Raw genomic sequence first — 144179 nt, 5'->3', positions numbered from 1 at the left:
AACAATCCTGCAACCAAATAACAAAGAGTCTCTTGTGTTCCCAACACACACAATATGATGGTAAATTGTATAGGTGCACTTGTTTGGTGAAGAGATGGTGATACAAGTGTAATATGGATGCTAGAAATATATTTTTATAATCTAAATAAATAAAAACAGCATGGTAGCAATTCATAAAACATAGCACAAACGGTATTGCAATGCTTGAAAATTAGGCATAGGGTATGTACTTTCGCTAGTGCAATCTCCCAATAATGCTAATATAATTGGATCACATAACAATCCCTCAACGTGCGACAAAGAATCGCTCGAAAGTCCGAGTGTAGCAAAGAAAATAAGAAGAAATTGTATGTAGGGTACGAAACCACCTCAAAGTTATTCTTTTCGATCAATCTTTCCAAGAGTTTGTACTAGAATAACAAGTTATCCTTTCCGATTGATCTATTCAACAGTTCGTAAAAAAATAACACCATGGATACATATCAACCAACCCTAATGTCACCTAGATACTCCAATTTCACCTCAAGTATCTGTGGGATAATTATATGACATGCATCGAAGAATTTTAGATTCTTCATATTCAATCCAACAAAAGAACTTCAAGGGGCACCCCAATATTTCTATCGGAGAACAAAGTATGAAAACGTGCATCAACCCCTATGCATATATTACCCTAATGTCACCTCAGGAATCCGCGAGTTGAGTTGCAAAACATATATCAAGCGAATCACTTGAATACCCCAATGTCATTGCGGGTATCCGCATGCAAGACATACATCATGTGCTCTCAAACCTGAATGTGCAATTCGACATAACAAGATCTTAAAACGAAAGATTCAATTCATCAAAACAATAGCATGGGACAAACACCATAGATCCAACTATATTAACAAGGCCCGTGATATATCAAGATCATGACATCTCAAGAATACAAGAGAGAGATAGAAAGAGGGAGAGAGAGAGAGGGAGAGAGAGATAGAGAGATTAAACACACAGCTACTGGTACAAACCCTCAATCGATTGGGTGCACTACTCCCTCCTCGTCATGGCCTCCACCGGGATGATGAAGATGGCCACCGGAGATGACCTTCGCCTTCGGAAGGGTTCTAGAACAGGCTCCCGATTTGTTTTTCCTGGCTACAGAGGCTTGCAGTGAAAGAACTTCTCATCTAGAATTATTTCTGGAGGTTTCTCTATTTATAGGAATTTTTGGCGTTCGAATCAAGCCAATATGGGTAACGAGGTGCCCACTAGGTACTAGGCCACAACAGGGGGGCAGGCGTGCCCTAGTGCCTAGCGGGCATCCTGGGCCTCTTCTGTGGTGGTTCTTTGCTCCTTTATATGTCTTTTGCATAGAAAAAATATCCATTACTTTTCGTGACATTTGGACTCCGTTTGACATTGATTTTCTGCGAATTAGAAAAACAAGCAAAACACATCAACTAGCACTGGCACTACATCAAAAGGTTAGTCCCAAAGAAGATATAAAGTTGCTATTAAATGATTGTAAAACATCCAAGAATGATAATATAAGAACATGGAATAATAAAACATTATAGATACGTTGGAGACGTATCAGTGGGCGCGCCCTGTTGGCTTGTGGCCAGCAGGTGGGCCCCTATGATATATTTTTAGCCATGTAATTCTTATATATTCCGTAAAAAATCTCCGTCAAGTTTCACGTCATTTTGAGTCGAGTGAATTTTCACCCATTTTCTTGGTTTTCAAGTCCAGAATTCCAGTTTCTAGTAATTTCCCTCTTTGTGGTGTACCGTTCATATTCAGAAAGAAAAGGCATAAGAATTGTATCATATTGAGGAATAATGGACAAGAATAACATAAATATTAACAAAAAATCATGATACAAAGTGGATGTATCATCCACCCATATGTGTCAATATCCCCATCGACTTTAGGGTTCATCGTAAGGTGCGAAACATAGCTCTCCCTGTCCAACTTTTGAGATGACATGGTGCTTGTAGATCTTCAGGAAAATAACATGAAATAAGAAGGAGAAACTTGCCATACGGTAGTCAAAACATTCGGGCGTATATATATTGATTTTTTCCGGTGCAAGACAAGTAATCTAGGAGGAAACATAGTTGGGAAAGTCCATGGGGGAATCACGAGAACACATTGCGCACCATGGGGAGGGGGGTAAGGTGCTCCCTTATGCTCGTTGCTCCCTCGTGCACTTTCCTGATTGTTTACTATTTTCCTATTTTTATATATTCTGAAAGGAACAAAAAGTACTTCTATGGAACTTTTGGAGTCGTTTTACTTATCGTATCACATACCCACTCCTATTCAGGATTATGGAACATTCTCGGAGATCTCTTTTATGTATTCCTTTGGTCTCATTGTTTGGATAATGTAGGTTTATTTTTATGTATTCCTATGTTTACAATACTTTTATATGGTTTTGATGCACTTTATATGATTTCTTTAGAACTAACCCCGACTTATTTGTTTTTCAGCAGAATTACCTTGGTTTTTTTTTGTGCGGAAAATCAAAGTTCTCGGAATTGCTAAAAACTTTTTTATCATTTTGCTGTGGAAACTAAGAAATACCGGAGCGAAGAACCATTGGAGGGGGCCATCTGTAGGCCAGAAGCCATCAAGGCGCGCCCACCCCTCATGGGTGCACTCTTATGTGTTTAGCGGCCCATGTGGCTCTGTTGCGCGTGATTCCAATGTTGAAAAATCCTATAAATCCCAAAACCCTCAAAAATTAGGAGAGAACTTCCGCTCCGCTGCCAAAACTCTCTGTATGGAAGAAAACCTATCTAGAGCTTTTCTAGTACCCTGCCCGAGGGGGAAATCATCTCATGTGGCCATCTTCATCATCCCAGTGAAGGCCATGACAAGGAGGCAGTAGTTCACACTCGGGGATGAGGGTATGTACCAGTAGCTATGTGTTTGATCTCTCTCTCTCACTCTCTCTCGTGTTTTTGAGGTGTCACGATCTTGATGTATCACATGCTTTGTTAATATAGCTGGATCATATGGTATTCATCCCTTGCTATCTTAGTGTGATAAACTGAATCTTTTCCTTTGAGATTTTTTTATGTTGGATTGGATATTAGATTTGAGATCACTTGATGTATGTCTTGCATTTGTATACACATGGTGACAATGGGGTGTTATATTGATTCACCTGATATTTGAATTGGTACTGAACTTGCGGATTCCCGTGGTAAGAATGGGGTACTCTATGCATAGGGGTTGATACACGTTCTTATCCTGCCTTCTCGGATAGAAATCTTGGGATACTCTTTGAAGTTCTTTGTGTTGAATCGAATATAATGAATCTAAAATTCTTTGATGAATGTCGAATAATTAACCCGTGGATACTTGAGGTGACATTGAAGTGTCTTGGTGACATTACGGTTGATTGATAGGTATCATAGTGTTATTCTAGTACGAACTCTAGTGTTGGTTATTACACGTATAGGAATAGCCCAAAAGATTGACCAGAAAGAATAAATTTGAGGTGGTTCGATGCCTACAACTACTTGTTATTATGCTCTACGCTAATATGAACTTCAGAGTGATTGTTTGTTGCATGTTGATGGATGACCATATGATTCTACTATGTTAGCATTTTTGAGAGATTGCACTAGTCAAAGTCTGAACCCTAGGCCTTATTTCTAAGCATCAATATACAGTTTGCTCATTGATTACTATTTGTTACCTCACTGTTTTTATTTATTAAGATTATAAAAATCTATTTTTACTATCCATACTACATGTGTATCACCATCTCTTCTCCGAACTAGTGCACCTTTACAATTTGCCATTGTATTGGGTGTGTTGGGGACACAAGTGATTTCTTGTATTTGATTGCATGGTTGTTTGAGAGAAACCATCTTCATCCTATACCTCCCACGGATAGATAAACCTTAGGTCATCCACTTGAGGCAATTTTTCTGTTGTCGTAAAAAACTCTGCACTTGGAGGCACAACAACGTCTACAAGAATAAAGTTGTGTCGTAGACATCAAGCTCTTTTCTAGTGTCGTTGCTGGGGAGGTGGGCTCTTTAAGGTATATCTTGTAATTGAATCTTTTAGTTTCTTATTATTTTACTAGTTTGGTTTCATAAAATAGAAATACAAAAAAATGGAATTTAGGTTGTCTCAATTGCTTCGCCTTTTTAATGTCTTTCGTGAAAATGATGGTTCAAAAAATTGTCCTCAATTCTTAGAGGAAGAATTTATAAAAATTCTTAATGTGAAATACTTAAATGATGAGAAGGATAGAAGTATTGTTAGTATGAATTATCTTAATATCCATGATGTTAATGATATGAAAACCAACAAGCTTGGGGATGCTATGTTTGATAAATATAATATTTTTAGTCCCCCAAGTCTTGATGAGAAAGTCTATTATGATAATAGCATGCCTCCTAGTTATGATGATTATATTGATGAAATTAGGTTTGGAAGAGTGTCAACTCTAGGTACTAACGATCCCACTATTTTGGAGGGTGTTGAATCTTTTTATAATGATAAATGTGGATTTGGAGAGGTCATGACTTTATTTAGTGATTTTCCACTATTTTGGAAGAGGTTTCAATTGACTATGACAACAAAGTTTCTACCGATGATGATTATTGTACTCATGCGTATGTTATAAAGAATAATGATAACCATGAAACTTGTCATCATTATTTTAATTTTCATTTGGATAATATCAATCAAGTATCTCATGATAGTTATTTTGTTGAGTTTTCTCCCACTACTATGAATGAGAAGGAAATTGCTTATGTGGAGAGTAATGAAAATTCTATGCTTGTAGATCATGAAAATAATGCTTTATGTGATAGTTATATTGTTAAATTCCTTCATGATGCTACTGAATTATTATGAGGGAGGAACATATGCTTGCATGTATTGCAATAATATCAAGTGTTTTCCCTATGTGTTCAAAGTTTCGAGGTCATGCTTATAGGTATTTTGCCTTCCTATGCACATTGATTCTTGCTATAATGAATTGTTTTCTTGCAAAATACCTATACATAGGAATTTGGTTAGAATGGAATGTGCTTGTCATGTGATTCATGATGCTCTTCTACATGTTTTTATTACTATTTTTATGCGAGCATCTTTGAAATCATCATGCCTAGCTAAAAGGCATTAAAGGAAAACGCTTGTTTGGCGACAATCCAATACTTATACCTACTATTTTTATCTATTCACATGATTAACCTTATGTATTAATCATGTTTTGTGTCTTTTATTTCAATAAGGTGTCAAGCAAAGCCTTTGCGATAGTGTGGTTACTTGATTGTTTGATTCTCTGCAAAAATAGAAACTTTCATGTCCAATTCAGAATTTCTATAATTTTAGTGGATAGTAAAAAAATATGAAACTTATACACGGGTTTGGTATGAAACTTGTCTGCGTTGTCCTAATTTTTCAGATGTTTTAGAGTCAGGTAATTATGGTGTTCATTCAGATGTTCACAAACTGTTCTATTTTGACACATTCTGTTTTGCATGCATAGTTTGCTTATTCTAGTCTTACCATAGATTATATTGAGTGTTATAAATTGTGGTAATGGTGGAATGCACTAGGTATTATGTGATAACAATTAAGAATCTTGTCTTGACGGTACCTAAGTGAAAGATCTATCTTTATTACACTAACCCATCTCGCGAAGTTCTGTTAAGTTTTGAGTTATTGAGTTTTCTAGTTTTGGGTGAGATATCGATATGAGGAGAATAAGGAGCAGTAATAACCTAAACTTCGGGATGCCCAAGGCACCCCCAAGGTAATATCCAAGGAAGATTCAAGCGTCTAACCTTGGGGATGACGCGGAAGGCATTCCCTCTTTCGTCTTCAACACTCTCGGTGTATCTTACTTGGAGCTATATTTTTATTAATCACATGATATGTGTTTTGCTTGGAGCGTCATTTTATCTTGATTTTCCATGTAAGATACATTTATAATCTTTTTTTCAATAAAAAAGTTCCAAGAATTGCCTTTAGAATGCTTGAATTGCATGTGTGATGTGTGATGTACAAAAACAGAACCTTTTGCTGTAGTATTTGAATTACCAGATTTTACTAGGACGTGTAAAGTTTCTAAAAAAATTCACAGTACTTTCATACAAAATTTCTATCATGTCCTAAATTTTCAGAATTTCTGGAGATACATAAGTACACTTTTTAAATAGATTCCTACAGACCGTTCTGTTTGGACTAATTGTTGTCATAGTTTTCTTATCTATTTATCCAAGAGTTTGCATGGCTTATATTAGTAGATACAATTTGTGGAAATGATAATATACAATACCTAATTTTTGAAAATTATTATGCAACTTGTCTTGGCAGCACATAAAGTGTAGATTTATTCTTATGTGTACTAACCTATCTCACGATTTCTTTCCGAGTTTTTGTGGATGAAGTTTTTGATAGTTAGGTGAAACCGGGATATGATAGGATTGAACGGGAAAAAAACTCAAGGTTGGGGATGCTCAAGGCACACCAAGTAAATAATTCAATAAGTCTCAAGCATATAAGCTTGAGGATGCTACGCATCCCACCTCTCTTCCTCAAACAAATATCGGTTATCCTATGTTGAGCCCAAAATTTTATTTGTCCACATGATATGTGCTATTCTTGGAGTGCATCTTTGTTTAGGTTGTTGTTTAAATAAAATTCTCATATATGAAAATATTTATTGTTACAAGATTCCACACATAGCTACTTAATTGTTTGACTACTCATTGATCTTCACTTATATCTATTGGGAGTAGTATGAAGTTTAGTCGTGTGCTTCACTTATATCCTAAGAGTAAATTGTGAACGAATGAAATATCAAAAATATCAATGTGGTATATTCATAGTAGTAGTTTCACATTTAGTTTAGATAGTAAAATCTATTGAAGTTTTACAATCTCAGTATTGGTCATACAAGCAATTCATGAATGATTAGTATAAGAAAGAGAACTTCCAAATACAAATATATTATGTTAGACATCTTTTATGATTGTGAATGCCCATTAATTATTATAAAACATGATAAAGTAGTTGAAGTTGGACAAGGAAGAAAACATAATAGTTATGTTTGGGTATATTTGCATATAAGTTATTTTGTTATGGATCCTACAACATGTGGTGCTTGTTTAGAACATTTTGCTAGCCAAAACTTCATACTAAGTATAGATACTACTTGTGCATACAAATGGTTGAGTCAAGTTTCCTCCAAGAGAGTCCACCACACCTACCTTCATATGGTATTTCACTGCAATTCCAAGTAAAATTACATGTGCCACCACCAAAACTTTCAAATAAACATCTGTTTTGTGTGCTCGTACTGCTCATGGAGCGATTGGGGCCGTTAGTATCTTCCATGCTAAGCGCATTATTCTCATGATGAGTGTTTATTCACTTTTCATTGCATGAGAGAATATGGTAAAAAGGATTCTCGTCCTGCATAATACAAAAATAAATAAACAAGAACTCCCCCTAGAAAGTTGATTGTTTGGAGGGCACCCATGGATACGGCTAGCCATGGAAAATGTTTGAATGGTTGAGGGGGACTAAAATTTCAATTATGTTTGGGAGCCACAAATAATGTGATTATCATGGAACATATTAAATCCCTTGTTGTATCATTGACATCAAATGCACAACACCCAAAATATATTCCTCTCTATTTCAAACAATGAGAACTCGCACCTCTGCAAATCCCCGCTTCCCTCTTCGAAGGGACAATCTATTTACTTTCATGTTATTTACTTTTATTATCGGCTCAAATTCTTATTACAATGTCAATATATTAGTTAGAAAGCAACTTGTGGTGTAAAAATATCCAAACACATATATCCAATAAAATATATTCGATCATGATACATTATTGTTGACAATTAGCTTCATGATAAATACATTGGGAGGCGAAACATTAAGCCCCTATCTTTCTCTGTGTTTGATGGATGTTGTTTGTTCTAAATATATGCTTTGAGTATTAGAAATCATAGAATACTATATGATAATTGAGTATGTGGAGCTCTTACTTAGACTTGATGATGCATTGAATTTGTTTGATGACTAAGAACATATATTGTTAAGTTTCAAGAGAATTCATTGTTTAAACCATGACGTGTGAATTGATTGCTACTCCATCAAGATGATTTTTATGAGAAAAATTTGTTGCTTATGATGCTAGAGAAGTTACCGAAATTGTCGATGTTCAATACTATTCACTATGCTAGAATTCACACTTCATAAATTACTTCTTTTATCATTTACCTACTCGAAGACAAGCATGAATTAAGCTTGGGGATGCTGATATGTTTCCAATGTATCGATAAGTTATGAAGTATTCATGCCATATTTGCCTTTGTTTAAAATACTATTATATGATTTTGATGCACTTCATATGATTTATTTATAACTAACCCTAACGATGTTGTTTTCAGCACAATTACCATGGTATTGTTTTTGTGCAGAAAATAGGAGTTCTCATAATCGTCTGAAACTTTTTATAGTTTTTCTTGGAAAAATAAGAAATACCAGAGTGAAGAAACATTGGAGGGGGCTACTTGTGGGCCACAAGCCAACAGGGTGCGTCCACCCCCTGGGTCCTCCCTGATGTGTGGTGGGGCCCACGTGGCTCCATTGCGCGCGATTGCAACGCTAGAAACTCAATAAATCCCAATACCCTTAGAAATTAGGAGATAACTTTCGCTCCACCACCACAATTCTCCATATCAAAGAAAACCCCATTCGGAGCCTTTCCAGTACCCTACCGGAGGGGGAAATCATCTTCGGAGGCCATCTTCATCATCTAGGCGAAGGCCCTGACGAGGAGGGAGTAGTTCATCCTCGGGTCTCAGGGTATGTATTAGTAGCTATGTGTTTGATCTCTCTCTTGTTCTTGATATGTCATGATCTTGATGCATCACATGCTTTGTTAATATAGTTGGATCATATGGTGTTCGTCCCTTGCTATCTTGATGTGATAGATTGAATCTTTCCCTTTGAGATTTCGTTATGTTGGATTGAATATTGTATTTGAGACCACTTGATGTATGTCTTGCATGTGGATACCCATGGTGACAATGGGGTCTTCTGTTGATTCACTTGATATATGTCTTGGTACTCAACTTGCGTATTCCCGTGGTGACAATGGGTTAATCTATGCATACGGGTCGATACACGTTCTTGTCCTACCTTCTCCGATAGAAATCTTGGGGTACTCTTTGAAGTTCTTTGTATTGGATCTAATATGATGAATCTAAAATTGTTTGATGCGTGCTGAATAATTAACCCACGTGTCACATCCGTGGTATTCCCTGTTAGGGTTTAGTAACTTGTGCTCATGTCTTCTTTCATTGCATTCAAGAAAGGAAAAGAAATCCAAAGCAAAGTAAAGAAAACCAAGGCAAAACCCTAGCCACTCCTTACTAAAAAGAATTCCAACAAGTGCCAAATCAATGAACCCAAAATGGCCTTCATAAAAGTTCAATATTTCTCATAAATGTTGAAAACAAAATATCAGAGATGAAACTTATTTTCAAACTACTTTTGGCATTTTAAATTTAAGTTAAAAGCTACTGAAATCAATTAGATATTTGATTTCAAATAATTCAAAGTTTCCAAAAATGTTGAAAACTTTATGAGTGGTTGGAAATATTCCAACTAACACTCTAGTATTTTTCAAACTATTTTGGGAATAGTTTGGAGCCAAAAATAAAACAAAACAAATGTCAGAAAGAATAAACAGAAAACAGAAAAGAAGGAAAATGGGAAGAAGCTTACCTGTCGCTCACCTGAAGCCCAGCCCACCTAGCGCCGTCGTCTTCCTTTGCCAGTCCGAGCAGGAGGTGGCCGCCGCGTTCCCCGGCGCACCCACGCAGCTGCGTGCCTGCTTGGCCGCCACGTCGCGCTGGCGCGAACGGGGATAAGCTCCCCGAGGCCTCCCCGAGCTCATCCCCTCCTCATTCGCCCTGCTCTCTTCTCCCCCTCTCGGTCGCCATGACCGCAAGCTCAAGCTTGAGCTCGCCATCGCTCCTGCCCCTCTCCCTCTCTCCTGAGCCATGCAACAGCTTCGCCGTGATCCCGTGAAGCTCTCCAGCTAGTCGCGTGACGCAGAGAAGCTCTGAAACGCCGTCAAGCCATCGTCTTCTTCCTCGGGTCACCGGAGCTCGCCGCCGTCGTTCTCCCTCCTCAGGCCATCCCCGCGCCCACTCTCGACGCCTCTGCACTCCCCGTGAGCCCAGAGTCCTTTCCCCTAAGTTTTCCCCCTCGATCCCTTCCTCTAGACCCCGATTCCACCGTATTCCGACGAGATCCTCCGCGGGAACTCATTGCCGGTAGCTCTCCGGTGATCGGTTGGTCCATCTGAGGCCACCAATGGCTTCAGTGCGACGCGTAGGTGCTCTAGGAGCTAAGCCCCGCTCGTTTTGCCTTCGGTTTCGTCAATCCCGACTTAGCCCGAGCTTCGGCCGCCGCCAAGCTCGTCGTCGGCGTCATCTCCGGCCATCTTAGCCTCGGGTCTTTGCAGAAATGGAACTGCGGCTGTGTGCTGGTTCGTTTGGTGCCCTCCGGCATGCTTTTGGTCGTCGGAGATGCATTCCCGAGCCCCTCCGACATTCTGGTGGTCGCTGGAGGCTCACCGTCGGCGAGATCGACCTCGCCACCGGTGGATCTGGCCCCCCTGAGCCTATGACAGGTGGGGCCAGCCCCTTTCTAATTAAGTTTAGTAAAAATAAAAATAACTTATTTAATTAACCTAATCAGACACTGACCGGTGGGTCCCACTGGTCAGGTTTGACTTTCAACGGCCAGTTGGACCTGCTGATGTCATGCTCATGCAATAAAGACTTTTCTGTTTAAAAATAATTCCAGAATAAGTTCAAAACTTTGGAAATTCATAGAAATTTGAATATAACTCCAAATTTGACAAATAATATATGTAAATGGATTAGAAAAATCCAAGGAATCCAATGGTGCTATTTTCATGCATGAAAAACAAGTTATGAAACAACATCAGGTCAAATCAATTAAAAAAATTCATAAATTATAAATAAAATAATAATTGAATTATGATTTCAAATCAAGATCACCCCAAAGGGTTCTGCTAGTCATTTCAAACCATGCTACATTGCATTTCATGCATGATTTTGTTGCATATGTTTTATATTGATTGATTGTTGTTATTCCGGTAGGCTCCGCCCCTCCGGATACGTCTGATTATCCGACTGATGGATATCACCCCTGTGCTGAGCAACAAGGCAAGCAACCATTTTGATCATCCCGATAAATCCCATGTTCTCACTCCTGCTCTTATTTATTGCATTAGGTCAAAATGCTTTCAATGCTTTTACCACGTTAGTTGAACCCACTTCCTTTGCATGACCTGTCTTTGTCACAGTAAATAGCTGAACCTTGCAACCTAGCATACCTGGTAGATGCTTGAGCCATGATGTGCCTTATCCTGCTATACATGCTATGCTTAGAGTTGTGTATGGTCTGTCATCTGGGTGATGAACAGGATCGTGAGAATGTGTTCAGTTGGTAAAGGTCGTGTGCTGAACCTGATTTGGTAAAGTTACCGGTGAAAGGCTATGTAGGAGTACATGGCGGGTTGTTTCATTGGAACCGTCCTTAGGAACTGAGTTCCGTGTATGTAATCCAAGACGAGATACTACCACATGTTGGGCCCTGAAATATGACCCCGCTCGACTTATTAATCGCTTAGTACTCGGTCCAGGAGTTGCAAATAGTTTCTGGTGTTTATAGTCATGCTGGAGACCGCGCATAGCGCTGACCTTAGAGGTGGGCTATGATGCGGTAGGCAGTGGCACGGTGTACCAAGTGGCACCCGGATGGTGGGCTTGGGAACCCTGCGCACATCGTTTGGGGCCGTGGCGGAAACCTCGGCCGGACTTCCATGGTGGTTACCCTCAGATAGGCGATAAACCTGGACTAAGTATTAGCGTGGTTAACGGTCGTGGCCGACTCCCTCGCTGGGCTTCCGCTTGAAGGTTGTCGAGGTGCATGACGCGCACATGGCGATAAGTGGCGAGAGCGTGTGTGAAGAAGTACACCCCCGCAGGGTTATGATCCATTCGAATAGCCGCGTCCGCGGATATGGACTACTTGGTAGCATATGTTGTTCATAGATAACTATAATGGCTACTCATAAAATTGTCAAGATAAGCGTGAGTGTCGTGGACGACATTTCCGTAGGGAGACAGAATGATTTCATGATGGAGTATTGTTGTGGCGTTAGTGGACTCGTGTGCGAGAAACATAGTTGTGAAAACTATTTAAAAATGCAAGTTGTCTAGCCAAGAGTCAAATGTTGGCTTTCTGCATGAAACCCCACAACTCCTTGTTGATACATTGCATGAGTAGATAGTTTATCCTAAAGTCTTGCTGAATACTTTTGTACTCATGTTTGCTTAATAAATTGTTGCAGAGGTTGTTAATGACCCTAATAGAGGGTTCTACCTAGACATTGACGATGACGAGTAGCTGGTATCCCAGCTACAATCTGGACCTAGGATGGGTATGTAGATAGTCAGGCCATGTGCCTTTGTCTTTCCATCTATCTGTACTTAGCCAGTTTTAAATCTTCCGCTGGCTTGTAAGACTTGTGTGTATGAATTATGATGATGGGTCGTGAGGCCCTATGTGTGTAATATTATGTGTGAGGCTCTTCACGAGCCTTCTAAATAAAGTTTGTATGTTATGGTTATGTTGTGATGCCATCGATGTATCTATACATATCGGTATGCCATGTGTATGTGTGTTGTACTTGATATGTATGGGGTTCGAATACCTAGTCGTATGCCTTAGTAGCACTCCTTACGGGAAAATGCCCCTTTGTGATTCCATTGAGCCCTGGTAGTTCGCTATAGCTCCGGACACATTGGTTGACCGACATGTGTCCTTCTTAGCTGCCGTGTATGTCCCTTTGGGAAATGTCACGCGTATGTAACGGAGTCTTTGTAGCTTGCTACGACTCATCTACATTCGTTGATGACCGACGCCTGCTTTGCTAGGTCATGTATGCATGTCCCTGTACAGAACTGCCACTTTAGTTTATGGCATTAGATTGCTAGGGACACAATCGCATACGCGAGTCAAAAGGCGCAAACGGTCCTGGCTAAGGTAAGGCTGCAGCCGTGGGGTTAACCGTGTGTGAGACCGCAAAGACATGCGATGTGTTAAAGGCTGGATTCCTATGGCTTAGGATCGGGGTCCCGACAACGTTGGTATCAGAGCCTGACTGACTGTAGGATTACTAAGCCAAACTGGTCGAAGTTGAGTCTAGAATTGCTTTAGTTATACATAAGGGAATTGTTTGTGGAAGGGAACGTAAGATTCTTGCTACTCTTCTTTAATTATTCTATTATGTTCATCCTCGTCTTTTCTACGGGGATTAAGGACTAGGTTACTTATCTTTCTCTTAGGCTCGTGTTTCTGATCGGTAGATTATAGGACAACGAGTCGAGAGTTACTTCGGGTTTCTTTTATTCCAAGGAAAAGAAAGTAAGTTTTGATGACCATGTAATTGAACTTGGTAGTTGAGTGGTTACGTTATCCTATTTTTGTGGGTTGTCTCAAAATTGATTTGAGCATTTACAGCCCTTATGCTGCCCAATTTTGTCTTCGGAGCTCTAATGCTTTTGCATTACTCTTTATTTTCATATGCCTGGCCATCCTTCTCGTCAGGTGGTCCGTCTGACTAGGTGCTTTGATGTGCCGGGTCATACGGCCATGCTAGTCAGGATGATGTCAGTATCCGGTTACCGCTGGTACCCAGAGTACACAGTGGAGGAGCAGTACCGGGATTTTAATCAGAGTCAGTACCTCTGCACTATTAGGGTATTCCCAGATTACCCTGGAGCTGAGGAGCCTATCCATTGGTCTTATGGATTGGGGGTCAGTGTTGACATGGCAGTACAAGATGCTGCCTATTCAATGCTGGCCATCATGAGGGCTAGACATGCACTGCTGCAGAATTCAGAGTTCTGCTATGTTCCTACCTCTTAGCCAGGAGAAGAGGGATACCTTAGTGGGGTCTACTTTGATTCCTCTATGGAGGATCCGCTGCTGCAGTCCACTGCTGAGATGCTAGAGAATATAGACAGGGATGCTCGTGCCCTTCGTATGGAGCTCTATGCTACACGTGCCCGTCTGTGGACGGCTTTGACACAGTTGGCACCTGTAGTCCAGACAGGGTATGGAGATATGGAGATGCTGAACCATGTTAGGACCCATCTTCCGGCTCACGTTGACTGGACTACTATATGAGGAGTCACCCCTCTTCGGGGACCTCTACTACCACCAGTGAGGGGACCAAGGCCACACCCATGTCCTTACGGTTCCCACGGGTCTCAGGCTCGAGTGTTACCTGATCCGCAGGTTGAGCTTCCAGGCCATGGAGGCAATCTTTATGAGATGTTCTATGCGGATGCCTGAACCGTGAGTGGAAGAATAGTATGGTAGTAGTTGTACTTCCACAGTCCTATGTGACTTGTGGAGTATGCTTGTGTCGTGAGATGAATTCCGGAGGCATAGATAAATAATGTATAGGAAGCTTGGAAGCCTCTGATGAGTAGTTTCATGTTTTCAATAGTTTGCTCTTCGGTTAAGGTTGTACTAAATTATGTAATGGTGTGTATGAACCATGGTGTATATATGGCAGTTGCTTGTTACCATGTTGTTCGGATGTTCATTTCCGCATTCCATGTGTTCAGTGCACTCTTAATCCATAGTTAGTTTTGATGTTGATATTGGTCTAAGCTATGAGTTTGTTTGTCAGGATGGTATTCACTAGGTTGAACCGTGCCCCTGCTCATGAGCAAGGAGAAGGTAGTCAAGCGTCGCAGGAGGAACTGCCTCACCCGCCCTCTCTGGCGGAAGTTATGCTTGAGGCAGAGAGAAACAAAAGGGAGACCAACCGTCTGTTAGAGCGTATTGGGCAAAATACGGCTCGTCGGCCTAGGAATGATGTAGTGTCCCTCAATAACTTTGTGAAGCTGAATCCTCCAAATTCCATCACTCCATCGATCCCCTCGACGCTGATGACTGGTTGTGCAGTATATCGCGCAAGATTCGCTCTGCAAATGTTTCCGAGGCCGACAAGGTGACCTTTGCGGCGTACTTTCTGGAAGGACCCGCCAATCTATGGTGGGAGAACATTGATGCTATGTGTCCTGCCAGACCAGCAGCCACATGGGAAGACATTAGTGCAGCCTTTCGTGTGCACCATATTCCAGAGGGCCTGATGGACAGAAAGAGAGAGGAGTTCTGTGCATTCACCCAGGGAAAATTGACCGTGGATGCCTATAGCCGCGAGTTCGGTAACCTCGCCCGCTATGCAACTGAAGAGGTGTCAACTGACGCCAAGAAGCAAGCAAGATTCCATAAGGGTCTGAGCCCTAAGCTTCGTCGTGATTTGCGCCTCCACGAATGTACAAGCTTTCAAGCTCTTGTCAACAAGGCAATCAGTGCCGAGACTGGTCATACGGACTTTGAAGCCACAAAGAAGCACTCCCGTAACTCTGGCTCATCATCTGGTCCCGCGTTCCCAAAACACAGGCTGTGGGTTCCAAATAGTTCTCTGCCGCCAAGATATACTCCGAGGCCATCCTATGGGGCACCTCAGACGAATCAGACAAACACTCCAGCAAAAACCTATGGTGGTCCAGCTAGCAATGCTGCACCACGTGCCAATCAGGTGATCTGTTACAAGTGTGGAGAACCAGGGTACTATTCCCGAGAATGTCCTCAGAATATGGGTGCCAAGCAACCCGGAAAGTCCGTTGGGCAAGGCAAGTCAGGCAAAGCTTACTCTGTGAAGCCAACTCCTGCACGTGGCCGTGTGAACTATGTTTCAGCAGAAGAAGCTGCAGAGGACCCCAACGTCTTACTGGGTACGCTCCTTGTTAATCATCACCCAGCGTCTGTTCTTTTTGACACTGGGTCATCTCATTCCTTCATTTCAGAAAGTTATGCACAGTTGCATAACATGTCTTTCTGTGATATGCCAATCCCATTGGTTGTCCAAACCCCTGGTAGTAAGTGGAAAACCTCCTGGATAACCTATGACAATGAAATTCTAGTAGACAGGCTAGTTTTTCTAGCATCTTTGATAGCCCTGAAATCTTCGGATATCAATATCATCTTGGGCATGGACTGGATGTCAGCTCATTATGCCAAGATTGATACTCATTCTAGAAATGTTCAGCTTACCCATTCCTCGGGTGAGATAGTTAATGTCTCTACTCGATTTGCCAAATGCCAACTCTATTCCCTCAATGCCAACCCTCTTCCGGAACTTGAAGACCTTCCGGTAGTCCGTGACTTCCCGGATATTTTTCCACATGAACTGCCAGGAATTCCACCTGGCAGAGATGTGGAGTTTGTGATAGACCTTGTTCCGGGAACCGTTCCAATATCCAGAAGACCTTATAAGATGGCACCCTTGGAGCTAGCCGAACTTAAGAAGCAACTAGATGAGGCCTTGAATAAAGGTTTCATTCGTCCTAGCTCTTCTCCTTGGGCTTGTCCCGTCCTCTTCGTCAAGAAGAAAGACGGAACGGATCGGATGATTGTAGATTATCGACCAGTTAACCTGGTCACCATAAAGAACAAGTATCCGCTCCCCAGGATCAACGACCTATATGATCAGCTAGCTGGATCCTCAGTCTTCTGAAAAATGGATTTGAGGTTGGGATACCATCAAATCAAGATCAAGAACGGGGACATTCCAAAAACGGATTTTGTCACTCGTTATGGCCAATACGAGTACACCGTCATGTCCTTCGGTTTAACCAATGCCCCATCCACCTTCTCTCGCTTGATGAATTCAATCTTCATGGAGTATTTGGATAAATTCGTCGTAGTATATCTCGATGATATTCTCATCTACTCGAAGAACGAACAAGAACATGCCGAGCATCTAAGGCTGGTATTGATGAAACTTCGAGAGCATTGCCTTTATGCCAAGTTTTCAAAATATGAATTTTGGTTACCAGAAGTGACCTATCCAGGCCACGTAATCTCTGGCAAGGGCATTGCTGTTAATCGCGAGAGAGTTCAAGCCGTCCTTGATTGGACTCAACCTGAATCGGTTAAGCAAGTTAGGAGTTTTCTTGGTCTAGCGAGCTACTGTCACCGCTTTGTCGAGAATTTCTCCAAGGTTGCAAAGTCTCTAACTGAACTCCTCAAGAAAGATAAAAGGTTCGAGTGGACACCACAGTGTGAGCATAGTTTTCAGGAACTGAAAAGACGCCGGACTTCCGCACCTGTGTTGCTACCACCAGATTTCTCTAAGGACTTTGTTATCTACTACGACGCCTCGCGACAAGGATTAGGTTGCATTCTCATGCAGGAACGTCATGTGATTGCATACGCATCTCGACAGTTGCGTCCACATGAGGATAATTATCCCACACATGATCTTGAGCTTGCAGCAGTAGTCCATGCACTTAAAACCTGGCGACATTACCATCTTGGTAATCATTGCGAAATATTCAGTGATCACCAAAGTCTGAAATATATCTTCACCCAGCCGGATTTGAATCTCAGGCAAAGAAGGTGGGTTGAGTTGATCACGGATTACAACTTAGGGATAACTTACACCCCGGGGAAGGCCAATGTTATGGCTTATGCACTAAGTCGTAAGTCTTATTGTAACAATATGATGCTACAATAAGGTCAACCACGTCTCTATGAGGAATTTCGGAAGTTAAATCTTCATATTGTTCCTCAAGGATTCCTTTCTACCCTAGTGGCGAAGCCTACTCTTAAGGATCAAATCATAGCTGGCTAGAAGCATGATAAGGGTATATCACGGATCAAGGAGAATATTATTAGCGGAAACGCTAAGGAATTCTCCATAAATGATCAAGATGTTGTGTTATTCTAGAATCGTCTAGTGGTTCCTAAGAATCCACATCTAAGGCAGTTAATGCTTAAGGAAGCTCATGATTCTCCTATCACCATTCATCCTGGTAGTACTAAGATGTATGAGGACCTACGCCAGAGGTTTTGGTGGACTAGGATGAAGAGAGAAATTGCTGAGTTCGTTGCTAACTACGACGTTTGTCGTCGAGTTAAGGCAGAACATCAAAGACCTGCTGGCACCCTTCAACCTTTATCTATTCCTGAATGGAAATGGGATAAAGTTAGTATGGATTTCATCACCGGATTTCCCAAGACCAAGAAAGTAAATAATGCTATCTTTGTGGTCATTGACCGTCTTTCCAAAGTAGCTCATTTTCTTCCAGTTCGTGAGAGTATAACAACTAGCCAGCTAGCAGAGTTATATTTCTCTCGAATAGTGTCTCTTCATGGTGTTCCTCTGGAGATTAATTCAGACCGTGGAAGTATCTTTACTTCTCGCTTCTGGGAGAGTTTTCAGAATGCCATGGGGACTCACTTATCTTTTAGCACTGCTTTCCATCCCCAATCAAGTGGTCAAGTAGAAAGAGTGAATCAAGTCCTAGAAGATATGCTCCGAGCTTGTGTTATATCGTTCGGTATGAATTGGAAGAAGTGCCTTCCATTCGCCGAATTTTCTTATAACAGTAGTTATCAATCAAGCCTGGGTAAAGCTCCTTTTGAAGTTCTCTATGGACGAAGATGTCGAACACCTCTTAATTGGTCAAAAACCGGAGAGAGGCAACTCTTTGGCCCGGATATGATCCAGGATGCAGAAGAGCAAGTTCGCATTATTCGTGAAAAGTTGAAAACAGCCCAGTCTCGTCAAAAGAGCCAATATGATCGCCATCATAAGGTTGTGACCTTTGAAGTTGACGAGAAGGATTACCTTCGGGTTACACCTTTGAAGGGTACCCATCGATTCGGTATCAAGGGCAAGTTGGCTCCTCGTTACATTGGTCCTTTTCGCATTCTTGCCAAACGAGGAGAAGTTGCCTACCAATTGGAACTTCCTCCGCATCTTTCCAAGGTTCATGATGTGTTCCACGTCTCGCAACTCAGGCGTTGCTTTTCGGATCCTATCCGTGAAGTGGACCACGAAAGGCTTGATCTCCAAGATAACCTTTCATACCGAGAATACCCTGTGCGTATTCTTGAACAAACTAAGCGTACCACTCAACGTCGAAACCTCAAGTTTCTTAAAGTTCAATAGTCAAATCATTCTGAAAGGAGGCAACATGGGAATGAGAGGATCGTCTCCGACTTGAGTATCCCGCGCTATTCCCAACGACTTCCAAATCTTGGGACGAGATTTTTTTGAGTGGGGGTGAGTTGTCACATCCTTGGTATTCCCTGTTAGGGTTTCGTAACTTGTGCTCATATCTTCTTTCATTGCATTCAAGAAAGGAAAAGAAATCCAAAGCAAAGTAAAGAAAACCAAAGCAAAACCCTAGCCACTCCTTATTCAAAAGAATTCCAACAAGTGCCAAATCAATGATCCCAAAATGGCCTTCATAAAAGTTCAATATTTCTGATAAATGTTGAAAACAAAATATCAGAGATGAAACTTATTTTCAAACTACTTTTGGCATTTTAAATTTAAGTTAAAAGCTACCGAAATCAATTATATATTTGATTCCAAATAATTCAAAGTTTCCAAAAATGTTGAAAACTTTATGAGTGGTTGGAAATATTCCAACTAACACTCTAGTATTTTTCAAACTATTTTAGGAATAGTTTGGAGCCAAAAATAAAACAAAACAAATGTCAGAAAGAATAAGAAAAAAACAGAAAACAAGGAAAATGGGAAGAAGCTTACCTGTCGCTCACTTGAAGCCCAACCCACCTAGCATCGTCGTCTTCCTTTGCCAGTCGGAGCACGAGGTGGGTGCCGCATTCCCCGGCGCGCCCACGCAGCTGCGTGCCTGCCTGGCCGCCGCGTCGCGCTGGCGCGAACGGGGATAAGCTCCCCGAGGCCTCTCCGAGCTCATCCCCTCCTCATTCGCCCTGCTCTCTTGTCCCCCTCTCGGCCGCCATGACCGCAAGCTCAAGCTTGAGCTCGCCGTCGCTCCTGCCCCTCTCCCTCTCTCCTAAGCCACGCAACAGCTTCGCCGTGATCCCCTGAAGCTCTCCAGCTAGTCGCGCGACACCGAGAAGCTCTGAAACACCGTGAAGCCATCATCTTCATCCTCGGATCACCGGAGCTCTCCATCGTTGTTCTCCCTCCTCAGGCCATCCCCGCGCCCACTCTCGATGCCTCTGCACTCCCCGTGAGCTCAGGGTCCTTTCCCCTAAGTTTCCCCCTAGATCCCTTCCTCTAGACCCCGATTCCACCAGAGCCCGACGAGATCCGCCGCGGGACCTCGTCGCTGGTAGCTCTCCGGTGATCGGTTGGTCCATCTGAGGCCACCAATGGCTTTAGTGCGACGCTTAGGTGCTCTAGGAGCTAAGCCCCGCTCGTTTTGCCTTCGGTTTTGTCGATCCCGACTTCGCATGAGCTTCGACCGCCGCCAAGCTCGTCGTCGGCGTCATCTCAGGCCATCTTAGCCTCGGGTCTTTGCAGAAATGGAACTGCGGCTGTGTGTTGGTTCGTTTGGTGCCCTCCGCCGTGCTTTTGGTCGTCGGAGATGCATTCCCGAGCCCCTCTGCCGTTCTGGTGGTCACCGGAGGCTCACCGCCGGCGAGATAGACTTTTCCGCCGTTGGATCTGACCCCCCTGAGCCTATGACAGGTGGGGCCAGCCCCTGGCTAATTAAGTTTAGTAAAAATAAAAATAGCTTATTTAATTAACTTAATCAGACACTAACAGGTGGGTCCTACTCTGTTAATTAACTAATTAAGTTAAATCTAAATTAAAACTGGCCAGAGACACTAACCAGTGGGTCCCATTGGTCAGGTTTGACTTTCAACAGCCAGTTGGACCTGCTGATGCAATAAAGACTTTTCTGTTTAAAAATAATTCCAGAATAAGTTGAAAACTTTGGAAATTCGTAGAAATTTGAATATAACTCCAAATTTGACAAATAATATATGTAAATGGATCAGAAAAATCCAAGGAATCCAATGGTGCTATTTTCATGCATGAAAAAAAGTTATGAAACAACATGAGGTCAAATCAATTAATTTTTTTTGATAAATTATAAATCAAATGATAATTGAATTATGATATCAAATCAAGATCACCCCAAAGGGTTCTGCTAGTCATTTCAAACCATGCTACATTGCATTTCATGCATTATTTTGTTGCATATGTTTGATATTGATTGATTGTTGTTATTCCGGTAGGCTCCGCCCCTCCGGATACGTTTGATTATCCGACTGACGGATATCACCCCTCTGCTGAGCAACAAGGCAAGCAACCATTTTGATCATCCCGATAAATCCCATGTTCTCGCTCCTGCTCTATTTATTGCATTAGGTCAAAATGCTTTGAATGCTTTTACCACGTTAGTTGAACCCACTTCCTTTGCATGACCTCTGTTTTTCACAGTAAATAGCTGAACCTTGCAACCTAGCATACCTGGTAGATGCTTGAGCCATGATGTGCCTTATCATGCTATGCATGCTATGCTTAGAGTTGTGTATGGTTTGTCATCTGGGTCATGAACAGGATCGTGAGAATGTGTTCAGTTGGTAAAGGTCGTGTGCTAAACCTGATTTGGTAAAGGTACCAGTGAAAGGCTATGTAGGAGTACATGGCGGGTTGTTTCATTGGAACCATCCTTAGGAACTGAGTTCCGTGTATGTAATCCAAGACGAGATACTACCACATGTTGGGCCCTGAAATATAACCTCGCTCGATTTATTAATCGCTTAGTACTCGGTCCAGGAGTTGCAAGTAGTTTCTGGTGTTTATAGTCATGCTGGAGGCCGTGCGTACCGCGGATGTCAGAGGTGGGCTATGATGCGGTAGGCAGTGGCACGGTGTACCAAGTGGCACCCGGATGGTGGGCTTGGGAACCCTGCGCACATCGTTTGGGGCCGTGGCGGAAACCTCGGCCGGACTTCCGTGTGGGTTACCCTCAGATAGGCGATAAACCTGGACTAAGTATTAGCGTGGTTAACGGTCGTGGCCGATTCCCTCGCTGGGCTTCCGCTTGAAGGTGGCCGAGGTGCATGACGTGCATATGGCAATAAGTGGCGAGAGCTTGTGTGGAGAAGTACACCCCTGTAGGGTTATGATCTATTCGAATAGTCGCGTCCGCGGGTATGGACTACTTGGAAGCATATGTTGTTCATAGATAACTATAATGGCTACTCATAAAATTGTCAAGATAAGCGTGAGTGTCGTGTACGGCATTTCCGTAGGGAGACGGAATGATTCCACGATGGAGTATTGTTGTGGTGTTAGTGGACTCATGTGCGAGAAACATAGTTGTCAAAACTATTTAAAAATGCAAGTTGTCTAGCCAAGAGTCAAATGCTCGCTTTCTGCATGAAACCCCACAACTCCTTGTTGATACATTGCATGAGTAAATAGTTTATCCTAAAATCTTGTTGAGTACTTTTGTACTCACGTTTGCTTAAAAAATTGTTGCAGAGGTTGTTAATGACCCTAATGGAGGGTTCTACCTAGAGATTGACGAGGACGAGTAGCTGCTATCCCAGCTATGATGCGGCCCTAGGATGGGTCTGTAGATAGTCAGGCCATGTTCCTTTGTCTTTCCATTTGTGTGTACTCAGACGGTTTTAAATCTTCCGCTAGCTTGTAAGACTTGTGTGTATGAATTATGATGATGGGTCGTGAGGCCCTATCTGTGTAATATTATGTTTGAGGCTCTTCACGAGCCTTCTAAATAAAGTTTGTATGTTATGGTTATGTTGTGATGCCATCGATGTATCTATACATATCGGTATGCCATGCGTACGTGTGTTGTACGTGATATGTATGGGGTTCGAATACCTAGTCGTTTGGCTTAGTAGCACTCCTTACGGGAAAATGCCCCTTTGTGATTCCATCGAGCCTTGGTAGTTCGCTAGTGCTCCGGACACATTGGTTGACCGGCATGTGTCCTTCTTAGCTGTTGTGTCTGTCCCTTTGGGAAATGTCACGTGTATGTAATGGATTCCTTGTAGCTTGCTACGACTCGTCTACATTCGTTGATGACCGAGACCTGCTTTGCTGGGTCATGTATGCCTGTCCCTGTACGGAACTGCCACTTTAGTTTATGACTAGACATGTCGATCCAGGTTCTTTGACATTGGATTTCTAGCGACACAATCGCATACGCGAGTCAAAAGGCGCAAACGGTCCCGGCTAAGGTAAGGCTGCAGCCGTGGGGTTAACCGTGCGTGAGACCGCAAAGAGATGCGATGTGTTACAGGTTGGATTCATATGGCTTAGGATCGGGGTCCCGACAGCGTTGGTATCAGATCCTGACTGACTGTAGGATTACTAAGCCAAACTGGTCGAAGTTGAGTCTAGAATTGCTTTAGTTATACATAAGGGAATTGTTTGTGGAAGGGAACATAAGATTCTTGCTTCTCTTCTTTAATTATTCTATTCTGGTCATCCTCGTCTTTTCTGTGGGGATTAAGGACTAGGTTACTTATATTACTCTCAGGCTCGTGTTTCTGATCAGTAGATTATAGGACAATGAGTCGAGAGTTACTTCGGGTTTCTTTTATTCCAAGGAAAAGAAAGTAAGTTTTGATGACCATGTAATTGAACATGGTAGTTGAGTGGTTACGCTATCCTATTTTTGTGGGTTGTCTCCAAATTGTTTTGAGCATTTACAACCGTTATGCTGCCCAATTTTGTCTTCAGAGCTCTAATGCTTTTGCATTACTCTCTATTTTCAGATGCCTGGCCGTTCTTCTCGTCAGGTGGTCCGTCTGACTAGGTGCATTGATGTGTCGGGTCATACGGCCATGCTAGTCAGGATGATGTCAGTATCCGGTTACCGCTAGTACCCAGAGTACACAGTGGAGGACAGTACCGGGATTTTAATCAGAGTTGATCACCAAACTTTGAGTGATTCTTTGTTGCATCTTCATGGATGACCATATGATTCTACTGTGTTAGCAATGTTGAGAGTTTGCACTAGTGAAAGTATGAACCCTAGGCCTTCTTTCTATGCATTAATATACCATTTTCCTCGTTGTTTACAACTTGTTACGTTGCTATTTCATTTATTCATATTATAAAAATCCATTTCTACAATCCATACTACACGTGTATCACCATCTCTTCGCTGAACTAGTGCACCTATACAATTTGAATTTCTATTGGGTGTGTTGGGGACACAGAAGATTTATTTCATTTGATTTCGGGGTTATTTGAGAGAGACTGTATTCATCTTACAACTCCCACAAATTGATGAACCTTAGGTCATCCACTTGAGGGAAATTTGTTGATGACCTACAAAACTCTGCACTCGGAGGCCCAACAACATCAACAAGAATAAAGTTGCATAGCAGACATCAATACCTGAAATATAATGTTTAATTCTTTGCCCCTTAACACCTTAGGATTTGTGCCCTCAGCATTATTAATCTTGATAGCTCCGGAGCGATAAACTTCTTCGGTGATATAGGGTCGTTCCCATTTAAAGACATGTTTTCTTGCAAAGAGTCTAAAACAAGAGTTGTATAATAGGACTTGATCTTCACATTAAATTCTTGTATTTATAACCTTTTTTCACGCCATATTTTAACATCTTCTTTGAACAACTTGACATTTTCGTTAGCTTGTGTCCTCCATTCGTGTAGGGAGCTAATATTGAATAACCTATTTTCACTGACAAGTTTGAAATCGTGGTTTAGTTCTTTTATTGCCAAATAAGCTTTATGCTCTAATTCTAGAGGTAAGTGACAAGCTTTTCCATGGACCATTTTATATGGAGACATACCCATAAGATTTTTTTAAGCAGTTCTATATGCCAACAATGCATCATCAAGTTATTAGACCAATTCTTCCTCGATCTACTAACGATTTGCATTTCTCAATTCAACTGGACCAGTAGACTAAGGACGATAAGGTGAGTCAATTATATGGTTGACATCATATTTAGCTAAGAGGTTATGAGATGCACCATGAATAAAATATGAACCACCATCAGTCGCTAAATATCTAGGGACTCCTAACCTCAGGAAGATAACTTCTTTAAGCATTTTCATATATCTGTTGTGATCAGCACTACTAGATGGAATAGTTTCTACCCACTTAGTAATATAATCAACAAAAATACAAATATGAGTGTACCCATTCGAGGAAGGAAAAGGTCCCATATAATCAAATACCCTAACATCAAATGGTTCAATTACGAGGGAATAATTCATAAGCATTTCCTGATGTCTACAAATATTACGTTCTTTGACATTCATCACAAGAAAGGACAAACTTGCGTTCATCCTTGAAGGGAGTAGGCAATAAAAACTGGAATTTAATATCGTGTGTGAAGTGTTGTTTGGAGCATGGAGTCCTTCATATGCTTCGGAATGACACTTCTGTAGGATTTGTGCATGTTCTTGCTCACGCACACATTGTAAAATAACACCATCTACTCCTGGTTTGTATAAATGTGGGTCATCCCAAAAGTTGTGTATTAAATAAAAGAATAACTTTTTCTTTTGTTGGTATGTGTAACTAGGTGGTATATATTTAGCAATAATGTAATGATCATAGTCTGCATAACAAGGATTATTGGGAGAAGTAGAAGAATTTATAACAGTTAATTTCTTATTTGAAAAACTATCATCAATAGGTAGTGGGTCATTAAGAACATTTTCCATCCTAGAAAAATTGTCTGCTAGAGGATTTTCATCTCCCTTTCTATCAAACCCTTGTAGTAAAAGAACCCACATAATCAGTCTAGGTTTAGCATCTTTCTTTTCCATAAGATATTCAATAGCAAAATGATTGGTTTCAATGGCTACTTTAGAAAAAAATATAAGGTCCAAAATTATAACATGCAAACACAACTCCTAAAAAATCTTTCTCAATAGTGAATGATTCTATTGAGAACTATGTAAGGTTTTACTAGCATAATGGATAACATTCATATTCTTATCAACTATTTCTCCTAGAACAACACCAATATCGTAATCACTAGCATCACACATTATTTCAAAGGGAGATTCCAATTAGGTGGTTGAACAATGGGGTCAAACATTAAGGCTGTCTTAAGTATTTCAAAGTATTCTACACAGTCTTCATAAAAACAAATGGAACATATTTTTGCAAATTTTTGGTAAGGGCCTGGAAATTTTAGAAAACTCTTCTATGAACCTTCAGTTGAAACCAGCATGACCTAGGAAATGTCTAATACCTTTGATATCGTTGGGACATTGCGTTCTCTCAATTGGATCAACTATAAATATTTTAGAGATTATGCAAAATGACTATACCTTCATTCACCATAAATTGGCACTTCTCCCAATTCAAAACAAGATTAGTTATCTCACATCTCTGCATAACTCGATCAAGGTTGTTTAAGCAATCATCAAAATAGGTTTCCTAAATTGAAAAATGATCTTTGAATACCTCAACTATCTTTTCACAAAATTCAAAGAATATGAAAGTCATACGTATTTGAAAGGTAGTAGGTGCATTCCATAAACCAAAAGTCATGCGTCTATAAGCATAAGTTCCAAAAGGACAAGTAAAGGTGGTTTTCTCTTGATCTTTTCTTGATACATGTATTTGAGAAAAATCAGAATGTCCATCTAGGAAGGAAAAATATGTATATTTATATAATATTTCTAATATCTCATCAACAAAAATCAACGGGTAAAGATCTTTTCTACTAGCTATATTTAATTTCCTGAATTCAATTACCAACCTATAACATGTTACAATTCTTTGACGGTAAGTTCATTTTTATCATTAGGAACAACAGTAATGCCTCCTTCTTAGGGACACAATTGGCAAGACTTATCGATCTACTATCATCTATAGGATAAATTACACGTGTCTCCACAAGCTTTAATATTTCAGTTCTTATCAAAACTTTCATTTTGGGATTTAGACGATGTTCATGATCAATGAGTCATCTAGCATTGCTACTTGTAAATTGCACTGGGTTTTTCCGCAAAGAGGAGGGCAGATGCATTATAGTAGAGCTAAGTATTTCCCTCACTAAGAATCAAGGTTATCAAAACAATGGAGACTCACGCCAAACCCCTTTAGCGACACCTACACACAAAACCCAACACTTGCACCCAACGCGGGCAAGAGGGTTGTCAATCCACTTGAACTCGATACTTGCAAGGATTAAATACGGATAGATAGATAATACAAATATACAAGTAACTAAATTGCATCAAGATAAATTGTGTTTTAGTAATTATATCTAAGTTGACCCCGGGGCCATAGTTTTCGCTAGAGGCTTCTCTCTTGAACATAGATTATAGTGCGTAAACAAATTACTGTTTGGCAATTGACAAAATATCCCATAGTTATGACATGTTATTCATGGCAATGCTCATGTATATAGGCATCATGTCCATAAACAAGTAGACTGACTCCTGCGTGCATCTACTACTATTACTCCACTCATCGACCGCTATCCAACATGCATCTAGAGTACTAAGTATAAAAGAGAGTATTGCTTCGAGCAAGATGACATGATGTATGATACGTCTCCAACATATCGATAATTTATGAAGTATGCACAAAATATTCACCTATGTTTACAATATTTTTATATGGATTTGATGAAATTTTTATGATTTAATTAGAACTAACCCGGGCTGACGCTATTCTTAGCAGAATTACCTTGGTGTCGTTTTTTTGCGCCGAAAATGAAAGTTCTCGGAATCACCCGAACGTTATTTACGATTTTTTGTGGAACATATGAGAAACATTGGAGCGAAGAACCACCATAGGGGGGTCTTGTTGGGCACCACACAACAGGGCACACCCGGGGGGTCAAAGGACCATGTTAGCTTGTGGTCCCCTCGTAACTCCTTTTTGCGTGATTCCAGCGCCAAAAAATCCTATAAATAGAGAAACTCCTAGAAATCAGGAGAGACTCTGGCATCACTGGCACAACTCTCTCTATCAACGAAAAAGCAATATGCAGAGAAAACAAGAGAGAAACAGATTGAGAATCCAATCTCAAAGGGACTCTCGCCCCTCTGGGAGCAATGGCAATCATGGAATAAAGGGGAAAACCTCTCCCCATCTAGGGAGGGGCCATGGAGGAGGAAGACTAAGGGGGAACTCTCTCACCCTCTCTTCGGTGGCACCAAAGTGCCACCGGGGAAACCATCACCGCGGTGGTCATGTTCATGAACATCATCGTCTTCATCACCTTCCCTCATCCATCTATGGCGGTCCACTCACCCGCACCATGTTGTAATACCCTACCAGAACATGGTGTTCCATGCCACATATTATTAATCAATGATGTGTTGCCATCCTATGTTGTTTGCGTATATTTATGTTGTCCTTTGGGTTGATTGATGATCTTAATTAATTTGAGTGTATGTTTCATTTTGGTGTTTTCCTTTGGTGCCCTTCGTGTTGCGCACACGTGAGGGAATTCTTGATGTAGGTTTTTGAATATGTTCATGATTCACGTATAGTGGGTGGCTAGAGTGACAAAAGCTTACACCCGAGTAAGGGAGTTGTTTGCTTACGGTTGTAAAGGGTACTTGATGTTTGATGCTATGGTTGGGTTTACCTTAATGATTTCTAGTAGTTGCGGATTCTTGCTAGAGATCCAATCATAAGTTCATATGATCCAAGTACGTAAAGTATGTTAGATCATACCTCTCCCTCATATAAAATTGCAAGAATGATTACGGATCTTGTTATCAATTGCCTATGATGATTCCGCACACCATACCATCATTATTCCACACTCTCTATTTGTAATATATTTTAATATATTCTAACTTCATTTCAACAGTGATAATTTTATATTTTTGATCTCCAATATCATTCAAAGCTATCCTCTTTATACCCACAATGTAGTTTTATTTCTTGTTACTAGATAGAAGCAAATCTTCGGTGTATGTAGAGTCGTATCGATGGCAGATAGGACCCAAGAGAATATTGATCTTACCTTTAGCTCCTTTTGGGCTTGACACTCCATAATTATCACTTCCATCTTTGGAAAGTGCCACGATGATTCCTTGCACTTGGGGATTATCAAGCTCTTTTGTGGCGTCGTTGACGGGGAGCAATAGTGTGGGGTTAATATTTTCGTGTATGCTGGTTTGCTTCTAGCACTAAGTAGACTTTGTTTTCATTTTCTTTCTGTTTTCTTGTTTTATGTTTTTAGTTGTGGGTGAAACAAACAGAAAAACTAAAAAACTAAAAACACAAAAAAGTTATTTTCCTTTTATAAGAGAAGCGATTGGAATGTTATGCATTGAAGAAGTGAGGTCGACCTTGAACACTTGTGTTCATGCTCATGGAAACAATGTAGAATTTCATGGAAGTTTTTGTTAAAAATAATTATACCCTCGTATATGCTGTTGTACCTTAAAAATAATGTTCTTGTCGTAATATTCATGATGCTCGTTTGCATGTTTCATCTACTATTCTTACGTGAGCATCATTGAAATTATCATGCCTAGCTAAAAGGCTTTAAAGAAAAGCACTTGTTGGGACACAACTTAACACTTATCCTTCCTCTTTTTGTGTATCCACATGATTAGGATACTACAGTAACAATGTTTTGTGTCTTCTACTTCAATAATGTGCCAAGTAAAGCCTTCGGGATGATTTGGATGATAGTAGATTTGATCCTGTGCAAAAATAGAAACTTTTGCATCCAGTGCATCATTTCTCTAATTTTACACGAATGTCTTTTTGATCTGAATTGTTTACACAGTATTATGATACAAATTAACCTGGTTTTCCTAAGTTTTTATAATATTTGGAGTTACAGAACTACGGTGTCGCTGCTGATCATTACAGATTGTTCTGTTTTACACACATTCCGTTTTTACTTGCATAATTTTCTTGTTTTGATGATGCTATGGATTATATCGAGGGGTATAAGCCATGGATAAGTTAGAATATAGTACCTTATGAAATTATTAAATAAGAATCAATTTATAACCATATCTAAAGATTATGATTTGCCTATTATAAACGGATCTCACGATGTTTTTGTTAAGTTTTGTGTGATTGAAGTTTACAAGTTTTGGGTGAGATACCGATATGAGGAGAATAAGGATTGTCAATAGCCTAATCTTGGGAATTACTGAGGCATCACCAAGATAATATACAAGGAATAATCAGGCATCTAAGCTTAGGGATGCCCTGGAAGGCATCCCTCTTTCACCTTCAATACTATTGGTAAACCTTACTTGGAGCTATATGTTTATTCGTGAGGTAATATATGTTTTGCTTGGTGCGTCATTTTATTTTTGTTATACTCCATTAGTTGTTATTCATAATCATGTTTCTCAATAAAATATTCCATGAATTGCCTTTAGAATGCTTCAATTGCATGTGTGAGGAGTGTTGTGTAAAAATAGAAACTTTTGTTGTAGTATTTGAATTATCATATTTTACTGGAACATGGAAGTTTTTTGAAATTTTTGACATAGAATTTTCATAAAATTATTTATCATGTTCTAAATTGTCAGAACTTTTTGAGTTGCAGAGGTACATTTTTTGAATTCATTGCTACACACTATCCTATTTAAACATATTATTGTAATTGTTTTGTTGTCTACTTATCATATTGTTTTCATAGCTTATATTGGTAGATATAAATTGTGGAAATGATAATGTACAATACCTAATGTTTGAAAATTATTATGCAACTTGTCTTGGCAGTACATGAAGAGTTTATTTATTCTTATGTGTACTAACCTATCGGACGAGTTCTTTTCATATTTTGTGTGGATGAAGTTTTTTAGACTTAGGTAAAAACTAGATATGAGAGGATTCAATGGGATACAATTTTGGGGATGCCCAAGGCACCACTATTAAATATTACAAAAAGTATCTAGCATATAAGCTTGGGGATAATCTTTTCTACTAGCTATATTTAATTTCCTGAAATCAATTACCAACCTATAAAATGTTATAATTCTTTGAGGGTAAGTTCATTTTTATCATTAGGAACAACGGTAATGCCTCCTTCTTAGGGACACAATTGGAAAGACTTATCAATCTACTATCATCAATAGGATAAATTACACCTGCCTCAAGAAGCTTTAATATTTCATTTCTTATCACAACCTTCATTTTGGGATTTAGACGATGTTCATGATCAATGACTCGTCCAACATTGCTACTTGTAAATTGCAGTGGGTTTCCCCCCGAAGAGGAGGGCAGATACATAATAGTAGAGATAAGTATTTCCCTCACTGAGAAGCAAGGTTATCGAATCAATGGGGTCTCACGCAAAACCCCTTTAGCAACACCTACACACAAAACCCAACACTTGCACCCAACGCGGGCAAGAGGGTTGTCAATCCCCTTGAATTCGTTACTTGCAAGGATTAAATATGGATAGATAGATAATATAAATATAAAAGTTACTAAATTGCAGCAAGATAAATTGAGTTTTAGTAATTATATTTAAGTTCACGACGGGGCCATAGTTTTCGCTAGAGGCTTGTCGGTCCACTAGAGACTGGGGTCCCTTGTGCCCCAGACTTGTCCACGGGCACCAGCAACGACCCCGGTAGCACCGCACGAGGAAGACTTGCAGGAAGACAAACCGAGACCCACTGAGGCCACGCCCCCTGTCCAAGGGCATATAGTACAAGAGTTCCAGACAAAAGCCCCCGGCAAGCCCTCCTTGCCAGGAAGTCTCACAAGGCCTCGGCAAGACCTCCTTGCCGGGAAGACTTGCAAGACCCCGTCAAGTTCTCCTTGCCGAGAAGACTCACGGAGACTCGCACGGCCCCGGCAAGCCCTCCTTTTCGGGAAGACGTTCAAGCCCCCGGCAAGCCCTCCTTTCCCGGAAGATAATCGAGCCCTCCGACAGGGAAGCCTGGCCAGCAAGCTCCTTTCGCTCGCTAGGTGTCCTCCCAAGTTTCTACCACAGTCCCACCACTACAGTGCATTCCTAATGTGCGAGTGCAAGACCCAAGTGTTGATCCACCTGGGTACGTGTCGCGACCACCTCGCTGCAGGACAGCGGTCAGACAAGGCATTTACTGCCCGTGACACCAGCGTAGAAGATGAGCGGTGAACCTTGTGTTCTATGCAACCCGTGAGCACACTATTGGTGACCCCTTTGCCTATAAAAGGAGGCCCAAGGCTCATTCTCTAGGGGTTAGACTTTTTGGGATTTGAGACTCCCTAATCACCAGCTAAGCTACTGTAGGAAATCACCCTACAGTAGGCCCCCAATACAAACTAAGCAGGAGTAGGGTTTTACGCGCGAAGCGGCCCGAACCTAGGTAAATGACCTTGCCGGTGTTGATCGCTAGCTCTGCTCTCGGCTTCACCTCTCTCCCTCCGCGAATGATCAAGGGACCCTTTGTAGTAATTAACCTAGTTGTAGTCTAAACGTACACGTGTGTCCTAATTTGGTTAGTATTGCAAACTGAGTAGGATTAGTAGTAGTATTGGAAACCGAGTCGATTTGAAGTAGGCCTAGTTTAGCAATATATATACGTATACCCCTGTGTAGTTTTTGTATCAGATCAAGAAAGATCAAAGCAAAGTCTCCCAATCAGTTTATCCCGGCAACGTTCGATCGCTTTACCTGAGTTCCGCCGAGATATTCCGTATCGATCCTGTTGACTAGTGCAAGCCGAGCCAGCAAAGCTAGGCACGTCCCAGGAATATCCATCCACCTGCTAGCTAGCTTTCTAGCTAGCTAGTTGCGTACGTGGAAGGGTTTTTAGGGTTCAAAACCAACAATTGGTTTCAGAGCCTCGACGATCTACGATCTACGATGACGGACAGCGATGCTGAGTCGGTCAAGTCCGACAAAGGCGGTCCCAAGGTGAACAAGAACGGCGATAAGGTGAAGAAGGGCGGCAAGTCAGCAACCAGTGGTGGAGGAACGGGCGGCGCCAACATCCAGGCGCATCGCAACATCCCCATCCAGTACCCGATGCTCTCCGACGCCAACTACGGCGTGTGGGCGGTGAAGATGAAGATTATTCTCCGATATTTTCGAGTGTGGGAGGCCATCGCGGATGACGACGTCGACGAGGAGCGCGACGAAGGTGCCATGGCCGCCATAGCCGCCATAGCCCAGTCTGTGCCGGATTCAATGCTGATGACATTGGCGGAGTTTGAGACGGCAAGAGAGGCGTGGAACGCACTCAAGGAGATGAGGATCGGAGAAGATCGCGTCACCAAGGCTCGGGCACAAGTGTTGAAGCGCCAATTTCACAAGTTGTAGATGGAGGAAACTGAATCGGTGAATGACTACGCCATGCGTCTTACTACTTTGGTGGGAGAGATCCGCGCGCTTGGTGCAAAGCTCGATGAGACCGAGATCTTGGAGAAGTTTTTCAGTTCAGTGACTGATAAATTCACGTACATCATCGGCACGCTCGAGAAGCTTTACGACATCGACGACATGACCATAACAGAGGTGATCGGACGATTGCGGACATGGGAAGAGAATGCTCGTGGCTGTCGGAAAGGCAAAGGAGGAGGTAGTGACCAACTCATGTACTCGCGCGTAGATTTGGAGGCCCCAAGTAACAAAGGAAGGCGTGACGGTGGCGAAGGCTCAAGCAACACGAAGGGCGATGGACAAACCGGAAAAGGCAAAGGAAAAGGCAAACCACAAGGTCATGGTAAGGCGGGCCAATCTAAAGAGCAGAAACCACGGAACTTGGACTTGTCCGAGGTCAAGTGCTATAACTGCAATAAGATGGGTCACTTTGCGAAGGATTGTCCAAAGCCTAACAAGCGGGAGATCAAGGCAAATTTGGAAAAGCAGGAAGACGAAGGTCCAGGTCTTCTGATGGCCGAAGTTTGTGATCTCGCTGAAACGGTGGTTGTGAAACCAAGACGGAAGGTGCTACTTCATGAGGAAAACGTGACACCAAAGTTATCCGGTGATCAGAACATGTCGTGGTATCTCGACACGGGTGCCAGTAACCACATGACGGGGTGCAAGGAGAAATTCCTCAAGCTGGAATACGATGTTGAAGGCTCGGTCAAGTTCGGTGATGGTTCAGTTGTGGAGATTTGCGGACAAGGATCTGTCCTCTTTGAGGGTCTCACAGGCGAACATCGCATACTCACCGGAGTGTACTACATCCCACGGCTGTGCAACAACATCATCTCTATTGGGAAGCTTGACGAGAATGGATGCAAGGTGAATATCGAGAGCAGAGTGATGACGATCTTCGACAACCTTCGAAACGTGCTAGCTCGTGTCAATCACACACGGAATAGGCTATATATCCTCAACCTTGATCAATCTCAACCGGAGTGTTGGCTTGCCAAGAGTGATGATGATTCGTGGTTATGGCATGCTAGATTTGGACACGTTAACTTCTACGCCTTGAAGAAGATGTCAAAGATGGAGATGGTATCCGGGATGCCAGTTATCGACCATGTTGATCGAGTATGTGACGGGTGCTTGGTTGGAAAACAGCACCGCAGGCCGTTCCCTGCTCAGTCTACCTATCGTGCAAGTGATGCACTTGAGCGGCTCCTTGGTGATCTATGTGGCCCTATCACCCCGGCAACTCAGGCTGGAAAGAAGTATTTCTTCCTTTTGGTAGACGACTACTCGAGATATATGTGGGTCATTCTCCTACGATCTAAACATGAGGCGTTTGAAGCGTTCAAGAAGCCGAAGGCTGCAACGGAGATGGAACACAAGCTGAAGGTTCGCGCTCTACGGACAGATCGCGGCGGAGAGTTTACGTCGAATGAGTTCAACGATTACTACGAGAAGATTGGCATAAATAGGTTCCTCACGGCACCTTACACGCCGCAGCAAAACGGGGTCGTTGAAAGGTGCAATCGAACCGTCGTTGACATGGCAAGGAGTTTACTCAAGAGCAAGAACCTGCCAGGGACTTTTTGGGGAGAAGCTGTCTCGATGGCGGTCTATCTTCTCAACCGGGCTCCAACGAAGGCGGTGATCGACAAGACTCCGTATGAAGCAATTTACGGACGTAAGCCGAATGTGTCTCATCTACGGACATTCGGGTGCGTGGCACATGTGAAGCCGGCGGAGCCGCACCTCTCAAAGCTTGCCGATCGTAGCACCAAGATGGTGTTCATCGGATACGAGAGAAGTTCCGGCACCAAGGCATACCGCTTCTATGATCCACAAACCAAGCGTCTACGGATTTCACGCGACATCATGTTTGAAGAAAACAAAGCGTGGAATTGGAGTGCAGCAGCCGACGGTGCTCCAAACGGTAACATATTCACGGTTGAATTTCCAACTGATGATGATGCAGGGGAGGATGTCCAGGTGGTTGGCAAAACGCCCAACCAAGGTGACCACAATGGTAGTGATCATCATGGTGCCGACACCGACAACGACGCGCATAGGTCGCAAGGAGATAGCGACAACACCACGCACGACATAGGCGGAGATCTCGACGACAACATCGACAATGAGGCGCATAGTGACGACGACAATCAAGATGATAGTCACGGTCGCGACGACTACGCCGACGACACGGATGTCGATGACACACCAGGGTCTCAGCCGTCTTCCTCAAGTGCATCAACACCGACACAATTTGTGTTGCCTCCTTCGCAAGCCACAACGGACTCCTCAGGGTCTCGTCGCTACAAGACCCTCAAGAAAATCTACAAGTACACAAAGCTAGTTACGCTCGAGTACTGCGGACTATGTCTGTTCGGAGTTGAGGAGCCGGCGAACTTCATAGAGGAGAGCAAAAGCCGTAGTTGGACACACGCCATGGATGAGGAGATGAAGGCGATTGAGAGCAATGGCACGTGGACTTTGGTAACCCGTCCTGTAAACCAAAAGGCGATAGGTTTGAAGTGGGTTTACAAGTTAAAGAAGGACACACAGGGTGCCATTGTGAAGTACAAGGCAAGACTCGTTGCAAAGGGCTACGTACAACGTCAAGGAGTTGACTATGATGAGGTGTTTGCACCGGTTGCTCGAATCGAGACAGTGAGAGTGCTCTTAGCTTTGGCAGCACAAGAGGATTGGAAGGTTCATCATATGGATGTTAAATCCGCTTTCCTCAACGGCGATCTCACAGAAGAAGTGTACGTGGAACAACCCCTCGGCTACGAGAAGAAAGGCGAAGAAGGGAAAGTTTACAAGCTCAAGAAGGCACTTTACAGGTTGAAGTAAGCGCCAAGAGCTTGGAACTCAAAGTTAGACCGAAGTCTGGTCTTGCTCGGGTTCAAGAGATTCCCCTCGAGAACGCAGTTTATACAAAGAACTCCAAAGGCTCAAACCTGCTAGTTGGAGTTTATGTCGACGATCTGATTATCACCGGAGATAGCGTAAAAGAAATTGAACGTTTCAAGGCGCAAATGAATAACAAGTTTAGCATGAGTGATCTGGGATTACTCAGCTATTACCTGGGCATCGAAGTGAAGCAAAGCTCCGAAGAGATTTCCCTATGTCAATCGGCCTACATGGTCAAGTTATTCGAAAAGTGTGGCATGTCAGATTGCTACGAGACACAAGTTCCAATGGACCAACGTCACAAGTTGAGCAAGCGTAGCTCAAATCCACCGGTGGACACCACAATGTATCGAAGCGTTGTGGGCAGCCTAAGATACTTGGTGCATACCCGACCTGACTTGGCTTATTCAGTCGGGATCGTGAGTCGTTTCATGGAGAATCCGACAAACGAACACATGAGCGCGGTCAATCAAATTCTACGCTATGTAAAAGGCACAATTAATCTTGGCTGCACGTACAGAAAGGGAAAGGAAGGATTGATCCTTCGTGGATATTTAGATAGTGACATGGCAGGTGATGTTGATGACCGAAAGAGCACAACGGGCATGGTTTCGTACCTTGGCCCGAATCCGATTAGCTGGAATTCTCAGAAGCAAAAGGTGGTGGCACTGTCTTCATGCGAGGCAGAATACATAGCGGCAAGCATGGCGACTTGTCAAGCAGTTTGGCTGAGAAGACTCCTAGCTATTCTTGCAAAGCGGGATGTGCAGAAGGTGTCATTGAAGATCAACAACCAAGCTACAATCTCATTATGCAAAAATCCGGTTCATCACGAAAGGAGCAAGCACATAGACACCCGGTTTCACCACATCCGGGAGTGCATTGAGGAAGGGATGATCGAAGTTCTACACGTGAATACGAAGGACCAGCTTGACGATATTTTCACCAAGTCCCTCGGTCGACAGAAGTTCATCGAGATGAGGAAGAAAGTCGGAGTGCAAGCAATGAAGACACATCAACAATGTTAAGGAGGTGAATGTACTAATTAACCTAGTTGTAGTCTAAACGTACACGTGTGTCCTAATTTGGTTAGTATTGCAAACCGAGTAGGATTGGTAGTAGTATTGCAAACCGAGTCGGTTTGCAGTAGGCCTAGTTTAGCAATATATATACGTACACCCCTGTGTAGTTTTTGTATCAGATCAAGAAAGATCAAAGCAAAGTCTCCCGATCAGTTTATCCCGTCAACGTTCGATCGCTTTACCTGAGTTCCTCCGAGATATTCCGTATCGATCCTGTTGACTAGTGCAAGCCGAGCCAGCAAAGCTAGGCACGTCCCAGGAATATCCATCCACCTGCCAGCTAGCTTGCTAGCTAGCTAGTTGCGTACGTGGAAGGGTTTTTGAGGGTTCAAAACCAACACCCTTCGATCCTCCCATAGGCGCGCTAATTTCCCCGACATCTTTGGCGCACCAGGTTGGGGAGCGATGGTTGAGAGCCTTTTCCTAGATTCGAGCAAGCTCCGCACCAGGTCTTGGGAGGTTGAGTGCACCACTGCAGTTCCCCGAAGCACGGCGCACCAGTGGTCGCTCTACTTTGCCATGGCCTCCTAACGCCTGCGCGAGCGCCCCGCTGCGCGAGCGCAGGCTAGGGAGGCGGAGACCCCGAGCTCAAGGGCATCAGGATGATGCACCGCTCCAGGACAATGCGCTTCTGTCGAGGGTGTGCCTGGGGGCTTCGGCGAGGCCTCTGACGCGTACTCCGGCCGACGCACCTCCGCGGACTGATGCATAGCCATCGAGGATGTGCCAACACGCCCTGAAGCCTAGGCACGCACTCCAGCTGAAATGCTTTCCCCTTGGAAGCGTCGCATCACCGCCGAATATGCGCTCGGGGGCTTTGCCAGCACGGCCTAGCAAAAGAGGAAAAGGAGTTATACTCTGGCAACCCCCTTTCTATACGATTGTCAAGGACTATCGCCAAGAACCTTGCTCGAGGGGAAGTTGCCGGGAGAGTGTAACCTCATGCTTGCCGGGGATATGAGGCCCCGGCGAAGGACACAAACACCGTGGGAAGAAGTGTCGCGGCACAACAGATAAGTGATAGATATTCTAGATGAAAATTCAGAGTAGATAGGTTGTTTCCTCTCTTGAGATCCCAAACTTTGTGTGAGAAACTTGCACGTAGATGGAACCTTGTCAGGATCAATGCACCTTGACTCTGTTTTGAACTGGTTCAATGACCTGAATGGCCACAGAGCGCCTTCACACTGTTTCGAACTTGTTCAACAGATCAAGCGGCTACGTAGCACCTTATTTCGCCTCGAGACGTGCTCGATGATCTAATGGTTGTACTAAGTGCGACAAGGAGCCTTGCCGGTAACGACCCCTCCGATGAAATGCTAAGGACCCATTCCTCAAAGCACAAGGGGCAGGACCAGTCACGCCAGGAAGCTTCCGGAAAATGCAAAGGGTGTATCATGCAAAGAGAAGGATCAGACGCAAAGGAAACAACATTTCATTCATCTGTTTGAGAAAAACTCACACATTTTACATGGATGATTTATACTACTCTAACCTATGATACTGTCTTTTGGCGAGGGACATGCTTGCCGGACAGAACTTCAAGAAGATAAAAAGCAGGACGGCCCCCGACGCACCCCCGGTTGGTTTCTCCTGGACCACCACTGCGGAAAGGAAAATAGGGGCGAAGGACAGCGCGACTGGAAGGGATGAAGTAGCCGGAACTCGCAATCGCGCCTCCTCAAATACGAGGCGTCAATGCCGGATCCGGCAAGGTAACCCCACCGGGCGGGGGAGAGGAGTGAGAGGGCCTCGGCAGCATGGCCGGTAGTCAGTCGGAGCTCGGGGAGTCGTACTCCGACTTGACACCCCGAGATCTTGACCTGTCAAGAGCGCCACTGCCGCCGCTGTCCTCCTCGTCGCTACCTCTCAAGGAGGGGCATTCGGCGCCGCTCGAGATCTCTTCCCAGCAGCTGAGACAAAAACCTGAGCGCCCATAAAACTTGACGGATAGCATATTATCCTCCGCTAGCTTGAAGCGGAGGACATTCCCATCCTCGAGGCTGTTGGCGCGGGCGAAGGCTTTTCTGCCCCGCCCGAGCAACATGGAGTGGCGTTTCAGGTACTCCGCGTGCACCTGCATAGCGGCGTGGGACGCAACCGTACGCCCGCAACCACAAGACAGGATGCTTGGCAGCCTCCATCGCCCTAGCAAAAGGATGAGGGAAGTGCAGATGGCCCTGAGGTAAGCCGTGCAGTTCCTCGACGAACTCCAGTGTTGTCCCGTCCGAGTGCACACCCCACAAAGGAGAAGTTGACGCTGGGGGAGAAGACGGAGGTGATGGAGTAGCACTCCGCCTTCCCTGGCCACGGCCTCCGCGGCGACTGCGGCCCCTCGCCCCTCCGCCACCTCGGGCGCTCGTGCCTCCCTTCGCATTTGTGGCCCCTGAAGATGTGGCATGATCCGAATGGCATCCTCTTGCCGCCCTGGCGGCATATGGTGGCCGCCCTCATACCCTAGCCATGGTTAGGGATAAGAGCCACCTGCAACTAGAGAAGACTCCGCAGACGCAAGCCGGTGATACTGAATATTTCAGGAGTTGGATGGATGAGCAAAACCCCCTCGCAAACTTCGTAATTTATAGGGCTAGGCGTGGGGGCTAGCTCTCCTCACTCCAGAAACCGCCGCCCCTCTCGCACAATCACCCATGATCACGGGAGAACAGGGAACCGCCCTACTGCACCATGCGAGGGCAGGCCCTACCATGACTGCGGCCTTTAAGGCCATGAACGCCCTTGCCTGACCATTACTATGCATGCCTCACGCATGGCAGTAATGCTTCGGGAGGTGGGGAGGCCACTATCCGCACACTTCTCCACCTCGCACGCTCGATGCACGACGTGGGGAAAGGCCGTTTGCAATGGATACAAAGCTGTAGAGTACCCTGTCATGGCAGCCCGTGCACCACTTTGGGCCTGCCCAGCAACGCCCCGCGCGCGTACGTCGCCCAGGCCCGGGGGCTCCTGTCGGTGCACTAGAGACTGGGGTCCCCTGTTCCCCAGACATGTGCACGGGCACCGGCAACGCCCCCGGCAGCAGTGCACGAGGAAGACTGGTAGGAAGACGAACCAAGACCCACTTAGACCATGCCCCCTATCCAAGGACATATAGTACAAGAGTTCCAGACACAAGGCCCAGCAAGACCTCCATGCCGGGAAGTCTCACAAGGCCCCTGCAAGACCTCCATGCCGGGAAGACTCGCTAGACCCCGACAAGTCCTCCTTGCTGGGAAGACTCACGGAGACTCGTAGGGCCCCAGCAAGCCCTCCATGCCGGGAAGACGTTCAAGCCCCCGACAAGCCCTCCTTGCCGGGAAGATAATCGAGCCCTCTAACAGGGACGCCAGGCCAGCAAGCTCCTTTCGCTTGCCAGGTGTCCTCCCCTGTATCTACCATAGTCCCACCGCTCTAGAAAATTCCTAATGCGCCAGCGCAAGACCCAGGTGTCGATCCACCTGGTTACGTGTCGCGACCACCTCGCTGCAGGTAAGTGGTTAGACAAGGCATTTACTACCCCTGATAGCACCGTAGAAGATGAGCGGTGAACCCTGTTCACTATGCAACCCGTGAGCACACCGTTGGTGACCCCTTTGCCTATAAAAGGAGGCCCAAGGCTCATTCTCTAGCGGTTAGACTTTTTGGGATTTGGGACTCCCTAAGCACCAGCTAAGCTACTGTACCAAATCACCGTACAATAAGCCTCCAATACAAACTAAACAGGAGTAGGGTTTTACACGCGAAGCAGCCCAAACCTGGGTAAACGACCTTGCCGGTGTTGATCACTAGCTCCGCTCTCGGCGCCACCTCTCTCCCTCCGTTGAATGATCAAGGGACCCTACGTGCTTCCCATATGTGTCGATTTCCCCGACAACGATTCTCTCTTGAACGTAGCATACAATGCGTAAACAAATTACTAGTGGTAATTGACAAAATGTCGCATAGTTATGACATGTTATTCATTGCAATGATCATGTATATGGGCATCACATCCATAAAAAAGTAGACCGACTCCTGTCTGCATCTACAACCATTAGTCCACTCATCGACCGCTATCCAACATGCATATAGAGTACTAAGTATGAAACAAAGTATTGCTTCGAGCAAGATGACATGATGTATGATACGTCTCCAACATATCGATAATTTATGAAGTATGCATGGCATATTCACCTATGTTTACAATATTTTTATATGGCTTTGATGCGATTTTTATGATTTAATTAGATATAACCCGGGTTGATGCTATTTTTAGCAAAATTACCATGGTGTCGTTTTTTTGTGCCAAAAATGAAAGTTCTCGGAATCACCCGAAGATTTTTTTTATGTTTTTTGTGGAACATATGAGCAACATTGGAGCGAAGAACCACCATAGGAGGGCCCTTTTTGGGCACCACACAACAGGTCACACCCCAAGGGGGGTCTAAGGGCCATGTTAGCTCATGGTACCCTCGTAACTCCTTTTTGCGTGTTTCCAGCGCCAAAAATACCTATAAATAGATAAACCCTCAGAAACTAGGAGAGAATATGTGCCTCACTGCCACAACTCTCTATATCAATGAAAAAAAAATATGCACAGAAAACAGGAGAGAAACAGATTGAGAGATCCAATCTCAGAGGGACTCTCGCCCCTCCGGGAGAATTAGCAGGAAAGGAAGAAAGGGGAAAACCTCTTCCCTTCTAGGGAGAGTCCATGGAGGAGGAAGCCTAAGGGGGAGACTCTCTCACCCACTCTTTCGGCGGCACCAAAGTGCCATCAGGGGAACCATCACCGTGGCGATCATGTTCACCAACATCACTGTCTTCATCACCTTCCCTCATCCATCTATGGCGGTCCACTCACCCACACCCACCCTACCCGAACATGGTGTTCCATGCCATATATTATTAATCAAGGATGTGTTACCATCCTATGATGTTTGAGTAGATTTATGTTGTCCTTTGGGTTGATTGATGATCTTGATTAATTTGAGTGTATGTTTCATTTTGGTGTTGTCCTTTGGTGCCCTTGGTGTTGCGCACACGTGAGGGAATTCTTGATGTAGGGTTTTCAATATGTTCATGATTCACTTATAGTGGGTGGCTAGACTGACAGAAGCTTACACCCGAGTAAGGGAAGGTTTTGCATACGGGAGTAAAGGGGACTTGATGTTTGATGCTATGGTTGGGTTTACCTTACTGATTTCTAGTAGTTGCGGGTTCTTGATAGAGATCCAATCATAAGTTCATATGATCCAAGTATGGAAAGTATGTTAGCTCATACCTCTCCCTCATATAAAATTGCAAGAATGATTACCGATATTGTTATCAATTGCCTAGGATGATTCCGCATACCATACCATCATTATTCGACACTCACTATTTGTAATATATTGTAATATATTCTTTAGTTAGCAAGCATCATGTGGTTGGGAAATACAGGCACATATATCCAGTTGGATATAGGTGATCATGATAAATTATTATTGACATTATCCCCGAGATAAATAAGTTGGGAGGCGGAATATTAAGCCCCTATCTTCCTATTTGTTCCACTGAAACTGTCTGTTCTAAAAATATGATTTGAGTGTTTGCAGTCATTGAAGACTACATGATAGTTGAGTATGTGGAATTTGCTAAATCAAATCTCTTACATAGACTCTTCCTGAAAATATGATTAATTGTAATTGTTCGATGGCTGAAAACATAGTTTGCTAGTTTTCAAGAAAGTTTATGGTGTGTATTTTAACATGTGAATAGCTTGTTGCTTAATCATGAGAAGTTGTATGAGAAAATAGTTGTTGTTTAGATGCTAGAATTAAATGATTGTAAGTAACATTGATCAATCGTATATAGTATTATTGCATTCACACTTCATAAATTATTTCTTTTATCATTTAACTACTCGAGGACGACCAGGAATCATGCTTGGGGATGCTAATATGTCTCCAATGTATCAATAATTTATGAAGTATTCATGCCATATTCACCTATGTTTATAATACTTTTACATGGATTTCATGCACTTCGTATGATTTAATTATAACTAACCCGGACTGACGATGTTTTCAATAGATTTACCATGGTGTCGTTTGTTTCAAAAAAATGAAAGTTCTCGGAATTGCCCAAAACTTTTTTATGATTTTTTCTGGAACATATGAGGAACATTGGAGCGAAGAACCATGGGAGGGCGGCCTGTTGGGCACCATGCAATAGGGTGCCCCCAGCGGGTTCAAAGAGAAGTGTTAGCTCGTGGTCCCCTCGTAACTACTGTTTGCGTGATTCCAACGCCAAAAAATATTATGAATAGAGAAATCCTTGGAAATTAGGAGAGACTCTCTCCTTCGCCGTCGCAACTCTCTGTATTGACGAAAAACAAATTTGGAGAGAAAACAGTAGCAAAAACACGGAGATAGGGAGTGAGAGAGATCCAATCTCGGAGTGGATCTCGCCTCTCTTAGAGCCATGGAGGCCAAGCACCAGAGGGGAGAACCTCACCCCATCGAGGGAGAGGTCATGGAGGAGGAAGCCTAAGGAGGGAGACTCTCTCCCCCTCTCTCCTTGTGGTTTCAGAGTGCAGCCGAGGGAACCATCACCGCGGTGATCGTCTTCATCAACATCACCATCTTCATCATCTTGCTCTTATCTTTTTAGCGATCCACCCTCCCGCACCCAGCTCTAATGCCCTACTTGACCAAGGTGCTTCATGCCACATATTATTAATCAATGATGTGTTGCCATCCTACGATGTTTGAGTAAATTTATGTTGTCCTTTGGGTTGATTGATGATCTTGATAGATTTGAGTGTATGTTTTATTTTGGTGATGTCCTTTGGTACCCTTCATGCCGCACACATGTGAGGGAATTCTCGTTGTAGGGTTTACGATATGTTATTGATTCTATTATAGTGGTTCTCTAGAGTGAGAGATGCTGACACCCGAGTAAGGGAGTTGGTTGCGTATGGGAGTAAAGAGGGCTTGATGTTTAATGCTATGGTTGGGTTCACCTTAATGATTTCTAGCAGTTGCGGATGCTTGCTATAGATCCAACCATAAGTTCATATGATCCAAATACGGAAATATGCTAGCTCATGTATGTCCCTCATATAAAATTGCAAGAATGATTACCTATCTTGTTATCAAATTCCGCACACCATAGCATCATTATTCCACACTTGATATTTGTAATATATTGTCATATATTCCAACTTTATTTAGGAAGCGACTATTTTTCATATTTTGGTCCTCTAATACCATGCAAAGCTATGCTATTTATACCCACAATGCAGTTTTATTTCTCGTTACTAGATAGAAGTAAGTGTTGGTGTAGGTACAGTCGTACGAGTGGAAGATATGACTCGAGAGAATATTGATCTTACCTTTAGCTCCTTGTGGGTTCGACACTCCATACTTATCACTTCCATCATTTGAAATTGCTATGATGATTCGATGCACTTGGAGATTATGAATGTAGAGAAAACAAGACAAGCAATTTGTTCAAACCTCAATGTTTTATCCTTAATGGAAATAATAAAAATATGTGCCATGTCCCTTTTCGTCACCGGGATCGAGCAATAAAGATTGAATCCATCACAACGCACCACTCCCAATGAAGCTAAATCAGTTTAGTTGGCCAAACCAGACTGATAGATCGGAGCAAAATATGAAGCTATAACAATAATGCATAAAACAATTCATAGAAGACTCAATATATATTCATGAATAATCTAATCATAAAACCACAATTCATTGGATCCCAACAAACACACTACAAAAGGGGATTACATTGGATAGATCATCGCGGGAATCACGATGAACTTTGTATTGAACATCAAAGAGAGAGAAGAAGCCATCTAGGTTGTAGCTAGCTATGACTCGGTAGGTCCGTGGTAGACTACTCACACATGATCATGGACGCAGCAGGATTGATGTTGATGGACTCAATGATCGATCCCCCCTCTGATTGGGCACCAGAAAAGGTTTCTCGATGGGATCACGGAGGGGCAGAGACTTGCGATGGCATATATAGTGTTTCTAGTGGCTCTCTGTTGGTTCCCGATTTTAGAGCATTTATGGAGGTGGAATTATGTCGTACGGAGCCATGAGGGGCCCATAAGGCATCACGGCGCGCCTACCCCCCTGGGCGCCCCCTGTTGCCTTGCCATCTCCTCGTATGTCGTCTCGTCTCCTTCCAAAGCTTCCATGGACTCTTTTGTCAAGAAAAAATCGTTGAAAAGTTTCGTAGCGTTTGGAATTCTTTTGCTACTGATTTCCTAGAAAACCAAAAACAAGCAGAAAACAACAACTGGTAGTATGCACCAGGTTAATAGGTTAGCTTCCAAAAATGATATAAAACAACATATTATTGCATATAAAGTATCCAAGATTGATAATATAATAGCATTGAACAATCAAAATTTATCAATATGTTGGAGACGTATGGTTATCACCAAGCATAATTCCTGCTCATCCTCGAGTAGGTAAATGATAAAAACATAATTTTTGATGTGACATGCTACCCAAGATGTAATCTGTTTTGGGTATGATCATGAAAAATGATGAACCAATTTATATCAACATAATAATATCCATAAACATAAGAAGCATAATCATTCATATTAGAATGTTATTCCCTACTAGTTTTATCATATTAGTATGGCATGTCCATCTTCACCGCATAAGTATAAATCATGAGAACCTCGGTGTCAAGTGAGCCAATTGGATCATACATCTAACGCGCTTCAACATTTTCAACTTCACTTAATACATGAGTGTGAACCACAGACAAAGCATATTGGTGGAAGAGAATATGGTGGTAGAGATCAAAAGGAGTCAAAGTGGAAAGACAGTCTTGCATCAACAAGGTGGATCAACGGTATATGGCGATGCCCATCAATCGATGCCAATGTGAGGAGTAGGGATTGCCATGCAACAAATGCACTAGAGCTATAAGTGTATGAAAGCTCAACGGAAGCAAAGTGGGTGTGCATCCAACTTGCTTACTCATTTATACCTCGGATATCTGAGGAAGCCCGTAATCGAAATATACAAGCCAAGTTCTACGACAAAAATTCCCACTAGCATATGAAAATAACAAATCAGGAGACTGTATCAAGAACATGGTGCTCCCTCTAAGTACAAGTGTGGAAAAAGAGATCGTAGCACCGCGCCTTCTCTCGTTTCTCTTGTTTTTATTTTTCTCATTTTTTATTTTTCTCATTTTTTATTGTTTCTTCTTTTTTATTTTTCGTCCAGAGTCTCATCCCGACTTGTGGGTGAATCTAAGTCTCCATCATCCCTTCCTCATTGGGATAGTGCCCTAATAATGATGATCATCACACTTTTGTCTACTTACAACTCGATATGAAAAACTATATACGATGACTCTGTATGAATGCCTCTCGCAGTGTACCAGGATGTTCAATGGTCTAGCCTAACATGTAGATAATGATGAACGGTGGCTTTGCCACAAATACTATGTCAGCAATATCATGATGAACACACAAATCATGTGGCGGAATGCTGGAAGATGCATGTCAATATATCTCGGAATGACTATGAAAATGCCATGATATGTACGTATGATGGCTGTTTTGAGGAAGATATCAGGTGGCTTTTATGTGATAGAACGTATCATATCATGGGGTTTGGATGCACCGGCGAAGGCTACATAGATCCTCGAGGTGAGAATGGGCAATGCACGGCACCGAAGAGGCTAGCAATTATGGAAAGGTGAGGGTGGATATATCCATGGATTCACATTAGTGATAAAGAACTCATATGCTTATTATAAAGCCTACTATATCTCTCAAATAAAAGTACTACCACATACCCCTAGGGAGGAGGTTGGTAGGAGTTAACCATCGCGCGCCTCCGACTCGAACATCACGACATGAATTCAATCAAGTATAGGAATGACCACACATCATCACCATGCTATAGTTAGTATTTATATGAGTAGAAAACAATATGCTCCTACTAACAAATTATCATGTACCCTTTCCCTTTCATATTAGCACACCAATATAATTAACCCACCGTTCTCTTATTTGGTGAGCTACTTGAAAGATTTTATTATATCCCACTTGAATACCTATCCTTTTTGGACTAGTCTTATAACACAAGCATATTTCCGTTACTATTTCTTAGACTCATAAAAATATTTAAGTGAAGCATTAGAGTACAAATATTTTTCTAAAATCTGAACACCGCCGTGCTCTAAAAGATAGAGGTGAAGCAATAGACCAACTGCCCAGCTTAAAAGATATAAGTGAAGCACATAGAGTATTCTACCAAATTATGAAGAACATGTGTCTCTATAAAATATGTGTGTACCACAAACAATGATCGTGTCAAACTAAAATAAAACCAAACCATAATACAAGACGCTCCAAACAAAACACATATCATGTGATGAATAAAAATATATCTCCGAGTGACACACCAATGGAATATAGATGAAAGAGGGGATGCCTTTCGGGGCATCCCCAAGATTAGAGGCTTTGGTACTCCTTGAATATAACCTTGGGGTGATTTGGGCATCCCACAGGTTAGGGTATTTCTGCTCCTTATTCCTTCATCCATTGTTATCACACCCAAAACATGAAAACTTCAGCACACAAAACTCAACAGAAACCTCGTGAGATCTGTTGCGGATATTATTTATTGATAACCCGCCCTGGTTGGGCCGGGTCACCAAATCTGGCGATTCATCTAAAATATGGTTCGGGCCTTGGCCTGGCAGGACCGAAGGTTGTATGGCGATTTACAGCTTCCGGAAGGAGTCCATGACGGGGAAGGTCTCCAAGCTTTGGGAAGGTGGCGACTTAGAGATCGTAAGAGTCACGGTTTGTAGAAAGGAAAGTACCCTTGTAAACCCTAGGGACTCGACCTGTATATAAAGGCGAGTCCCAAGGAAGAAGAGGGTAGGTTAGAAATCATCGGGTACTAGGTCTGGCGAGTTACGCCCTCCTTGTAATCGAAAACACCATCAATACAACACAAAGCAGGACGTAGGCTTTTACCTCCTCACGAGGAGCCGAACCTGGGTAAATCGCCGTCTCACTCCCGTTCAACCCCTTTGAGTCGCCACCAAGGTGCGATGGCTCCAATACTAAGTCCTTTCATGAGGACATCTGTCGTGACAAAACCACGACAGTTGGCGCCCACCGTGGGGCCTGCGCACGGTGGAGTTTAGCTCTCAAAGGGAGCCCTACCAGGGTTTGGGAGCTACGCGACGGGGCTCATGACTCGGAGCCGACGTGGGAAATAATACATCAACAACATGCTATGGGGGCCTGAGGCGGATTCAATCAAATCTGGTTACAGGGTCCCCTTCGGCAAGATCAGCGTCTTCATCGGCATGATTGGATCGTCCGTGCCTGAGCTGGACATCTCCTCCGACATCGTCGAGCCGGCCAGGTACGTCCGTCCGGTGGTGACGCCAAATCTAACTCGCCCGGTCTTTGTTGGATTCACGCAGAGATCTGAGGAACCAGAACACTCAGCGACCCAGGAAACCACGCCGGTCAACACTGATGACGAATCGTCCATGGGTGATTCGGATTCAATCTAGTCTCTACATGGGGATTGTCTTGGGGGCTTGTCGTTGGCCATGGACCCCTGAAGTCCTTGACCGAACTCGCCGTCAGATCGCCGTTTACGTGGCTGGGGCGACTCAACCCTCGCCAAACCCGGCGGGCGGAGATGGAACTAGCGAGACATCTAGAAGCCCGACCACTGTCTTGGTGGAATTAGCAGTAGAAATTACAAGGCTCATGGCGACCCCCATCACACCGGAAAACCAAGAGGCAGTAAACACGGAATTGACGAAACTAAGAGAAGCATGGCAAAGGCTCAGCGGGATGCCGAGGTGGAGTCCGCCAGGATCGAGACCCGGCAAGCTCAAATTGCCGCTGAGATGACTCGCTTAAATACTGACAACTGGCGGCTCGAAAGACACCAGCGCGCATCTGAGGCCGTCCATCAGCGGAGGCACCAGGGTCGCCTGCCCCTTGATCTCAACCCGACCCGCCTGTTCGACACTCCGCGAACTCCCGGGACGGGAGCCGCCTCAGGGGCAGGACCGGGCGAGCAGCCTAACCCGCCGGTCCAACCAGTTGTGGATCGCGTTCCCCGATTCCGGACACCTCAAGGTCACTTTTCCAACCCGGTGGACAACGTCCTTGCTGCAACTCGCCGTTTGGAATTTCTTCCGATTCACGGCAATACTCGTGCCGAGATAGAGTCAAGAAATGCCATTGAGATGTTGAAGACGACGGTGGTTCAAAATGCCCAGTTCTCACATAGCCTATATAGGCTGCATTCCACCCCCAGGCAAGCCGCACCAGGAGTCGGCCAGAGGACCAGCCCGCTGTAAATAGCGGGCCACGGCTCATCCCTCGGGACAACCTGCCTGATCATCAAGACCCGCCAGGCCGGATCTCCCGGACATCCAAGTCGCCCCAGCTCCTCTTGTCGGGAGCGACGGACGAGTGGGGGTGCCGTGCTTGGCGCCCGCCCTTCGCAACGAACGAATGCCCAAGGATATTAAAGGACCAAGAAAGGTGCCTAACTACACTCCGGACCTTGAGCCGGCGTCATGGGTCGAGAGTTATGAAATCGCCATGGACATGCTCGACGTAAACGAAGCAGTTTGCGCCAGATACTTCACCATGATGCTCAAAGGGACAACGCGTACTTGGTTAAAAAACTTACCCCCCAACTCCATCCAGACCTGGGCTGAATTGAAAGAGCGCTTCATCAAAAACTTTCGAGGAACCTGCAAACGTCCAATGACGATCGTCGATCTGCAGCACTGCGTTCAGCGCCCCGATGAGTCGGCCCACCATTGGTCACGGCGGGTTGCGGAAATCATTCACTCATCAGACGGTAATACGGCGGCTCAGGTTGTGCTGATCCTCAAGCAGAATTGCCACTACGAACCTCTGGTTCAGAAGTTGGGGCGACTCAAACGAAAGGTCCAAGACATGGGGGAGCTAATGGATACCCTCACTAGGTACGCTGCGGCGGACGACACCAAGGATCCCGGTGAGGATGGTAAAGCTAACTCGCCAAGGAAGGGCCAGTCATCCAAAAATCATACCCGGTTCCAGGGACGCGCCCGCCACAATCAGGGAGTGAATAGCAAGAGAAGGCAGCAGGAAGAATCTTCGGATTTAGTCGCCAATACCAACACCAACAATGGCAACCAACGCCAGAAGAAAGGCAGGGGATACATTGGTAAAAAGTCATGCAACTATGAAGAGTTACTCAAGGGCCCCTGCCCGCATCACGCCATGGTAGATGGACCGGCGACTCATTCCTAGGAGAACTGTTACGTGATGCGGGAATTTCGGGCGGAGGCGATCAAAAAGGGGCAAAGTGGTGACCCGGACCAATGGCAGGAACAGTTCGGTGCACCCGACCAATGTCAGAACCCCTTCGGCGGTTTTTCCGAACCGGGGGCTCAGGGTGGCTCGCAGCCGAGCAGCGGCCAGTATCCGGTGCATCACCAGCGACGGTATAACCCGCCCGGAGTTTTTCAGCAACCACCCCCATAGGGGGCTTCGCAGGGCCAGGATGACAACGGTGGCTTCCGCAACAACCCCAAACAGTTAAGCAATGGGTTGTACCACGTTTTCACCACCAATGCTTGCAGGCGTGATAAGAAGGTGAGTCACCGAGCGTACAGTGTGTTTGAGCCGGCACTCCCCAGGTACCTCCACTGGTCCGAGCAGACCATATCATGGAGTAGGGAGGATCATCCGCCAAGAGTTGACAATCCCGGCGACTTAGCGTTGGTCGTGGCTCCCCAAGTTGGGGGATATACCTTGTCAAAAGTGTTAATGGATGGTGGCAGCAACATCAATATTTTGTATTTTGACACTTTACAAAGGATGAACCTATTGGAAAAAGATTTGATGCCTTCAACCACGGTATTCCACGGAATCGTCCTAGGCAAATCGGCGTACCCCATAGGCCGAATCAGACTCACAGTTGCATTTGGAACAACGTCTAACTACAGGAGTTAGTCGCTGATGTTTGAGGTGGTCAAATTGAAAAGCCCCTACCATGCGCTATTTTGGCGGCCGGCTTACGCCCGGTTCATGGCTCGCCCTTGCTGTGTTTACCTTAAACTCAAGATGCCTGGTCCTAAGGGACCCATCACGGTCGACGGTGATACAAGGATTGCAAGGGAATGTGAAGAAGGGGATGCGGCTTACGCGGAAGTCGCCTGCGCTGCAGAGGAGCTCAAATATCATCGGGCCAATGTTGATCCGGCTGACATGTCACCCTTAAAAAAGCCAACGACCGATGCTGAGCCGCCCCTCAAGTTCAAACCAACGGATGACACTAAAGCAGTTGATTTCGTTCCTCGCGACTCAACCAAGCAGTTCACCATTGGGACGGGTCTGGATCCCAAATAGGAAAGCGCGCTCATCCATTTCATCCGTCAGAATCGGGACATCTTCGCATGGAAACCTTCTGACATGCCTGGTGTGCCGAGAGAATTCGCTGAGCACCATCTTAATGTTGACCGAAAGGCAAAACCTATCCAGCAGTATCTTCGTAGGTTTAACGAGGAACGACGCAAGGCGATTGGGGAAGAGGTTGCCCGTCTCTTGGCTGCCGGATTCATCGTAGAAGTTTTTCACCCCAAATGGTTGGCTAACCCGGTCTTGGTACTAAAAAAGAATGGTACTTTCCGTATGTGCATTGATTACACTGACCTCAATAGAGCTTGTCCAAAAGATCCTTTCGCTCTTCCCCGCATCGACCAGATTATTGACTCGGTGGCGGGATGTGAACGTTTGTGCTTCTTGGACGCCTACTTGGGATATCACCAAATCAAGATGGCCGTGGAGGATCAAGAGAAAACAGCTTTTATAACCCCCTTTGGGGCTTTTTGCTTTGTGTCCATGCTGTTTGGACTCAAGAGTGCAGGGGCGACTTATCAGCGCTGCATCCAGAATTGCCTCCGTAGCCAAATTGGACGCAACATCCATGCCTATGTCGATGACATTGTGATTAAAACCCGCCAGGGGGAGATGCTACTGGAAGATCTCAAGGAAACTTTTGATAATCTGCGGGTATATCAGATGGAGCTAAATCCCACCAAGTGTGTTTTTGGTGTTCCTGCAGGAAAATTGTTGGGCTTCATGGTGTCTGAGCGTGGCATCGAAGTTAACCCGGACAAAATCGAAGCAGTTACTTCCCTTGGGAAGCCAGCAAATGTTAACCAAGTCCAACGGATGGCGGGTCGCATTGCGGCCTTAAGTCGCTTCATAAGCCGCCTGGGAGAAAAGGCGATTCCCCTTTATCAATTGCTAAAGAAATCTGACCATTTTGTTTGGACATATGAAGCTGATGAAGCTTTCGAAGCCTTGAAACGGCAACTGGTCAACCCGCCGGTCTTGGCCGCCCCGACTGAGAAAGAGCCCATGCTTTTGTATATTGCGGCAAACTCCAAAGCAGTAAGTGTGGCGGTGGTCGTTGAAAGGAAGGAGGAATGAAAGGAATACCCAGTGCAGCGCCCGGTGTATTTTGTCAGCGAAGTGCTAAATCTTTCCAAGCGATGGTACCCACATTGGCAGAAGTTAGTGTATGGGGTGTTTATGGCGAGTCGGAAGCTTAAACATTATTTTCAAGAACATCCCATCACGATGGTTAGTTCCGCCCCCCTCGAAGACATCATCCAGAATCGGGAGGCAACAGGGCAGATTTCTAAGTGGGCGATTGAACTTGGGACACATCACGTACGATACACCCCTCGCACGTCCATCAAATCTCAAGCCTTGGTTGATTTCGTTAATGATTGGACCGAGTTACAGGCCCCGGAAGATAGGCCTGATCTTACATACTGGACTATTTATTTTGACGGATTCAGACAGTTGGAAGGCTCGGGGGCTGGTGTGGTACTGGTATCCCCTCAAGGAGATAAACTCTGTTATGTCCTCCGACTCATGTGTCCGTGCACCAACAATGCTGCAGAGTATGAAGCTTTGCTTCACGGCTTGCGACTCGCCAAGGAGATGAACCTTACGCGGGTCAGATGTTTTGGCGACTCTGATCTGGTGGCTCAGCAAGTTTCAGGCACTTGGGATTCTCGAGACCCCGTGATGGCGGCTTACAGAAGGGCTGTGTCCGATGTGGCGGGTCATTTCCATGGATATCAGGTTGATCACATTGACCGGCGCCTTAACGAGGCGGCTGATGCCCTTTCGCGTCTTGGTTCCCAGCGAAAGCCGGTTCCCCCCAATGTTTTTCTGGATACTTTGCAAAATCCCTCCGTGAGTCTGCCATCAGAGGAGGAGTTGACAATACCAGATACTGAGTCTCAATTCGTGGCGGCTCTCCACGTTACGCCAGATTGGGTTCTTCCCTATCTGGCCTATCTCGCCCGAGGCGAGTTACCAACAGATGAAGTTTTGGCCCGCCAAATTGTTTGGCGAAGCAAATCCATGGTGATCATCAACGGCGAATTATATAAGCGGAGTACCTCTGGGGTTTTTCAACGATGTGTTTCCTCCGAAGAAGGGTGCATAATCCTAAATGACATTCATTCCGGAGATTGTGGGCATCACGTCGGGTCACGTTCTCTAGTTTCAAAGGCATTCCGTCATGGTTTCTTTTGGTTGATGGCTCATGCAGATGTAGAGGAGATAGTTCGTCGATGCGATGGATGCCAGCGTTATGGACTATAGGCTCATGTGCCGGCTCAAGAACTAAGGATGATTCCCATCACTTGGCCTTTCGCGGTCTGGGGGTTAGACATGGTTGGCCCCTTTAAAATGTCATCCAACAAGAAAACCCACTTGCTGGTGGCGGTTGATAAATTCACCAAGTGGGTTGAGGCAGAGTCTGTTGGAGCTTGCGATGCGGAGATGGCGGTCAAATTCTTGAAAAAGCTGATCTTCCGGTTTGGATACCCGCACAGTATCATTACTGACAATGGCACTAATCTGTCTCAAGGGGCGATGCAGGAGTTTTGCCGTCGAGAGCATATCCGGCTTGATGTTTCTGCGGTTGCTCACCCACAATCTAATGAACAGGCGGAGTGGGCGAATCAGGAAGTTTTACGGGGAATCAAGCCCCGACTCATGGTTCCCTTGGAAAGAACCCCGGGATGTTGGGTTGAGGAGTTGCCTTCGGTGTTATGGAGCATCCAGACCACCCCGACGAGTCCACGGGTTTTACCCCTTTCTTTCTGGTCTATGGAGCAGAAGCTGTTCTTCCCACTGACATAAGGCATGACTCGCCTAGAGTCGCCGCTTATGTGGAACAGGACAACGAACTGGTGCGTCAAGACTCTTTGGACGCCTTAGAGGAGGCGCGTGATTTGGCTGCGGCCCTATCGGCCATTTATCAGCAGGACTTACGACGTTATCACAGCCGTCGGGTCAAGAGTCGAACCTTTCAGGAAGGCGACTTAGTGCTTCGGCTGATACAAGATCGTGCTGGCATGCATAAGTTGTCACCACCATGGGAAGGACCGTTCGTCATCAGCAAAAATCTTCACAACGGCTCTTACTATCTCGTGGATCTCCGGCCTAACCGGCCAACCAAGCAGGCTGAGTCAACTTGCCCCTGGAATATTGCCCACTTGTGGCCTTATTATACTTGAGATCTTAAGCTCTACATTTTGTAAGTTTTTCAGTTCTTATAAAGCAATAAAATTAAAACGCCTCCCGACTTGGGGGCTTCCTCTCATTGAGATCAATTTTATTACCCATTTGGCTTACGAAATTATTATCTTGGGTAGCGCTTGAGCTTGTTTGACTCGCCCTATCCTGTCGTGACCCTATGAGCCGACGAAATTATTGTCTTGGGTGGCGCTTGAGCTTGTTTGACTTGCCCTATCCTGTCGCGACCTTATGAGCCAACGAAATTATTATCTTGGGTGGCGCTTGAGCTTGTTTAACTCGCCCTATCCTGTCGCGACCCTATGAGCCGACGAAATTATTGTCTTGGGTGGTGCTTGAGCTTGTTTGACTCGCCCTATCCTATTGCGACCTTATGAGCCGACGAAATTATTATCTTGGGTGGCGCTTGAGCTTGTTTAACTCGCCCTATCCTGTCGCGACCTTATGAGCCAACGAAATTATTATTTTGGGTGGCGCTTCAGCTTGTTTGACTTGCCCTATCCCGTCGTGACCCTATGAGCCGACAAAATTGCTATTTTTACCTCCCTGGCACTGCCACAAGGTTTTTCAGACTTCTTTTTTCTGACTCGCCTCAAAATATTTTGGGGCAACTGCTATTTGTTATCACTTATTACTCACTGAGATGGTTTGATATATGTTTTCAAGCTTAGAACAGGTTGATGATCAAAATCACGCTAGCCATGGCGGATTAAGCATCATAAAAAGGCCTCAATGGCGGGTCAAGTATTATGATAAAGCCTCAAACGGCGGATCAAGCATTTCAAAACGCCTTAAGGGCGACATAAGGATTTTTTAAGGTGTCACAGAAGCAGTTTTGATTCCTAAAGAAACCTATTACATGGCTCTCATGGACAATTCAATGAAATTTTAATCTGCTGATGCCCTTGGATCAGCCTGCTGCGAGCTTTGGCCAACCTCAATCTGCAAGTCGCCCAGTACCAAGTTACACTTGGATAGAGCGGCAAATTCATCTTCATCGGTCAGGATTGATGAGAGATCCGCGTCCAAGTCAAAAGGATTCTTGGGTCGACGTGGAGTTAAGCTAGTCGTCACAAAGGTTGGCGGGTTAACCTTCTTGTTCTTATTGTCATAGGCGGCTTGGTATTTTGATAAGTCCAGGCTTGCAGCAAGCTGAGTCGCCGCCAAACGGGAGTCCTTGACAACACGCTGGTAGTCCTCTTCGGCGAATTCTGATCCATCATCTTTGAGTTGAGGAAAGCCCCCCGCTACTTCTTCTGGGTTTATCTCTGGAGCATATGCTAGGCATCGACTCAGTGTAGTCAGCACTCCTTTCCGGGCGGCTGACCGAGTTAACTCGCCAATTTGGGGAGGAAGGGTGGATAGGCAGCCAAGCATCTTTTTTATTGATGTTATAGGCTCCCTGGCGCCCATCACCGCTTTCACAGTCAGTACACTGCAGGTATATAGCTGCTCCGTCAGCGTGTAAATCGCCTTCAGCGTCAGGACGCAATCATCTTGCATGTTGGCGGCTCTCGGACCTGTATAAGGGGTAATTATAATCAGCGACTTAGATAAAAGTTCTTTGTTTACAAAGGTCAAGAATTGGATTTTACCAAAGACGGCTTGCGCCATGTTTGAGATGTGTCGCTTTAAGCCGGACAGCTCATGTTGCACAGTATCCAACTTAGCTTCAGCTTTTTCTGCTCGCTTTGTTAAAACATCTTGATCAGCTTGAGCCCTTTTTAAGTCGGCTTTCAGCTTTTCCATCTCAGATAAGACCAATTGATACTTCTCTTCTGATTTGGCCCGGGCATCCTGCTGATCAGATAAGCTTTCTTCGAGTCGCCAAGTGTTGATTCAGTTTGGATAAGAGATTCCTGTTGAAACATATAGTTAAGGGGCAAGTCTCAGAATTATTGCAAGCAACATCCGTGACACTTAGGGGCTAATGTATAATTTTTTCAGACAAAATTATACAGCATCAAGACCCGGCTCATATTTTTACTAGTGACCCGGCCCTTGGGGATTACTGGTCGAAAGTTTTTCAAATCATCAAGACACGGCTCATCTTTTTACTGATGACCCGGCCCTTGGGGGTTACTGGTCGAAAGTTTTTTTTAAATCATCAAGACCCGATTCATGTTTTTACTGATGACCCGGCCCTTGGGGGTTACTGGTCGAAAGTTTTTTAAATCATCAAGAATCGTCTCATCTTTTTACTGATGACCCGGCCCTTGGGGGTTACTGGTCGAAAGTTTTTTTAAATCATCAAGACCCGGCTCATCTTTTTACTGATGACCCAGCCCTTGGGGGTTACTGGTCGAAAGTTTTTCAAATAATCAAGACCCGGCTCATCTTTTTACTGATGACCCGGCCCTTGGGGTTTAATGGGGATAATATAGTGTACAACAAAATGTACCTCATGTTTGTTCTTTAGCATCCGAAGCAAGCTCTTCTCCATCTCATAACTCGCCTCCAGGCGACTTGCAAAGCCAGAGCAAAGTTCTTTGAATTCCAAATGTTCATATTGGGAGGGCTTAGCCTTGGAGAGTTCATGCTCAGGAAAAGGTTGAGCTGATGATGATGATACATGCTTCGATAAAACGGCAGTGGCCGGTTTAGAGAAGCTAGTACGAGTGATAATTACAGCGTCCGGGTCTTCTGCTGTTGTCAATGGACTTGGTGGGTTAGGTGCATCCATGGTTTCCTTGGGAGAGCTGGGGAGATCTACTTGATTTTCAAGTTTGCCTTGGTCCGGCTTATCTTGCATCGGCGCCGACTTTTCGATAGGCTCCGAAATTGTGATGGGAGTTGACCCGCCAGTTTTTCTTTTCTTCGCTTGTGCCCTAAAAGGAGAAGTGGGTGCGTTTAAAGGACTGAAAATTTACCACCATCATACTAAAAGTAAATATTATCAAAGATTTACCCAGGGACACGGATCATCGGTGGAAGTGCCGACATTACTGAGTCGCCAGATGTAGGAGGAGAACTCTGCAAAAGTTGTACTTCGAAGATATAAGCAAGTTACAAATGCGATCCAAAAAGACCTGAAGAAGTGTTGCTAAAGGATACCTCATTTGGCCTTTTCTTGTTCCTTGTTGGTAAACCGGACACCAGATCACCAGAATGACTTCGGGTTTTCCGATTTGAAGTGTGTTGTGCTTTCTTCAGAAGAAAATTTGGATCCAAACAAGCATTTGGGTGTGAGAGGGGAACTTTCCCACAAATTCGCCTGGCCGGCTTAGGTGGAGAAGGAGATGAATCGGAGGAAACAAAAATTACCTCTACAGAATCCTCCTGGCTCTCAATGTCCTCATTCTGCTCAAGAGATGCAAACGTGGAAATACAAAGTTATCAGTAATGGATGGCGAGTTAAAATAGTATAGGTTTTTTTTACCTCCGAAGGTGCGTCGCCGACTTGGGATTCATCGGCCTCAGATGGTTTGGTAACAGCAGCTTTGCCCTTGCCCTTGGATTTCTTCTTTGGAGGCGGCCTAGCTTGCTTCATGGCGGACTTTTTTGGCCTGTTGGACCAAAATTTATCACCTTTCTGAAATGGGATATTTTATAAGAAATCATAGTTTGAATAAGACATAAGAAGTAAAAGACAAGAGGCTGGTTAAAATGATTTACCTTTGGTGTCGGGTTAATCTTGCAGAAAGGTTTGAGACCTATTTGGCCGCATTTTCCCGCGGGCTCGCCGGTTAGCTTCTTGATGATGGTAACAATGTCACTTTCCGTCAGAGCCATGTGGAAGTAGCATTGAGGATGATCGAGGGTGCCGTCGAATTCACACATTAACCCGTCCCGGTGACTTAAAGGAAGGATACGCCACTCGACCCAGCAACGGATCAAGTCAACTCCAGTGAGGCCATTGTTGGTCAAAGATCTTAACTCGGACAACACTGGGATAAAATCTGACTCCTCCTCTTCGGTGAGCTTGTGTGGGAGTTTGAAATTCGTTGGAAGACGATCTTCCCTATAACCCAGAAGTTTGTTTTCTCCCTCAGGCGAGGTCTCTTGACAATAGAACCAAGACTCGCCCCAGCCTTTGGGATGGCTTGGCATGGCGAGTGACAGAAATGGGCTATCCCTGCGACACTGAACATTTACACCACCAAGCTCCAGGCTGGGACCATTGTGAAATTTTGTTTGGCGATTTAAGTGGAAGAAGTACCAGAATAAGGGAACTGAGGGTTCCATCCGCAAGTAAGCCTCACAAAACACCTGGAACTGGCATAGATTGCTTATCGAGTTGGGGCCTAGATCTTGGAGGCAGACATTCATAAAGGCCATGGCGTCTCTGAGGAACTTCAATCCAGGCGGCTTAAAACCCCGCTCAAGGTGTTCAACCAAGACAACTATTTCCCCTTCTTTGGGGTTGGGGATTTCCTCTCCTAACCCGGTGCGCCAACCGATAACATCCTGAGGGTCCAAGTTTCCCGTTTTTGTTGGGGAACGTCGCATGGAAAACAAAAAATTTCCTACGCGCACGAAGACCTATCATGGTGATGTCCATCTACGAGAGGGGATTTCCGATCTACGTACCCTTGTAGATCGCACAGCAGAAGCGTTAGTGAACGCGGTTTATGTAGTGGAACGTCCTCACGTCCCTCGATCCGCCCCACGAACCGTCCCACGAACCGTCCCGCGATCCGTCCCACGATCTAGTGCCGAACGGACGGCACCTCCGCGTTCAGCACACGTACAGCTCGGCGATGATCTCGGCCTTCTTGATCCAGCAAGAGAGACGGAGAGGTAGATGAGTTCTACGGCAGCGTGACGGCGCTCCGGAGGTTGGTGGTGATCTAATCTCAGCAGGGCTCCGCCCGAGCTCCGCAGAAACGCGATCTAGAGGAAAAACCGTGGAGGTATGTGGTCGGGCTGCCGTGGCAAAAGTTGTCTCAAATCAGCCCTAATACCTCAGTATATATAGGAGGGAGGGGGAGGGAAGAGGCAGCCTCAAACCCTCAAGGTTTGGCCGAAATTGGAGGTGGAGGAGTCCTACTCCAATCCTACTTGGAGTAGGATTCCACCTTCCCACTTGGAAACTCTTTCCACCTTGTGTTTTTTCCTTCTCAAACCTTATGGGCCTTAGTGGGAACTTATTCCAGCCCACTAGGGGCTGGTTTATCTCTTCCCATAGCCCATGAGACCCCTTGGGGCGTGACACCCCTCCCGATGGTCCTCGGCACCCCTCCCGGCACTCCCGGTACACTACCGGTGAGCCCGAAACTTTTCCGGTGACCAAAACAGGACTTCCTATATATCAATCTTTACCTCTGGACCATTCCGGAGCTCCTCGTGACGTCCTGGATCTCATCCGGGACTCCGAACAACATTCGGTAAACCAACCATATAACTCAAATACGCATAACACAACGTCGAACCTTAAGTGTGCAGACCCTACGGGTTCGAGAACTATGTAGACATGACCCGAGAGACTCCTCGGTCAATATACAATAGCGGGACCTGGATGCCCATATTGGATCCTACATATTCTACAAAGATCTTATCGTTTGAACCTCAGTGCCAAGGATTCATATAATCCCGTATGTCATTCCCTTTGTCCTTCGGTATGTTACTTGCCCGAGATTCGATCGTCAGTATCCGCATACCTATTTCAATCTCGTTTACCGGCAAGTCTCTTTACTCGTTCCGTAATACAAGATCCCGCAACTTACACTAAGTCACATTGCTTGCAAGGCTTGTGTGTGATGTTGTATTACCGAGTGGGCCCCGAGATACCTCTCCGTCACACGGAGTGACAAATCCCAGTCTCGATCCATACTAACTCAACTAACACCTTCGGAGATACCTGTAGAGCATCTTTATAGTCACCCAGTTACGTTGCGACGTTTGATACACACAAAGCATTCCTCCGGTGTTAGTGAGTTATATGATCTCATGGTCATAGGAACAAATACTTGACACGCAGAAAACAGTAGCAACAAAATGACACGATCAACATGCTACGTCTATTAGTTTGGGTCTAGTCCATCACATGATTCTCCTAATGATGTGATCCCGTTATCAAGTGACAACACTTGCCTATGGTCAGGAAACCTTGACCATCTTTGATCAACGAGCTAGTCAACTAGAGGCTTACTAGGGACAGTGTTTTGTCTATGTATCCACACATGCACTGTGTTTCCAATCAATACAATTATAGCATGGATAATAAACGATTATCATGAACAAAGAAATATAATAATAACTAATTTATTATTGCCTCTAGGGCATATTTCCAACAGTCTCCCACTTGCACTAGAGTCAATAATCTAGTTCACATCACCATGTGATTCCAACGAATCCAAAACCCATATAATTATGGGGTCTGATCACGTCTTGCTCATGAGAGAGGTTTTAGTCAACGGTTCTGAAATTTTCAGATCCGTGTGTTCTTTACAAATCTTTATGTCACCTTATAGATGCTGCTACTATGTGCTATTCGGAAATACTCCAAATATCTACTCTACTATACGAATCCGTTTCACTACTCATAGTTATTCGGATTAGTGTCAAAGCTTACATCGACGTAACCCTTTACGACGAACTCTTTAACCACCTCCATAATCGAGAAAAATTCCTTAGTCCATCAGTTGCTAAGGATAAATTTTGACCGCTGCTAGTGATTCAATCATGGATCACTCTCTGTACCTCTCAACAGACTTGCTGCAAGGCACACATCAGGTGCGGTACTCAGCATGGCATACTTTAGAGTCTACGGCTAAGGCATAGAAGACGACCTTCGTCTATTATCTTTATTCTGCCGTGGTCGGGTTTTGAGTCTTACTCAAATTCACACCTTACAACGCACCCAAGAACTCCTTCTTTGCTGATCTATTTTGAACTCCTTCAAAACTTGTCAAGGCATGCATCTTGTTGAAACTTCCATTAAGCGCTTTCGATCTATCTCCATAGATCTTTGATGCTCAATGTTCAAGTAGTTCAATCCAGGTATTCCTTTGAAAACTCCTTTCAAACAACCTTGTATGCTTTACAGAAATTCTACATTTCTTCTGATCCACAATATGTCAACCACATATACTTATCAGAAATTCTATAGTGCTGCCACTCACTTCTTTGGAAATACAAGTTTCTCATAAACCTTATACAAACCCAAAATCCTTGATCATCTCATCCAAGTGTATATTCCAACTCCAAGATGCTTGCACCAGTCCATTTAAGGATCGCTGGAGCTTGCATACTTGCTAGTATCTTTAGGATCGACAAAACCTCATGGTTGTATCTCATACAATGTTTGCTCAAGGAAACCGTCGAGGAAACAATGTTTTGACATCCTACATGCAATATTTCATAAATAATGCAGCAACTACTAACATAATTCTAACAGACTTTCAGCATCGCTACGAGTGAGAAAGTCTCATCATAGTCAACTGTTTGATCTTGTCGGAAACATCTTTGCGACAAGTCGAGCTTTTCTTAATAGTGAATTATCACTATCATCGTCTGTCTTCCTTTTAAAGATCCATCCTTACTCAATAGTCCTATGACCATCAAGTAGTTTTTCCAAAGTCTACACTTTGTTTTCATACATGGATCCTCTCTTGGATTTCATGGCTTCCAGCCATTTGTCGGAATCTGGGCCCACCATTGCTTTCTCCATAACTCGTAGGTTCATTGTTGCTCAACAACATGACCTCCAAGACAGGGTTACCGTACCACTCTGTAGTAGTACGCGACCTTGTCAACCTACGAGGCTTGTAGTAACTTGATCTGATGCTCGATGATCACCATCATCAGCTTTCACTTCAATTGGTGTAGGCGCCACAGGAACAACTTCCTGTGCCCTGCTACACACTGGTCGAAGCGATGGTTCAATAACCTCATCAAGTTCTACCACCCTCCCACTCAATTCTTTCCAGAGAAACCTTTCCTCGAGAAAGGATCCATTTCTAGAAACAAACACTTTGCTTTCGGATCTGAGATAGGAGATGTACCCAACTGTTTTGGATATCCTATGAAGATGCATTTATCCGCTTTGGGTTCGAGCTTATCAGACTGAAACTTTTTCACAGAAGTGTCGAAACCCCAAACTTTCAAGAAACGATAGTTTGGATTTCTCTCAACCTCAGTCTATACTGTGCCATCTCAACGGAAATACGTGGTGCCCTATTTAAAGTGAATGCGGTTGTCTCTAATGCTTAACCCATAAACGATAGTGGTAATTCGATAAGAGACATCATAGCATGCACCATACCAAATAGTGTGTGGCTATGACGTTCAGACACATCATCACACTATGATGTTCTAGGTGGCATGAACTGCGAAACAATTTCCACATTGTCTTAACTGCGTACCAAAACTCGTAACTCAGATATTCATTTCTATGATCATATCGTAGACAGTTTAACCTCTTGTTACGACGAACTTCACTCCGAAACAGAATTGAACTTTTCAATATTTCAGACTTGTGATTCATTAAGCAAATACTCTAGTATCTACTCAAATCGTCATTGAAGTGAGAACATAATGATATCCACTGCGTGCCTCAGCACCGATTGGACTGCATACATCAAAATGCATCACTTCCAACAAGTTACTATCTTATTTCATCTCAATGAAAACAAGGCCTTACTCATGTGGTATGATTTGCATGTCACTAGTGATTCAAAATCATGTGAGTATAAAGATCCATTAGCATGGAGCCTCTTCATGCATTTTATACCAACATGACTCAAGCGGCAGTGCCACAAGTAAGTGGTACTATCATCATTACCTCGTATCTTTTGGCACCAATATCATGAACATGTGTAACACTACGATCGAGATTCAATAAACCATTGAAGGTGATTATTCAAGAAAATAGAGTAACCATTATTCTCTTTAAATGAATAATCGTATTGCAATAAACACGATCCAATCATGTTCATGCTTAACGCAAGCACCAAATAACAATTATTTAGGTTTAACACCAATCCCGATGGTAGAGGGAGCGTGCGACGTTTGATCATATCAACCTTGGAAACACTTCCAACACGTATCGTCACCTTGTCTTTAGCTAGTCTCCTTTTATGTCGTAGCTTTCATTTGATGTTACTAACCACTTAGCAACCGAACCGGTATCCAATACCCTCATGCTACTAGGAGTACTAGTAAAGTACACATCAACATCATGTATATCAAATATACTTCTTTCGACTTTTGCCAGCCTTCTTATCTACCAAGTATCTAGAGTTGCTCCGCCTTAGTGACTGTTCCCCTCATTACAGAAGCACTTAGTCTCGGGTTTGGGTTTAATCTTGGGTCTCTTCATTAGTGCAGCAACTGTTTTGCCGTTTCACGAAGTATCCCTTCTAGCCCTTGCCTTTCTTGAAACTTAGTGGTTTTACAAACCATCAACTATTGATGCTCCTTCTTGATTTCTACTTTCGTAGTGTCAAACATCGCGAATCGCTCAAGGATCATTGTATCTATCCTTGATATGTTATAGTTCATCACGAAGCTCTCACAGCTTGGTGGCAGTGACTTTGGAGAACCATCACTATCTCATCTGGAAGATTAACTCCCACTTGATTCAAGTGATTGTCGTACTCAGACAATCTGAGCACACGCTCAACGATTGAGCTTTTCTCCTTTACTTTGTGGACAAAGAATCTTGTCGGAGGTCTCGTACCTCTCAACAAGGGCACGAGCATGAAATCACAATTTCATCTCTTTAGAACATCACTTATGTTCCGTGACGTTTCAAAACGTCTTCGGTGCCTTGCTTCTAAGCCATTAAGTATTTTGCACCGAACCATCGTGTAGTCATCAGAAACGTGTATGTCGGATGTTCACAGCATCCGCAGACGACGCTTGAGGTGCAGCACACCGAGTGGTGCATTAAGGACATAAGCCTTCTGCGTAGCAATGAGGACAATCCTCTTCAAAGTTTGCTACTATCAACTTTCAACTAAATTTTCTCTAGGAACATATAAAAACAGTAGAGCTATAGCACAAGCTACATCGTAATTCGCAAAGACCATTAGACTATGTTCATGACAATTAGTTCAATTAATCATATTACTTAAGAACTCCCACTCAAAAAGTACATCTCTCTAGTCATTTGAGTGGTACATGATCCAAATCCAATATCTCAAGTCCGATCATCACGTGAGTCGAGAATAGTTTCAGTGGTAAGCATCTCTATGCTAATCATATCAACTATACGATTCATGCTCGACCTTTCGGTCTCATGTGTTCCGAGGCCATGTCTGCACATGCTAGGCTCGTCAAGCTTAACCCGAGTGTTGTGCGTGTGCAACTGTTTTGCACCCGTTGTATGTGAACGTTGAGTCTATCACACCCGATCATCACGTGGTGTCTCGAAACAAAGAACTGTCGCAACGGTGCACAGTCGGGGAGAACACAATTTCGTCTTGAAATTTTAGTGAGAGATCACCTCATAATGCTACCGTCGTTCTAAGCAAGATAAGGTGCAAAAAAGATTAACATCACATGCAATTCATAAGTGACATGATATGGCCATCATCATGCGCTTCTTGATGTCCGTCACCAAAGCACCGGCACGATCTTCTTGTCACCGGCGTCACACCATGATCTCCATCATCATGATCTCCATCAACATGTCGCCATCGGGGTTGTCGTGCTACTCATGCTATTACTACTAAAGCTACGTCCTAGCAATATAGTAAACGCATCTGCAAGCACAAACGTTAGTTTAAAGACAACCCTATGGCTCCTGCCGGTTGCCGTACCATCGACGTGCAAGTCGATATTAACTATTACAACATGATCATCTCATATATCCAATATATCACATCACATCGTTGGCCATATCACATCACAATCATACCCTGCAAAAACAAGTTAGACGTCCTCTAATTTTGTTGTTGCATGTTTTACGTGGTGACCATGGGTATCTAGTAGGATCGCATCTTACTTACGTAAACACCACAACGGAGATATATGAATTACTATTTAACCTCATCCAAGGAACTCCTCGGTCAATTCCGATTCAACTAAAGTTGGAGAAACTGACACCCGCCCGTCATCTTTGAGCAATGGAGTTACTCGTAGCGATGAAACCAGTCTCTCGTAAGCGTACGAGTAATGTCGGTCCGAGCCGCTTCGAGCCAACAATACCGCGGAATCAAGAAAAGACTAAGGAGGGCAGCAAAACGCACATCACCGCCCACAAAAACTTTTGTGTTCTACTCGAGAAGACATCGACGCATGAACCTAGCTCATGATGCCACTGTTGGGGAACGTCGCATGGAAAACAAAAAATTTCCTACGCGCACGAAGACCTATCATGGTGATGTCCATCTACGAGAGGGGATTTCCGATCTACGTACCCTTGTAGATCGCACAGCAGAAGCGTTAGTGAACGCGGTTGATGTAGTGGAACGTCCTCACGTCCCTCGATCCGCCCCGCGAACCGTCCCACGAACCGTCCCGCGATCCGTCCCACAATCTAGTGCCGAACGGACGGCACCTCCGCGTTCAGCACACGTACAGCTCGACAATGATCTCGGCCTTCTTGATCCAGCAAGAGAGACGGAGAGGTAGATGAGTTCTCCGGCAGCGTGACGGCGCTCCGGAGGTTGGTGGTGATCTAATCTCAGCAGGGCTCCGCCCGAGCTCCGCAGAAACGCGATCTAGAGGAAAAACCGTGGAGGTATGTGGTCGGGCTGCCGTGGCAAAAGTTGTCTCAAATCAGCCCTAATACCTCAGTATATATAGGAGGGAGGGGGAGGGAAGAGGCAGCCTCAAACCCTCAAGGTTTGGCCGAAATTGGAGGTGGAGGAGTCCTACTCCAATCCTACTTGGAGTAGGATTCCACCTTCCCACTTGGAAACTCTTTCCACCTTGTGTTTTTTCCTTCTCAAACCTTATCGGCCTTAGTGGGAACTTATTCCAGCCCACTAGGGGCTGGTTTATCTCTTCCCATAGCCCATGAGACCCCTTGGGGCGTGACACCCCTCCCGATGGTCCTCGGCACCCCTCCCGGCACTCCCGGTACACTACCGATGAGCCCGAAACTTTTCCGGTGACCAAAACAGGACTTCCTATATATCAATCATTGCCTCCGGAGCTCCTGGTGACGTCCTGGATCTCATCCGGGACTCCGAACAACATTCGGTAAACCAACCATATAACTCAAATACGCATAAAACAACGTCGAACCTTAAGTGTGCAGACCCTGCGGGTTCGAGAACTATGTAGACATGACCCGAGAGACTCCTCGGTCAATATACAATAGCGGGACCTGGATGCCCATATTGGATCCTACATATTCTACGAAGATCTTATCGTTTGAACCTCAGTGCCAAGGATTCATATAATCCCGTATGTCATTCCCTTTGTCCTTCGGTATGTTACTTGCCCGAGATTCGATCGTCAGTATCCGCATACCTATTTCAATCCCGTTTACCGGCAAGTCTCTTTACTCGTTCCGTAATACAAGATCCCGCAACTTACACTAAGTCACATTGCTTGCAAGGCTTGTGTGTGATGTTGTATTACCGAGTGGGCCCCGAGATACCTCTCCGTCACACGGAGTGACAAATCCCAGTCTCGATCCATACTAACTCAACTAACACCTTCGGAGATACCTGTAGAGCATCTTTATAGTCACCCAGTTACGTTGCGACGTTTGATACACACAAAGCATTCCTCCGGTGTCAGTGAGTTATATGATCTCATGGTCATAGGAACAAATACTTGACACGCAGAAAACAGTAGCAACAAAATGACACGATCAACATGCTACGTCTATTAGTTTGGGTCTAGTCCATCACATGATTCTCCTAATGATGTGATCCCGTTATCAAGTGACAACACTTGCCTATGGTCAGGAAACCTTGACCATCTTTGATCAACGAGCTAGTCAACTAGAGGCTTACTAGGGACAGTGTTTTGTCTATGTATCCACACATGCACTGTGTTTCCAATCAATACAATTATAGCATGGATAATAAACGATTATCATGAACAAAGAAATAGAATAATAACTAATTTATTATTGCCTCTAGGGCATATTTCCAACAATTTTCACATAATCCTCTAGTATGACATCATTAACCTTGGTGGGGAGCCAGTCACTTTTGAAAACGGCGCCCATGATACAAAGGGATAAAATTACGGGTGAATTGACACGCCAAAACATCTATTGAAAGAGGTGAAACAATTTCATTTGACTCGCCAAATAATTTGCCCGCTGGCTGAGGAAATTTTTTGATCCGCCAACAAAGGCCCGGGTCAGGTTGCCAGGGCGACTTACGAAACTTTTGCTACTTAAGGGAGCAGTGTTTCAAGGCCTCAGTGGTGTTTGTACAAAAATGTTGAAGTATGAGACTACAAACAATTTTTACATAACAAGCGGTAGATTATGGATTTACTGGGCAGACAGAAATGAACGCAGAAAATAACTGGATATGGCAACCTGCTACTAAGATGGGACAATAATGTTGATTTAGTGAAACCCCACTCAAAGTGTGCAAGTAGAGGCTGAACAGATAAAGGTGTCAAAGACATTGATTTTCTCGTCATCGTCACCACCAATTAATCGAAAACAAGTAAAAGCTATTTGGGGAGCATCAAGAACGCGGTAGTGATGAACTTCAAAAAGGAACTAGGATCTGCTCTTGAATGACAGAAACCTAACCTGGTGGATTCGGTTGGAGATGGTAGATGGCGATGAAGGCTTTCGGACGGACGCAAAAACCTCGGGCGGCGACGAGGAGCTCGACGACGGCGAGACGGTCAAGGGCGGCGAGCTGCTCGGCCACGGCGAAGTCCTCGGGCGGCACCAAGGCTTTCGGACGACGACAAGGTCCTCGGGTGGTGGCGGAGCTCTCGGAAGATGATGAGGGTTTTCGCTGCGATAATGGGGAGGAGAAGGGCGACAAGACTGGTAGGTGGAATGCGCCCAGTCCTTTCCTCCCGCCTATTTAATAGGGCAGGCGCTAGGATCGAAGCACCCCGAGCGAGAACCACCAAAGGATAAAGATTCGCCATGATGGCGCCCCGAAAATTTTGGGATAACGATACCGAAGGATCCGTTGGGGATTACGTCATTATCTCTTCCAGAATTCAAGGGATAAGAAGACAACAAGAAATGGTTTGGCGATTCAAGTTTTTCCGCAGCGGATGGCGGGTTAAGTTCATGGTGTATTAAAGGGGATGAAGATGAATCGACCTTAATTGAGTAAAGTTATTGGCGTGAAGGAAATTCAAGTCAATTTGGGGCCTAATGTTGGGGATATTATCTATTGATAACCCGCCCTGGTTGGGCCGGGTCACCAAATCTGGCGATTCATCTAAAATATGGTTCGGGCCTTGGCCTGGCAGGACCAAAGGTTGTATGGCGGTTTACAGCTTCCGGAAGGAGTCCATGACGGGGAAGGTCTCCAAGCTTTGGGAAGGTGGCGACTTAGAGATCGTAAGAGTCACGGTTTGTAGAAAGGAAAGTACCCTTGTAAACCCTAGGGACTCGACCTGTATATAAAGGCGAGTCCCAGGGAAGAAGAGGGTAGGTTAGAAATCATCGAGTACTAGGTTTGGCGAGTTACGCCCTCCTTGTAATCGAAAACTCCATCAATACAACACAAAGCAGGACATAGGCTTTTACCTCCTCACGAGGGGCCGAACCTGGGTAAATCGCCGTCTCACTCCCGTTCAACCCCTTTGAGTCGCCACCAAGGTGCGATGGCTCCAATACTAAGTCCTTTCACGGGGACATCTGTCGTGACAAAACCACGACAGTTGACGCCCACCGTGGGGCCTGCGCACGGTGGAGTTGAGCTCTCAAAGGGAGCCCTACCAGGGTTTGGGAGCTACGCGACGGGGCTCATGACTCGGAGCCGACGTGGGAAATACTACATCAACAACATGCTATGGGGGCCTGAGGCGGATTCAATCGAATCTGGTTACAGGGTCCCTTCGGCAAGATCAGCGTCTTCATCGACATGATTGGATCGTCCGTGCCTGAGCTGGACATCTCCTCCGACATCGTCGAGCCGGCCAGGTACGTACGCCCGGTGGTGACGCCAAATCTAACTCGCCCGGTCTTTGTTGGATTCACGCAGGGATCTGAGGAACCAGAACACTCAGCGACCCAGGAAACCACGCCGGTCAACACTGATGACGAATCGTCCATGGGTGATTCGGATTCAATCTAGTCTCTACATGGGGATCGTCTTGGGTGCTTGTCGCTGGCCATGGACCCCCGAAGTCGTCGACCGAACTTGCCGTCAGATCGCCGTTTACATGGCTGGGGCGACTCAACCCTCGCCAAACCCGGCGGGCGGAGATGGAACTGGCGAGACATCTAGAAGCCCGGCCGCTGTCTTGGTGGAATTAGCAGTAGAAATTACAAGGCTCATGGCGACCCCCATCACACCGGAAAACCAGGAGGCAGTAAACACGGAATTGACGAAACTAAGAGAAGCAGTGGCAAAGGCTCAGCGGGATGCCGAGGTGGAGTCTGCCAGGATCGAGACCCGGCAAGCTCAAATTACCGCTGAGATGACTCGCTTAAATACTGACAACTGGCGGCTCGAAAGACACCAGCACGCATCTGACGCCGTCCATCAGCGGAGGCACCAGGGTCGCCTGCCCCCTGATCTCAACCCGACCCGCGTGTTCGACACTCCGCGAACTCACGGGACGGGAGTCGCCCCGGGGGGAGGACTGGGCCAGCAGCCTAACCCGCCGGTCCAACCAGTTGTGGATCGCGTTCCCCGATTCCGGACACCTCAAGGTCACTTTTCCAACCCGGTGGACAACGTCCTTGTTGCAACTCGCCATTTGGAATACTTAGTCCTTTCACGAGGTCATCTGTCGTGACAAAACCACGACAAGATCCTTTAGTACAACATGCAAATCATAAACATTAGGTACTGTCGTAAATTGATGCATATATAATTATTGCATAAGGTACTTTATTCTAAATTCTCCATGACTTATACCCCCGATATGATCCATAACATCATCAAAACTAGCAAACTATGCAAGCAAAGACAAAATCTGTCTAAAACAGAACATTCTGTAGTGACCTGCACTAAAATCATACTTCTATAACTCCATAAGTTCGGAAACATTAGGAAACCCTGATAAATTTATATAACAATATTGTGTTCAAAATTCAGATCAAAAAGACATTCAGTAAAATCAGAGAATTCTTCACTATACGAAAAAGTTTTTGTTTTTGGAGAGAATCAATTCTACTATCTTCCAAATCATGCCAAAGGCTTTACTTGGCACAAATACTAATTAAAACATAAAAACACAATAATTATAGTAGCAATAATCATGTCAACACACCAAAACATAAAGTAAAACAAAAAATTAGATAACTATTTGGTTGTTGTCGGTGCACTGTGCACACCGCCGCCTATGTGATCTTTGGGACCCTTTGTGGTTTGGCGGGGAGTTTGTATCGCACAAAGAGCAAAGACTAAAAAGCAACACAATGATGAGAATTGGGAGTTTTACCTAGGTTCGGGCCGCTATGAAGCATAAAACCCCAATCTTGCTTTGGTGGATTGATTGGGGAAGACGAAGTTTGCAAGGATCTATACTGCGGCAAGGGTTGCCGGGGAGAGCTAGCACGCGTGTACACTTACACTTGGCTCTAATCCCTCAAGGACCTAATCTACCAAATGTCGAATCTCTAAGTGCTCGAATACCCAAAGATCCGAATCCTTTGCTAGGTTGCCTCGGGCCTCCTTTTATAGCTCAAGGGGCATCCACAGTTGCAACTGACATGATCAGATAGCTAACAGTGCTATCATACCTAACTGTGGCACAAAAGACAGAGTGCCATAAATGCAGCCTTAGGTGGCTAGCGGGTGCGCATTCCCAGCAGGCTTCTTCCACCTATGAGTTGGCCATGGCTTGGAGTCTTGACACGTCTCTGGATGGGTGTCGATAGGTTGTAACCCACCTTCCGACGCGGCGCCATGTAGCCAGCGAGAGGCACCTAGCCACCTGGCGGCTCGACAACTCATCAACAAGTGACTTTTGTAGCCATGAGGTAGAGATGTGGCTGTTGGTCCACACTTGTCGGGGGGGTGCCATGCCAGGTCTTGGTGAGGATGATTGCATCTTCGCCCCCGACGGGTGCTAGGGGTTCTTGGCCCGCCTTGGGATGTTGGTGTTCATGGTTTCTCTTGAGAGGTGATACTCTCAAAGTCTGTGCCCAGTTCAAAGGCATTAGGTACCCCATGCTTAGTGCACTGATCGGAGCCCTCGGGCCCTTCCCATACACGCTCACCTAGTGTTGTTTGGTCAGGCCCAAAGTTCGTGCACGAGCATCAAATTCGCGAGGAGGCAACATCACCCCCATTGCCCCGCGCCATCCCACCACTTCAGGTCGTTTCTGCTACACGCAAAACATGCATTGCACGAATCTCGCGGACTAGCAAAACATGCATTGCACGAATCTCGCGGTGGGTGCGCGTGGCTTATAGGCCTGGTCGTGGCAGAAGCCGTAGCATCATGTATTGGATTGATGGGGCAGTTACCTGTTCGCCCGTGATGGTGGAAACGCCATAGGTGGAGATGGGCGACGACCCTTAGAGCATAGGAGAGCTAGCCCCCGAGCCCTCCCTATAAAAGCAGGAGGGGTGCGATGGACGATGCTCATGCATCCTTCTCCTCTTCTCCAACCTAGGGTTGTTGGGTTTGCTCTTCTCTTCTGTCTCTTTGAGGTGTCTTCGCACTACAAGAAATATGGTCGATTATGACTCTCCTTTTTGGTCGTTGATTAGTCATTGTTATCGTTTATTGACCTTTTTTGACCAAATTCAGGACGTCAACAATTGGCCATCAAGAACGAACAAACTTGACCTTTTCTAAAATTTTGGTCATGGCCGCCCTTGACCAAAATATTGGTCATGGCCGCCCTTGACCAAAATTTTGGTCATGGCCGCCCTTGACCAAAATATTGGTCGTAAAATCTACGACCAAAATTATGATCATTACTAATGAGCTTGAAACACGTAGGATCTGATGTGGCAATGTCCACGTGACACATGCAGTGACATGGCAAAAATGATGACATGGACGCCATGTAGGATCGGTTAAAATCAGATGTTTTAATGGGACAAGCCCAATAATTGGCCCATTATTAGATTTACTTTTAGGCCACAACTATAGGTGGAGCCCATTATTTCTGTCAATTTTAGATTTACTTTTGGGCCACAACCTCGACCCACTTAATGTTTTTTCTTAGCAGAGGCAATGTACAACCCAGCTATTCATTCCATCATTAATTGAACCAGCCCATTTCTAGCCCACTCGCATAATTTAGTCCAGCCATTATTCAAGGGATATCAACAATATTTCATTGGAAAATTTGGTAGTCGACAAAAAGCACATGAGAATATAATGATAATAATATAATTCTCAAAATAACACAACAATATCATTACACCACATGATCTCAAAATAATACAGCAGAATGAACAAACAACTAGTTTTTCATCAACTTTGTCCCACCAGTATCATTACACCACATGTTTATAAGATAGTACCAACCAAAATAACACAAAAAATAATTTAGTATCTTGTACATGAGCATCCAAAGCAGTTGCAGATCTGTTGAATTTCTTCTTAGAGTTGACTCAAGACCGACATTTCTAAGAAATGTCCTCGATGGACATTCTATAGTGAGAATGTCAGTAACAACTAACAAAATTTAATGCTGAAAAGAACATATGGAGGCGGATATACTTCCAATGATATTTACAAGACAAATGTATTTATTACTAAGGTGCATACATATGTAGTCGAGGATGGTGGCACACAGGAGTATGAAACATTTCAAACTTAAGAAATGAGAACAACCAACACAGCATCAGGTTTGCAATCTAAAGTAGGATACATAGTAACTTCTGTGAGGCACTGAAATTCTAGATTTACTTTCTTTTTAAGCTACTGAAAAAATAAACAGTTTACTAAGATGGATAGTGGGACAAATACTAATCAAGTTACTCGATCATAAGGCATGTGAGCAGGATGCGATGGATATCGCATGAAACACCAGCAGTGTGAAACTGGAACTACACAAAGAACATAAAGAAGAGTGAAAATGTTTAAGGGAAAATGGGCACCTTTGTCACATCAGGGTCAATATATTTCTATCATCATAACCCTGCAAAGAATAATGTGCATCAAACAAGAACCACCATAGTTAAAACATCAAGACAAACCAGATATGGTGTCTACTTTATGCTACAACATTATCATCAGTATTAAAACAACATATGGATACTCAATGTTGGATGAGACCATATACAGTACCACTACAAAAAAAAGCCACCACATGCCGCGGTGCACCATCATACTTGATCCGACCTCGATGTTCATGACCATGCCGTCCTCCCACTCCGCGGTGGGCAGCTCAAAGCTGAACCAAACCGGCCAGGTCACAACGGTTAAGTGATGCTGGACCAGACCGTCGACGAGTGGGAGGAGCCTAAGGCGAACCGCACCTCATGCACTTCTGCACCTCACATATTAGAAGTTTGCATATTAGAAAAGGAAGGAGGATATTAAGCTACCATGTAAAAAACACTAGATCAATTGCAGATTAAAAAATTGATAGCAGCCCATATTAATTTACATGAAACATGTCATATGATTGCATACTAGAAATGACATCAAGAAATATAAACAGAGGGAGTACTAGAATGTGAATACCTAAAAAGACAATATTTAGGAACGGAGGGAGTACTAGAACGTGAACATCTAATCCAAAGGTTAATAGCGTATGATACGTGCATGGGACAAAACATGTGTTGTGGACGTGCTACAGCTATGTGAAGAAGGGCAATCCTTTCGGCAAGAAAAAAAATCTCAATCTATATATTCGAACCCAACCACTACACATGATTCTGTACAAGCTTTTGCGATGCTTCAAGCCTCAGCATTACGTACAAATCTGGCCAGATCATATGCAAAGGCGCAAAATAATTTACAAAGCCAAATTCCTGTTTGTTTATACTATAAGTATGTGGTAAGCTATCAAAAGAAAAACCAACATATCAAAGGAAAAAAGTAAGCATAATAATTAAGTAATAACTCATTATAGTATTTGTTTGCCGTCGACATAAACCAAGAATACGACTGCGGTGCGATAGGAGCTCAGCGCGACTAACCTCTAGACGCCTTATTACAAGTTAGTTTACCTCATCTCATGACCTGCGAACCCTAGCAAATGGAGCTCCGCTTTGTTAAATGGCTTAAATAAATGTCCAATTAATTTCAGTAACTATAATAGTTTGGATTTACATGAAAGTAATTATAACAAAAATACTATAAAGTGTATCAGGATTTGTACCATGTGAAGGATATGACCGCTAGTAGGTATAATCAGAGGTAGATAACGGAAAGGTGGTATGACTGCATGTGTAAAAATAATGTCCACAAAAATAAAATCGAAAGCCACACCAAAATTCATAATGTAATAAGTTATGTGCTAAACAATGGTATTACCTAATACTTCAACCTCGATATGAGGAGAGACTGGGAGTAACCTAAGCATTTTGATGCATCAAATTTTCTCCAAAATCCAATAATGTAAATCTAATAACTCAAATAAGATGGGTGGCGTAAGAAAACATGACATTTAGGTATGCACGAACCAACAACATTTGGATAAAATCATTCGGTAGTAGTATATAACATCTATTTATTTTCTATAAAGTGCATATATTACCTATATATTTATTTGTATTATACCGCATCAGGTATGACAGATACTACATATATTGTGTCAAACACATGTGGGAGCAAATCCATGTTTTAAACATCTATAAAAAACATATGTTTACTGATTTTCAGAAAAAATCTAGCGGGTTAACCTGCTAATTCTATTGATTTAAATAGACATTGACTAAAAACTGCACATACCCTTTTTTCACTATAAACAGAAGCTCCATGTAATCAAAATTTGAGCACCTATATATACAGTGAGCATCTAAAAGATTTATCATATAGTATATGATAGCATGTATGCATGATAAGAGATGGATTGATAGAAAAAGGGACGTTCATGCACACAATGGAAATCTTCTCACTGTCCAATGGTTATGTATATAAATAGAAGAAAAACATTAGTGCACGATTCAGACACACAATGGAAGTCTTGCCACTGTCCAATAGTTATGTATATAAATAGCAGGCGAGCAGATTTTATTAAATAGTCTATCTGTTAAAATGTTTTAATCTGGATTGTTATTTAATATAGCTTGTTGTTGAACCGTATTTGTTAAAAATACCAAGTTAACTCAGCATCCTTTACACTTAGAATAAGTAGCACTAATCTAAAAGATTATGTTCATTATCTGCACAGGTTTCTGTTACTTCATGTGCAGATCCTAAAAGTTTCCTAATAACTGAACATAGCCAAATAGTATAAAAGTTACATTGTAGTAAAACTCATAAAACAATAATCTACACAGGGAAATTCCTTTTTGAGAGATGCATGGATTGAAAACTAGATGATGTAACTAAGGATCTGCAAAGAGAAAATAAAATATTGGTAAGCAGAAGTACGTCCTTGTGAATTCATTCCACAAACTGGATACGGTCTGGGCAACACTTTCCGTCAGTTATCTCCACGCTCCTATGAGGCTCGACCATCACGTCTAGAGGTTCCTGCAGATAGAAAGAAAGAGCGTGAGGGAGAGAAACCGAGGGGAGGGGGGGGGGATCTGGTGACACATAAGCTAGATCCGGCGCCCCCGTGGATTGGTCAACCCTGCGCGCCTCCGCCGTACTGGATTTGGGAGGGGGGGGGATCTGGCGACACAGATGCTAGATACGACGCCCCCATGGATTGGTCAACCCCGCGTGCCTCCGCCGTACTGGATTTTGGAGGGAGAGAACATGAGCTGAGGATGTGAGGGAGGGTTGTGAGGAGGAGGAGATGGAGTGGACGGACGCACCTGAGTCACCGGGGCCAATCCTACCGAAACCCTAGTAACAAGAGACGGTCGCGGATAGCATTGGAGGACACGCGTGCTGGATCTCCCATGATAGGAGGGAGTAGCAGAGTGAGGGGATCCATGTGGTGTGCGTGGCACCATCGATTCCGGCCGGTAGGTCGCGTGGATCGAGCGTCGTTGATGGTGGCGGCGATGAGAAGAGTTGTTCGGGAGAGAGATGTCGAGTTGTGGACGAGGGAGGAGGAGTGCGAGGCTGTGGGTTGGATGAGAGGGTCAGGGGGATGAGGGCGGTCGTTGGATCCGGTAGGATCCGACGGTGTTAATCCGCGATCCACCTGACAGGTTTATGGACCAATTAAAATACAGTACATGCATATAATGTTATAACCATCTAAATTAATCGTAATGGACTAAAAATAAAGTGTTAAATCACGTCAACTTTTTTATAACCTGGGAAATTCAAAACAAATCCAATAAAACTTCTCATTGTGTCATCAAATGTGACCTAGTTTTCACGAAGAATAACGAACTTGCAATAAGACGAATATCTTTTCAAAAGGGTTATGAGAAATGGGTTTTAAAAAAGAAAAAAATCATTTTTCTCTTGTTGGAGTGCCAAAAATAATCTGACGTCGTCGGGCTCGGATCTATGGGCAACGCGATCGAAGGAGAGGATAGGAGGGACGAATGCGGCCGCGTGCTCGGATCGATGGGCGGCTTGGGCGGCGGGATTGAAGGAGAGGAAAGGAGGAAGGGGTGGTGGTGCGAGAGAGGGAAGCGGCTAGGGTTTTGACTGATTTCGGTATAATATGCTTTGTAGTAATATTATGAATTCAACGATAACACCGGTAAATAAACATAAATGTGTTTAAGTCGTAAACAACGCAATATTTGTGCATTTATATGCCTTTAAAGGTAGTTTACAAACTTATTTGGACATGGTATGTGAGAAGGTTCCTTGTCCGAATCCCCCCTCCGGCAGGACACCAGAACGTGCTCCAGATGGGATCTTGCGGAGACAGAAGCTTGCGGCGGCGGAAAAGTAATTTCGATGATCTCCTGATTTTTTTGGGATTGTTAGGGAATTTATAGGCGCAACCCCTAGGTCAGGGGGCGCTCAGGGGTCCCACAAGCCTGTGGGCCGCGGCCTACCCCCTGGTCGCGGGGTGGGGGCTTGTGGGGCCCTTGATGCTCCCTTGCCTTGGCTCTCAAGCTTCCCGATCTTCTTCCGTTCCGGAAAAAATCTTTTCGGGGATTTTCTTCCGTTTGGACTCCGTTTCAAAATCTCCTGTGAAAGGGGTCAAAAACATGGAAAAAAACAAGAACTAGCACTTGCCACTGAGTTAATAAGTTAGTCCCAAAAAATATATAAAAGGCATGCAAAACATCCAAAGTTTGACAAGAGAATAGCATGAAACCATCAAAAATTATAGATACGTTGGAGACGTATCAAGCATCCCCAAGCTTAAATCCTGCTCGTCCTCGAGTAGGGAAGTGATAAAGAATGAATTTTTGATGTGGAATGCTACCTAGCATAGTTGTCCTTTGCAACTTCTTTCACGTGACATGAATGTTCAGATCTGTAAGATTCGAAACAATAGTTTGCTATTGACATGAAAACAGTAATACTTCAAGCAAACTAGCAAAGTAATCATGAACTTTCAAAATAACAAGGCCAAAGAAAGTTATCCCTACCAAATCATATAGTCTGGCTATGCTCCATCATCCTCACACAACTAATGTAAATCATGCACAAACCCGGTATTGGCCAAGTAATTGTTTTCGCACTCTTACTTTCTCAAACTTTTTATAACTATCACGCAATACATGAGCGCGAGCCATGGATATAGAACTATAGGTGTAATAGAGTGTGGTGGTGGTTGTGAGACAAAAAGGGAGGAGATAGTCACATTGACTCGCGTATCAATAGGCTATGGAGATGCCCATTAATAGATATCAATGTGAATGAGTAGGGATTGCCATACAAGAGATGCACTAGAGCTATAAGTATGTGAAAGCTCAAAAGGAGAACTAGTGGGTGTGCATCCAACTTGCTTGCTCACGAAGACCTAGGGAAATTTTGAGGAAGCCCATCATTGGAATATACAAGCCAAGTTATATAGTGAAGATTCCCACTAGCATATGGTAGTGACAAAGCAAGAAGCTTTCAATCATGAAGAACATGGTGCTATCATGAAGCACAAGTGTGGAAAAGATAGTAGCATTGTCCCTTCTCTCTTTTTTTCATTTGGGCTCTTAGGCCTCTCTTTTTTCTTTTCTTTTTTTTGGGCTCTTTGGACTCTTTTTTTTATTTACTCACATGGGAAAATGCTCTAATAATGATGATCATCACACTTTTATTTACTCACAGCTCAAAGATCACAATGATGATGACTCCATAGGAAATGTCTCCAGCAGTGTACCGGGATGTGCAACGATCTAGCATGGCGTATGACGTTGAAACATCTCGCTAGCTATCTTACGATCATGCAATGGCAATATGAGAGTGACGGCACAAGTCATGAGATGGAACAGTGGGAGTTTCATGGCAATATATCTCGGAATGGCTATGAAAATGCCATAGTAGGTAGATATGGTGGCTGTTTTGAGGAAGGAATTTGGTGGGTTTGTGCACCGGCGAGAATTGCGCAACACTAGAGAGGCTAGCAATGGTGGAAGGTGAAAGTGCATCTATACCATGGGCTCACATTAGTCATGAAGAACTCACATACTTGTTGCGAAAGTTTTTATTAGTAATCGAAACAAAGTGCTAAACGCATACTCCGAGGGGAAGGGTTGGTAGGTGTAAACCATCGCGCAATTCCGACCTAAACACAAAGGATGACAATCAATAGATCAATTATGCTTCGACTTCCTAACATAGCGGTTCACCATACGTGCATGCTACGGGAATCACTAACTTCAACACAAGTATTTCTAGATTCACAATACCCTACTAACATAACTCTTAATGTTACCAAATCCATGTCTCAAAACTATTTGAGAGGAATGAAAACTTCTCTTTCTACTCAATGCACATGAAGATGGAGGTTTTTGCATCCTCTTTGGGTACCTATCACTTTTAAGACTACTTTCATAGCATAAGCCAACTACCAAATCACAGACCGTCGTGCTCTAAAAGATATAAGTGAAGCACATAGAGAAAAAGTATCTAGCTCAAAAGATATAAGTGAAGCACTATGAGCATTCTAGCAAAATCATGATGAGTGCATGTCTGTCTCTAAAAAAAAGGTGTGCGGCAAGGATGATTGTGACACAACAAAAGGAAAATACTTCTACGATACAAGACGCTCCAAGCAAAAACACATATCATGTGGTGAATAAAAATATAGCTCCAAGTAATGTTACCGATGGATTGAAGACGAAAGAGGGGATGCCTTCCCGGGGCATCCCCAAGCTTAGGCTTTTTGGTGTCCTTGAATTTGACTTGGGATGCCTTGGGCATCCCCAAGCTTGAGCTCTTTCCACTCCTTATCTCTTTATCCATGAGAACATCACCCAAAACATGAAAACTTCACAACACAAAACTTAAACAGAAACTCATGATAACATTAGCATAAGAAAACAAACTACCACTTCTTTTGGTGCTGTAGAAAACTTGAATTCTATCTATATTGATGATGGGCTAATGTAGTCTCACTTTTCCATGGCTAGTACCCCCCGATACTAACCATAGTTTCATCAAAACAAGCAACCAACTCAACAAAAACAGAAACTGTCAAAAACAGACCAGTCTATAGCAATATGTATACTTCGTATACTTCTGGTACCTCAAAAATCTAAAAAATTACGACGGCCTGAGAAAAAACATATCAACCAGCAGAAAAAAGAATCAACTCAAAAGCTATTTATGAATAAACATGAAAATTATCTCGTGAGCGAAAAGTTTCTGTTTTTTCCAGCAGGATCAAACAACCATTACCAAGACTAGTCATAAAGGCTTTGCTTGGCTCAAACACAAAAAGAAACACAAAAAACACAATCACAACAGAATTATGAAAGTGTGGGCGCAACAAAACAGAAAGGAAAAGATAAATTCATTGGGTTGCCTCCCAACAAGCGATATTGTTTAACGCCCTTAGCGAGGCATAAAAGCGATAGAATCACGTATCGTCGTCTTTGGTGTTCAAACCATAAGTGGCCCTCATCATGGATTCATAAGGCAATCTTATTTTCTTTCTAGGAAAGTGTTCCATGCCCTTCCTTAAAGGAAAGTGAAATCTAATATTCCCTTCCTTCATATCGATGATAGCACCGATAGTCCTTAGGAAAGGTCTACCAAGAATAATAGGCATGTAGGATTGCAATCAATGTCAAGCACAATGAAATCCACGGGTACATAGTTCCTATTTGCAATAATAAGAACATCATTGATCCTTCGCATGGGTTTCTTGACAGTAGAATCAGCAAGATGCAAATTAAAAGAACACTCTTCAATCTCATTAAAACCGAGAACATCACATAAAGACTTTGGAATTGCAGAAACACTAGCACCCAAATCACACAAAGCATTGCACTCATAGTTTTTGATTTTGATTTTGATGGTAGGTTCCCACTCATCATGAAGTTTTCTAGGGATAGAGATTTCCAATTCAAGTTTCTCTTCAAGAGATTTTATCATAGCTTCAACGATATGATCGGTAAAGGCCTTGTTTTGGTTATAAGCGTGTGGAGAGTTCAATGTGGATTGCATCAAGGAAATGCATTCAATCAAGGAGCAACTATCATAATTGAATTCCTTGAAATCCACGGTAGTAATTTCATTACTACTCAAAGTTTTAACATCTTCTACTCCACTTTTAATGCTTTTAGCATCAAGATAGATGGACTCCGAATCATTGGGGCACTTTTCAACCAAAGTGGATTCATATCCAGCCCCGTAATCATTAGGTTTGACACAAGAAAACAAGGATTCAATGGGAGTCACACCAAGCACTTTAAGATCTTCGTGATTCTCATCACGAGTTTCGGGTTTAGCAGCCATTTTATTGACTAAAGTAGCTTGCTTATCAGAAATCTGGCCCACTAGCTTTTCAAGACGAGCAAACTGAGAATTTAGCGCAAGGAATTCTTTGGCCATATCATCAACTTCTCTACTCATAAAATCCAGAAAAGAATTTTGCTCCTTCAGCTCTCTATGCAAGTCACTATTATATTCAAACTGTGTAGACATGAAGCCTTTAACACTAGTTTCAATCTCTTCTAACTTCGCAAAGTGAGTATCAAAATCCCTTAGTGTGGCCATTCGGGTTTTAGCAGGCAAGCAAGCGAGCAAACGAGAAGAAGGGCAAACGAAAAGGGGAACAAAAAAGGCAAACGAGAAAGGCAAATCAGTGAAGTGGGGGAGAGGAAAACGAGAGGCAACTGGCAAACAAAGTAAATGCAAGAGATGAGTTTGCGACACCTACTTGGATAACTCCTTGACTTGATATTCCTCCCCAGCAATGGCGCCAGAAATTCTTCTGCTGCGGCAACAAAAGTCCTTCCTTGGCGCTAGGAATTCTTCTTGCTACTTCTCTTGTTCGCGTCGGTTTTCCCCTTGAAGAGGAAAGGGTGATGCAGCACAGGAGGAGTAAGTATTTCCCTTAGTTTGAGAACCAAGGTATCAATCCAGAAGGAGGGCCTCATCAAGTCCAGAGTACCTGCGCAAACACAAACAAGCTTGCACCTAACGCTTTCAAAGGGGTTGTCAATCCCTTCAAGTTTGTTTGCAAAGTGAGATCTGAAGGCAGAAAGTGCAAGGAAGTAAAAAGTGTAAGGCTGAAAATATGGTGTGGAGTAGACCCGGGGGACATAGTGTTCACTAGAGGCTTCTCTCAAAATAGCAAATATCACGGTGGGTGAAGAAATTACTGTCGAGCAATTGATAGAACCGCACAAAGTTATGACGATATCTAAGGCAATGATCATACATATAGGCATCAGGTCCGAGACAAGTTGACCGATACTTTCTGCATCTACTATTATTACTCCACACATCGACCACTATCCATCATGCATCTAGTGTATTGAGTTCATGACGAACAGAGTAACGCCTTAAGCAAGATGACATGATGTAGAGGGATAATCTCAAACCAATGAAGAAAACCCCATCTTTTTATCCTTGATGGCAACAACATGATGCGTGCCTCTCTAACCCTTCTGTCACTAGGTGAGGTCACCGCACGGTATGAACCCAAAACCAAGCACTTCTCCCATTGCAAGAATCATAGATCTAGTTGGCCAAACAAAACCCACAACTCGAAGAGAGTTACAAGGATACGAAATCATGCATAAGAGAGATCAGAAGAAACTCAAATAAGAATCATAGATAATCTGATCATAAATCCACAATTCATCGGATCTCGACAAACACACCGCAAAAGAAGATTACATCGGATAGATCTCCATGAAGATCATGGAGAACTTTGTATTGAAGATCCCAGAGAGAGAAAAAGCCATCTAGCTACTAGCTATGGACCCGTAGGTCTATGGTGAACTACTCACGCATCATCAGAGAGGTCATGGTCTTGATGAAGAAGCCCTCCGTGTCCGAATCCCCCCTCCGGCAGGGCACCAGAACGTGCCCCAGATGGGATCTTGCGGAGACAGAAGCTTGCGACGCCGGAAAAGTACTTTCGATGATCTCCTGATTTTTTTGGGATTTTTAGGGAATTTATAGGCGCAACCCCTAGGTCAGGGGGCGCTCAGGGGGCCCACAAGCCTATGGGCCGCGGCCTACCCCCTGGCCGCGGGGTGGGGGCTTGTGGGGGCCCCTGAGGCTCCCCTGCCTTGGCTCTCAAGCTTCCCGATCATCTTCCGTTCCGGAAAAAATCTTTTCGGGGATTTTCTTCCGTTTGGACTCCGTTTCAAAATCTCCTCTCAAAGGAGTCAAAAACATGGAAAAAACAGGAACTCGCACTTGGCACTGAGTTAATAAGTTAATCCAAAAAAATATATATAAAAGGCATGCAAAACATCCAAAGTTTGACAAGATAATAGCATGAAACCATCAAAAATTATAGATACGTTGGAGACGTATCAGCCGCCTTCTTGTCAGCCAAATACTTGGGGTAGTTGCGCTTCCAGTGACCCAGTCCCTTGCAATAATAACACTCTGTTTCAGGCTAAGGTCCAGCCTTGGGTTTCTTCATCGAATTGGCAACAGGCTTGCCGCTCTTCTTGGAGTTACCATTCTTGCCTTTGGCGTTTCTCTTGAAACTAGTGGTCTTATTGACCATCAACACTTGATGCTCTTTCCGGAGTTCTGACTCTGCGACTTTCAGCATCGCAAATAACTTGCCGGGTGACTTGTTCATCCCTTGCATGTTATAGTTCAACACAAAGCTCTTGTAGCTAGGTGGCAGTGATTGAAGAATTCTGTCAGTGATAGCCTCTTGAGGAGTTCAATCCCCAGCTCAACTAGACGGTTTGAGTACCTAGACATTTTGAGCACATGTTCACTGACAGACGAATTCTCCTCCATCTTGCAAGCATATAATTTATTGGAGGTCCCATACCTCTCAATCCGGGCATTCTTCTGAAAGATAAACTTCAACTACTGGAACATCTCATATGCTCCATGATGCTCAAAGCGATGTTGAAGTCTCGTCTCTAAGCCATACAACACTGCACATTGAACTACTGAGTAGTCCTCCTTACGTGTTAACCAAGCATTCTTAACATCTTGGTCAGCCGTAGCGGGTGGTTCATCTCGTAGTGCAGCATTAAGGACATAATCTTCTTTCCAACTTGTAGGAGCAACTTAAGATTATGAGCCCATTCTACAAAGTTGCTTCCATCATCTTTCAACTTAGCTTTCTCTAGGAATGTATTAAAATTCAGGGTGACTGTGGCGTGAGCCATTGATCTACAACACAAATATTTCAAAGTGGACTTAGACTATGTTCAAGATAATTAGAGTTTAACTAATCAAATTACTTGCTAAACTCCCACTCAAAAGTACATCTCTCTAGTCATTTGAGTGGTACATGATCCAAATTCACTAACTCAAGTCCGATCATCACGTCAGTTGAGAATAGTTTCAGTGGTAAGCATCCCTATGCTAATCATATCAACTATACGATTCATGCTCGACCTTTCGGCCTCATGTGTTCCAAAGTCATGTCTCCACATGCTAGGCTCGTCAAGTTTAACCCGAGTGTTCCGCTCGTGCAACTATTTTGCACCCGTTGTATGTGAACGTTGAGTCTATCACACCCGATCATCACGTGGTGTCTCGAAACGACGAACTGTCGCAACGGTGCATAGTCGGGGAGAACACAATTTTGTCGTGAAATTTAAGTGAGAGATCACCTTATAATGCTACCGTCGTTCTAAGCAAAATAAGGTGCAAAAAAGGATTAACATCACATGCAATTCATAAGTGACATGATATGGCCATCATCTGGTGCTTCTTGATCTCCATCAGCAAAGCACCAGCATGATCTTCTTGTCACCGGCGCCACACCATGATCTCCATCATCATGATCTCCGTCAACGTGTCACGATCGAGGTTGTCATGCTATCTATGCTATTACTACTAAAGCTACGACCTAGCAATATAGTAAACGCATCTGCAAACACAAATGTTAGTTTAAAGACAACCCTATGGCTCCTGCCGGTTGCTGTAGCATCGACGTGCACATCAATATTAACTATTACAACATGATTATCTCATACATCCAATATATCACATCACGTCATTGGACATATCATATCACAAGCATACCCTGCAAAAACAAGATAGACGTCCTCTAATTTGTTGTTGCATGTTTTACGTGGCTGCTATGAGTATCTAGTATGATCGCATCTTACTTACGCAAAAACCACAACGGAGATGTGCAAATTGCTATTTAACCTCTCCAAGGACCGTCTCGCTCAAAATCAATTCAACTAAAGTTGAAGAAACCGACACCCGCCAGTCATCTTTATGCAACGAGGTTGCATGTCAATTGATGAAACCAGTCTCTCGTAAGCGTACGAGTTATGTCGGTCCGGGCCGCTTCAATCCAACAATACCGCAGAATAGACAAAAGACTAAGGAGGACAGCAAATCGAACATCACCGTCCACAAAACCTTTTGTGTTCTAATCGAGATAACATCTACGCATGAACCTAGCTCATGATGCCACTGTTGGGGAATGTTGCGTGCGAAACAAAAAATTTCCTACGGACACGAAGACCTATCATGGTGATGCCTATCTATGAGTGAAGATTGGATCTACATACCCTTGTAGATCGCACAGCAAGAAGCTTAAGAAATGCGGTTGTTGTAGTGCAACGTCTTCACATCCCTCGAACCGTCCCACGAACCATCCCGCGATCCGTCCCACGATCTGTCCCGATCTAGCGCCGAACGGACGGCACCTCCGCGTTCAGCACACGTACAACTCGACAATGATCTCGGCCTTCTTTATCCAGCAAGCAAGACAGAGAAGTAGATGAGTTCTCCGGCAGTGTGACGGCGCTCCGGTGGTGGTGATGATCTACTCCTGCAGGGCTCCGCCCGAGCTCCGCAGAAATCCGATCTAGAGGTGAAACTATGTGGTTTAGGCTAGACTTGCACGTGGCAAAGTTGTGTCTCAAAAATCCCTAAGCCACCACTATATATAGGAGGGAGGGGGTGGGGCTAGCCTTGAGGCACAAGGCCTCAAGGGTGCGCTGGCCGCCGGGAGGAGGAGGACTCCTCCAATTCGGTTTGGGAAGGAGGAGTCCTCCTCTTCCTTCCCACCTCCCTCTTTCCTTTTTCTTTTTATTTATGTGGCACCATGGGCTCCTTGGGCTCACTCCACCAGCCCACTAATGACTTGTGGCACCAACCTAGCGCCTTGGGATCACTCCCGGGTGGGTGGGCCCCTCCCGGTGAACTCCCGGAACCTATTCATCACTCCCGGTACACTACCGGAATTGCCCGAAACTTTCCGGTGACCAAACGAAACCATCCTATATATCAATCTTCGTTTACGGACCATTTCGGAAACCCTCGTGACGTCTGTTACCTCATTCGGGACTCCGAACAACATTCGGGAACCACACATATAACTCAACTATACTAAAACATCATCGAACCTTAAGTGTGCAGACCCTGCGGGTTCGAGAACTATTTAGACATGCCCCGAGGCACTCCTCGGGCAATATCCAATAGCGGGACATGGATGCCCATATTGGATCCTACATATTCTCCGAAGATCTTATCGGTTGAACCTCAGTATCAAGGATTCATATAATCCCGTATATCATTCCCTTTGTCCTTCAGTATGTTACTTGCCCGAGATTCGACCGTCAGTATCCGCATACCTATTTCAATCTCATTACAGGCAAGTCTCTTTACTCGTTCTGTAATACAAGATCCCGTGAATTACACTTAGTCTTATTGCTTGCAAGGCTTGTGTGTGATGTCGTATTACTGAGTGGGCCCCGAGATACCTCACCGTCACACGAAGTGACAAATCCCAGTCTTGATCCATACTAACTCAACGGACACCTTCGGAGATACCTGTAGAGCACCATTATAGTCACCTAGTTGCGTTGTGACGTTTGATACACACAAGGTATTCCTCCGGTGCCAGTGAGTTATATGATCTCATGGTCATAGGAACAAATACTTGACACGCAGAAAACAATAGCAATAAAATGACACGATCAATATGTTACGTTCATAGTTTGGGTCTAGTCCATCACATGATACTCCTAATGACGTGATCCAGTTATCAAGTGACAACACTTGCATATAGTTAGAAAACCTTGACTATCATTGATCAATTGTCTAGGCAACTAGAGGCTAGCTAGGGACATTGTTTTGTCTATGTATCCACACATGTATCTATGTTTTCATTCAATACAATTATAGCATGGATAATAAATGACTATCTTTAAACAGGAAATATAATAATAACTATTTATCATTGCCTCTAGGGCATATTTCCAACATCGAGCCCCCAGACCGAGAATGTCCAAGATAGAGGGATCGTGTGGAGGGCTTGCGCCGGCTGTTGGATGTTCTTGCCATGGAACTGGCAGCCTTCACATTTGGGGACTAGCTCAGTCGCATCTTGGAGGGCTATGGGCCGATAGAAGCGCTGGGGAAAACTTTGTTGACAAGGGCCCATGATCCTATGTGTGACCCACACATGCCCTCATAAATATCTGCCAACAGCCTTAGTCCTTTTCCTGGTAGATGCACCTTAATTTCACACTGTTGGGTCTTCTTTTGTATAGAGTGTCGTCGACAAATTCGTACATACTAGAACGGCGTACTACTCTTTCGGCCTCTTCTTGTTCCTCGGGAAGTTCTCATGTGTCAAGGAATTAGACGATGTTTTGCGCCCAAGCCGGAGTCTGTGACTTGACCACAAGGAATAAAGGCACTTCTGCGTTTGTGGGAGCGCCTGCCTCTATCGCGAGAACTTGGGGTTCTGCGGGAGGGAGCTGCTCACCAGGAGAAATGGGACCGCCTCCAGTAAATTCTCTACAGGGGGCTTCACGAAGCTGTGCCGGGAAAAGTTTGCCAGAGTTCAGTTTTATTCTCTTCTTGGTCAACGTCAAGGGGGACATGGAGGGTTGAGTGAGGTGAAGGACATAAATCCCTGGTTCCACAGGAAGCTTCTACGCGGGACACTTTGACACGTGCTCGACAATGCTGTTTTCTGCACGTGGCACATCTTCTTCCTGCAGCCCGTCAAAGCGTTCTTCCAACTTCCTCACTTAATCTATGTATGCCTCCATCAATGGACTGTGATAGTCCTTATTGACTAGTTTCACCACAAGCTGGGAGTCCTCTCTGATGATCAGCTTCTTGATCCCCAACTCCACTGTCATTCTGAGTCCTGCTAGGAGCCCCTCATATTCAGCGGTGTTGTTGGTATCTTTTTTCTAGGGAAAATGCATTTGGAACACGTACGTAAGGTGCTGTACGGTGGGGGTGATGAGGAGCACACCTGCTCCGGCACCCTGGAGTGAGAAGACACCATCAAAGTACATGACCCATTTGGCAATGAACTCCGCTAGTGCTCTGCTCTAGATGGTGGAAGTGCTTTCGTACTTGAGCCCAAAACTAGACAGCTCCAGCGCCCACTCGACTATCATGTAGTGGGAAACGGGTGACAACCGTGATCTCATGGGCTTGCAAGTAGTGGCGCAGGTTCCTCGAGGCCATGATGAGCCCGAAGATCAGCTTTTGTACTCCAGAGTACCTTGATCTAGCCCCATATAATAGGAAGCTGACAAAGTACACTCGGTGCTGCACCACCTTCTTCTTCGCCAACTCCTTGGAGCCCTCATTACTAGCCTGTGGGGTTTCTTCTGAGCCTGTGTTGGGCGTGTTCGCGGATATTTTGGCTTCATGCCCGGTAGCATCTGCTGCAATGGTCGCATCCTCATATATCTCCCGTTGCGCCACCAAGGCTGCGCTAACCACTTGATTCATTGCCGCCGGGTGCAGAAACGATGGCTCTTGTGGATTGGGATCGACCAAGATGGGAGTGGAAGAGAGATATGTTTTCAGATCTTGTAGCACCGTGTCTCCTTCCATGGTCAACTTCATCGGGCTAGCCTTCTTTGGGATTTTGAAGAACGGCAAGGGCCGTTCGGTGGATTTGGAAATGAATCTGCTCAACGCGGCAACGCATCCGGTCATGTGTCTCACGTCCTTTACTGTCTTGGGGCTTGTATCTTCTCAATAACTTTGATCTCATCAGGGTTGGCTTCAATCCCTCGCTGAGTCACAAAGAACCCAAGTAGCTAGCCGGACGGAACACCAAACATACACTTCTCAAGGCTGAGCTTTGGGTTGATCTTGCCCAGGTTCGCAAATGTCTCTTCTAGGTCTTGTACAGGGGTAGCTTCATCTCTGATCTTGACCACTATGTCATCCATATAAGCTTCCACATTTCCTTGCAACTCGGGTCCGAATCCAATTTGCACGGCTCTGTCAAAGGTTGAACCAACGCTCTTTAAATCGAAGGGCATTTGTACGAAATAGTATGTGCCGCATAGAGTTATGAATGAGGACTTTTCCTTATCCTGTTTGGCCATGAAAATGTGATGATATCCGGAATACGCGTCCAGGAAGGAAAGCCGATCACACCCGAAAGTGGTGTCAACTATCTGATCAATGCGCGGCAAGGGAATGGTTCGTTTGAGAATGCTTTGTTTAGGTTCATGAAATTAATGCAAAGCATCCATTTCCCATTCGCCTTGCGCACCACTATCGGGTTAGTTAACCACATTGGATGCAGTAATGCTCGGACTAAACCAACTGCTTCTATCTTCTTGATTTCTTCAGCGATAAACTCTTGCCTCCACAAGGCCTGCTTTCTAACCTTTTGTGTGACGGGTCTGGCATGAGGGAAAACAACAAGGTGGTGCTCAATTACCTCTCTGGGAACACCGGGTATGTCGTAAGGTTGCGATGCAAACACATCGACATTCGCCCGCAAAAAGGCTACGAGCGCGCTTGCCTATTTGTCACTAAGGGTGGCACTCATGGTGAATGTACCATCACATCCACCCTCCCTTGTCAGGACCTTCTTCGTCGCAGGGTAGGAGACCTTGGACTTCCTGCTAGAAGAATTCTTCGGAAGGTCATCGACGGGCGTGGCGTGCTTCTCGGAGTCATTGTTGATGTTTCCACTAGACTTCTTCTCCTTCTACTGGCTTCTGGCACGAGCGGATTCTCGTGCGGCTTCACCTACCACCGCGTCCTGATATATCTGATCTATGCAAATGACGGTGTCCTTCTTGTCGGACAAGATGGAGATTTCTCCCATGGGGCCGCGCATATTCAGAACATTGTACGCATAGTGGGATGCTGCCATCAATTTTGCCAAGGCCGGGTGTTGACGTGCAACTATTCCTGACTTGATGCCTCCACGGCAACGGAGCCAGAAAAGAGCTGCTTCGAGTTTCTCAACAATTAGAAATTTTCTTTCAATAGCCCACCAGCGCGTGGGATCGCGATAGTTTTCGAGGGTAGAGTAGTCAACCCAAATTTGTTGGTTCGCACGACCGGAAGTGAAAGAATATTCTCAAGTATTAGCAGCTGAATGCGTCAGATTCAACCACACCTGAAAGATTAGTTTCCGCAAGCAAAGTATCAGTAACAAAGTAGGATGATAGCAACGGTGCCAGAAACGATCTGTTGACGAGGCAGACTATTCCTAACGGTTGTATCAATGGCGCTAGTAAATTGCCCGTGGACGGGAAATATTCTTTCCCGGCAACGGTGCCAGAAAAAGTATTGTAGCAGGTAGTAGCAGTGTAACGAGTAACAACAGTGGCAAGGAATAGTAGTAGTGACAGCAGTAGCAAGTAGCAACAGTAGCAAGTAACAGCAGTAGCAAGTAACAGTAGCAGCAACAGTAGTAACAGCACCAGAGCAAAACAAGTAACAACAGAAGTGGGACAAACTCGTAGGCAATGGGTCGGCGATTCGGTAGATGACATTCATCATACAACAGTTATAACACGAAGAGATATGTGGCTAGCTCCCGTTCGTCAATGTGATGTAGGCATGCATTCCGTGTGTAGTCATACGTGCTTAGGGAAAAGAACTTGCATGACATCTATTGTCCATCCCTCCCGTGCCAGCAGGGTCCAAATGGATACTACAGGATATTAAGGTTCTCCTTTTAATAAAGAACCGGACCAACGCATTAGCACTTGGTGAACACATGAACTCCTCAAACTATGGTCATCAGCGGGAGTGGTTTCGGTTATTGTCACTCCGAGGTTGCCGGATCATAACACATAGTAGGTAACTACAACTTGCAAGATCGGATCTAAAACACACATATATTGGTGACAACATAATAATTTCAGATCTGAAATCATGGCACTCGGGCCCTAGTGACAAGCATGAAGCATGGCAAAGTAGTAGCAACATCAATCTCAGAACATAGTGGATACTAGGGATCAATACCCGTCAAAACTAACTCGATTACATGATAGATCTCATCCTACTCATCACCGCCCAGCGACCCTACGAATAGATTACTCACGAACGATGAAGAGCTACATGGAATTGGAGAGGGAAGAAGGTTGATGATGACGATGGCGACGATCTCCTTGATCCGGAGCCCAAAATGGACTCCAGATCTGCCCTCCGGATGAAGAACAGGATGTGGTGGCGCCTCTATGTCGCAAATGCGATGAAATCTTCTCTCTTGATTTTTTCCGGGACGAAAGGGAATAAATAGCGTTGGAGTTGGGGGCGGCAGAACCATGTGGGCCCCACAAGCTTGGTTACCGCGGCCAGGGGGAGTGCAAGGCGTCAAGGCTTGTGGCCCACTGGCCCGTCCCCTCCGGTGGATCTTTGCACAGGTATTTTTCATATTTTCTAGAAATATTCTCCGTAAATTTTCAGGACGTTCCGAGAACTTTCATTTCTGCACAAAAACAACACCATGGCAATTCTGCTGAAAACAGCGTCAGTCTGGGTTAGTTCCATTCAAATCATGCAAGTTAGAGTCCAAAACAAGGGCAAAAGAGTTTGGAAAAGTAGATACGATTGAGACGTAACAACTCCCCAAGCTTAAAACCTTGCTTGTCCTCAAGCAACTCAGTTGACAAACTGAAAGAGAAAGAAAAACTTTGACAAACTCTGTTTGATCTTGTTGTTGCAACTATGTCTAACTCATAACCAGAATTTCAGCAAGATCACAAGTTAACCACATAAGCAAGTGACACATAGGTCTCACGGTGAACTAATATTAATGGCATAATCAGCTAGCGAGCAAATAATAATGAGTTTCAGATACCAACAATTCAATCAAAGCAAGCATGAATCAATATGAATAGGTGGTATCTCGCTAGCTCTTTCTAAGACCGCAAAACATAAATGCAGAGCACTTTCAAAGATCAAGGGTTGAGTAAACATTATATTCATAGCAACGAAGATCGAGTCATAGTCATACTCAATATCAATCAAAAGCAAAGCATAAAAATGACAGAGGTGCTCTCCAATTGGTGCTTATATAAGAAGAGGATGACTCAACAGGAAAATAAGTAGACAGGCCCTTCGCAGAGGGAAGCATTGATTTGCAGAGGTGACAGAGCTCAAGCTTTGAAAATAGAGATAATAATTTTGGGTGGCATGCTTTCATTGTCAACGCAATGACCAGGAGTTCTCAATATATTCCATGCTATTCATGGTATAGACGGTTCCCAAACAGAAAAGTAAAGTTTTAAGTCCCCCACCACCAATCAATCACAATCCACGGTTAGCCGAATCCTCTGGTACCGTCCATACTAACATCAATCCGGGGGGAGTCTTGTTTTAGAGTTATGTTTTCGATTTAAGCATGGAACTGGGCATTCCAATTACCCGCCCCTTTCTCGTGAATGACAGTGAATAAACACATGTCGAGGATAACACACCTAACATGGAAGATACCAATAGCCCCCTGTCACCACATGAGCGGTTCGGGCATGCAAAACAGATTATTTCTTGAAGGTTTAGAGAATGGCACATGCAAATTTACTTGGAACGGCAGGTAGATACCGTAAATAGGTAGGTATGGTGGACTCTCATGGAAAAACTTTTGGGTTTATGGAAGTGGATGCACAAGCAGTATTCCCCTTAGTGCAAGTGAAGTCTAGCAAAGGACTGGGAAGCGACCAACTAGAGAGTGACAACAGTCATCAAGATGCAATGAGTTTGACTAACATGGAGTGCAAGCATGAACAAGATATAAATCACCATGAACACGAACATCATAGAGGCTATGTTGATTTTGTTTCAACTACATTAATGAACATGCGCCAAGTCAACCACTTGAATCATTCAAAGGAGAATGCCATCCTATCATACTACATCATCGTCATCTCAAAATCTATGTTGGCATTCAAGACAAACCATTATAAGGTCCTAGCTAATTAAGCATGGCATCAGAAACTATGATCTCTAAGTTTTCATTGCAAACATGGTTCTCGCTCAACAAAGCTGAATCTGGAACGACAAGCTAGTCATATTTACAAAAACAAAATAGATAGAGTTCATACCAGCTTTTCCAGTCTCAGTCACTTCATCATATATCGTCATTATTGCCTTTCACTTGCACGATCGAATGATGTGAACAATAATAAGAGTGCTCGTGCATTGGACTAAGCTGAATCTGCAGGCAAACACAAAGGAGAAGACAAAGTAATATGGCTATTTGAAAGCTAAACAGGTATGCATGCAAGAGCCACTAAACATTGTAACCAATATCTTCTACCTTGACCCAAAGAAAAAGAAAACTATTTACATGGGAAAGCTCCCAACAAGCAAAATAAGAACGGGAAATGTTTTTGGGTTTTCTCAAAAGGACACAAAACAAGAAAACAAGAAAACGAAAATAAACTAGCATGGATAATACAGTGGCATGTAAACACCGACTAACAAAGTGAAAGCATAACCATGAATGTAAATTTGGTGCAAACACGTACTCCCCCAAGCTTAGGCTTTTGGCCTAGCTTGGTTTACTCCCAAGGACAGTCCTGGCGAAACCCAAAATCATAATCGGGGTTATACGGGAGCGTTGCAGCCACTGCCTGAATAGCTACCTCACGAAGTCGAGCAGCCGTCGCCTCCCTCTCATACTCCTTTGCCTCTCCTATGGTTATGTAGTATCTCCGTTTTACCTGAAAGTCAAAGAAAGCAGGAGCAGGAAGGGTAATATGGAAAACACGTTGCCGGTTAAATATCAATCGGTATAGGAGGTTTTCATCATCCCTCTCAAGGAACTGGTAGCGTGTCATAGCGACGCGGTCAAGGAAAGCGGTATGGAGGGGGGGATCTCCTGCGTGGATGGGTACTCCAAGAAAATTTGCTATGCGAGTGGCATAGATGCCGCCAAAGAAATCCCCATCAATAGCATTCTTATTCAGCCTCCTTCCTATAATAGCTACCATGTTGAAGCTTTTGTCACCTGTCACTACGCTCTTAAGGATACTATGGTCGGATGTGCATAGGTGACAATGGTCAACCTTGCCGTTAATGCATCTACCTATGAAGAGGGCAAAGTAGTGCAAGGCAGGGAAATGAATGCTTCCTATGGTAGCTTGCGTGATATCTCTAGTTTCTCCAACAGTTATACTAGAGACAAAATCTCTAATCGAAGACTTAGCAGGATCTTTAAGATTACCCCCATCGGGTATCTTGCAAATTCTATTGAAATCCGCCAAATCCATGGCGTAGGATTTATCATACAGATCAAACAGTATGGATGAGTCACGGCCAACTGAAAATTTAAATCTACGCACGAAAGAGGCAGTGAGCAAAGCATACTGTTCACATTTATCTGAGAGGAATTCTTCTAACCTGGCATTGCGGACAAGTGTATCAAACTCATCCTTGAAGCCTGCTTTGATCATGAACTCATCGGAAGTCCATTCACATGGTTGTACCGGTGCGTCCCTTAGTTGATAAGTATCGGGCTCCCGAATAGAAAGATGGGGACCCTTCTTACTTGAGGAGCCACCATGAAACTTCCTCCTGAACATAATTTCCTTTTGCTGAAATTTTTGAAGCACAAGAGAAAAGTGAATAAAGACCAACCACACCTTGTAGCAACTACTCCTACTAGTGTCTAGAGACCGTATCACGCGCTAAACTACTTGGGACGAGCTAAAATCAACATTTCAAGCTCAAGAACAGGGTCACCAAGGTAGCAAGAATACACGAAGGATAAAGCACTAGAGTGAAAACTAATTGGACCAATGGATGAGTCACTTACCAAGGAGTAATTTCCCCAAAACGGTTCGGAGAATGGTTCTTTGACCAAGGAGATCAAAAATCACAGCCAAATGAGCAAGAACACGGGTTTGAGCTGCGAAATGATTTTTTCTGGAGGTAGAAGAAGAGGATGGGAGCTGGAATGAGTGGAGGGGGTCCATGTGGGCCCCACAAGCTTGGTGGCCGCGGCGTCAGGGCTTGTGGCCCACTGGTGTGGCCCCCAGGCCAGCTCTCAGTCCTAGTATTTTTCAAATATTCCAGAAAAAATCATACTAGATTTTTAGGACCATCGGAGAACTTCTATTTTCGGGTACTTTTCTCCGGGACGCTAAAATAGAAAATAGGGAAAACTAAACTAAATCTATCATTTTTCTTCCAAGCAACAAAAAGTGAAAGCTTAAAACAGAGGTATGTGACTCTTTGATTCATCCATTTTATGGTCATCGAAAGAAATCCGTCAATGGGGTTGATCAAATCCTCATGACAAAACTTTTCCGAATTGCAAAAGGAAACGGAGAATTGTCGAATAGCCACTAAGTCACCTCAATGGGGATATGAATCTCCCCAACAAGCAAATCATACTTCATCTTAACTCGAGGAATAGGGTATTCAAAGCTCCCAATAAGAATCGATGAAGTTTTTTTGATAGCATTGATGCAATGTACTTGATATCGTTTCTTCGGAAAGTGCATTATATGCTCATTACCGTTGACATGGAAAGTGACATTGCCTTTGTTGCCATCTATAACAGCCCCTGCAGTGTTTAAAAAGGGTCTTCCGAGGATGACAACCATGGCATCGTCCTCAGGAATATCCAAGATAACAAAGTCCGTTAAGATAGTGGTGTTAGCAACCACAACAGGCACATCCTCGCAAATGTCAACAGGGAAAGCAGTTGATTTGTTGGCCATTTGTAGAGAAATTTCAGTGGGTGTCAACTTATCCAGTTCAAGTCTACGATAAAGAGAGAGAGGCATAACACTAACACCGGTTCCAAGGTCACATAAGGAAGTTCTTACGTAGTTTCATTTATTGGAGCAAGGTATAGTGGGCACTCCGGGATCACCAAGTTTCTTAGGAGTTCGACCTTTGAACGTGTAATTGGCAACCATGGTGGAGATCTCAAGATCTGGTATCTTCCATTTATTAGTCACGATATCTTTCGTGTAGCATGCTTCCTTGGAGTGAAGTCATTCTGATCATATCTCTTAGGTTGTGGGTTATCAAGATTAACCGTAGGTTCAATCTCCACATCCTCATCATTGCTAGGTTGAGCATTATTATGAACATCGCTATCCATATTGTCACCAAGTTCATGTTCATCACCAGATTGTGTTTCTGCATCAGACGCAGAAATATTATTTGGTTCTTCAGGTGTGACAGTATTTTGTGAAATGACATGTAGGTTTCTATCGTCCTTCTTCTTCTTAGGATGACTGGGTGTATCAGCATTAATTCCTTGAGAATCTTGATCAATTCTCTTAGGATGGCCTTCAGGATACAAAGGTTCCTGAGTCATTTTGCCTCCTCTAGTAATGAATCTGACAGAGTTGTCATTTAATTAATTGAACAAGTCATTCCGAGCTTTAAGTACTTGTTCTACCTGAGTAGTAATCATAGAGGCATGTTTACTCAGAAGCTTCAGATCATTGACATTTTTGTCTACACAAGCACTTAAATGACTAAGCATACGAGTACTTTGTTCCAATTGTCTGCTATCATAATCATTGAAACTTTGTTGTTTGGCAACAAAGTTGTCAAATTCATCAAAGCATAAGCTAGCAGGTTCATCAAAAGGAATATCACTCTCATCAAACCTACGCAGTGAATTTACTTCTACTACCTGTATCGGGTTACCGAGACCATGGATCTCTTTGATAGGTGGTAGATTTTTGACATCTTCAGATCTAATGCCTTTCTCTTGCATAGATTTCTTGGCTTCTTGCATATCTTCGGGACTGAGAAATAGAATACCTCTTTTCTTAGGAGTTGGCTTAAGAGGTGGTTCGGGAATAGTCCAAGCATTATCGTTGATCAATATGTTATTCAGTAGGATCTCAGCTTGTTCTATAGTTCGTTCCCTAAAAACACAACCGACAGAACTATCTAGGTGGTCTCTAGAAGCATCGGTAAGTCCGTTATAGAAGATATCAATTATCTCGTTCTTCTTAAGAGGGTGATCAGGCAAAGCATTCTATAGCTGGATGAGCCTCCCCCAAACATGTGGGAGACTCTCTTCTTTGAGTTGAGCAAAGTTGTATATTTCCTGCAAGGCAGCTTGCTTCTTATGGGCAGGGAAATATTTCTCACAGAAGTAATAGACCATATCCTGGGGACTACTCACACATCCAAGAGCAAGAGAAGTGAACCAGGCTTTAGCATCATCCTTTAGAGAGAAAGGAATCAACTTAAGGATATAGTAGTAGCGGATCTTCTCCTCAGTAGTGAAAAGGGTGGCCATATCGTGTAGTTTGGTAAGATGGGCTACGACCGTCTCAGACTCATAACCGTGGAAAGGATCAGATTCGACTAGAGAGATTATCTCAGGGTCGACAGAGAATTCATAATCCTCATCGGTGATAAAGATAGGTGAAGTGGCAAACTTTGGGTCGTATTTCATCCTAGCTTTCAGAGATTTTTTCCTTCCACTTGAGAAGTAATTTCTCAGCGTCATAGGCATCCTTACACGCAAGAAAATCCTCAGCTATCTCTCCCTCCATAACATAACCCTCAGGTATATCAGTCAATTCATATCTAGGAGAGCTAGATCTAGCCGGAGCAAAAGTAGGTTCTATCTCAATAGTATCGGTAGTTTCAGAAGCATCACGAGCATTGGGAGTAACTCTAGCAATATGAGCATCAAGGAATACCCCTAGAGGCATACCAGGCAAAGTAGTATCTCTAGCAGTATCAAGCATAGCATCATGAGGCAAAATAGCATCTCTAGCATCATCAGGCAAGGCAGTATCAAGCATAGCATCTCTAGCAGTATTAGGCATAGCATCTCTAGCAGTATCAGGCATAGCATCTCTAGCATCATCAGGCATAGTATCTCTAGGAGTAGCATCATAAGCATCATCAAGCACAAGCGACATATCAAGATTTCTAGTAGGAGGTGGTGTCCCAAACTTACTCATAACTGAAGGTGAATCAAGTGCAGAGCTGGAAGGCAGTTCCTTATCTCCCCTTGTAGTTGAGGGAAATACTTTGGTTATAGGATCTTTCAGATTCTTCATAGTGATCAGCATATATAAATCCCAAGTGACTCAGAGAATATAGCTATCCTTCCCCGGCAGCGGCGCCAGAAAAATGTTGTTGACGTGCAACTATTCCTAACTTGATGCCTCCACGGCAACGGAGCGAGAAAAGAGTTGCTTCCAGTTGCTCAACAATCATAAATTGTCTTGCAATAGCCCACCAGCGCGTGGGATCGCGGCAATTTTCGAGGGTAGAGTATTCAACCCAAATTTATTGGTTCGCACGACGGGAAGTGAAAGAATATTCTCAAGTATTAGCAGCTGAATGCGTCAGATTCAACCACACCTAAAAGATTAGTTTCTGCAAGAAAATTATCAGTAGCAAAGTAGTATGATAGCAACGGTGCCAGAAACGATCTGTTGACGAGGCAGACTATTCCTAACGGTTGTATCAATGGCGCCAGTAAGTTGCCCGTGGATGGGAAATATTCTTTCCCGGCAACGGTGCTAGAAAAAGTATTGTAGCAGGTAGTAGAAGTGTAACGAGTAACAGCAGTGGCAAGGAACAACAGTAGTGATAGCAGTAGCAAGTAGCAACAGTAGCAAGTAACAGTAGCATCAACAGTAGTAACAACAGCAGAGCAAAACAAGTAACAGCAGCAGTGGAACAAACTCATAGGCAATGGATCAGCGATTCGTTGGATGACATTCATCATGGAACAGTTATAACACAGAGAGATATGTGGCTAGCTCCCGTTCGTCAATGTGATGTAGGCATGCATTCCGTGTGTAGTCATACGTGCTTAGGGAAAAGAACTTGCATGACATCTATTGTCCATCCCTCCCGTGGCAGAGGGGTCCAAATGGATACTACGAGATATTAAGGTTCTCCTTTTAATAAAGAACCGGACCAACGCATTAGCACTTGATGAACACATGAGTTCCTCAAACCATGGTCATCACCGGGAGTGGTTCCGGTTATTGTCACTCGGGGTTGCCGGATCATAACACATAGTAGGTAACTACAACTTGCAAGATCGGATCTAAAACACACATATATTGGTGACAACATAATAATTTCAGATCTGAAATCATGGCACTCGGGCCCTAGTGACAAGCATTAAGCATGGCAAAGTAGTAGCAACATCAATCTCAGAACATAGTGGATACTAGGGATCAAACCCCGTCAAAACTAACTCGATTACATGATAGATCTCATCCTACTCATCACCGCCCAGCGAGCCTACGAATAGATTACTCACGAACGATGAAGAGCTTCATGGAATTGTAGAGGGAAGAAGGTTCATCATGACGATGGCGACGATCTCCTTGATCCGGAGCACAAAACGGACTCCAGATCTGCCCTCCAGATGAAGAACAGGATGTGGCGGCGCCTCCGTGTCGCAAACGCGATGAAATCTTCTCACTTGATTTTTCCGGGACGAAGGGAATAAATAGCGCTGGAGTTGGGGGCGGCAGAGCCACGTGGGCCCCACAAGCTTGGTTGCCGCGGCCAGGGGGAGGCCGCGGCGTCAGGGCTTGTGGCCCACTGGCCCGTCCCCTCGAGTGGATCTTTGCGCAGGTATTTTTCATATTTTCCAGAAATATTCTCCGTAAATTTTCAGGATGTTCCGAGAACTTTCATTTCTGCACAAAAACAACACCATGGCAATTCTGCTGAAAACAACGTCAGTCCGGGTTAGTTCCATTCAAATCATGCAAGTTAGAGTCCAAAACAAGGGCAAAAGAGTTTGGAAAAGTAGAAACGATGGAGACGTATCACTGGGCGAGAAAGGATTCCATTGTATGGCAGGGAGAGCTCGACCACGTCGAATATGACCTTTTAAGTCCGGTAGTTGAGCTCTCCACCGAATGTAACTAGCAAGGTTATCTTTCCCTTTGGCTGGTCCCTTGGAATGAACCCGTTGGCTTGAGCTCGCTGTCAGGGATATGCAGTCTCTTGACCACCTCGGGAGCAATCAGATTCATCCCTGTGCCTCCGTCAACTAACATCTTGCTGACGTTGAGGTTGCACACTGTTGGGGAAACCAACAGCAGCAAACACCCGTCAAAGATTATAGGTGTGCGGAACCATTCGAGTGATCTTCAAGGGCCTGCCGCTCGCTTCACGGCATTGACTTCGCGCACCCACTGCTTGAGTTGGAGGCAAGAGGGCTGCAAGGATGCACCCCCATCAACACACATGGCATTGGTTCCTTTTGGAACTCCCTAGGACTGGAATCCTCTCCATCATCTTCGTCGTCACTTGCATCATCATCTTCTTTCCTCTCACATTGTATGGAAGACAATTCCTTTTGCTGCGGGGCCTTGCCGCGGTGGCCCGCTCTGCCACCGCAGCCCTTCTCAACAACATTAACTTGGCCCTTCTCCTTGTCATGCTTCTTGTATTCAGCCTTCTACTTCTCACCAAGCTGCTCGAATTGGCGGCATTCATGGAGATCATGGCCCTTGGTGCGATGGATCTTGCATTATGGCATGTTAGCCTTTCCGGCTTTCTCTCCCGCAACGGCCTCCCAGCAATCAGCGCACAAAGCAGCTCCCTTGCTGGGGGTCTCAGCTTTTGCCTTTTTGCCGGCGCTGAGACTGTCAGAGCCTTCGACGGCCAACACTACCTTTCCCTTGCGCTTCTTATTGCGCTTCCGGTTCTTACCCTTTGATCGAGGGGCATTGTCATCATCATCCTAGTTGACTTCGATACCTACCTCCTCTCCAGGGAGTCTCCTTCCTTCTTCAGCACAAGCACACGTGTTCTCCAACGTGTACAGATCATTGACATTCTTGGGGAGTTTGACGTTCATCTTGGCCCGCATTCTCCTATTGTGCACGTTCTAGTGGAATGCGACAATCACAACTGTAGGGTGTATCTCCAGAATGTTGTGGTGCACTCTGCTCAACCTCTGGATGTATTTCCGCAGGGTTTCTCCCTCCTTTAGTGGGAGGACCTGCAAGTCGGTGGGATGTCCTAGCATGTGGTGGCCACCCGTGAAGGTGCCAACAAACTCGTTGCACAGGCTAGCCCATGACGCAATGGAATTGGCCGGTAGGTGCATCAACTACGATCTCACATTTAGCTTGAGCGCCAAAGGGACATAGTTGGCGAGCACCTTCTCATCTCTTCCTCCGGCGGCCTGGACGGCAATTGTGTAGATGCCCAAGAACTCTATCGGGTTAAGCTTTCCGTCATATTTTTTCTGTCAATTCGGGTTTGAAAGCCCGGTTCAATGGCCAGCGGACCTGTCGCAACTCGCGGGTGAAGGTGGGACACCCAACCTTGTAAGGTAGGTTTCTGCCATCAATGGGCGTGGGGTTGCCAGTGTTTACGCCATTGCATTTGTCGAATTAACATTGTGCTTCCCGGCGTCGTTCGATGGTGGTCCGAGCGCGCTCTTTCCACCGGTCTTCCAGGACATTTCATTGGTCTCGCTGGTCGCGCGGGCCGGTCGAGGCCATAGATGCCTCGTCGGGCCCGTCAATGCACGGAGCTTGTTGTGCCTGTCCTTGAGCTTTCTCTCAAGTACGGGACTGCACCGTCAGTGTTACCCCCTCAACACAACCATCTGTTCAGGCCGCCGTTGCCATTCGTGGACGACGGGACGACCCTGCTTGCTGTGGTTTGCTGACTTCAGCGAAACCAATCAAACATTGTGTGGTGTCTCTCCACTCGTCCATCTTCTCAGCCACTAGCGGGAAGTTTAACAACAGATGAGCCCGCGCCATTGCCTCCACGGCCATGTACAGCATGGGCAAAGAGACGGATCGCGACGTTGCTCGACTCCTAGTGGAACCAGGAGGAGCCTCGTCATGTCCTTGTCGCCATGCGGCGGTCACCGTGGTGGCCTGATGTGGGGGAGGCTGGGCTCATGGATATGTGCCTCTGCTCAGCACTCCATCTTATTCTAGACAAGGCGCGTGTCCAGCAGCCATGCGTGTGGCCAACGCAGCTGGTGGACCACAGTTTTCCTCGGACTGGGTGCAGCTATTGCGAGTCCTGTCACTAATGCGGTGGATGCGTGGGGCCTGGGTGTTCCTTTCGCCCGTGGCACCAGGGGAAAGCTCCCTAGGACGTCGATGTTGCTCGCCTACGGCACCCCTCGTTCCGGCTCCGACCGCGGGGGACACGATGGCGGCGCCTCCTACGCCGACCGCGTCGCCTAATGCCGTCGCAGTACCAGCGGCGTCCGCAGCTGCAAATGTCATGGCCTTCAATGTGGAAGGATGGGCGTTTGCACCGATCTTCTTCTTGGGATCCATCATAAAAAAGGAAAGCAGCGATGAAGATCCGCATGTTGCTCAAATCCTCAGGTTTGCGCGAATGAAGCCCCCTGCTTCGTGCACCAATGATGTTGGTGCAGGTGTGCACACGATCACCTATGGGACCTTAGGGCCCTTTTGTGGTTCGGTGGGGAGGTCGTGTGGCACAAATATCAAAGACTACGAAGCAACACGATGATGAGAGTCGAGGGTTTTACCCAGGTTTGGGCCGGTGTGAAGCGTAAAACCCTACTCCTGTTTTGGTGGTTTGTTTGGGGAAGACAAAGTTTGCATGGAGTTTGCCGGAGAGATCTAGCACGTGCGTACACTTACACTTGGCTCTAATCCCTAGGGGACCTAATCCACCAAGTGTCGAATCTCTAAGTGTGCGAATACCCTAAGATCCTGATCCTTTGCTAGGTTGCCTCGGGCCTCCTTTTATAGCTCAAGGGGCGTCCATAGTGGCAACTGAGATGATCAGATAGCTAACAGTGCTATCATACCTAACTGTGGCACATAAGATAGAGCGCCACAAATATGGCCTTAGGTGGCGAGCGGGTGTGCGTTCCCGGCAGGCTTCTACCACCTATGAGCTGGCCATGGCTTGGGGTCTTGGCACACCTCTGGACGGGTGTCGACAGGTTGTAACATGCCTTCCGGCGAGGTGCCACATAGTCAGCGAGAGCCACCTAGCCACCTGGGGGCTTGACACCTCATCGATAAGTGACTGGTGTAGCGATGAGGTGGAGGTGTGGCAGGTTGGCCCGCACTTGCCGGGGAGGTGCCTTGTCGGGTCTTGGTGAGAATGATTGCTTCTTCGCCCCAGCAAGTTCCAGGGATTCTGGTCACATCTTGTGATGTTGGTGTTGGTGGTTTCTCTTGGGAGGTGATGCTCTCAACGCATGTGCACAAGTCAGGGGCACTAGGTACCCCATTATTAGTGCACCGACAATTGCTCATAATCCCCAAGTGCAAGGAATCATCATAGCAGTTTCCAAAGATGGAAGTGATAAGTATGAACTATCGAACCCACAAGGACATAATGGTAAGATCAACATTCTCCTAAGTCCTGTCTTCCACTAATACAACTCTACGTACACCGAGCGTTTGCTTCTATCTAGAAACGAGAATAATACTATGTGGTGGGTATAAAGAGGATAGCTTTGGATGATATTGGAGAACTAATATATGAAAAATAGTTACTGCCTACATAGAGTTAGAATTTATTACAATGTATTACAAATAGTGAGTGTGGAATAATGATGGTATTTGTCCAGAATTGTCTTAGGCAATTGTTAACAAGATCGCTAATCACTATTGCTATTTTATATGAGGGAGAGGCATGATCTAACATACGTCCCATACTTGGATAATACGAACTTATGATTGGAACTCTAGAAAGCATCCGCAACAACTAGAAATCATTAAGGTAAACCCAACCATAGCATTAACACACCAAGCCCCTTGACTCACATATGTAAACAACCCCTTACTCGGGTGTAAGCTTCTGTCACTTTAGCCATGCACTATAAGTGAATCATGAATGTACTGCAAAATGCTTCAGTGGGAATCCCCCATGTGTGCGCGGCACAGGAGAGACCTTAGGACAGCATGAAAATAAAACGTACAACTCAAACCAATCAAGATCATCAATCAACCTAAAGGACAAAAAAATCTACTAAAAATCATAGGATTGCAACTCAACACTGAATAATAATATGTGGCATAAAACACCATGTTCAAGTTGTGGATTATAGTGGGGTGTGGGAGAGTGGACTGCTAAAAAGAGATGAGGGATGTGATGAAGACGGTCATGCTGATGCAGACGATCACAGTGGCGATGGTTCCACCGGCGGCACTCCCACACTATCGAAGAGTCTGCCCTTGGGATTCCTCATCCATGGACTCTCCCTTGATGGGGAGAGGTTCTGCCCTCTGCTTCTTGGCCTCCATGGTGTCGAGAGGGGCAACAGCCCCTCCGAGATTCGATCTCTTTCTTTGTTGCCTTCTCTGGTTCGCTTCCGTTTTTTGGCTTTCCATTGTTTCTTAAATATCCACATATCCATAACTCTGACTGGGCTGAAATTTGAGGGGGGTTTTCTCTTGAAAAGATCCTCCTTGCGACAAAAGAAGGGCTTGAACCGCCTTACGAGGTGGTCCCAAGCCATCAGAGACGACGAGGGGGTGGTTGCGCCTAGTTGGCTTGGCACCAACAGGTGCCCCCCTCCGGTGGTTCTTCACTTTGGTATTTTCAATAAAAAAGTGTCAAAAAGTTTTAGGCGATTCCAATAACTTTCATTTCCTGTAGAAAAAATAACACCATGGTAATTCTCGTGAAAACATCATAAGTCCGGGTGGTTCCAATTAAATCATATAAAGTGCATGAAAACCATATACAAATATTCTAAGAAAATGGTGAATATGGCATGAATACTTCATAAATTTTCGATATGTTGGAGACATATCAGCATCCCCAAGTTTAGTTCCTACTTGTCCTCGAGTAGGTAAATGATAAAAGAAGTAATTTAAGAAGTGTGAATGCTAGCATAGTATATAAGTTTGACGAATAAAAATTCTAATTACCTTTTGTAGCATCATAAATAACAACTCTTTTCTCATAAAACTTCTCATGATCAAGTAGCAAGCTATTCATATATTAAATTATAGACCATAGACTTTCTTGAAAACCAACAAACTATGTTTTCGGTCATCAACCAACTGCAATTCATCTTATTTTTAGGAAGGGTATATGTAAGATCTTTGATTTAGCAAATTCCACATACTCAACTTTTATTTAGTATTCCAAGCGAAGTTGTCAAAATTGAGTTTCTGAATCGGACTGGAGCTCCATTGGTAGGATCATGAATCATAGAATCATAACTAATAGGATCGTAGAAACTTAGATTCTTTGAGCAAAATCGTAGAGGGCAAGTTTGGATCGTAAGGTCTTAAGATTCTAAGACTTGAGTCATGATTCTGACAACTTTTCTTCCAAGGTTGCTAACACTCAAAGCATATTTTTAGAACAAACAGTTCGAGTCAAACACATGGGAAGATAGGGGCTTAATGTTTCGCCTACAAATTTTTTATCTCGAGGATAATGTAAACAATGATGAATCATGACCGCTTATATTCAATTGGAAATATGTGTTTGGATCTTTCCCCACCACATGATTCTTCCCAACTAAATAATTAATAGATTGGAATAGGGATGAACATTATTGACTCTTGCATAAAAGTAAATACGTAAAAGTAAAAGATAGGACATTCGTAGAGGGAAGTAGAGGTTGCCATGCACTTTTTATTTTTGGATGTGCAAACACCTAATGGAAATGAACGTCACTTTATATTGCCCCTTGTGATAGTAACCTTTATTATGGAGCATGCCTCTTTTATTGTTTCACCATTAAAAGTTCGTACAAAGATTATTTTCCCTTACATTAAAATATCATACATATTTAGGAGCAATTTTTATTGGTTTTGCACCGATGACAATTACTTGAAGGATCTTATTCAATACATTGGTAGATATGGTGGACACTCATGGCAAGAATCTGGTTTTAAGGGTTTTTGGATGCACAAGTAGTATCTATACTTAGTACAAATTTTTGGTTTGCAAAAGGTCCTAAGCAAGCACAACATGTTAGAGGATCCATGACAATATAACTTCTATGTGAATATAAACAAACATAACCATTGCGTTGTCTTCCTTTTCCAACATCAACTACTTGATCAAGTTAGAAAATAATTAACGGGGGATCACAATCACAGATGGTGTCCAAGATAGTATATTTATATGTGAAATATCTATTCCTTCAATATTATTTCATGAATTGCTCAAGTGACCAATGCTATGTTTGCTAAATTTCAATAAATTTTAATGCTTATACTCCGAGCATATTAAGTCATTGCTCCCCATGGGACAAGCATATGAAGCATATATAATTTAACATTTATGATATTTGATTCATTCAACATTTTCTCTTAGGATATAAGTGAAGCACAAGAATTAACATCTAACTAATCCAGAAGATATAACTTAAGTTCATAGAGAATTCTACAATGAACATAGAGAGACCAATATCCAGGCTCAAAAAATATAAGTGAAGCACACGAAACATTCTATAAAGCCATACTCAAAAGATTTAAGTGAAGGACATGAAGCATTTTATAAATCATCTAATAATTATCTCATACCAGGAAGGTGCATAAAATAAAATGGAAGAATGAACATAAAATATGCATCACACTCATAAACAAGTAGACAGACTCGTGTCTGCATCTACTATTCTGAGTCCACTCATCCACCGCTATCGAGCACACATCTAGAGTATTAATGTATGAAATAAAGTAATGCTTGGAGAAAGATGACATGAGTTAGACAAAGTAAGATAAGGAATATGTTCACACCCCATCATTTTATCCTTAGTGTCAACAATACAAATAAATGGCATGCCCCTTTTTGTCACTAGGATTGAGCAAGGCAAGATTGAACCCATCATAATGCACCACTCCCACTAAAGATAAATCAATCTAGTTGGCCAAACCAGACCATAAGACTGGAGAGAAATATGAAGCTATAACAATCATGCATAAAAGAATTCAGAGAAAACTCAATATATATTCATGAATAATCTGATCACAAACACAAAAGAGGATTATATCAGACATATCACCGCGGGAATTGCGGTGAACTTTGTATTGAAGATCAAAGAGAGATAAGAAGCCATCTACGTACAAGCTATGGACCCATATGTCTATGGTGGACTACTCACACATCATCAGGGAGGCAGGAAGGCTGATGTAGACGGTCTCCATTATCGATTCCCCTCTCACAGGGCACCGAAAAAGGTCCCCAGATGGGATCACGATGGAATAGGGACTTGCAGCGGCAGAAAAAGTATTTTTGGTGGCTCTCGGTTGATTTCCTGAATTTAGAGAATTTATGGAGGTGGAATTAGGTCAAATAGAGCCATGATGGGCCCACAAGGCATCGGTGCGTGCCTACCCCACTAGGCGTGCCCTATTGCCTTATTGTCTCCTTGCCTGGTCTCGTTCCAAAGCTTCCATGGCCTCTTTTGTCCAAAAAATATTGTCAAAAATTTTCGTAGCGTTTCGACTTTGTTTGGTACCGATTTCTACGAAAACCAAAAACAAGCAAAAAAACAATAATTGGCACTAGGTACTGGGTTAATAGGTTAGTTAACAAAAATGATATAAAATAGCATATTATTGCATATATAGTATGCAAGATTGATAATATAATAGCATGGAACAATAAAAATTATCGATATGTTGGAGACGTATCAAGCATCAGGCTTTAATATTTCAGTTCTTACCACATCATTCATATGCATATCATTTTCATGGTCTAGAAAATGTAGCTCTAATTGATCTGAAGGACATACACCAATAGAACAAAGACCAATAATTTCATATTTACTAGGTATTCTTTATCATGTGGTTGTCTACTAAACTTGGAGAAATTGAATTCATGAGATATACCAAAATTAACACCGAGTATTTCCTTGTTACAATCAATTTTAGTATTAACAATATTCAACAAAGGTCTACCAAATATAATGGGACAAAAACCATCTTGTGGAGATACAACAACTAGAAAATTAATAGGTTATTTGATCTTACCACACAAAACTTCAACATCTCTAACAATCCCAAGTAGTCAAATAGTAACATCAATCTCTTCTATCCCAACAGGTGAAATAAAATGCATAACTTCTTGATAAAGAGAAAATGGAATAGTACATACACTAGCACCCATATCACATAAACCATGCTAAAAATGATCTCTAATCTTAACAAAAACAACACACATGCCAACAATAGGTTTATTTTTATTTAAGATGTTCTGCCTAGCCATCTTAGTTGCTACCTCACAAAAATATAAGACATGGCCATAAATAATGTCAACTAATAGATCTTTAATCATTGAAACATTAAGTTCTAATATGATTTTTTCATAGGGTTTAGATGTTTTAATAATACTCTTATTAACCACAGTTTTAGCAGGAAAAGGAGGGTTTTTAATATAAGCACTAGGCACAACTTCATCAACATTTTAATTGTTTATTTTATCTTTAGCTATGACAGGTTCCTCACAAGTTTCTTCGATAGGTGGATGGCATTTAAACCACTTCTCTTTAGGGATATCAACATGCGTAGCAAATGATTTGCAAAAAGTAGCTACTATCTCAGAGTCAAGTCCATATTTTGCACTAAACATATGAAAAGCATCGGTTTCCATAAAAGAATTAACACAATCAAACTCGAGATTTATACCACACTCTTACTATTTGTAAATTTCCCAATAATAAGATTTGCCTTTAATTATTTCTAGAATACCCCATATGAATTCAATAGTTTTCCTTATAAAGGAACCAATAGAAGAAGTATCGAACATTGATTGGTCATTATGAGAAAGTCGAGCATAAAAGTTTTCCATAATTATCTTTGTTGAGAGATCATGATTGGGACACGTGGGCATCATATATTTAATCCTCCTGCAATCTTGAGATATCCTTAACGAGGCCAAATATTATATATAATTCCGATCATGATGAACCAAATAAAAATGATAATTTTTAGGTGAAATTACACCCTCAATCGGTTCTAGTCCCATGTTCCGATATCATCCAATAGACTACCATGAAAATGCCTCCCACCAAAAGAAAAAGGGAATACTTTCTTATTAACTCCATCCTTAGATAAACCTACAAGCTTAAGGTATCCAAAAATTTCATCTATATAGAGCAAGTGCATATGAGGATGTATTGTTCCATCTTCTGCATAAGGATTAGCTAGCAGTTTCTCTAACATACCCGAAGGAATTTCATAATCAATATTTTCAATAGGTTCAGTAGGTTGAAGGAAATTGTTATTACTTTTGGTTGAGGTGAAGATATCCCAAAAAAACCGTCAAAGGACTATTTTCAATTGTAAAAAGTGACATTAAATTTCAGCATGTAATAAAAATGTTTCCTTACAAAATTCCACTTACTAAAGGCGCTTCACTCCGTGGCAATGGCGCGAGAAAAGAGTCCTGATGTCACACAAGTATACGGGATAAATTGTAGTCCTTTCGATAAGTAAGAGTGTTGAATCTAACAAGGAGCAGAAGGATATGAAAAGTGGTTTTCAGCAAGGTAATCTCTAGAAGTACTGGAAGTAGCGGTAACAAATACTTTGTACCAAGGCAATTTGTAACAAGGAACAAGTTAAAATAGTAACAAGGTTGCAGCAAGGTGGACCAATCCTTTTTATAGCAAAGAACAAGCAGTAAAGTTCTCTGATAGCAAGCAAAGTGTTCTCGAGGACACATGGGAATTCCCATATAGTCACGTTCATCATGTTTAGTTGATTCACGTTTGTTACTTTGATAATTTGATATGTGGGTGGACTGGTGCTAGGTTATTATTCTTACTTGAACAAGAAACCCTATTATGATTACTCCCTCTCGCAAGAATCCACAACTATGAAAGAAGAATGAAGATAAATCTAACTATAACATGAAACATATGGATCCAAATCAACCACTTATACAATAATGCATCAACTAGGGTTTAAGCTTTTGTCACTCTGAGAACCCACCATCTACTTATTACTCCCCAATGCCTTCCCTTAGGCCCAAGTATGGTGAAGTCTCATGTAGTCCACATTCACATGACACCATGATACGTCTTCAACGTATCTATAATTTTTTTTCCATGCTGATATGTTATCATTCTAGAATACTTTTGGGGTACTTATTTACCATTTCATATTATTTTTTAGCACTAACCTATTGTCGTTGTTTTCTCATGGAAGATGTCCTCGTCAACGGACCTAGTGTCGAGGCCATTGTTGTGGTATTGAATGGGTTCATTGGGAAATGAGAGGCGGATTTACCCACGCTCGGCCCCTTCGATGGAGGTAAAAGCCTACGTCTTGCTTTGTGTTTGTATTGATGGGAATCTCAATTACAAGGGTGCGTGATCGCTAACCTAGATATCGAGGGTTTCTTACTTGATCTTTCTAACTTGATGGCTCTCCTTTATACACACGTAGAATCATCAAGTTTAAAGCAGAGCCCGGGTCGAATAATACATGTGACCTATTAGAACTCTACCTCATATTTCTTCCCAAGTTAGGAAAACTTGATGTGTCTCTTGCCTTGTATGTCTTTGAGCCATTGTCTTCTGGTGATGGGCCTCTTGGTCGTTTGTCGACTAAGTCCTTCGGCTCAACTTCTCATGTTATCCCTGCGGCTTGACCCGACCCTATAGGGTGGGTTAAATCCTAGGGTTATATCCCCAACATTAGGCCCCAGGTTGACTTGAGGTTTCTTCAGGTCAAGCTGTTTTTCAACAAGCAAACGAGCCGACAGCCAATGGTGGGTTATTGTATTTTCTTATCATCCTTTTAGTTTTTATTGACACGACGTCACCAAGCCGACTGTTGTCGTCTTAGGTCATCATGGCGAATCTTTTGAAAACAACATTGAATCTGGTCTGGCGCGAAAATCAAGGCGCAAACTTGGCCGCTCATTTCCTGCGACCGTTCTATTTCGGTCCTTCGTTCCCTTATAAATAGGTGGGCAACCCCCCGAGCAATTATTTCCCCTTCTTCTTCCTCGCGTCTTCTTCCATTATCATGCGGCTCGGATCTTGATTGCGGCAAAGTAAACTCTTTGAGCGGCTCGCCGATCCACAACCTTTTGCTTCCTCGCCGAACTTCCCGAAGCCGTCAATCTTCTCTTGTGGTAACATCTGGTACATATATTTCATGTCGAGGGTTTACAGATTTCCCTATAGGTTCATGCCATGTTCTTCTGGCCATCACAGAAGAAATGCTTCTTAGATCCATAACCTCGCACAACTTATGTTACTGTTGCGGCCTTATCCTGATTTGTAGAGTACACAAACTTGGACAAACCCCTTTAGAACAACTTTGTTCCAAAATACTCACACCAGCCTCTCCGCCATTTTTAGAACATATATTTTTCTTATTTTCTATTCGTATTTAGATCTTTCATAATGAGAGCACTTGTTTGTAACTTATTCACGACGAAGTTTCCTGCCAAGTTCTTCATGGATCTTTTCCTCTGAATTCCCCTCTTTGTCTTATCGACTTAAAACCTAGTTGCAAAATTGGCCAGCTTAGGCTATCCTTGATGATAATTTTGGCGACTTTAGCATCCAATAAGCCTCTCAATATCTTCTTCCTTGGTTTACTTCTGTTATTTTCTTTGGTAACTATCTTGAGTAATAGCTGCCCCCCAAAATTCCAAGGCTTGTAACTGGGCCAGATCTCAGAAATCCAGGTTTACCTTAGATAATCTGATAAGTCAAGGACTTCTGCCGCCCAAGAAAGAGATATAAGCTGACAAGCTCCCAAAGAAGAGACTTATCCTCAGCCTCGGGAGGGGGAAGTCGTCGTCTTTACTGATCATTTGCGAAGGGGTTTCCGCCCTCCCGGCTCGAAATTATTCAGGGATCTTCTTCATTGTTTCAACCTAAGGCCCTAAGACATTGCCCCCAACTCAATGACCAACATTTGCCAGTTCCATGTTTTATGCGAAGTCTATCTTCAAACTGAGCCAACAACAACCCTATTCAGGGAATTCTTCTATGCTAACCGCCAAACCAAGGTAAAAAATGGTCCATCTTGTCAACTTGGTGGAATTTCTTTTCAGAAAAGGAAGAACATCCTATTTCCTGAGTCAAAACTGGCGAGTCATCCCAAAGGGTGGTACAAACCTTGGTTCTGTTGTAAGAATACCGCCCGTGCAAATGAAAATCCCTTGTCGGGTTATAGGCCAGAACGGATTGATAAAAATGTGGAGCTACCTGGCTGGACAACGGGAAAAGAGAGAGACGAAATGGCTCCCATCTGCACAAAGCTACGGGTCTTAATAGCTCATGGCCTGTCTGGGATTGATTTGATCCACTCCTGGCTTCAATGGAGTATTCAACCTGTTAGTGTGAGACATGGTCTGATGTGTGATTACTCAAGCTCACCATCTGACCCTCAACGCTTTTCCTCCGACAATATAACCAATCATGTTCTTGTGAAAGAAATGAAAAAAATTCTTTTCTTACTCGAAGGAACGGTGTAGTACCTCCGGTTTGAACCCATTTTATTTGTTGAAGCCTCCTCCCGGGGTATTGATATTTCCTTCAATGTATACACTTTGTTTCTCTGCTAAACTTATCTTTGACCCACCTTTTTGCCATACTTCTTTGTTCTATAGGAGGGTACTAGCTTTTGGAATGTTACACCTCAAGCCCATGCTCATTCTATGAGTCAACGAAATGATTTGGCTCAAGATGACCGCGCTACTGGTTCATCTACAAATGATTCATCGGAGGTAGACTGATAAGCCTCCTTCTCAGGACGAATCTGAAGCCCAACAAGTCAGCAATGTTGAGGTAATTGCCATTTCTTCCAATTCTTTAGAAAAGTTTGTTGCAAGAAGGGCAAAACAAGCGGTCTGAAAGGTAAAAATATCAAATCAAACTTATTTACCTACCAATTTTCTCTTGACGAAGACACAACTGGTTGGTCAATCCAAACGCAAGACTCAAAGCGGTGCGGGCGAGCTAGATCCAGGCTTGCCTCATGCACCACCAGCTCGCAAAACTCGTGTTGAGGTAATAATTTTGTCGGCTGCTTACACAGGCTGATCTTGGTTCAATACAATCTTCAAAACTTGAATCCTTTTAAATTTCAGGAATCTTCCCCATCTTCAGGTGCCTCATAAGCGACTTTACTTCCTGCTTTTGAGTCAACCATGGGTAAATTTCTAAAAACTATTTGACTGCTTGTTTTACTTTTTCCAGAATTTGCACTTGACTTATAACTTTGTGCAGGGCAAAGGCCACTTTATCCAACCGCGTGGTAGGATCATGCTCTAGTATCGAGAAGCAAGATGTATTGGACCCCCAAGCCAAAAGTGCAGCCACCAAAGTCGATGCTCCTAACATACATGTCTTGGACGTCTCGATTGACCCGACAACTATTACTGAGGCGCTCACTCCGGATAACACGGTTTTAGTGGATGAAACCCCAAATCACGTGGCTTCCCCTGCTAAACTGATGAGCCCGACTCGAGATCCCAGCCTAGCGGTTCCTGCTGAAGACCCTACTCCGTCAGTTAATTCAAGTGCCTCCGAGGTTGTTATCGTCAAAGAACAATTTCAAGCTCCTGCTACTTCCCCTGCTCTTGCAAAACTTGTGGCTAGAAGAGATGATGAACCTTGACAAAGGGAAAGATCAGCTAGTGCTCATAAATCTATCCTCACTGAATGTTGGAGAGGTCCTTCACCAATACTTGACCCGTCTTACTGAGAACCGGGAAACTAAAGCTGATATGATTCGTGATTTGAAGGACAAATACGAGGTAAGAGGCTTATTTCAAGAATCATTATGTCTCTTTACCCTATATATCACGTGTAGCCCCCAAGGGCCGGCTCATCTCCCTGAGATGAGTCGGATCTTTCAATATAGACATTGAATTCACCCTATAGCCCCCAAGGGACGGCTCATCTCCGTGAGATGAGTCTGGTCTTTATACGTCTTTTTAAAGAACTGATGCACATTAGCCACCAAGGGCCAAGTATATTGCTTGCAATCTTCTTGGGACTTGTCTATACTTCTTTGTTGTTTATCTTTGTCTTTCCTTCGGCACGTCGCTGCTATTGTGTATGAGTTATTCCTAACGCGTATTATACTTCCGATTGCTGATAAACTATTTATATTTACCAGGATCTTGTAGGAAATGCTGAATCCACCACTCTGGATTTGCAAAGGCTTTTCAAGACAGAAAAAGGCTTCGGGCTAAAGCTGAATCTATGGTGGCTGTTTTCGAAAACTTTGTTCATCAATTGCAGGATTGTCTTGATCAAGTCCAGAAGCACTTTTAACAAGAGAAAACTGTTCTCTTAGCCCGTGCAAAAAAGGCCGAAGGGAAACTTGGTACTCTTAAAGAGATTTATTCCACCCTAGTGAAGCAAATCAATGATGTGCTGACCGCCATCTTTGGTAAAGTCTTACAACCTCTATCTTTGTTTTTATTTCTCATAATCAAGTGGAAGACCCTAAAATATTTCATATCTCTTCTTCTGTAGCCTGCACAGATCAATCCTTGGTACAACCGCCTTTGATGAAGATGAAGACCGTTTTTTCCTATGTGCAAAAGTTGTACACTGGGTGTGTGTACTCCATTATGGTTGCAAAGTACCCCAAATATCCTCCACGGACCGTCAAGGATGTGCTGAAAAATCTCTCCGTCATGCCGCAATGGGTTTGCGGAAACCGAAAATCTGCGGATCGTGGCGGGGCAAATTTAGCCCTTGCATGCGCCAAAGCATATTTACCGGAATTGGATTTGGCGGCTTTAAAAGACGGGTTTCCTGAATATAAGTTTGATGGCTCAGAATTTACCCCAGAAGACTTTGCTTGTGTCATGAAGGAGATCCGACCCCTGGAGACCATTCTTGCAGAGCTGGTTGACATGTCTCGTTATTACCCGGCATATACCAGTGATAATGAGCATGTTCCAGTACCTAAAGACGAGCCTTTCGAGCTTGTTCCACCTCATTATAAGAAAAAGACGGCTTCTAACACCGGAGCTTCTATTTCAACTAGGACCTCTTCAGATTTTGAATCTCTGAGATCAATTCGGTGGATCCAACAAGGCCAGGAGCATATTGATGATGACGATGAGTCGGAAGAATCGGGTATTGAATCTGCCGATGGTGAAAACTGATGGTGGGTCATAAATAACTCGCCTAGCAGAAAAACTTTATCCTCTCGTAAATAGATTTTTGGATTTTGATGACTCCTAATGAGAGTCTGTAATAGGGTAGTGACAACCCTGAGATGACTCTGGTCACGCCATCGAGCATGTTTATTTCAGCCAACCATCATAATCTTTATAGCCATATCTCTTTTGACCCGGTTGTCCATGATGATCTGGTAACACTGCTCCATTTCTTATGTCATTATAGCAGGACAAAACAAAACTTATTTAAAAATAAACTAGTTGCAACATGTCATAATCCTATTTTTATGATTGTTTTTAGATGGTACTCTCTACTAAAAGTTTCTAAAAAAATAATAGATCATGCAAAGTACTAGTCATACTCACAAGCGGGCTGAGTGAGACGCGCTTAAAAATAAAAGACTGACTTTTGAGGCCTAGCCTTGCTTGAACGAAGCGGGCATAATAACCCACGATTTATCCTAGCTTTCAATATGTCGGCTCTCACATGACATACCCATGTTTTAACCTTGCCAATTCAAGGTCCATAATGGAATGATCAGTCAAGAGTACCCAGAGTCATCGTCTTCGGAGTCGCCAAAACATACCGGCAAATTTAATCATTTTGTGGCGTCTTTGCCGATCAAGAGGGTAAGAAGCTGAAATCTTTGAGTTAGAAGCCCCCAAGTGACATATGATTAAAATAGAAAGGCTTGGCGTAGGATTTCAAAAGATAATGCTATTACTCCTAACAACTTGGGGGCAGGTTGCCCCTAGATAAGACGGCTTAATTTTATTGACCATGATAATTTATTTGAACTTTGTAGCCCCTAGCTAACATACTGGATGGTAAAAAGCTCATGCTTAATTTTGGCTAAAAGCAAGCTTTATTATATTCAAATATTATAGAAGGATGTACAAAATTTGGGGATCGATACAAAAGATATTGGCCCGGTAGCTCCTAGTGTAATAGAAAAAAAGAAATTGGCGGGTTGGATTACTCAAACTGGTGGCTTACTTCAGAGAGGCTTTACTAGAGTTGTTTGTGAGGAATTTCATCTTTTCAGCAGCATAGGTCTACTCAGCATAAGCAGCGTCTCCTTCCTCGCATTCTTGAGATATCTTTCTGTTGCGTCCCACTGTTATGGTGCCTTTGGGACCCATTATCTTGAGTTTAGGGAAGATCTAATAAGAACGAGCCATAAATCGAGCATAAGTTGGCCTTCCAAACAGAGTGTGATAAGGACTCTTTATTTTCACTACCTCCAACATTAGGGGCTCACATTTGGAATTATGTTCATCCCCAAAAGCAACATTAAGCTTGATCCTCCCAACTAGATATGCTTACTTCCTAGGAACGATTCCATGAAAAACTATGGACGAAGTTTGCAAATTTTTGTCCCGCAAGTTCATCCTCCGGACAGTGTCGTAATATAAATTGTTGATGCCGCTCCCTCCATCCATGAGGACTTTTGTGAGGGTGTATCGACCAACCTAAGGTGCTACTACCAAAGCTAGATCTCCTGGGTTATCAACCGAGGGCGGGTGATCCTTACGGCTCTAAACAATTGGTTGCTCAGACGAGTTAAGATATCTGGATACTACCGGCTCAATCATGCTGGACGATGTCTCCTTACGTTTCCTATCCTCTTTGCAGCCATTGGTGGTACAAATGTGGTACTGACCATTATTCAGTTGTTTAGGGTTGCTTTGGAAGCCATACTGATTGTTATTTTGTTGATTTCCTTGGTCAGAATGTTGCCTCTTACTAGAATTCCCTTGGTGCTGATAATCTGATCTAGGGCCGCGTTGTTTGTTAAATCATGACCCTAGGAAACTTCCAAACAAGCCGCCTTGCAGGCCGGGCTGTCCATACTGACCCGAATGTCCACCACTAGCCCCTAGGTGGACCTGAAAAGCTTGATTTCAGAAGTCCTAGATGATATAGCAATTTTTCTAGGAATGATTAGATGGCTTATCGTGAGAACTATGCTTTGGGCAAGGCAGTTTCAGCACCTCCTTATTGTTCCGGAGCTTATTCCCATTATAAGGCCCTCCTGAACGGTGCTGGTGTTTGAACCCAGTGTTGCTGTTGGCCATGAACTCTGAGCCGCCCTCACACTGCTTCCATTTATTATGGTGGTTTTTCTGGTTCCCACTTTGTTGGTTACCTTTGTCACCCTCTCCTCTCTTGCTCCTTTCGGTCTTATCCTCGTCTGACCCAGGGTCTTTCGTGCCATGTGACTTGGCGTTCCTAGTCAAAACATCCATCAAATCGCCCATGTCATGAGTATTTCGCTTCAAAAGACCCAAGTTAAGCACTAGTGGCTGGAAATGACAATTCTTCTCCAAGATCAGAACGGCTTGCGAGGTTGTTATACTATCCGATGAATGGATTATTTCTGCAACCCGATGAGTCCAATGATGGGCTGACTTGCGCGTGCACTGAACGCAGTGCTGGAGATCTACAATTGTCATCGGGTGCTTGCACGTTCCTTGAAAGTTTTCGAGGAAACATTCCTTCAGCTCCGCCGAAGTGTTGATGGAATTAGGTGGAAGATTTTTAAGCGAAGTTCGGGCCAGCCCTTCCAACATCATCGTTAGATACTTTGCACATGTTGCGTCGGTGACGTCGAGCATGTCCATGGCTAGCTTGTAACTTCCAATCCATGCCATCGGCTCAAGATCTGTTGTATAGTTTAAGACCTTATGAGGTCCTTTGAATTCTTTAGGCATGGGCTCGCTGCGTAGATACAGAGACAAACATGAACACTGATCGTCCTAGTGCTACTTCTGGCTCCATGTGTTGCTGACTGGGGCTATGTTACAGGCGGTTGAGCCGCCAGCCTCACGGTCGCTTATGCCTCCGTCTAACGAGGTTGGTGTCACCGCGCATTACTAGAAACTGCCGGCGACTCCCTATGACGGCTGATATAAGGTGTAGAGTGCATTCGATCCCAACTGTATGAGTATTGCACTTGTTGGGCCACTGCCGTCTTCACCATCTCAATGGCGTTCCTAGCATCAATTTCCACCGGGGTGTGTCCGTGTATGGGGAGTGCTTCCAAGTGACGCGTTGCAGCCAACATATTGTCAACGGGGTTGGAAAAATGACCCCGTGGTGTGTGAAATTTTTGTGGCTATGCCTATGTCGGCTGTACACGAGTCGTCTATTCCTGAGTCGGATATCCCTGATCAGGTAGTAGGTTCTCAGCAGCGCCAGGGGTACGCGGACTAGCGAATAGGTGTGTTGGTGCTACGTCTGCTGGTAACCGAGATTGATGCCTCCTCAGGTGAATCGCCTCATTGGTGTGTTGACAAAGTCCAAGATGCCATGTCTCTACCCGTAGATGCTCCAACTCATCACGAATTCGAGCATGTGTCTCTATCATCCGAATGTTCTCGGTATCAATCCCTTTCTGAACCTTGACCATCTCTGTGTAGAGTTACACTAGTTTTGTGTTACGCACCTCTCAGTTCTCCTCAGTGGCTGTATCCTCAAAGAGTTTAGTCATCTTGGCCACCAGGTCAATCATGGCTTGAGCTGGCATTTTACTCGACCAACCATCCTCGTTGGTAGCTCCTATTGCAGCTGGATCTCGTGCACGCATGACTCTAGCCATGTAAATAGTGACTTTCCAAGGCGGTTTATCTCGTTCCCTGGCCGCTTCTTCCTCCAAGGCCTCCCCAAACTCGTTACGAGGGGAAAGATGCATCCGGTGTCTCCCGTGGAGGACTCATCGTCATTGTTGTGGTTGTCGAGGACGTCTTCACTGCTTGACGGTTCATCCATAAGGATGAGCCCTAGGGTGAATCCGACAAACACGTGATGACTACCAGTTTGGAGACTACCACGCCAGTCACGCCGAGTCGGCTCTTTGATGGTGGTGTACATGTCCGACCCGGACGTCGTTGCGCAGATCTGACCAAAGGGGGTCTGCGAACTAGTTTCTGTTAAGTCGGCCTTTAAGCCCCAACCTATCTTGTCGATGTAGCGATTGTTGTGGCGAGTCTTGACCATCATGGCCACTGCGTGACTCCCAAATCCCGGAAAGGTTCACTTCGAGAACTCAACTCCACCTTGAATTTGCCCCACGGTGGGCGCCAACTGTCGTGGTTTTGTCACGGCACATGTCCTCGTGAACGGACTTAGTGGTGAGGCCATTGGTGCGGTGTGGCGACTCGAAGGGGTTGATTGGGAAACGAGAGGTGGATTTACCCAGTTTCGGCCCATCCGATGGAGGTAACAGCCTATGTCATGCTTTGTGTTTGTATTGATGGGAATCTCGATTACAAGGGTGTGTGGTCGCTAACCTTGCTCTCAAGGGTTTCTTACTTGATCTTTCGAACTTGAGGGCTCTCCTTTATCTATAGGTAGAATCCTCAAGTTTACAACAGTGTCTGGGTCGAATATTACCCGTGACCTATTACAAGTCTACCTCATCTTTCTTCCCAAGTTAGGAAAACTTCCGGCGTCTCTTGCCTTTATGTCTTTGAGCCGCTGTCATCTGGTGATGGGCCGCTTGGTGCTTTGTCGACTAAGTCCTCCGGCCCACCTTCTCATGTTTTCCCTACGGCTTGACCCGGCCACATAGGGCGTGTTAAATCCTGGGGTTATATCCCCAACACCTACTGACCCAGTACCGTGTGCCATTTGTTGTTTTCGGCATGTTTTTCACATTTCAGGTTTTTCATACCAAAAGAAGTCCAATTAACCTAAAAATGTTTGGTTATTTTTTCTGGGACAAGAGGAGACCAACGAGCATCGGAAGAAGGCTCGAGGACACACGATGGCCCCACAAGCCACCATGGCGCGGCCTAGAGGTGAGGGTGTCCGGGATTCTGGGGTCCTCGGGTTGCTGGTTAGTCAATGACGAATGGGCCCATTGGACTGTGCTGTAGAAGACTAGGCCTTATGATAACCTCTCTTGTGGAAGGAATATCCCGAAGATTGGCGTGTACTTCAAGCTTAGAAAGACTAGGTTGGCTCATCTATTCCCATTTATAGTCGGTAAATTGTAAACCCTAGGGTCCCTGGTGTCTATATAAACCAGAGGCCCCTATCCGTGTAGAGGAGTTGAACCATCTAGGGTTTAGCATATACGATCTCGAGGTAGATCTACTCTGTAATCATAGTCATCAATACAATCAAACAGTCATAGGGTATTACCTCCATAGGAGGGCCTGAACCTGGGTAAACCGTTGTCTCCCCCTTGTTCCTACAGCCCATCGATCCAAGGTCCAAAGTTTGGGACCCCCTACCTGAGATCTGTCGGTTTTTACACCGACATTGGTGCTTTCAGTGAGAGTTCCACTATTGGATCACTAAGAAGATATATAGCTCGCTTGATCGTCAGCAATAGAATCAGCAACGGAGACATCTTTTTCCCCAGACAGGTTCTCTCGTTCAACAACATCATGTTGCATGCTGACCCAACCAGCCATCTTGGCTAGATCGGAAGTTTCGACCCCGAACAGCAAAAGGGGTGAGGAAGTTTCAAACTCCCAACCCATCCACGGACTGATCTGGTCCTCACAAGAATCCCGGCTTCGGCTGATGATATCAAAAACCTCGAAGGTTTAAATTCAGGTCCCGCGTCCGGCCATGTCCTCGGATCCCTCTCTTCTAAAGAGTTGGCCCCTAGATCAGACCTGACCCGGACACCTGGATCATAGCAAATGGCATTGGCTGAACACGCCTCCCTCACGGCGGCCCTGGAGGTTAACTCTGGAACCATGCGATGATGTATCAGGACGAGCCATCAGCGTTGAACAAGATGCTCGGCCAGATCCAATCCTTGCACATCTCAACCAGCCCAACCCGCTCATAGTACGGCTCGAAATATGGGGACTTGTACGGCCCACCCACCACCCACTTGGTAGCAACCGTCGAAGATTTAATCGACCCGCTAGACTACGGCTCCGAGGATGTTGAGGGCATGGATGACGAAGCCGATGAACCCACTCCCACAAATACAGGGCGATGGGCCGCAACTTCCACTTACGACATCAACATGGTGCACACACCCGGTAAGAACGACGACACCCCCCTCAGCCAAATGATGACAAATCCATGGAGGATAATTCAACGCACCGAAAGTAGCGTAAGTGTGCTAACGCGTACAAGGGAAAAGCCTCTGCACAAGGCACTGGGGAAAATAAAACACCAGAGGACCTCGTTAATCTCGGAATTCCAGAACATCCACTAGAGGATGCGGACAAACCGAGGAGCACGACGACCCCGACGACACCAACCGGTTGGATGATGATGACTACCTCCCCCCCATCGACGACTACCCGGAGGATGAAGACTTTGCAGTTCTCGATGACCTTGGAGGTCAAGAAGAATTTCGGCAGCTACTCCTAGCTACCGCTCGAAGCTTAAAGGCGAAGGAGCGTCAACTCCAGGCCGAACAAGACACTTTAAACAACAGGTGGACCCAGGTACTGGCTGCCAAAGAAGAATCGACCCTGGATGGCCGAATCGGAAGAAAAGTTACCAAGTCACCGACTGCTGCCACAATTCGATGACGAGGCCCCGAAGCCCGCATTCCCCAAGCGCACAGATTACGACCAAACTTACCGCCCACCCCAAGGGTGCGATAGGGTGGCGTCGGACGCTTAATACTATCCCGGGCCTCCCCGCAGAAAGGTGAAGGAAACAATTGCACCCTCATAGCAGAAACGACATGCGATGCAACCTGGATAACAAGACAGGTCGTAGCAGGTCCATTTATGGGTCCAGAAGCTACTCCCCCATTAGATGGGATGGAGAGCCACCTTGGTTCCCGTACTACACTAGACACCGGGATTTATACTGGACTCAACCCAAAGCCGACCTTCGGCACAAGATAACCCGGACTAGAGGTGCCGCACACCCACTATGTTTCACAGACGAAGTAATGGATCATCAATTTCCTAAAGAACTCAAACCCGTCAACATACAACAGTACGACAGCACAACGGATATTGCCATGTGGATAGAAGACTTCCTTCTCCACATTCCCATGGCGAGAGGAGATGATCTCCACACCATCAAATACTAGCCCCTTGAGTTGGAAGAGCCAGCAGGACACTGGTTAAACAGCCTGCCCGAGGACTTGGTCGAAAGATGGGAAGAGCTCGAAGAAGCCTTCCTATCCAATTTCCACGCGACATATGTCCGACCCCCAGATTCCTCCGACCTAAGAAATGACGTATAAAAGGTGGGCGCGTCGGCCAGAGAGTTCTGGAAGCGGTTCTTAATGAAGAAAACCTGAATTATGGATTGCTCGGATGCCGAAGGAATAGCCTCTTTCACGCAGAACATCTGAGATGAGTGGTTGGCTCGCCAGCTCGGACAGGACAAGCCGAGGACAATGTCCGCCCTCACTTCCCTCATGACCCGCTTTTGCACAGGAAAAGACAACTGGATAGCTCGATGCAGCCACAACACGGACGATCCTGGAACCTCTGAAGTTCGAGTCAGAAATGACAAGCCGAGGAAAAACGATAACAAGCGTCACCTCCATGCTAGCGACGCCGACGACAATAGTAATGCTTGGTTTTGTAGTTCCAAGCCAGGATAGTGGAGGAACCCTTCAAAGGGAACAAAGACTGGTCAACCCAATGGAAAAAAATTATGGAACGACCCTGTCAAATCCAGGACACTCAAGATAAGCCAGCCACTCATACCAACCTTAAGTGATGGGTATTTAAGCAGGCCAGTAAAGCAGCGGCCGAAGAACAACATCGGAGCCCTCAAAGAAAGACGATGAGGAGCCCCGTGGCTCAAAGAAAGGAGGCGAAAAACAGTTCCCTCCCGAGGTAAAAACCTTAAACATGATTTACGTGACTCACATACCCAAGAAGGAGCAGAAGTGAGCCCTCCGAGAAGTCTACGCCATAGAGCATGTAGCTCCAAAATATAATCCATGGTCGGCTTACCCGATCACATTCGACTGCAGGGATCATCCGACCAGCATCCTTCATGGAGAATCGACCGCCCTTGTCCTTGATCCCATCATAAATAAGTACCACCTTACTAGATTCCTCATGGACGGAGTAAGTTGCCTTAATCCGATTTACGCAGATACGATTATAAACATGGGTATTGACCCATCTAGAAAAAACCAAGCAACACTACCTTTAAAAGAGTGATTCCAGGCGTTGAGGCCCACTACTCCGAAACCATAAGCTGGAAGTCGTGTTCGGATCACCCAATAACTTCCGCAGTGACGACTTGATCTTTGACATTGTCCCCTTCCACAGCGGGTACCATGCACTGCTACGCTGCACCGCCTTTGCCTGATTCAATGAAGTACCTCGCCGTCAAGGACAAGATAGAACAATCTCTCCGGACCGAAGAACACACCGCAACCTGAGCAGCCGAAGGTGGACTAACAACTCACAAGCCGATCAAGTCGCGACAGGAAGGGAAGCGATCCCGAGCTCAATCAGGTCCCCTAGAGAACTCCCTGGCTCCGAACACATAGGGGTACCCCTCCCACAACATGTCTCGAGCACCTTCAACGTATGTCCCTCGAGTACACAATTCTATTCTCCGAATAATATGGGATGCTGTGGGAGCCTTCGAACAAGTACCATATGCTCGGCTAGACCAAACTATGGTGCCAACTTTTTCCCAGATACACAGAGGATACCATAAAGATCCTCCTAAGCGTCAAGCTATATTTCTTCGGCAACTTCTCATGGCTCGTTGATTGAAATCCTGTCTGCCATCTGCATCCACCTTTTAAGGAAAAAACACTCCCCTCAACGTTTTGAGTTTATGCAGCCAGAAGCCGAATGTACGTCAAGTCACTCACAAAAAGGCCGCCTGGGAGGTGTTGCTTAATTTTGATACTTTCCTGTACACAGCGGCCCTCGTGCCGAGAATTATGAAAATCCCTCGTCCATATCTATCACGGATGCTTTTATTTTAATGTACTTATTCTTATGCATATTTTTCTATTGTGTTGCGCCGACGGGACAAACTTATTTTATGATTGCTAAAAAAAGTGTGAACGGCTACTAAACCGGGAGCTCGGATACATTGACCGCCCGAGCACTACACCAACACTCTTTCTTTTATATACGTGTTTGATCTCTCAGGATTTTACATTATATGCATCGGTTCCGAATTATGTCTTGGGTCTACAGTTGGATTGCCCGCTCCTGTGATTACCCCCTTACGTTTTGCTAGATCTGCTAAAGGGGTAAATGGAGAACCAGTGTGATTGTGTTCCCAGCTTCCCTAGTCTTGAAATACATCAGTGGAGAAAGTCGAAAACTGACCATCATAATGAGCGAGAACTGGTCTATAATCTGAGATAATTTATATAGTGGATAGATGCTATTCCGTGCCACGCGGACGAGTTTGCAATTAAACAAACCCTCCGGTAGTCATTCCGATCTTTGCTTTTTCCTACTACTGCAAAAAGGGTTGGGGGCTTGTCGTTAGCCCCCACGTTATAAAATTCCTAAGGCTAAGTGAAAGCAATAAAGCATCATAGTCTGATTGCCTCGTTTCTATCCTACACTACCACCTTCGGGCACCAACTAAATCGGCTAAGGGTTGTGTACGGATGATGAAACACCCCAAGTAGTATCTACACGGGGGCTGAAGCCGACGACTGGAAACTTTCAGATTAAAACGGCCAAAACAGGAATCAAAATAATATAAACCATGTTCAACTTAGGACATGTATTGCTTAAATCAGATTGTTCTCGATTACATCCACATCTATTTATTCTAATAATACATCCTTGGAGCATTGCAATTCGATCGCCCGAGCACCCTCCATGGAGGAAGAGAAGTAGAGCTCGGGGCACCGGTGCTGCTTTCCGGCAGGCGGTGGATCAGTAGCCATCTTCTGCGGCCTCATTCCCAGGAAGTGTACCATCGTCCGTGCAAAGGCCATCCGAGCCCCCTCTATACATGGTGAGCATTGTAGGGCTTCAATCCGAGATGCAGCCTCGAGCATCTTCCGCACCAGGGCGGAGTAGCTATTCGGCAAGGGCTCGGTAGGCCACAGCCAAACACACATGTCCTTCATAGCCGGCTCAGCCATCCTGTGTAGTTCAAGGAGTCGCTTCGTTTTGTAGCTCAGACTGGGGTTAGCCTCAGTGGCCTCCAATTGAGCCCAGAATAGCCACTGCTCGGCATCCCCATCGTGAGCTACAAAGTACTTGGCTGCATCTGCCGCACTCTGCGTGAGGTTGGTGAAGGCGCATGTAGAACATCATATCCGTGTAAGAAAGGAAAATCGTTTCCCACAAAAGGCACATTGCAATAAGTATGGCTTGCGGTTGCAATACGCTAGACTTGGCACACTTCTTCTTCATAAAACCTCTGCTCTACCCTCTCTAATTGGAGCTCGGCGGATAGCTTGGTCTGCCCGGCCACCTGATCTTTGGCTTTTTCCTCAAAGGCCTCACATTTTGAGCTCACCTCCTCTAGTTCTTGCTGGACCTCCGTCACCCTGGCCTCAGGTTGCTTGTTAACGGACTTAAAGGCGTCCAACTCGGCAGCCGCCTTGTGGGAAACGACCTCTTGCTTGCCCGTGTCCCCTCGGCCCAGAGCTTTTCAAGCTCTTTGTCTTGAGCATCTAATCAAAGATAGAACGACAAAAGTCAGATAGCAGGGCTAGGGCATTTTGTGAGATATAACTAAAAGGAGGTACTCTTATACAAACTGACCCTGCTTCTCGTCAAACCGACCATTTAGGCGGTCAAGCTCTTCAATAGAAACTTGAAGTTTCCAATTTAGTTTGGCTATTTCCAATGCGTTAGCATTGGCAGCCGATGATGAGGCCTGCAAAGTGCACAATTTGTCAGCATAATTTCAGCCTATGGAGCTCAACTCGCTTGGCCAAGTTTCTTAAAACAAGTATTCTAAGCTAATTCTTCCAACAACTTTTTTGTGTATTTCTTTGAGCCACGGGTTAGCTTTTCAAACTCCCCTGGCTCGGGGGCTGTCATACCATTAAAAGTATACTTCAAATATATAAAAGCAATATTGACAAATGGGTGGTTTACCTTAAAACCCATCAATAAGCCGGTAAAGGCTTCATTCAGTTTGCTGTTAACAAACTGAATGCTCCGCAAAACCACACCCATTAAGGTGTGGTGCTCATCAGCAATGGAGGAGTTGGCTAGGAGCTCCTCCATCACTGCCGACCCCTCGACCGTGGCCTGTTCTGGCACGGGCGGCACCAAGGGTGGCTCCGAGGATGTTGGAGGGAGCTCGCTCGAATTCTGACCCTCCTTTCCACCTTCTGAAGGGTCGATCTCCCGTGTAGTGTTGACCGGGGAGTTGGCCCCAATCAGAGCCTCCTGGCTCACGGTGTCGAGCACATCTTGGGTAACCGGGTCCTTGTCGCGGTCCTTGTCTTTTGAGGTATTCACCTCGTCCATCACCTCCTAGCCAACAGGATTAAGCAAGGTTGGGTGGGAGGCCACCTCCATAGCCTCCTCCGAGGCTTTGGGAAGGGATGTGCGGGACGCGTTCCCACTCTTCACCAGCTTAGCTCGTAGTGAATCTCCCTCCGAGACCTGATCCGTTGGCAGATCTCAGATGAGGTTGAGATAAGTAAAAATACATGGCGACCAATTAATATAGGACTCGGTATAAATTCACCCAGTAAAGTCATCGGATTTCATACCTTCGGGCCAGGGGTTTGACCTTGGGGGCTCGGCAGGGAACCATCTCGAACTCCCCGATATTGTCGTCGGAATCCGGACAGTTGTCAAGAGAAGAGACCTTGCTTTTGCAAGGCCTCTTCTGGGACCTAGGAGGCACGACATCTTGGATTAGGTGGAGTCCTTATCCTCCTCCTCTTCCGTGTCCTCCACCTCTCGGGTCGAGGAAACCCGCATGTCCTCAGACTTAGTGTCCGAGGGAGCCCTGGAGCGGAGACCTTCCCGAGTCTCCTTCTTCTTCGGCTCCGACACCGTATACGGCTACGGAACCAACATTGGGGTCAGCTAGTCTGACCTAGGCCCTTCAGGTAGAGGGGCCGGTTCGTCGATGTTCCTGTCCTTGGCCAGCCACTCATGTTGAAACAATTTAATGGGAGGTTAGATCTCCAAATAGGGAATTGGAACTTGGGGATAGAAATAATACTCAGACATACCCCGACTCGAGGTGTCTTGTCATCCAGACCTCTGTCTTCATCCTTTGCTGGCCACACTGGTTGGGGCTTGAACAGAGCCTGCCATACATCCTCATGAGTCGTGCAGAAGAACTCCTTTTATGACCTTGGGGTCATCGGGCTTGTAGGCCCACATTGGATTGACCCCATGCTCACACAGTAGGATGCGCCTATGAAGATCAACTGGGATCACATCAGTCAGTTGGATGTTTGCGTCCACCATTTTCGGAGCCATTTTTGCATCATCTTCACATCCCTAGACAATCCAAGTCTATGCCTTTCTTGACCCAGGAGGTTAGCCTCAGTGGAGGGCCGAACTTGAAATCGGTTGGCGCTAAGTAGTTCGCCTCCCGTGGTTTGGTGATGTAGAACCACTCCTTCTGCCAGCCCTTGATAGTGTCTATCAAGGTGCACTCTGTCCATAGCACCTTACAAAGCTTGCTTACCACCGCCCCGCCGCAATCGGCGTGCTGGCAATTCACCTATTTTGGCTTGACGTTGAACGTCTTAAGCCAGAGCCTGAAATGCGGATGAACCCACAAGAAAGCTTCACATATGATGACGAAGGAGGTAATGTGCATAATGGAATTGGGAGGGAGGTCATGGAAATCCAATCCATAGTAGAACTTGAGCCCCGTGACGAAATGGTGAAGGGGAAAGCCTAGCCGCAAGAGCAAATGAGGAATGAACCCTACCCGCTCACCCAGCCTTGGAGTCAGGATCACCTGGCCTGCCTCCGCTGCTCGGTGGCAATGTCGGGGGAAAGGTACCCGGAGCGCTTTAGCTCCCGGATGTCAGCATCGGAGACGGTTGAAACCTCCCACTTTCCCTGAAAGCCAGCCATGGTGCAAGGTCGAAGACGGCGACGGGAAAAAAGAGCGGAAATGGGATTATATCTGGGCGCTCGAGCTTGGAGGAGGCGAGAGAGAAGCCGAAGATGTAGGCGATAAAGATCTTTGGGTCTTTATTCCTTTTTATAAGGGACCGTAATACCAAGAATCCCTTTTACTGTGCCGGTAAAATTATCGAGCCATTGTGCACGTAGGTTAGCCTATGCAGTTACTAATATCCCAGTAAATGTGGGAGCATGATCTCCTCGAGAGGACGTGCCTATTGAAACATGGACCCGAGCCACGGTTTGAGGCGACCTTTCATCAGGAAAGTCTGCCAATTGAGGACCTATTCACACGTGTGCTTTTAAATGCCTTTACTGAAAAAGATGCCAGTTTTAAAACACATGTAGGTTACTGAAACGATCAAATCAGAGTCAGCCGAATATGAGTGGAACTCACCTTGAAAGCCGATTACTATCAATAAGTGGGCTAGCCGTAGACTGAACACACTAGTTTTGAAGGCTAGTTCGGGGGCTACTGAGGGAGTCCGGGATTCTGGGGTCCTCGGGCAGCTGGTTAGTCAATGATGAGTGGTCCCATTGGGTTGTGGTGTGGAATACCGGGCCTTATGACGACCTCTCCTCTGAAAGGATGATCCCAAAGATTTGTGTGTACTTCAAGCTTAGAAAGACTAGGTCAGCTCATCTATTCCCGATTATAGTCGGTAACTTGTAAACCCTAGGGTCCCTGTTGTCTATATAAACAATAGGCCCCTATCCGTGTAGAGGAGGCTAAATCATCTATGGTTTAGCATATGCGATCTCGAGGTACATCTACATTGTAATCATCTTCGTCGATACAATCAAGCAGGAAGTAGGGTGTTACGTCCATAGGAGGGCCCGAAACTGGGTAAACCGATGTCTTCCCCTTCTTCCTACAACCCATCGATCCAAACTCCACAGTTCGGGACCCCCTACCCGAGATCTGCCGGTTTTGACATCGACAAGGGGGGCGCCCTGTTGGCTTATGAGCCCCTCAAGTACCTCCCCACTCCGTTCTATGGCTTTTAAATTCTCTTATGCCCTAAACCCTTGAGAAGGTATCCCGAGACACGTTTTACGCCGCCGCAAATCTCTATTCCGATGGGAGGCCATCTGGAGCTCTGTTCTGGCACCCTGTCGGAGGGGGATCGATCATGGAGGGCCTGTTCACAAACAATGTTTCCATCACGATGATGTGTGAGTAGTTCACCAGAAACATATGGGTGCATGGCCAGTACCTAGATGTCAATCTCTCTCTTCATCTTAAATTCAATGATCATCGCATCTTCGCTTTGATCTACATGATGTAATTCCTTTTGTGTAGTGTGTTAGTTGAAATCCGATGAATTGTGAGTTTATGTTCAGATTATTCATGATAAATATTTGATTCTCCTCTGAATATTATCTGATTCTTATGTGCGTGAATATGATAGCTTCGTAATTCCCTCCGATCTATTGAAATACTTTGGCCAACTAGATTGACATTTCTTCGGTGAGAGAGGTGCCTTGTAGTACATTCAACCTGGCAAATTTCAATATCCCAATGAAATTAGGGGACAAGATGCGTCTTTTTTTTGTTGTTACTAAGGATAAAATGATGGGGTTTATTAATATTGCTTGAGTTTACTTTGTCTACATCATGTCATTGTCCTCCATGCATTACTCTGTTTTACTTATTACTCTAGATGCATGTTGGATAGCAATCGATGAGTGGAGCAATAGTAATCGGAGCAGGCACAAGTTGGCCTATTTGTTTATGGACTTGATGCCTATATACACATGATCATTGTCGTGAATACCGCATAACTATCTTCTTTTCTATAAATTGCCCAATAGTAATTTCTTTACCCACCGTATGCTATTTTTCAAGAGAGATGCCATTAGGGAAAACTATGGCCCCCGGGTCTATTCACAACATATATAAAAAACCTTAAATACCTTTCTTCCATTTACTTGTTTTTATTTTATCTTGATCTCTACAATTATATACATAACCCAGTCGCTTGCAAATAAGAAGAACAAGAGGATTGACAACCCTTTTGCCCGTGTTGGGTGCAAGTTGTTTTATCTTTTGTGTGCAGCCACTGAAGACGGTTGTGCTTGATATTACAATTGGTTTGACAAACCTTGGTTTCATAACTGCAGGAAATACTTACCTAGATTGTGTTGCGCTAACCCGTTGCTCTTCACGGAAAACCCAACGCAGATCACAAGTATCACGAAGGATTTCTCGCGCCATTGCCGGGGAATATCATCACCAATTACCAAGTAACTAACACAAAATTCATTTATTTCTTCTTATTTTTATTTTCCATTATATTTAGTTTGTCTCATTAAAAATAAAAATACAAAAATATTTACCTTTGCTTGTTTAGCTTGTCACTAGATTGCATCTTCGCTCTATAGTTTGCTTGTCTTGCTTATTACTTTGCTTGCTCGATCACCATGTCTCAAGATACTACCAAGTTGTGTGACTTCTCAAATACTAATAACAATGATTTTATTATTAAACCTATACCACCCACCACTAGTGCGTATGCTTTCGATATTAATGCTGCATTACTGAATCTTGTCATGAAAGAGCAATTTTTGGGAAGTCCTAATGAGGATCTGAAAGTGCGTTATATGGACTAGAGGGGGGGTGAATAGGAGATTTTTAGAATTTCATCACTGAGGAAATTCCTTTTGAGGAAATTCCTAACTGATGACTAACTTACAGCGGAAACAGTTAAGGATCACTCGTGCAATCGTTCACAACAGCAGTATTACAGAGTGAAGATTATGAAAACAGATTGCACAGTAAGCAGGCACACAGAATACAGATGATGATTAACTCAAGTGAAGAATTTGGGGTTGAGGAAATTCAGAGAAAGTCTTCAGCAAATTCTTCAAACAGTCAGAGTGAATGTCATCAACACATAATACAGAGAATGTAAAGAGTTGAGGAATTAGAACCCGATTCTTGGTGAAGACTGTTGTTGATGACCAAGTTCCAACTTCTGTGACAATTGTACATCTGGTTTGGAGCGGCTTGGTATTGAAACCAAAGGACACCCAGTTCCGGGACACACAGTCCCTACCGTATTCTCCTTGAGCTAAGGACACACAGTCCTCGCCCAACACTCGTGGTAAGTCTTCAGGGCAGACTTCCAAACCCTCACAAACTCGGTCACCCGGCGATCCACAATTGACTGCTGGATTGATCTAGACCATGACGCCTAACCGTCTGGAGGATGCATAGTCCTCAAAGGTAAAAGGCTCCAGTCCCACACAGGAACAACTTCTTCAGTGATGCTCAATCACTAGGTTTGGTTTGTGCTTTCGGTGGGTGTATTTCCTCACTGATGATTTACTCTCGAAGGTTCTGAGGAATTTGGGTTGCTCTTATGACAGGTGTCAGTTTCTAACGGAGCAGCCAACCAACTAGTAGTTGTGGGGGGCGGCTATTTATAGCCTGGGAGCATCCCGACATGATTTGACACTAATGCCCTTAAATAATATGACCGTTGGAGTGGATAAGACCAATGACTTGGCGTTGCTATCGAAACGGTCGGGACCCTCAACTGTGAGAGTCCTCATGTCACTCATATTCCTCACTTGAGGCTTTTGGTAGGATTTGGCTTGGGTTGAGCATCATGAGGAAATTCATTCCATAGCGTTACTTTGACCCCCTTTAACAGTACGGTGTTCCTATTCATCAAATGCGAAGAAAGTAAAAACAGAAAGCGTAAATCTTCATGCTTCAATTTCTCCAAAATGATTTTCTTCAGGAACCACCGATCTTCTCGATATCAATATCTTCATGAGGAATATCAATTTCATCGCAGATTCCTCGTGATTCATTTCTTCAGCTTCAGACCAATTTCTTCAACTGAAGACATATATTTTTAGGGGTCGATATTCTTCAAATATCTCAAACTCCTCAATGACTTATAGATCCTATGTACACTTATAAACACATTAGATACTTAACCTATAAGTCTTCAAACCACCAAAATCACTAAGGGGCACTAGATGCACTTACAATCTCCCCCTTTTTGGTGGTTGATGACAATTAGGTTAAGTCTTCAACAGTGATAAAAAATATGAAGTGTAAATACTTAATTGAGGAATTTGAAATCAAGATTCACAGGGACTCCCCCTGAAGATGTGCATACCTTGAGGATTTTGCTTTTATAGCATATGCACATTGATGATATATATCATGGAGATCTCCCCCTGAATCTTGTAAGTCATGCATACATATAACATATCATTTGAGGAAAATGAAGATGCATGATGTCAAATGGTATCTGACGAATTCCAGCATGCGTGCATTAAAAACTTGAGGAATAAGCATGCGAAGAAAAACGTTCAAAAAGCGTCAGAGTACCATCGGGCTTAAGTTACAACTCATTACATAAAAACTTCAGAAGAGCCAAGAGTTTGTAACTTAAATATAGTTCATAAGCCCCAAACATAAATCCTGTTTGAAGACTAACTCTCAAGTTTCTCCCCCTTTGTCATCAAGTGACAAAAAAGGGACAAACTGAGGACTAACGCCCGTGAAGATTTCATTTCTTGGCGGTTGATGAAGATCCTTGACGCTTCTTGGGTGTAGTCTTCTTCCTTGGGCCTGTTGCGGTGTCGAGTTGTTCCTCATCAGATTCGGCGATGCGAAATGACGAGAAGGAGCTGTCTTCAAGATCTGGCACTGGAACGGGCCTGAACTTCTTCTTGGGAGGCCACGACCACTCAAAGTCTTGCTCAAAGTTCATTTCTTCAAGCTCAGTCTGGGTCTTCAGATGTGCAAGAGTAGCCCAGGTGCGATCGAAAATCTCATGCATATAGTGATGATTAAGTTTCACAGAGTTCTGTGTCTCAGTGAGGGTTTTCACAATGGCACCAAACTGGCATTTGACCCATTTGTGGTTGTGATCTACCTTCTGATGAAGACTGAGGAGAAGCTCTTTGGTGTTTAGCACGCGAGGAGGAACAGGGTTGGGTGGACGAGTCTCAGTATCGTCCCATGAAGAATAAGCGTCTGGTTCTTTAAACTGACCATCAAGAGGCCTGCTGCCTTCATCAATCACAGACTTTCCTTTTCCCTCAATGGGCTCGAAAGTCTTCTTGTTGACCCGGATAGGAGGCATATAACCAACATGGTTCTGGAAATCTGCGTGGAAGTTGGTGCCTGTCCTTGTCCTGAGGAATCTCATGATCCATGGTGCATAAATTTTGTGATCATAGGGGCACATTGCATTGTCAGCCAAAGTCCTCAAGAATAAATCATGGATATTCATAGGAATACCGTGAATGATGTTGAAGAGGATATTCTTCATGAGGCCGACGACATCTTCTTCATCGTCATGGCCTTTGATTGGCGCGAGCACACTGCAGAGAATGCGGTAGACAGACCGGGGTGTGTACTTGAGCTCATGGACGAGGAATGTGGTTCTTGAGGGTTTACCTGCAGCCAAAGGCTTCATGAGGACTTCCATCATTCCATTTGGCAGCTCACGCTCACCATAAAGCTTCACTGCCCCGTCTGAAGGAATTGGTACGGGCAGTTCTCTGAGGAGTTCAGACGCTGGAGCCTTGTAGTGAGTGTTTTGGGTCATCTAGTCGAACACCCAAGTGTTGATGTCATTAGCATTGCCAGAGATGTGCAGAGTTGCATAGAACTGAAGAATAAGATCACTATTCCAGTCTGATATATCTGAGCACATAGGGAGCAAACCTGCATCGTGGAGTACACTGAGGACTGGTTCCATGCAGGGAATTTCTTCAAGCTCAGCATGAGGAATGTGCCTGTGCTGGAATATCTTGTTGCGTCCACAGAGCACAGAAGCATAGTAGTTCATCTGAGTCCTTGTCCAAAACTTCAGATGCCTCATTTGAGGCTTGTCATAGGGATTCTCTCCGATGAAATACATGCGTTCCTCAAAGAAATTTTCTTTTTGAAACTTTGGCCGCTTCGAGAATGGCTGGCACTGAACTGGCTTGATATTGTGCTCAGGAATGGGAGGCGAAACAACCATGGCAGTCTCTGGGTTGAGCACAATGAAGTCATTGTCACGGGCGGGAACATTTTCTTCAGCAGTTTCCTCATGTTGAGGAATTTCATCAGCTGGTATTTCTTGCTCTGGCAGAGCTTCAGGCTGAGGAATTTCTGCTTCCTTCTCAGCTTGAGGAGTTTGATCAGCCTGTTCAGAGTGAGGAGCCTGCTCAGACTGTGTATTTTCATCAGCTTGTTCTTCTTCAGCTGGCTTTGTTGCAGAAGCAGATTCATCAGCTGCTGCAGCTGAAGCTTGAGTAGTCTCTGTCTGAGGAATATGAGGTTGAGGACTGTCATCAATCTGGATTTCCTCATCAGTATGCTCCTCAGAGGCAACATCCTTCATTTCCTCATTTGCCCTTGTAGTTTGGTCACCAATGACGACCATTTCATATGAAGGTGCAACATTTAGAGGCACCGGGTCCAGAGGGGCAGATTCTTCAGTTTCCTTGAGGCGTTTTGCCTCAATCTTTTCTTCTGCTGAGGAAGCTTTTCTCTTCTTCGCTTCCTTCTGAGCAGCTCTTGTCTTTTTCGCGTCTGATGCAGACGGGATTAACTTCTTCACCTTTGAAGCTTTTGGTGAAGGTGTTTTCTCTACAAATTCTTCAGCTGGTAGTGAAGAACCAGCTGGAACACAGTCATCAGCCTGCTTTGGTGAAGCAGCTGGATCAGGAGCAGTTGCATCAGGGGTTGCAGTTTCATCAGGAGCGGTCTCGGTGATGATTTCTTCAATGGCCGGCTCATCAGCACGACGCTCTTGGTGTTGTTCCTCAGCTTGAGGAATTTCCTCCTCATCAGGAGATGCATCTTCTGGCTGCTCAACCAGGGGCTGAGAAGTTGGTGATGGTGGTGGGTGTCGTTTGTTGTAGTCATCAACAGCACTAGTGGCTAGCTTGATGAAATTGCGTTTGATGCCTTTGCGGTTTGACAGTTTGTCACACTTGTCAGTCAAGACTTGCAGCTCTGCCTGGGTTGAAACCAGTGCTTCAGGCGTCAGCTTGAGGAGATTTTGCCTGAGGAATTTCTCCTTTTTGGCCTTTGCAATCTTTGCCTGCTTGGCCTTCTGTTCCTTCCACTTGGATTCATTTATGAAGGTGGCCACCATGTGGCTGGTGCCAGGAGGAAGTTTCAAATCATCAATGGGTGTGTTTGGGTCCTCATACCATACATTGATGAAGTCGAGGAGGACCTTGGGGTCCATGGCCAGAGGAATAGCACTGCCTGATGCTTGTGCTACCCGTTCTTGCTTGTTTCTGATGATGGCTTGCAGGGTTTCATCATCATACTCATCACTTCCTTCTGATGCAGACGGGACTGTGATGATTTTGCTGGGGCTGGGCAGAGGTGCACGTTCAGTAGTTGCGAAAGTCTTCACAAGTGGTGTTGAAGACTTTGTCTCCGAGCTTGTTGCAGCTGGGAGTGAGGAGCTGGAGCTGGTTGTCGTAGGCTTCACGACTTTCTTCTGTACTGGCTTTGGAGGTGGAGCTGAGGACTTTGGTGTAGATGAGATGGGTGCTGAGGGTTTTGGTGTTGACGGTTTTGGAACCGAGGGTTTTGGAGCTGAGGGTTTTGGAGCTAAGGGTTTTGTGACAGAAGCCTGTGCAGACTTCTCTTGAGGCTTTGGAGTCTTTGGCTTTGATGGCGCAGACTGCTTTTGAGGAATCTCTGAGCCTGAAGTTTCTGCTGCTGAGGAATGAGCAGCACCGGAGGCAGCAGCTGAGGATTCATTGAATTTCTTCACTGTTGTTTCAGCTTGCTTCTTGAGCTTGGCCAGATGCCTTTCTTTTTCATCTGGGTAGTCATCAAGTGTCATAAGGCTAGAGGGATGTGCTTCTTGATGATCCTCAAGTGGGGCCCTTCTGCCAAGAGGCTTCAAAGCGAATTTCTTCGCATATTTTGGAGTCACAAACCTGTACTCCTTCCACTCCTTTGCCCATCTGCGTTCAATTTTCTGCAGCCTAATCTTTCTCTTGGCCATTGTCTCAGCTTCTTCATCAGGCGTACAGTAGTCCAGGTATAGTCATCAGGAATATCAGCAGCTGTGTTCTGCTCCAGTTTCTTTCCTCCCTTTTGTTTCCTCTCTTCCTCCATTTTCTTCAGACGAGGAATTTGCTGATGATTTTGAACTCTTGAGGATTCTGATGAGCCTTGAAGAGTTTCTTCTAGAAACGCTGCAAATGAGTTAATGTGATGAGAACCGAGAGATTCATCAGCTGACATGTGTGTACCTGTGAACAGAGTATAGTTGCGAGGAATTTGGAGAGGTCATATGCGTTCTCAGATTTGAAGAAAATGAAAAAGTTTGACAGTTTGAGGAATATAACCAGTGGTTGAGGAATTTGCCTAAGCATACTGTTCTTGGGTTCCAGAGTTGTACAGATCCGAAAATTCGCACAATTGAGGAATCTCGTGAAAATCTTAGATGCTTAGCTAGTTCATCAATGATTGTGGTGATAGATAGTGTTTGAGGAATCATGTGCGCATCGTATCTTGAGGAAAAACATATTCCACATGGGAGAGGTAAAATTTTAGATCTAATCTGCTGTAAAAATGGGATATATTTACCCTAGAAGGTGCGAACGAAGAACACAAAAGGTGGTGTTGGAGAGGCTCTTCGGTTGAGTTTCCAATGCACCCTAACTTGGAAGCAGAGGACGTCTACGGCGGCGGCGGACGTAGATGTTCCGACTCCGGCGTGATCCTGGCGGTGAAAAGGTTGAGGCAGTGAAGCTCTTCCTTGCCGGCGACAAGACAACCAGCGGTGGCGCTAGGGTTCAATGGAGAGTGTGATAGCAGGAGAGCGATGAGGCGAAGAAGAAGATACCGAGGGGGATAAGGACCTATTTATAGCCCGAAAGTTACTGTTTGGCGCGAAAGTTTCGGACCGAATAGCCCTTGCCTCTACGTCTCCGCAGGACACGTGTAGCTCCCATACGATGCGGTGGAGATAGTGGAGATCGTGGTTATCCGATCGTGGGAAGTGGGGGTTCAGTTACTGTTCCTTTGAAGAAAACAATTTTTGAAGATTTGAGGATTTTTGTTACAAAATCATCAGCTGACAAGGATACAGTGAGGATTTTGAACAAAGTTTCAAGTAGAACGCATATGAAGAATTGAATAGACTGGATAAGTATAGCATAGAGGGAAAGTAGGGTCCGATCACATTCACTTAGCAGAAACATCAACTTGAAGAAATAGCAATAAGTGAATGCTGTTGAGGACTGGAAATCACAGTCTACCTAGGCAAATGAAAGTCATCAAGTATTTTTGAAGATTTTGTAATAGATCATCACAATGAAGAACAGCTGTTTTGAAGAAAAATGCATTATGAGGAAATTGATCATTTGAAGAAAATCAACTTGAGGAATTTCACATTGGGCGGTGGCGTTACCCACCATATAAGAATGTTGATTACAGACGCCGCGTACAATTGTCGTAGGGCCCTGAGAATCAATTTCTTCGTTAATTTCTTCACATTCAGAGTGACTTTCTTCATTGGTTGAAGAAAACCGTTTCATCATGTGTTGCACATCTAAGTCATCAACTTTGCATAAGTGTTAGGATGTGTGCATGTTTTTACAAAACATTTGAAGATTCTAAGATATTTAGCTCACACCGCAACTTGCAAAACCTTTTCTCATCCAAGGGCTTAGTGAAGATATCCGCCAGTTGATCATCAGTCTTCACATGGTCGATGAGGATATTGTCCTTGAGGACATGGTCCCGAAGAAAATGATGACGAATCTGGATGTTCTTGGTCTTCGAGTGTTGTACTGGATTATATGCAATCTTGATAGCACTCTCATTGTCACAGTAGAGAGGCACATTCTTCATGTTGATGCCGTAGTCCTTGAGTGTTTGCTTCATCCATAGTAATTGAGCACAGCAAGAACCAGCAGCAATGTACTCAGCTTCGGCAGTGGAGAGTGATACGCAGTTCTCCTTCTTTGAGGACCAGCAAACTAGTGATCTTCCGAGGAAATGGCATGTGCCAGATGTTGACTTACGATCCACACGGTCACCAGCATAGTCTGAATCAGAATACCCTACCAGATGAAGATTGGAACCCTTGGGATACCATAATCCTAGTGTTGGTGTGTGAGCTAAGTATCGAAGAATATGTTTCACAGCCTTATGGTGTGATTCCTTCGGTTTTGCTTGAAAACGTGCACACATGCAAACACTAAGCATTATATCTGGTCTAGATGCACATAGATACAATAAGGAGCCAATCATAGAACGGTATACCTGCTGATCGAAGTCTTTACCATTTTCATCAGTGCCGAGGTGGCCGTTGGTAGGCATCGGAGTCTTGGCACCTTTGCATTCGTGCATGTCGAATTTCCTCAGAACATCCTTGAGGTATTTCTCCTGTGATATGAAGATTCCATTGCTTTGTTGACGAATTTGAAGACCTAAGAAGAATTTAAGCTCCCCCATCATGGACATCTGATATTCTTCACTCATCATGTAGGCAAATTCATCACTGTATCTTTTGTCAGTACGACCAAATATTATATCATCAACATATATTTGACATACAAACAACTCATTATCATAGGATTTTGTGAAAAGAGTTGGATCGAGTGAACCAGCTTTGAAGCCTTTCTTCATGAGGAATTCCTTCAATGTATCATACCATGCCCGAGGGGCTTGCTTGAGGCCATACAGAGCCTTTTTGAGTCTGAAGACTTTGTCTGGATTCTTTGGATCCTCAAAACCTGGGGACTGAGCAACATATACTTCTTCCTCAATCTTACCATTGAGGAATGCACTTTTCACATCCATTTGATATAAGGTGATGTTATGATGATTAGCATAAGCAAGTAGAATTCGAATAGCTTCAGGTCTAGCAACAGGTGCAAAAGTTTCATCGAAATCTATTCCTTCAACCTGGGTGTAGCCTTGGGCTACAAGTCGTGCCTTGTTCCTCACCACTTGACCGTCGTCATCTTGCTTGTTTCGGAAAATCCACTTGGTGCCGATGATGTTATGCTTGCGAGGATCTGGTCGTTTGACGAGCTCCCATACGTCATTCAGCTTGAATTGAAGAAGTTCGTCTTGCATGGCTTGGATCCACTCCGGTTCCAGAAAAGCCTCAGCTACTTTTGAGGGTTCTGTGATGGATACAAAGGAAAAATGCCCACAAAAGTTAACTAAGTGTGAAGCTTTTGAGCGAGTGAGAGGACCTGGCGCGTTAATGTCGTTGAGGATTTTGTCAAGTTCTACTTCATTTGCAATCCTCAGATGAGCTGGTTGAGGATTTTGTCTGGGCTGAGGAAGTGGTGCTGTTGCAATTTCCTTAGGAGCATCTACTTGGTTTTCATCAGTGATGGGGATCGTTTCTTCACCAATTTCCTTAGTGGGGACAATGTCTTCAGTAGGCTTAAGCTTTATTGCTTCCTCAGGAGACAGCTTATCTGGATCAGAAGGCAATTGCTCTCTTTGCGAGCCATTAGTTTCATCGAACCGCACATCTACAGTCTCAACAACTTTGTTGTGATAGTTGTTGAAGACTCTGTAGGTGTGCGAGTCCTTTCCATAACCGAGCATAAAACCTTCATGTGCCTTAGGTGCAAATTTTGAGCTATGATGAGGATCTCTAATCCAGCATTTTGCACCAAAGACTTTGAAATAACTTACATTGGGTTTCTTGTCAGTGAGGAGTTCATATGAGGTTTTCTTGAGGGATTTGTGAAGATATACCCTGTTGATGATATGGCATGCAGTATTGATTGCTTCAGGCTAGAAGCGACGAGGAGTGTGATATTCTTCAAGCATTGTTCTTGCCATTTCAACCAGAGTCATGTTCTTTCTTTTGACGACACCATTCTGCTGAGGAGTATAAGGAGCAGACAATTCGTGAGTAATACCAAGTTCATCAAGATAATCATCAAGACCAGTGTTTTTGAACTCGGTTCCATTATCACTTCTGATATGTTTGATCTTGATGCCGAAGTTCGTCGAGGCCCTTGAAGAAAATCGTTTGAAGATTTCCTGCACCTCAGTTTTATACACTATAATATGCACCCAAGTGTATCTGGAATAATCATCAACTATGACAAAGCCATATAGAGATGTTGCATTGGTTAGTGTTGCATAGTGTGTAGGTCCAAATAAATCCATATGAAGCAATTCAAATGGATGTGTAGTGGTCATGATGGTTTTGGAGGGATGCTTGGATCTGGTCATTTTCCCAGATTCACAAGCACCGCAGAGATGATCCTTGAGGAATTTGACTGATTCGATGCCAATGGCATGCTTCTTCTTTGCAAGTGTGTGCAAATTCCTCATGCCTGCATGACCCAGTCTTCGGTGCCACAACCATCCTTCTCAGGTTTTTGCTAGTAAGCAAGTGGCTGGTTGAGGACCTGTAGAGAAGTCAACAATGTACAAATCCCCTCTTCTTACACCTTCGAAGACTTTGGATCTGTCAGATTCCATAATGACTACACATGTATATCTACCAAAGATAACAATCATATCAAGATCACAAAGCATCGAGACTGACATGAGGTTAAAACCAAGGGATTCAACAAGCAGCACTTTGTCCATATGCCTATCCTTGGAAATAGCTACTTTGCCAAGTCCCAATACCTTGCTTTTACCTTTATCAGCATATGTGATTTGCTTCAGAGGTGATGGAGTTAGTGGCATATTCATCAGTAGGCTTTTATCACCAGTCATGTGATGTGTGCAGCCACTATCGAGAACCCACTCAGTATTTTTGGGTTTGTCATCCTGCAGATGAATTAGTACAGCTTACAATCCCATATGCTTCAGATTTGAAGGATATGATACTAATTTCATCAGTTCAGTGATTTCATCATAACAGAAATGTAAGGACGTGTGAAATATTTCTATTTCATCAATCATTAGCTTGCGTCCTATCAAGCATTTCCTCAGGTCTCCAGCAAATTCTTCAAATGATGATTTTCATCTGGAGACCTAACCTGCAGAAGTGATTAGTTTGATTTCTTCATCACCCACATCTGAAGGGGTGGCAAAGCGTTCATCATCCTGCGAGCACCATATGAGAAAGGTGGCATTGAAGCTAATGCACTTGTCTTAACAGTAGTGGGGTTAAAGTACTCATATGAGTATGCAGAGAACTGGTTTGAGGATTTATGAACATAATGATTTGAGGAGTAGCGCTCATAATCATATTCCTTGTAGTTTCCCTGCATGTTAGACGCATAAGCACGGGTACGAGCGTAGTTTTGACCAGTTGATGATTTTGATCCTCTTGAAGACTTTGGTCCTCCTGAGGAATTTGATTTGGGGTTCAGATTCTTCAGAGGTGATGTCATGAGAACATTCACTTGAAGATTTTCAAGACAACTTTTGGGAACCCAGATTTTCCTCAGAGGAGGGCCATTCCTGCAGTTAGTTCCAACATATCGAGCAAATACTTCACCAGATTGATTTTTGAACAGTTTATAGTTGGAATCAAATGACTCATCCGAGGAATAGGATAATTCACATGAGAAGCCAGTTAGATTAGATGGATCGAAAGGAGGCCTAGTAGCAGCAACCCATGAGGTTTTGGGATACTGCTCAGGTTTCCAATAAGATCCATCAGCATTTAGTTTTCTCTCAAAGGCAATTCCTTCTTTCCTCGGGTTCTTGTTCAAGATCTGCCTTTTGAGCACATCACAAAGGATTTGGTGTCCTTTGAGGCTTTTGTACATGCCTGTCACATACAATTCCTTCAACCCTGCATTTTCATCAGTAACATTTGTGTTTTCCTCAAGTGAGGAAATAGACACAGCAGGTGCAGTTGAAGAATTTGTAGCATTTGATGATTCTGGTGAGGAATTAGCAGTTTCACGTTCAATGCATTTAAGACATGGAGGAATAAACTCAACTTGACTAGCGCTAATCTGTTGAGCTAGTAATGAATCATTTTCCATACGAAGATCATCATGAGACATCCTTAGCTTCTCAAGATCAAGCTTTCTTTGAAGGAATTCGTAGGAAAGCTTCTCATGATCAGTGAGGAGTGTATCATGACGATCCTGAAGATTATCAAATCTAGACTGAAGGTTTTTCATGTCATCAGCGAGGATTTGATTAAGATTCATTTCATCATTCAACAGATCATCACTTTTGTCTAGCAGTTTTTGAAGCTTTTCAAGAGCAGTTTGTTGTTTAGTGGCAATGATGGCAAGTTTACTGTAACTGGGTTTCTTGTAATCATCATGTTCACAGTCACTTGAATCAGAGGAGGAGGCATTATTTGATACCTTTGAACCTTTTGCCATGAAGCAATAGGTTGGAGCGAAGTCGTCAGCATAGTCATCAGTATGGATGGTGCACTCATTTTCTTCAAGATTGAAGATTGACTTGCTGACGAAATTGGTTGCTAGTGCAAGACTAGCATGTCCGGATTCTGAGTCTTCTCCAGAGCCTTCTTCTTCATCACAATCCTCTGATTCTGCCTCGGAATCCATTTCCTTGCCAATAAGTGCCCGAGCCTTTCTGAAGCTAGTCTTCTTGTGTGAGGAGGACTTTGAAGATGAGGATTTTGAAGATTTCTTCTTCTTCTTTGAGTCATCAGAACTGTCATCCTTGTATTTCTTGTTCTTTGATTCCTTTCCCCAGCAGGGACAATCAGCAATGTAATGACCTGATTTCTTGCACTTGTGACAGGTCCGTTTCTTGTAGTCCTCAGATGTAGATTCTGATTTCCTCATGTCTCTTCTTGATGATTTACCAAACTGGCCTCGTCGTGTAAATCTTTGGAATTTCCTCACAAGCATTGCAGCTAGAGGAAATTGCTCTTGCCTTCAGTGCACGTGGTCTGGAATAGCTTTGTCCATATAGATCTCTCTTTTCCTCTAGCTGCAATTCATGAGTATTTAGCCTTTCGAGGCTATCAGCTGGATCTAGCATCTTGTAGTCTGGTCTTTCTTGAATCATCAGAACTAGAGTGTCAAATGAAGAATCCAAAGATCTCAGCAGTTTCTTCACAACTTCGTGATCAGTGATGTCTCGAGCTCCCAGTGCTTGCAGTTCATTAGATATGTCGGTGAGGCGATCAAAGGTGTCTTGGCAGCTTTCATTGTCATGTCTCTTGAAACGATTGAAGAGATTGCGAAGAATATCAACACGAGAGTCACGTTGGGTTGATACTCCTTCATTTACCTTGCACAGTCTCTCCTAGATCAGTGTTGCAGAGCCCAAGGCACTTACTCTTCCAAACTGGCCAGGGCTCAGATGACCACAGATGATGTTCTTCGCTTGAGAATCGAGTTGCTTGAATTTCTTCACATCAGCCGCAGTGACACTGGCAGAGATGATGGGGACTCCATTTTCCACAATATACCAGAGATCATTATCGATAGCTTGTAAATGCATTTGCTTTTTGTTCTTCCAGAAGGGAAAGTTCTTTCCTTCGTAGGTAGGACATGCTGCAGTCA

At 44.2% G+C, this 144179-nt stretch overlaps 1 long non-coding RNA gene across 2 annotated transcripts; it reads right to left on the bottom strand.

The window, feature by feature from the left end:
* Positions 1 to 73195: 73195 nt before the first annotated feature.
* LOC123395307 lies at positions 73196 to 77067 on the bottom strand. Of its 2 annotated transcripts, none has more exons than XR_006609699.1 (3): positions 76769 to 77067; positions 74978 to 76599; positions 73196 to 74322 (listed from the first exon to the last, which is right to left on the bottom strand). It is a non-coding gene; the product is annotated as an uncharacterized LOC123395307 (long non-coding RNA). The 2 variants fall into 2 exon arrangements; XR_006609698.1 differs by having other exon boundaries at positions 74978 to 76478.
* Between the last annotated feature and the right edge of the window lie 67112 nt (positions 77068 to 144179).

The sequence above is a fragment of the Hordeum vulgare genome, chromosome 5H (assembly GCF_904849725.1).
Source record: "Hordeum vulgare subsp. vulgare chromosome 5H, MorexV3_pseudomolecules_assembly, whole genome shotgun sequence".
Lineage (NCBI taxonomy): Eukaryota > Viridiplantae > Streptophyta > Magnoliopsida > Poales > Poaceae > Hordeum > Hordeum vulgare.
The sequence above is the reverse complement of the archived record's forward strand: the minus strand, read 5'-3'. Positions and strand labels throughout refer to the sequence as shown.